At 38.1% G+C, this 130349-nt stretch overlaps 5 protein-coding genes across 6 annotated transcripts; 1 reads left to right on the forward strand and 4 right to left on the reverse strand.

Moving 5' to 3' along the window:
- The first annotated feature begins 2375 nt into the window (after nt 1–2375).
- Nucleotides 2376–21014, forward strand: atp8b3 (ATPase phospholipid transporting 8B3). Its single transcript, XM_036586089.1, has 31 exons — nt 2376–2459; nt 2574–2643; nt 2720–2834; nt 2931–2985; nt 3092–3157; nt 4184–4275; nt 4672–4785; nt 6324–6422; nt 7567–7628; nt 7906–7978; nt 8054–8124; nt 9469–9560; nt 9953–10111; nt 10862–10950; nt 11180–11373; nt 11962–12170; nt 12818–12840; nt 12917–13073; nt 13687–13875; nt 14423–14535; nt 14760–14924; nt 15996–16107; nt 16207–16282; nt 16578–16692; nt 16901–17087; nt 17623–17846; nt 18212–18295; nt 18376–18600; nt 18751–18889; nt 19168–19298; nt 19806–21014. The coding sequence occupies exons 5-31, from the start codon at nt 3121–3123 to the stop codon at nt 20091–20093; spliced, it is 3519 nt and encodes a 1172-aa protein (XP_036441982.1). The 5' UTR covers nt 2376–2459; nt 2574–2643; nt 2720–2834; nt 2931–2985; nt 3092–3120; the 3' UTR covers nt 20094–21014.
- Nucleotides 21015–29258: 8244 nt separating this feature from the next.
- onecut3a (one cut homeobox 3a) lies at nt 29259–51640 on the reverse strand. The gene is made up of 2 exons (XM_036586099.1): nt 50543–51640; nt 29259–29557 (listed from the first exon to the last, which is right to left on the reverse strand). Exons 1-2 carry the CDS (start codon nt 51573–51575, stop codon nt 29259–29261), a joined length of 1332 nt encoding a protein of 443 aa, XP_036441992.1. The 5' UTR covers nt 51576–51640.
- Nucleotides 51641–81955: 30315 nt separating this feature from the next.
- On the reverse strand, nt 81956–83284 carry foxq2 (forkhead box Q2). Its single transcript, XM_036586102.1, has 2 exons — nt 82877–83284; nt 81956–82309 (listed from the first exon to the last, which is right to left on the reverse strand). Exons 1-2 carry the CDS (start codon nt 83282–83284, stop codon nt 81956–81958), a joined length of 762 nt encoding a protein of 253 aa, XP_036441995.1.
- Nucleotides 83285–85786: 2502 nt separating this feature from the next.
- si:ch211-129c21.1 (uncharacterized protein LOC563087 homolog) lies at nt 85787–105569 on the reverse strand. 2 transcript variants are annotated; one of them, XM_036586090.1, is made up of 15 exons: nt 105258–105569; nt 97577–97992; nt 96285–96430; nt 96122–96184; nt 95266–95364; nt 94932–95031; nt 94139–94249; nt 93614–93765; nt 91695–91867; nt 91335–91494; nt 90077–90299; nt 89665–89780; nt 87858–88021; nt 86687–86739; nt 85787–86601 (listed from the first exon to the last, which is right to left on the reverse strand). In XM_036586090.1, exons 2-15 carry the CDS (start codon nt 97686–97688, stop codon nt 85931–85933), a joined length of 2343 nt encoding a protein of 780 aa, XP_036441983.1. In that variant the 5' UTR covers nt 97689–97992; nt 105258–105569; the 3' UTR covers nt 85787–85930. The 2 variants fall into 2 exon arrangements, with proteins under 2 accessions (XP_036441983.1, XP_036441984.1); XM_036586091.1 differs by lacking the exon at nt 105258–105569 and adding an exon at nt 101031–101144.
- A 1981-nt stretch (nt 105570–107550) lies between these two features.
- Nucleotides 107551–116633, reverse strand: LOC118818737. The gene is made up of 5 exons (XM_036586103.1): nt 116309–116633; nt 114992–115336; nt 114533–114586; nt 111642–111764; nt 107551–107720 (listed from the first exon to the last, which is right to left on the reverse strand). Exons 1-5 carry the CDS (start codon nt 116358–116360, stop codon nt 107569–107571), a joined length of 726 nt encoding a protein of 241 aa, XP_036441996.1. The 5' UTR covers nt 116361–116633; the 3' UTR covers nt 107551–107568.
- Nucleotides 116634–130349: the final 13716 nt, after the last annotated feature.

A 130349-nucleotide genomic window follows, 5' to 3' on the forward strand; every position in this document is an offset into this window, starting at 1 on the left:
ACGCACACCGACTAGTAGTTACAGACTTTAAAGGGGAATTCCCCCATTTATTTCACAATTTCTGAATAATTCAGTCCTTGAGATGTAAACAGAGTCACTGTGGTTTGACATTAAGTGGTTCATTGTAGAGAAACTTACAGACTTCTTCAGATTTCTTTGCAGTGGTGGGGATGGGAACCAACACAAATATAACCAAAACCAACAGTGAACCTTCTGGGTGTTTATATGTAATGTTTATAATGGTAAAACAGTCATAAATCTGAACAAATAAGTTTTCTATAGGGACTATTTTGCCTTACAGCACCCTACATGTACCCCTCCACCATGAATGGATTAAAGTAAATGGATTAAAATGCATTTTTAGCCAAAACTTTATCATAAAACAATGTGTCAGACATTAGGCAGTGTATATCTAACCATTTCATGTAATACATTTCTGTGAGAGAGCAGTTAGAGGCATTAAACTCTTAAGACGTGTGGTTCCTATCACCACCACTGTGAACAATTCTGACTCAGTAAGTTTCTCTAGAACGGAGCATTTCATACCAAACCACTGTGAATGATTTTGTTTACATATTTGCCATTTAATTATGTCGAAAGTTTGAAAAAAACAGTGGAGTTCCCCTTTAAGACAGAAACACATGAAATTGAGTTTCAAGCACATTTCTATTATATGAGTGCTGGTAACTACACATAATAAATAAATTTAACAACACACTGTTTTCACTTTGTTGGCATCCATGAAAGAAGTAAGGCTCCCCAACTTCCGAAATCCTGATTTACCTGCTGTATGACACTCAATGTTTAACTCAATGTGCAATATCAATGTTCATTTAGAGTGGTTAATGTTTTCTTTTAAAGATTTATTTTTAAACATTTTCTGTTATTTATCTTTTGTTGTGTTATTTTTTCTCTTATTGAGGTAAAGCACTTTGAATTGCTTTGTGTATGAAATGTGCCAAATAAATAAACTTGCTACGTCTTGCCTTGCCATTCTTCAATCTTTTTCTAAAAGTGTAATGATTAGACTGTTAACTCTAGGCCACAAATGTCTGTATTACTTTGAACATTTGAAGTGTCAACTAATCAAGTAATTTCTTATTGCATTACTAATTACTTATAATCAGCTGTATGGTTAATGTATGGTAGCCTGTTGAGTACAGCTATAAAGTAAGCCTATGTAACAAAGTCATTACTGAATGTACATTTGAGCAAACATATATTTTGGATAAATAAAACTGACATAAAGGGACAACTGCTCAACATTTTATTGAAACTTTTGCTCTATTTTAAGAAGCTGAACTAGTTTGAATGGCTGATTATTCAAATCTCAGATGAAAATTTGCAAAGAACATTGGACAAAAAGTATTGATACAGTGTATTCTGACTTCTTTCTTGCACCAATGCCAGAAATTTGAATCCCTTTTTTTCATAAATGCAGCAACACACTTCAGGTTATGCCTTGGGCCTGTACATGAATCCAGTAATAACAACTGCAGTAACACAAATCTTTAGGATAAATACAGATTTGTTTATGTACTTTCTGTAATAGCTTTCTCTTACACTCAAGTATAAGCAGAGGCACATACACTGTCACTCACTTTTAGTTACTGTTTGATTTTTCCATGCAGGTCAGGTTCTCTTAATGACTGCACCCACGCTTCTAGTCATGTATTACACATCAAACAGTCATACAGAATGCAATAAATATGCATAACATGTTTAAATTCAGACACTGATACTCTATAAGCTCTGAAGTTACAAAGATGTTTCAAAATAATTTAAATAGTTTTTTTTTCTTTACCTGTTTTACTTTTTATGTTTTTGTTGTGAAGAACTACCTTTACTTGAGTAAATCTAAACTACTTTTTTAAATCAGGGCTGCCCAAAGTGTGGCCTAGTGATACATAGTGATACTTCCCCCACACAACAGGTGTGGGCACCCCTGCTTTGAAACCTTGATGCTACCTCACTGTAAAAAAGATTTAATGTTTCAACTTAAAAGTAAGTTAACCTGGCTGCCATAAAAATAAGGCTTTATTTTATACAGCACATCATAAGTTCTATTACAGTACTATTAAAGCCTGCTGGATTGAACTGAATGTTCATAATAAACTCTTCCTTTTGTAATATAAGCTCTTCCATGTAATTTAGAGTAAAAACCTATTTAGAAGAAAAATATATCATTGCATTTAAATACCATGCCATTCCTAGGGGTCTTTATAAATCAGCGTTCTGTCTCTGCACACTCTCGGGACATGGAGCAGGTGTTTGTGTCTTCTTTCTCCTCCTCTTTTTAACCTTGCCCCTATCATGTTTCAGTCTCCTCCCTCTCCTACCTGCAGGCACACAATTTCCCAAATCAGTTCAAGAGAGTTCGGGGAAGAAAGAGGAGGAAAGTGTAGCTTGACGTAAGAAGAAATGCAGCATATAGAGGCGTCTGTGTTGTGAAAAATCCTGTAAGCATGAATGGAAAGGCAGATTAAGATTCAAATATATAGCTCTGAGTATGTTAATTAGCTGAAGTTAACAATACTTTTTGGTCTATCAAATCAAATATCTAATTTGTGTAGGTGAGACACTGGAGACCAGCATGAGGAAAGATACCCCTCTCGAGATGTCGCAGCTATGAACAATTGCCAGGTAAGGTGTTTGTCAGTGAGACTCCCCAGTGATTATCATCTAGCAAGTCATTTTGCTAATGAGATATGTGGCTCAGGTTCATCGAGTTTGGGTGTATCGTTGATTATGTGGATCCAGCGCATGCTAGAACTCTTGGAAGATATTCCTCTACTTCACTCAACATGCTTTAAATAAGTTTAAAGGATGACAAGGTGAGCTTCTATTTGACAGGTCAAATTCAGTTTAATACACTTTTGTGGTGTAATATAATTCTAAACTTAAACTTTAAGTACTTCAATGTTCTGCAGCAGACAGTTCAGTACATGGCTATCTGAAGCGTGAAGAATCTCTGTCTGTGACAAGGTAAGCATAGCAACGATGTGTAATGAGTGACATATGAGTAGTTACTTGTTTTTCCACCTTTAAACTGGCCTCATTTATGGACATGGAAGACTTTCTTGCCTTCTAGAACATTTGGTCTTTCCCAGTACATTCATCATGGCCAAAAGGGACACCTCACCCTCAGAGGGAACAGGTCTGTATGATGGAGCGTTCAGTCAAAGTGCTACAGTTTACCTTAAAAAACTGTACTTGTGGATCTCTGTGTAGGAGACAAATGTAGTGAGGTGTAGGGCATCAGCCTAAAGAGTATGATCGGACGACTACATATTAGAATATATCTATTACTTGATATGTACAATACTGTGCAAAGTCAGAAATTATTTTTTGTTTATTTAACATCCAGTTAAAACACCTATTAAGTACAAGTTAATCATTTTCAGGAAACATTTCTGATGTGATGTAAGATAATCTACTTGCATAAGGAAGGAGAAAATGAAAGGAAAAGTTTCCAAAACTGGAGTTAAAAAATATTAAAAAGAAACTGTCACCATCAGATAAGCAACACTTCTTAAACAGCTTTCATCTTTGAGAGAGAGAAGAAATTCAAGATCTTGCCTAAGATCTAAAAAAACAACTTTTTTTCTGTATATCCTTCCACTGTAAGACAACTCAATGCTATGGGTCTGAAAGGACATGTGGCTGTCAAGAAGCTGTTACCAATAAAAACAAATAGAACAGAAGAACACTTTCAAATCAAAAAAAGAAGCTGCTGATGCTCTCAGAAAACTGGACTGACCTCAACATCACTGAATGTGTTTGGGATAATTTGGATTGTGAGAAGCAGAAAATACAAACAACTTCTAACTTTACTTTGGAGGTGTGGAAAAATATCCCTGTAGGTTTCTTTAACTTTTTTCTTTAACTTTCTTTTCTGAAAGCAAGTCTCCCGGAAAGAATGGAAGCTGTAATAAAAAGAAAGCATGGACACACAAAATACCAAAAATTCTGTATAATTTTCTATTAAATATATGTTTTCTGCTTTTTTTACTAATACTAAAAATTAATAACTTAATGACCATTTTTACTGGAAATTAAAGTGGCTTTTGCACAGTACTTTGTGTATTGCTAAGAGGCTGAGACCTAGTTTATGAAAAATAAAAAGTTAAATCTAGCCTTGGACTGAGCTGTATTTTAAAAGCAGCCCTTTTTTTCCTCTCAGGTATGACTTGGGAGGTGCGTGCCAACTGCAGATACTTCCATGAGCCCCTGGGACGCAAGTCTTTCTTGTGCTTCCGCTGGGGGCGTTACGCAGTGAGTAAGAAGACCTGGTTAAAAAAAAAGGGGGTAGTAGGGGGCCTTTAAAGAAAGCTCTCAGGAATATATGGAATACTTTTAAAGGTTTTAGCATGGTGTAATCCCTTACACCTAAGACCCAAGCCTAATTTTACCTATTAAACTGTATATAGACACACATTTTAAAACCTTTCTCTAATAACTAAATAAGTGACATATTACTTTCAGAGTACCAACTGAATCATTCATAGTTACTGAATAAGAAATTGACATAGGAGCAGTTACTTTTTTCATTCATAGCTACTGAACAATAAGTCTTAATAACAGAATAATACACCTGTACTTTAAGGGGTTAAGAGCACACCCTAGACTTTTTCCTCTTGCTAACACTCCTCTATTGGATTGTGTCACCAGGACAACTTGGTTCGCAGCTATAAGTACTCTCCATTGACCTTCCTGCCCCTCACACTATATGAGCAGTTCCAGCGAGCAGCAAACTTCTTCTTCCTGCTTATTGTGGTCATGCAGGTCTGTGGTTTTATTTCCTGCTCATTTATAAAATGCTCCTATGTACAAATAGAAAAACACTGACTCAAATCAGTTGCATTAAAGAATATTGGAATAACAGTGTGTTAAAGCAGTAACCCATATGTAAAGAGTAACAGATGGCACCCAGTGCTTGAGGCTGTGTAGGGAAGGAGTTGCTTATATATATTATGGTTTTCTGCAATATTATAATTACAGATGTATTCATTATTTCACTTCCCTAGAAAGCATGTCTACGTCAGGATTTGTACATGCACTGATGAGCCAAAACATTATATTGGTCCTCTGTGTGCCCTGTGGTATCTGGCACTGAGATGTTAGCAGCAGATCCTTCAAGCCCTGTAAGTTGTGAGGCAGCAGTGGGGCAGACTTGTTGTTTAAGCACATCCCACGGATGCTCAACTGGATTGAGATCTGGGAAAATTGGAGGACAGGGCAACACCTTGAACTCTTTGTCATGTTCTTCAAACCACTCCTGAACAATGTGTAGGGTGCACTATCCTGCTGAAAGAGGCCACTGACATCTGCGAACACCACTGCCATGAAAGTACTTGTTCAACATGAATGCCCAGACCCAGGGTTTCCCAGCAGAACACTGCCCAGAACATCACGCTCTTTCCAATGGCTTGTCTTTATCCTACAGTACATCCTGGTGCCATCACTTTGCCAGGTAAACGGTGCACACATACCCAGCTGCCAACATGATGTAAAAGAAAATGGTATTCATCAGACCAGGAGACCTTTGTCCATTGCTCCAAGGTCCAGTTCCAACATTGCAGACGTTTTCAAAGGTGAACGGGGGTTAGCATGGCCACGCAGCAGGGTGGGATGCTCTGTGTTGTGACACATTCCCTCATAACCATCGTTAAAAATTTCTGTAACGTGCCAGACTAGCCCTTCTGTCAGACGGGACAGAATCATTTGCTCTTGTGCATCGATAAGCCTTGTGCTGCTGGATCATGGTTCGTCCTTCCTCGGACCACGGTCAGTAGGTACTCACCACTGCTGACCTAAAAAGCCTTGCCATTTTGAAGATGCTCCAACTTGGTTGTCTGGCCGTAACGATTTATCCCTCAGCTCAGGCCATCAAACCTGCCCATTTTCGACTGTTTGCTTACTGTGTAATATATCCCAGACCTTGACACACGCCGTTATGAGATAATTGACATTATTCACTTCATCTGTGAGTGGTCATAATGTTTTGGCTCATCACTGTAAATGTCTACATATTTGCTGATTTATTGTATCATCAAGTGCTGACACATTATCAAATGTGCTGAAAACAGCATGCAGTATATTTTACTAATACATCTGTCCTGCTAAGTTTACTTTATCACAAACAATTATAATTTAATTTAACCCAGGCAGTACATTCAGATGGTTTTTATATGAAAATGTGTTATAATTAGTAATTACACAGTCTGTGTTGTTTTGAGACTGAGAGTAGGACTGTATTCTTGAGTGTGCAGCAGTTTGCATAGCTTACTGGCATAATGTATGGTTGTTTGTCTGGCCTCCAGTGTGTTTCTGTCATTGCCACTCTTCCCTGGTACATCACCATGCTGCCACTGCTCACCGTCCTTACAGTGCGTGGGGCCAAAGACCTGGTCACAGACCTGGTGAGGAAGTAAATAATAAAGGGTGAAAAAACACTCAGATCACATTGTGAGAATATATTTTGTAGAAAAAACAAACAAACAAACAAAAAAAAACAGCATTGGCAAAAAATTACCAGAACTGTTTTTGTGAAGTGAATGAAAAATGCCATATTTTAGTATTTTAGTTATTGGTAAATTATACTGACGATAAATTTTCTTTGTAGATGACACTTCATGCACAGAATATTCAGCTGTTTTTTGTTATGTATTTCTCATTAGAAATCTTCAGTACTGGGAAAACATTAAAGCAGATAAATCCAAACTAATCAAGTCAAGTCAAATAACAGTTAGCAAAAAACAAATTCAATTTCTTTATTTTTTTACATTTTAATTTTCTCTTTTCTCAGTTAAAAACTATGCGCCTATTGCTAATGTCAAATCGTTCACTTGAATTTGATTTGTCATGTTTCTTGGCAAAACCTTAACATTTCTTGAAAAATATAACCTACCTTATGCTGACAGGGGTTAAATTAGTTATCAAATTAACATCAAGACAATGCTATAAAAAGTCAAAGCCAAAGAAAAAGAACAAAAACACTAGCTTTATGCTAGCATGTTGGCTAATTCAATAGGACAGTTCAATAATGCTTAATTTAGCTAACCTTTGAAGTTCATAAAAACTGCAGCTAAATAAATATAAATATAAAATATTCTAAACTAAAATTATGATGTCTTAATGTCATAACTTACATAAATTAACCAAATAGGTGCAAATGTAGCTGAATACATAATGACGGTGAAGTTTTGAATTCAAGTCTCATTTGGCTAACTAGCTAAGTTGACCTAGCTAACGCTAACGCTAACTAACTAGCGACGTTTTTTGCTGAACACCTAGAACATTAACGTCACAGCAGAGACAACTTACGCTGAAGAGTAACTCATGATTTATTAACGGATGTTTTATATCTTATTGTGTAAAAAAAGAACAGAAAAATGAAAGACGTCTGAATAATAAGGAGATAACAGTTAAGTTACTACAAGGTGCACTTCCTCAGGAAAAGCGTACAATTAAATATGCATTATCAATTTCAAGAATAAGCGTAACGTTGTACTGTCCAATGTTTTTTGTTCTCTGTGTTTCTCTCTACATCTCGGATGCTTTCAGGGTCGACGCCGCAGTGATGCCAAGATCAACAGAAGGCCTTGTGACATCCTAACTACAGAGGGGTTCGTGTTTTTATTTATTTATTTATTTATTTTTGCATTTGGACTTAACGAGGCTTTAGATGGCTTTCTATACGCCAGCTTTTCCGTTCCACCTTAAATGGTGTCTCGGTTACAGGCGCCAGATACACAGTCTAGGCGCCAAGTGGCATGGCTGCAACATTTAAGGTGGAACGGAAAATTCGAACGAGAACCTGGAGAATACGAAGCCAACTTAAACCTCCTGAACTGACATTGATTAGTTTTGTGTCTTAGGTAAAAATAATAATTTTTCCTACAGTTTCACAACAGCTCAGTGGAAGGATGTCTGTGTTGGAGATGTTTTGCGGATTCATAAGGACGAGGTTATACCGGTGAGCATGTGCGTATATGTCTGTGTGTCTGTGTGTGTAGAGACGGTAGTAAACGTGTTGCTCTGTTTTCCCCAGGCAGACCTGCTCCTCCTCTGCAGTACTGAACCCCACAGTCTGTGCTATGTTGAGACTGCTGATATCGATGGGTAAGAACAAGGCCAGAAAGGTTTCTTAGATGGTTGGGTTTTCTACTCGCTCCCAGATGAACTAACAGGGCAAGGAGTAACTCCCAAAAAGAATCGATTCATCAATTTCAGACATTCGAGAATCAAGTCGACTCCAAAGCTTTGGACTCGATTCCTCCTTTAGGAGCTGAGTGGTGTGTTGTCCCTAGTCGTTCAATGCATGATCCCCATTAGTTCAATCGCCCAAAAACGTGCAGAAACCAGTAGGATAGCGTGAGATGCCCAGGGGTGGAGCCAAGGTGTGGCCAGAGGTGGCAGGTACCACCTTAGCGTGAAGCTTGGCCACCTCTCTGGCTACCCCAATTAAAAAATGAGTCAGCCTGACCCTTTTTCTCTACAAATGGACAGCGCCTTCGGTGCACCGTCCTCCCCTGCTCCTGCCAGGTGAAAAAACTATTTAAGCACTGAGTTCTGTACAGTTCCATGAAGTTCGTCTGACTCTATTCTTCACTTTATTATGTAATCTGGGTCTAAAATAAAAAACAGAGAAACCAAAAGTCAAAAGTGTGAACAATCACAGAGCTGTGCAGATGCTGTAAGCAAATCATAATGAAATTAAACTGAAAAAGTAAATGTTAAAGATTAAAATGTCACTGAGTAGATGCATTTCACACCTCACAAATAAACCTGATTATAAGTAAAAGTGTTAGCATTTGAAAATACTCAGAAAAGTACAAATCCATCAAAAATGTTCTTGAGTACATGTAACAAATTAAATGTATCTAGTTACTACACACCTCTGGTTAGAATAGATTATCAATATTCACTGATGTATATGTTCTTTTTTGGTCAAAATTAAATAAAAAAATGACTTAAAAGGTATTTTTATTGTCCTCACTACACATTTGTGTATTCAGTGTACTTTAAACAGTAATTCTGAATTGTACCAAAATATTTGAATCAAATGTGGCGAAATCTGAGATTGCATGATGGATTGAATTACTTCCTAGTGTATCAGAATTTAATAAAATTGTTGTGAGGTATCCCTGCAAAATATCATTGCTAGTGGCAAAATAAATACAGAGCCAAGATAAGGTATTGTGAGAACTTACTGGACTTAGCGGGGGTTTAGCTAGCTTAGATTGAAAGTCTGAAAGAAATCAACTTTGAATCATGAACCTATTGACTTCCAAACCAGCGTTCATCGAAGTTAGATATAGTGAATCTTTTTGCCCATTTGTGTTTGTACTTCAAACCTTTTTGTTATGATTGAACAGGTGAGCTACAGTTGTCACTGAGTGGACAGCGAAGGCCTGACTTTTATATCCTGCTTGTTGCAAGCTTAGTTTTGTTGATTGTTTGCAGAGAAACAAACCTGAAGTTTCGCCAGGCCCTGAACATCACCCACGCTGAACTGACCAGTGGTCGAACAGAGGAGCTTCTTGTGCCGTTTGATGGTTAGAGCAGTGTTTTCTCTCAGTGAGAAGACATGATGTTGCCCTGCGCTGTGACTGTCCTGCCACTGCAGATTATGCAAAGCTGATGTCTAATAAGCAAAGCTGTTCCCTACCAGCTCTGTCTTTCTCTCTCTTGCTTTCTCAGTTTTTCCATCTCTCTCTCTGACTTTGCCTCTAACTCTTTCTTTCTCACCCACTTCCTTTTCTCCTCTTTCTGTCTGCCCTATCTGTCTGTCTCTCTCTGCCTTTATATTAACACTCATACATATGCATTTACATGGATATTAACATGGCATTGACTTGAATACTAGCTATCTCTCTCTCTTTCTCTCTCTCTTTCTCTCTCTCTCTCTCTCTCTCTCTCTCTCTCTCTCTCTCTCTCTCTCTCTCAGGAGTTGTGTGGTGTGAGGAGCCGAATGGTCATCTGTACTCATTCAGGGGAGAGCTACACTGGAGAGGACAGTGCCATCTACTGGACACAGAGTACATGCTGCTCAGGGGAACAGTCCTGCGCAACACTGACACTGTGTATGGACTGGCCATATACACAGGTATACATCCCTTCTTTAAAACTCTCAGTAAAACAAGAAGGTATTGATACTCACATGCCTTCTCTATGAGCATAGGCATACACCTACATTTAAAGGTTTGGAATTATATTAATATTTTATATAGAATAATAGCTTTATGATTTAGTGTGTGATATAGATCATATATATATATATATATATATATATATATATATATATATATATATATACATACACATATATATATATATATATATATATATATTACATTGACTTGTGCCACATTCTTTGGACAGCAACAATATATATATATATATATATATATATATATATATATATATATATATATATATATATATTGTTGCTGTCCAAAGAATGTGGCACAAGTCAATGTAAAGAGATTTAATTTCAAGTGATGTTGAATGTGTAGAAGTTAGCATTTCTATTGGTCCATTCATCATGAAATGCAGCATGAAAAAAATTACGACAGTGTAAAGAGCAGCTGATATTTTAATTTATTTGGTTTTGTATTTTAAACTGGTAAATATAAATATATATAAAGCATACAAAGTTTCAGTTTCAGTTTTTATTTATTTATTTATTTATTTTTGCAGCTTTCACATTTTGCATAGATTCATTTTACACATTTATCTCCACATTGTCTTTTATGTAATTGAAAACGTTGATAACAAACGTTTAGATGGTAGTGTATTAATCAGAATGAAAAAAATGATTCAAGAGGATAAAACATTCTCTTCAACTGTACGTCAGGCTCAGACAGCAAAATCCTCAGGAACTGTGGCAGTTTGAAAGTAAAGAAGACTCGGGTGGAGAGATTCCTTAACAAAGTGGTGGTGACGGTAAGAAACGACTGAAGCTTAATTGTCACTGTTGCACTTGTGCTCTGCAAAAGCTACTAATCATGCAACAAGTTTTATGCCAGTGACAGGTCTAAACCGGACATTACTGATGAAAGCGATAAACAGTGTGCAGCATTATATATAGCAAACAGGATATTATGCATGGCAGTTGTGGCCTGTTGAAACAGGTTTAAGTGCAAGATGTGCTGTTCTGTGCCATTTCTTTTAGATTGTTCTCTCCTTGCTGATAGTTGCTCTTCTCTTGGCTGTGGGATGTGGCCTGTTTGAGCATTTGGTTTCCCCAAATATTGAGGTTCTATCTGCCATAAGGGGCAGCGCCACTGCTGCATATCGGGGCTTCCTGACCTTCTGGGGCTACATCATCTTGCTAAGCCCTGCCATGCCCATATCCCTCTACATCACGTAATACCACTCAGTACACATGAACTGATTTTGCCACTAAAATTCTAGTTCAGTGTGTCTAGTTCTAGTTAAAGAAATTGTGCAGCAAAAAATCTTTTTTACCCCAAATGTAGTTGATCAGCCAGGACGTGTGGTGTCCAGAGCTTATGCCTCACCAATTAGCATAATGCAAACTGCATGAATCTTCAGCGTATGTAGTTGCCTCAAACCATGTCAAGTTGTTAAGTAATCTGAAACTTGCTTATATGGTTACTCACACTGTATGACGTACTGTTATCTATATTTGCGTTGCCTAGGCCTAAACAGTAGTAGTAGCCATCTTGAAGCCTGAATTTTATATGTGCTTTTTTCATTTGGATAACAGTATTAAATATTAAAAAACCTATAAGCAAGTATGTTTAATACTACCTGGTGGGGAATAAGCTTCAATTGCTTGTTAAATACATTAGCCTTGTAGCTCCAGTGCAAAACTCAAGAAGCGGACCAACCACGCTGAGGCTAATTGACTACATAAGGTTAAAGTGAAAACTTGTTTAAATGTAAATTTTGTATTTAACTTGTGGACTTATGATGCTTTACTTTCCCAAGGTTTGAGCTGGTTCATGTGGTGCACTGCCTCCTGATTGGCTGGGACATTGAGATGTACTGGGAGGAGAATGACAGGCCTGCTCAGGCCCGCACCACCTCTCTCAATGAGGAGCTTGGGCAGGTGGGCCATCTGCTGAGCGACAAGACAGGAACACTCACTCAGAACCGCCTACTCTTTCGCCAGTGCTGCATTGCTGGGCAAATTTACGGTCAGTCTGCAACTCTTCCCGGTATCACGGTATAAATTGTCTACTTCTGACCTCAGTTACTGGCAACCTTGTGGTCATTCCCTTGCAAGAGTGCATCTGAGTAATTGAAGATGATGCAGATTTTTCCCCTTTACAGTGGACTTAAATGCAGGGTAGACGCAGGTTGGCTCTATTGGCCAAATATGTTTAAAATACAGGAAGACAAGGAATTATTCTTCAATTACATAGTAACTCACAGGAGACTTTGCAATCACATAGACATCCATTCTTTTATCCTTTTATGCATACACCTAGTAGCCAAACAACGAATATCATAGTATAATTAAAAATTACTGACAGTTTCAATACATTTCCAGATACATATATTTTAATGAAACCCTTATATACAAGTGTTTTTGTTGATTAATAGTGGCTTATCATTCTGGGATGTCAATTCACTTTTTAGTGAGAACAATATTTAACAACCCAACCTGAAATATTTTTATTGTGCAAAATAGTAAAAACAAAATTGAACAATAGATAGCTAAACTTTATGTCAGTGTTGCTTTCTGGCAAAAACGGTGCTAAACATTGAGTTATGTCTGATTTGTACTCGTCTTTGGATTTTTATATGTGATTTGTTGTTGACCTTGTTTAATTTCTTTCAGGGGATATGACAGCAAAATCAAAGGTAATGCCAACATTTTGTAATTGAAATGTCAGTTTGTATGACCATGCAGCGCTCACCCATCTACTCTCATCTGTAGCCGCTGGACCTGAGCTGGAACCGTTTCTCCTGTGGTGGACTTTGCTTCTCTGACCAGCGGCTGGTGGAACGGCTGCGGAAGCGGTCCTGCCCTGAGAGCCGAGAGTTCTTTACTGCACTGGCACTGTGCCACACTGTCATGAGCGAGTGGAAAGACGGTCAGTGGCCCCTAGTTACAGCTCAAAACAGAAGAAATAATGAGGGTAGCTATGCGGCAAGTTAAAGACAGAAGTCATGGCTACAGCAACATTAGACGGACATAAATTCACACAACGGACATAAATTCACACAACAATTTTCAACAGTAGGAAGATATTCAGGATAAACCTACATATACTCTTGTTAAAACGTTTGTAGTCACTTGTCATATTTATAAAATTACACACTGTATAATTGTTTTCCAACAAGTATTTATGGAATTAGGAAATATAAATTTATTAAAATTTTTTGACGCTTATAAGGCATTGTCAGTCATTTCAGAGTCATCTACAGCTCTGTTCATCATTCTGGACACAACTAAACGTCTTGTTTTTTTACAGTTTCCTAGTTTCCACAAAATGTAAACTTTAAACAGTACTAAAATCATATTAGAATTTTATACACTGTTGTTGAATCAAAAATTGAACATGTTGATTCCAAACTTTTGAACAATAGTGAAGGGTGTTGGTAATATATGCATACTTGTGAATTACATACCCAAGCACTGGAGCAAGAAATAAAGAAGCTGTGTGTAGAATATATGGCAATGTAGTGAACGTGTGTTTTGATCAGGGTTGCCGCGATATCAGGCTGCATCTCCAGATGAAGAGGCTCTAGTTTGTGCAGCTCGAGAGCTGGGCTGGGTCTTTCTCTCCCGCACACGTGACTCTTTGACAGTCAGTGAACTGGGATTTACGCGCCACTACCACCTGCTGGCCCTGTTGGACTTCAGTAGCAAGCGGAGGCGCATGTCTGTGCTGGGTGAGAGACCTGTCTTTCATCGAGGTCCCTGATAAATATGGGCCAATATGGCTCCCAACAGAGCACTGGATTGGTCTGAGTATTAATGATATAAAAGTGCATCAGTTTATCATGATGTATCAATCTGCAAATGATTTTGGAATGTTAAAATCTGTTTTTATTGTCTTTATTCTGCTACTGTGTAATTAGTTCTTCCAGACACATTTATGTATTCAGTGTATTGAATCAGACCAAAATAATTAAATCAAGTTGTCATGAAATTTAAGTTTTCATGATGTGTTAAACAGTTTCTTCTGAATTTAATCAAAATGCTGTGAGGCCAGAGATTAACATTACGTTAAAAAGAAACTCTTTGGTTTCTTGCAAACTGCATGAGTTTGTATGTTTAATTTACACTTTAATTTGTCAAACTCATAACCACATAACTTGCATTTATTGCATAGTAGTTACCAAATAAGTCATAACCGTCATGGAGTAATAACTCTTAATGGTAAGACTAGGGTTTAAGTGGTTAAAATATTTTGTGAATGTACTTGTTTGTCTGTAGTGAGAACACCAGAGGGAGAGCTGAAGCTGTACTGCAAAGGTGCAGACATTGTCATTCTCGAGCGGCTGAGAAAGGATAGTCTGCATCAGGAGAGCACAGAGCAGGCTTTGGAGGTCAGCGCAGTTCATTCCGGTTACAGTTTTGGGTCAGCTTTTGAGTTCATCAAGGCTTCTTTACTTCCCGACTTTCTTTCCGACCCTGCGACTTATGTGTGTCAAAAACATTTCTGAAGTGAAGCCTTGCAATGTTGCTTTTGGCCTCTATTTTGCTTTACCACAACCCAGTACAAAATGGGGTTAGCTTGTGGTTGTTTCACTGTGCGTGTGTGTGTGGGCAGGTTTTTGCACAGAATTGTCTGAGGACGCTGTGTGTGGCTGTTCGTCGTGTGTCTGAGGCTCAGTGGACAGAGTGGAGCCACGCCCTCAGCCAGGCTGCCACAGCAACTGTTCACCGAGAGACCATGCTGGAGGAGCTGCATGAACACATGGAAAAAGAGCTAACGGTACAGGAGAGTAGAGCCATCATTGGCTGTTATGTTGTTGGCTTTCATTTACTATTTGTTATTTCAGTGGTTCTAAACCCTGTCCTTGTATTCCCCATGCTTTACATATTTTAGTGGTTTCCCTGCTTGGACACATCCACTTCAACTCAAGAAGGGCTTGTTAATTAGCCAATTAGTAGTAACCCTGGTCCTGGAGTAGTTTATTAGTATAATATAGAACAGGGGTACTCCTTTCCGTTCTTTGAGGGCTGCAGTCCAGCTCAGTTCAGTGATGTTCTTGTTCTAACATACCTACTAAACTTGTTCAAACTCAATAACTAAACTGCTGTTACCAATGGATGGAATATTTTAACTATAATCCTAGGATTGTGTTTGTTATAAATCTTAAAATGTGTAATTCAGTATCCACTATGAAATATTCATTAACTACTATGAAGTTTTATTTAATTTGGATTAGATTTACCTGGTGAGGAACCATGATTTCTGCTGAGACCTGTAATCTAAATCCAGTATGGTAAAATATGCATTGTCTGACAACAGTAATTCTGGTCTGACAATGTTTAATTTGCTGTATTTGGAGCTCCCTCAGTAAGAGCAATTACGTCTGAAACAACCTCATGGTAATGTAATAAAAATACCTGGTAAAAGACATGAGCATGTTATTACTGAGAGTCATGCCTGTTGCGTATAGCTGACCAGTGCATCTAGGCTGATACTTTATCTTCATCAATCATCAATTATCTTGAGCCTGACAGACCCCTTACAAATGACATTAGAGAAGCTCCTCTGGTAATTTTGACGTTTTTGCCTCTGTCCAATCAGACTAACAACACAAATTCATTGTGAATGGACCAATAGAAATGCTTCCAAACTAATAGAAAAAAAATGTCATTACATTGATGTACATTGAAAGTAAAGAATGTTCTTGCCTTCTCCCATAAATTTACCACTTTGGAGTTACTTGTTTCTGGGACAGTGATATGTAAGTTATGTAATTATGAAATTGAGGAGGTGTAAGCCTGCATATAGACCCTTAAGGTTTAGGGTTAATACGGCTGGTGTGTTTTCCAGATGCTAGGTGTGACGGCCATCGAGGATCGTCTGCAGGAAGGCGTTCCTGAGACTATCTCCAGCCTCCGACGAGCAGGGGTGAAGGTGTGGGTGCTAACTGGAGATAAGACAGGTACTGCGCTCCCTCTGTGGACCACCAGTCACAGCATAGCATAGCTTACAGAAGTGATGGAGAAATGCCTGACTGTTTCCTTTCTGTCCAAATGCATAGAAACGGCTGTGAATGTGGGTTATGCCTGCAAGTTGATGGATCCAGATACAAGACTGCTCCAAGGCGAGGAGCTGAGGTCAGACAAATACTTTCATGCATATATGTACACATTTGTGTCTATTTATAAGAAATTTAATTGTTTGCTTGCAAGTGTTCAGTGTTTGTTATTAATGTGTTTGTTATTAATGTGCTTCTTTGCTCGGCTCTGCTCTGTTTGTAGGTGATGCTTTGTAAAGTGGCACTGAGCAGTTTTCAAAACTGTGCTATATGTATATATTGATATATTACATATGTGTATAAGATATTTTGTTGTTATTATTGTTATTAATCAACCAGTGCAGCTGTGGAGTAATTGTTAATATCACGTTCAGACAGCTTCTCCAGTCTCCCACTCCAGATGTGTGTTTCCATAAGGATAAAGAGTCTCTTATTTGGAGCACAGATAAAAGTGGTAAAGCCGCCATTGTCGTTGGTGGATTTGAGCTTGTGAGTATTTCATTTTGTGATTACATCCATAAAAACTTGGCAATTTATGTTTAAGAGCATAACATAACACAGGTGGTGTTACCAAGTACTTTCTGGACTATGGAATCAGTAGCTTGTCTGAAGGAAAAGTTAAGTTGCATGGCTTGTGATAACTTGTTTACAATATTACTTTATGTCCGGATCAAACCATCAGCTGATGTCTTTACAGGCAGAACTGATCAAGACACCTGAGATGGGTGCCAGGTTTGTGTCTCTGTCCAATCAGTGCCAGTCGGTGCTGTGTTGCCGAGTGACCCCAGGACAGAAGGCAGAGGTGGTCGAGTTGGTCAAGAAGTATTCTTCCTCTATCACCATGGCGATAGGAGATGGTGCCAATGATGTGAATATGATTAAGAGTAAGGATGGGAGAGGGACTCATGAGTAACATTATACTACACAGAAGTTGCTCCTTTGTAGCTGTCGTAAGAAAATCATGTAACTATTTTTTTACTTTCATCATTTGAAAATTCTGGGCTGTAAATGTTTCGTGATGAATGGATCTATAGAAAATTTGGAAAGCAAATCTATTGCTTGTTTATATATATATATATATATATATATATATATATATATATATATGTATATATATATAACATTTGTTTTTCTTTATTTATTTTTTTGATATCATTAATGGATTGTTTTTCCTTCTCAGATAAAGTTTCTTACAAAAGTGATGATTTTCTAATGGGATTACTGTTGATATTACATCTATATAGATATTCTCAAATACTAACCTAATAATCCAGTAATTAATAGTAGTTCAACATTATCACACATAGTGACTCAAATCCTGAACAGTGTCTTTCTCTCTGTCTCTCTCTCTCTCTCTCTCTGTCTCTCTCTCTCTGTGTCTCTCTCTCGCACACGCTCTCTCCCTACATGTCATTGCAGCGGCACATATAGGGGTGGGCTTATGCGGTGTGGAGGGTGGTCAAGCAGTACAGAATGCAGACTTTGCTCTGGCCCAGTTTAGCTTCCTGCGCAGGCTGCTGCTGGTCCACGGCCGCTGGTCTTACCGCCGCATCTGCAGCTTTCTGCGCTACTTCCTCTATAAAACCTCCTGCTTTGCTTTGGTGCACATCTGGTACAGCTTGTACAATGGCTTTAGTGCCCAGGTAAACCCACAGGTTCCTCACAGCTGCCCTTCTCTACAAAAAACGCATTTTGCCACAATTACTGTTTATTTGCCAAATTTAATATACAATATATTTAATTCTTTTCCAATATGTTCTCTGTAGAGGATGCGTTATGTTCACTTAGAAATTCAACATAGCGTAATTTTACCAGGGGTGTTCAGTTCAAACTTTTACATATGACTGTATATGTGAATATAAAGAAAAAAATCAGGTGTTCTCATTTGAAGAAATTTTGATGATTTTTTTTTTTTTTTTGCGTTGCAAATATGAGGCCTTACCTAGCAGCAATGTTTGGAATAAACCATGTGTTTTCTTACTTGTACATTATTTTGATTTCCACTCAGCCGATGTACGAGAGCTGGTTTATTGCCCTCTATACCACCACGTATACCTCCCTGCCTGTTCAGTGCCTTGGCTTTTTCGAACAGGTGAGTAAAAAAAGTAGTTTATCTGAAAAGGTGATTTCCATACTGTTGTCTGATTTACATGAAAATGCATTCTGGCACAGGATATGAGTGCTGAGAGCTCTCTTCGCTGGCCAGAGGCCTACTCAGCTGGACAGAGGAATGAGTTTTTAAACCCTTTAATCCTGCTTGCCACACTGCTCTACTCCATCTACACCTCCATCATCCTTTTCTTCTTACCCATGGGAGTCCTCCAGTACTCAGATGTGGACTATCAGACTTTGGCTGTTACTGTGGAAATGTCAGCTATATTCTCAGTAACTCTTGAGGTATCTTTGTTCACAGACTTAATTTAATTTAATTTAATTAAAATAGTCACTGTAGTTCAGTTAAACTGTTGTCCTCAGCAATTTTGCCAGAAATATATGGTTATTTTGAACATGTTGATGTTAATTCTGGATTCTGCTTACATCTCCCAGATTATTTTAGAGACCAAGTTCTGGACCAAGTATAATTTTGCCACAGTGCTTCTCAGCCAGGTGTTGTTCTTTCTGTCCACCGTGATTCTTCATAGCCCTCGTCTGTTCACGGCTTTCCCTCACGACTACGTCTTCTTTGGTATCTTCTTCCTTATCCATAAGATCAGATTTTCCATCCATTCTTTGTTTTCTTGGTAAATCCATTCGTGCAGCATTATAAGAATGTCCAAATCAAAAAGGGTAATTTTGCAGTTTAGACAGAAATTACATAGTAAACAATGCCAGCCCTGAATTGTTGCCACTTCTGTTAGTTTTATAGATTCACAATTGCTCATCAGTTGCATACTGAATGTTTCTGCTAGTCTACTGTTATTAAGCAGAGTAAGATGGTATGTTGTTTTTTGTTTTTTTTCACAGGAGCATCACTAAATGCCTTTGCCAACCCTGTGGTGTGGCTTGTTGTGTTTCTGACCACCTGCACTGCTGTCCTCCCCTCCATTACAGTGCGAGCCCTAAATGTGGTGCTAACAAACCCCAACAAACACAAGGTGAGAACCCAATTCATAAACGTTGTGACAACAGGAAACACACTGCCTTTAAAAAGTTTGGAATCACTTGTCATATTAAATCCTTTTACAGTAGCCATAACATGTGATTTCCAATTGTTTTGAACTATGCGTTTTTTTTCTTCAGTAATCTTGATGGAATATATTTTGATAGAAATGTGTATGATTTACAGAAATGGTAGCAAGATGGAATTTCGTGTTGCTAGGTTGTTGCTATGGTATTCCAGGTGGTGGATATGGTATTGCACTTCGTTGCAAGGCTGTAAGGCCATTTCTGTGGTATCTTTTATGGCATTGCTTTGCAATGGGCTATCAGTAATTATACATTTATCTGCAAATAGATCTGCCGATTGGTTTTACATTATTGAAAAGACTGATCCCAAACTTTTGAACAGTTGTGTGTTTCTGGCATAACCTGTGACAGGCAATACACAGCTGAGTGTTTTTAGTGTTGCACATTATATTATGCTTTTAATCCACACTGTTTAGATCCATTCGTCAGAGGAGCCAGTTGCACTGCAGTCATGGTTCAGGAGAGGTGTGCCTCAACGTCGCTCATCCTACGCAATGTCCCAAGGAAAAGGCTTTGGAAAACTAATGACTTTGGGAACTGGGCCCCTTTCTACAGCGCCCCCTCTGGATGGGAAGGTAGCAAAGGACACAGTAAGGGCAGACTCTCCACAAATAGCACAAGCAGAAGCTGCTAATGGTGTGACGTCCGATGAAAATAAATCTGGGAACGTTCAGCATGGCGTTACCTTGAAAAGGACAGAATAGACTTATGGAAATCTTAGTCTGGTGGTTACAGACTTAAAAAAGCACTCTTGAATTTTCAGTTCCTGTTTGACTGTGCAATTTGGACCACTTGCAACAGCTCATCTGACATAGCAATGTAAAATTCTAGGTCTACTTATGGCAGTGTGCTCATTTTGTGCACTTCATGCTATCACTCATATGAGCTAAAGTATGGCTGAAGAAACTTAAATACCCCAGCAACTGTGTACCAGCAAAAAGAGAAGTATTTAACTGAATGAAAAGCATACATCATAAGTACTCTGAAGTGCTCAAAATGTTTGCACAAAGTTGGCTATGTTGCTAAAATTACTTGCGCTCCACACAAAAAATTATTCATATATGTGGACCCAGGTACAGATATTTTTCTTTTGCTGAAGAAATGGACTGCACATGATTTAGAATCATGTTGATAAATCCATGGTTCCTGCAGATCCTTAAAAGGTTTTAAAAAGTTAGATTTATTAAGTTATAGTCATAAATGTGACTTTTTTTTTTTACTATTAGAGGTATTAAATTCTAAGATTATGCTTTAAGTTTGAATTTAAAAAGTCAAAATGCTTCAGAATAGTCTTCCAACCAAAAATATCGATCCAATATCTGGATGATAAGAAAGTCAAACACACTGAAAAGACAGTTTGAGGAAAAGAGAGAGCAGTTAGTGGAGCTACAGAGGGAAATTGAGAAGAGGACTATTGAGCTACACGTCATGCATTTACTGTATCTCGAAGCATACATCATTGTTTAATATTCAAACAATTGATTTGAATAAAACATAAACATAAAGCCATTAAAACAGTGGAAGTGGTATTATTTTTTCTTAATTTAAGTCTTAAAAAGATATGAAAAAGAACTGAATTAGATTTTATAAATCGTTTAGCAACCCTGTAAATGAAATATTTTAATACTGATAAGGTAGCAACCCAAAGATAGGCTGTAGGACCACAAAAAGTTTGACAAAGTTTGAAATTTTCAAATGCATTTTACATAATAGATTAAACTTTTCCTGCTTTGCCTTTTCAGTTTTTCATGAGTGAACTTTCCACAGAAAGAAAATGCAGTCTATGTAGTAACATCTTTACAACTGATTTTATACAATTGATTTTATTCAGTCATTTACAAACACGCAATTTACCCATATTTCCTTTTTTAAGTTTTATTCTGTAACAGTTATTACTCCAGTTTTTCCTCTTCCTCAAGAGTCTCCGTTAGCTCTAAACAAAAGGGTCCTCCACATTCTCTCTGGCTCCCCCTGTAGGATAGGAGGTGGAAAGAGGCTCTCAAATCACATGTTTAATGTTAGGCCTGCTGTTATCGCTACAGAGCAGTCTCAGCACTGCTGTTGTGCACTAATGGCTTTGTGAGATTCACCAATCTATTATATAATCTTTGGTTAAGGAGATGTGCTGTAATAGCATGTGTTGTCTTTCCTCTGCTCGTGACTTCTACATCACTGCTGATTCTGATTTAAAAAAGCATAAAGGGGTTATATGCTAAACCTTGTTTATATATGTTTCTGGTCACCCTGGGTGACTGGAGTAGAGTGGATGGAGGCCTTGCTGTGTGGGAAGAGTTCAAATTTTTGGTAATCAGGACATTTTTGCATAGATCTCTTTACGACGACAACCAGCCTCAGCAACTCTTTGGTACTTAGTGTAGATGTTGTGGTGTCAGCAGAGAATTGACTGTTATCTTGCTCTGTGAGCATTAGCTACTGACTATTGGAAACTGACTACACGCTTAAAAATAAAGGCCCCTAATTTGTTCTTGGCTTGGATATACACTTTGCCAAAAAGGGTTCTTTGCACAATGCAATAAAAGAATCACTCTTAGTATAAAGCACTTCCACATAATGTAAAGGTTCTGGGAAAAACCTTTAAACGGTTATACTTTTACATTATGTGAAGGTTCTTTAATGCTTTAAAAGGCTTCAAACACTCACAAATCTCACTATGTTTTTCTATGGCATTTCTCAAATATCCCTTTTTTAACAGTGTGTGGTTTTTTAAACTTCAGTAAGATTCACTTGTACATCTCATTTACAAAGATAGTTCTTTAAAGAATCATCCATTGAGCGGTTCTTTAAGGACCAAATGTGGTTCTTCTGCAGCATCACTCAAAAAAACGCTTTTTTTAAGAGCGTGCAGTTCTTGGAAAAAGGACGTTGGGATAGAACCTTCATTCTCTGGAGATTTTTAAACTTTAAAATGTTCTTTACTTGCACATCTCATTTAAAGAACTATCTATTGTAAGGTTCTGAAGAGAACCAAACTTGGCTCCTCTATGACATCACTCAAAGAAACTTTTTTGGCACCATTTTTAAGATTATATGAGCAGGTGAATCAGATGTTTTGGTAAGAAAAGCAGTCTTTGCAACTACAGAGTTTAAAGCATTAAAACATTTAGAGAGAGTTTTTGTAATTTTGCTCAGCTGGTGAAATGTAGCAGTTTTGGGTGAGTGAGGTTTTGTTTTACAGCTCATATTTTGCAAACGAAAGTACAATTTGAAAAGTAATTAAAACACATTCTTGAGGAGATTTAATCTTCTAAAATGTGGAATCTTTGAGAGCCTCTTTCCTCCACTTACAATTCTCCTCCTCCCAGCCTGTCCCCTCCATCTTTCTTCCTAGTTTTGAAACTGATTGTCTTCTACCATCACAAAAGACACTTGGTTCTTGATTGATTGACAGGTTCGAGAAGAGGGAGACCACAGTGTGACTGGGGGCTCTGTCTACGATCAGGCCTGGAGAGAAACAAACACACTGCTTTGTAGATGAAAGAGCATTTCTGGTTGGAGGGGTCCGTCGCCAAGGACTGTCGCTATAGTGCTGAAGTTTTGCATGAATTGCTTTGCAACCCAAATCGAGAGAGTGCCACATGTGAACACGCACAGACCAGTGGTTACATCAGAGATGATGATGAGACACATATACACAGGGATGATGGCCTCAACTAAGCTTAGCCCCCATGAGAATATCATCATACTCCACTGCAAAGATTCCTACATGTAAAAGAAAGGGGGGAGGGGGTTGCAACAATACATGCACACAACCAGTGGAAAAACAACAGTGACTCTAGAAAGTCTAGAAAACTCTAGAAACAAAGACCCCTCCAACATCCAAATCCCGACCACCCCCACCCTCAACCAAAATCCCAACCCTTCCCATCCCAGCCTCTTTATCCTCCTCCTCTTCCTCCAAAGTGCAGGTCGTTCCTGCGTTAGTCTATACAGTATACAACATCCATGCAGAAAAAAAGGTCATGCTGCCATCTAAACGGATGGAGCTCGTTTTTTTCTTTAGCGTTTAACTTAATGGGGCACTTGAACACCACTGGGAGTTTTTAGGGGAAAAAAGTAGTCAAAAGGAAGAAAAAAAGAAAAGGAATGCATTAATAAACGTTGAAAATCTGTACTTGCTTTGGTTGATATTCAGACTACATTTTAGCTCTGACAAAACCCCAAAAAGCTCCTCCTTAGAAACCTAACTACAGCTGAATCTGAAGCATTCTTTTCTTTCTTTTTTCTTTTCTCCATATTCACTCAGACGTCTTTCGTTTTACATCTCCTATGGAAACATTCAAAATGTCTTTTTTTTTTTCAAGAAAAGTTAATGCCATCACAAAATGACAAGAACACACACAGGAGAAAAAAAAGAGGAAACAAGTGAACCAAACAAGGAAAAAAAACAGTATAAAGCTTCAAGTCACAAGTTCAAAAACTATTATTAGTCATAGTGGTCTAATCATTGTAATCATTGTTAGTTTCATCTAAATTACATAAACTTTACAGAAAACGTTTGAGGTATTTCAGAATTAATTGTCAACACCTGCCTGCCAAGACCTGGTGTTTGCCATGGGGTAGAGGATGAGAGGGAAAACAGGTGCATTACTTACTCGTTCTCAGAATGGCCTCCTCAACTCTTAACTGACCCTTCATGACTTTTAGTTTAAATGGAGTCAAAATTTCTCCTAAACTCCTTTTTTAGATGACCACAGAATGATATACTGTAGATGTAGTGGACATGGCCTTAATATTTGGCTTAAAATGCTACAGAAAAAGGTGCAACATTGATAAGTCATTACTTTAAACATTGTAGCACTAGATGCATTAAACCGTAGCTGTATTTTACATTTTTGTCTTTAAACAAAACAACTTCATATTCAGTATATGTGTTAATTGAAATGATAATAAATTATGACTTTTATCATTTATAGGAATTTATAAATGTAAATCAGAGAATTATCTAACTTTAGGACTCACTGTAAACAGACTACTGTGAAGCCACTAATAAATATCAAAATTTGAGAGTTTAAGACATAAAACATCTAATATATTATTTGTTATGTAGTTTTCTGTAGTGCAACATTGGACCCCCTCAAACTAATCAGTTTGCCAAAATTCCCAATTTTGAATGCACATGTTTTTGTCCATCAGTGTTCTCTCATTACAATAGCCATCAAATACATCACACAATTATGGGAATCCCTATTGCGCTAAGAAATTCCAGACTGCTGGCCACTGATCTACGGGCCAATAAAGATATCTGTGCATTAGTTATATAACACTCACTTCAATTGACCCTTTTTTTTCTTTGTTAAATGTATAGTTTAGCCTGCTAGCTAGCCTGCCTTTAAGTATCCACCGTGAAGCACTTGTAGTCTTTTAAAATGTATTTCCACCTTCAAGATACATCATCAGAAGGGGTTTTCCTAGTCTTTGATCTAGAAAATTTCACTATAGAGACTACTGCAGTATTACTGTAAAAGGCAAGTACGCATGTTTACAACAGATGTTGTAGTGGTTACATTTTTCATTTTGGCCAGCGCGTCCCTTTAAACCGAAGAATAATCCCTGAAAACTGCATCAAGCATCAATAGTTCATGACTTATCAGACTTTGCTCCTTTTTCTGAGGCACAAAGGCCACACCTTCTTTTTAAAGGCTCTATATCTCACAAACTAATGATCACGCCTAAAATTTCTCATACTATCAGTTGGGCTCACTGTTTCCTGAAAATATTCAGCAAATGTTAGATGGTCATTTAAGAGATCTTCTGTGATTTCACATGGATTGAACCAATTATGCCATGTGTTTCTTTTTCTTCTTCTTTAATCTAAAACAACTGATTAGCATCAACATTTTGGCTGTCATCTCTTGCTGATCAGTGGCTGTTAATGTTAAAGGTGATTGGCCATATGCAAGAATAGGATGAAGCATCAAGCGTCAAGAGGCACTGAAGGCTCTTGAGTACGCCAGCACAAAAGAGGTGGAGAAAGAATAGACGTTTTTATAGAATGTAATGAACTGAACTCCATTTTAATTATTAAGTAAGATGACTGTAAAATGACCCAATGTAACTTCACTTTCCTTGTAATTCTCTATCAGTACTTTGAAGCAGATGAGATGTTGGCCCACACCTGCAACTAGAACTGTTTTGGCCTTGTGATGTTACTTGCACTTCAAGTCATCCATCCTACTTCTTCTGCATGTAGATTTGGGCTTTGAGGAAACTAATCCAAAGCGCTCAGTTTCTTTGAGCAGTATTCTACTGTGAATTTGTTGAAGAAGCCTTATTTTAGGGTTGATGTACGGCCTCATTTTCTGCTTAACATTGTGTGTTCTGTCTGTACAGTTAGTATGTGGTTCTTGTGCTCAGAGGTAGTTCTTAGTTTGAACCAAACATCATGTCAAGCAAAGATGTATGATATATGTTTTATGATGTCTGGTATAATTTTCTCTTTCTTCCTGACCACCCATCTGGACCAGTTTTGTACAGTCTCTTTCTAGTCTTCAGTTTTGTTAACATTGACTAAAACAAGAGTTTCTGAGAGACATCCTTAGATTACCACGAGCTTGAGTTTGATGAAACAGCCTGCTCTTTGGTGGACTGGCAATAAACATTGATTCTTTGGTCATAGCACATCTGTACTACTGTTAAATAACCAATTTCAAAGACTTTTGAGGTATAAACCAGCTTCTGAGTGCTCTATTGATTTTGGCAAAGTTACTCAACAGCTTTCTTATTAAAATCAATCTAGACCTAATTTCTAATCTTTATGCAACTAAAGTCTTAATACGTAATCCAGTGGCTATTTTTTGGGGGCTGTTTGTTAGATTAGGCCACCCTAATGGGGTGATCCTGGCAAAAAAGTAGCATTTATATCCCCCCCCCCTTAGCCTCGTAGATTTAACAGAATTCACGATTTTGTATGCTTTTTTGTGTTTTTGTCCATTAGTGTTCTCTCACTGCAATACCCAGCACTCATTGCACAAATATGTCAAACAGCCATTGCCATTGTCCATGATGATAAAAAAAAATGCTCTATTGTGCATAATTACAGACATGATATTGCCTTCCTAGCACTAATTAACTTCCTGGCTTCCTTCTGCATTTAGGCCTTAGGATGCTTCCAGTGAAACGAAGCTGCCCCAAAGGGCTTGTAGTTTTTAAAAGTTCCTCCCACCTTCAAGATACATCATTAGAAGTTTTTTTTTCCAGTCTTAAATCAGACAGTCTCACTCCTGGGACTGTTGTGGCACCACTTTAGGAGGTGACTAAGCATGTTTTAAAAGAGGTGATTAAATTTTCATTTTGGCCAGGGTGCCTTTGTAATCTATTGCTAGCACTGATATCCATATTCCCAAATAATAACGCGTAAAAAAGTAAACTGATTTGACTGCATCCGTTAAAAGTTGTTTCTGTAGATAAAGTGCTTAAACTACAGTAAATGTGATTGAATTCACATCTTTCTCCATCTCTCTGTGCACTCATCCTGTGTGTTTTCTAGTGTATGTGTGTACATATGTGCTTGTGTATTCCAGCGTAGTCCCACCCGTGGTTGAAGGAAAAAGGCACTCAACTCTATCTGCATAGCCGCCACCTCCCTCAATATGGCACTATGCAGTCTGACTGCGCTGTCTATAGGTATGTATGCATTCGTATATGTGTGTTGCACGTGAGCTTTGACCATTCCATTCGGTTTAGTTTTGGTTTGGTGTACTTTGCCCCTCCCTTGGCAACACAGGACTGGCAGGCTGAAAAAAATCTTTGGTATCAGTGGCTGTTTCACAAACCACCCAGCTAAAGTGAGGTAGCCACAGTGGTTCTCACTACAAACGAAAGGTCTTTTTTTTTTTTTTGTATCAGGTAATGTACATAAAGATTCCTACTGATTTGCACCAAACATCTCCTCTTGAAATGCTAGGAACTCAATGCTCAGAGCAGGTTGAGTTCAAAAGTCCCTCTGTACATGTAGCTAACCTTTTGCAACGTGTCCAGCGATGCTACTCCGTTGCACCCCTCGAGCTTGAACCCACGCCATTGCTGTGTTGGTGGGGCTCCTGTGTGAAACCTCCATACCGGAGATGAATGCAGAGAACATTTTGAAGAAGGCCTTCTTCTTCTGCCTTAGCATTTTACACTGATGAAGAGGATGCACCATCCATTTGTCTCAACTTTTCTCAAAAGTTCCTTTCTCCATCAGGCGTGGCAGTTCGCATTGTAACGCAGTCTGTGAAGTTCTCCTCATTCCTTCACAAAGTCTTTTCATCTTGACATTGTCAAATCTGTCAACAAGGTGCCTTACATATGCACAACAGGTCACAATAGTAAGAAGAAATAGAAACGTTATGTCTATGGTACCAATTACCCGCATCAATATTACAAAGTTGAAGAGAGGGGGACGAATTGGGTAAGGATGGGGATGGGGATTGGATTTTGAGAGTATGGGGAGAGAGGTAGAGAAATAAAGCTGGACTGGTACAGTCTTTTGTAGCTATAGTTCTACTGGAGTTCTTTTTCATATGATTGATTCTGCAAACTAGGGTTATTTTGTCAAAAAAGTATATTCTTATCTTGTTGATTGCTGACTTCTTTGGCATATATTGCCGATCACAGGGGTAGAGCTAGCTGAAGTTGTGTAGATGCAGTAAGGAGTTTCTAACATCATGTTAAGGCAAATATTATTGGCACTCTTTTTTTTTTTGGTAACGTTCGAATGTCGTAGTTTACCACTTGCTCCATTATTAGGGTAAACTCAACTTGAGATTTGATTTGTCACCAAGAAATGGCTGTAACAAGCCTCCTTACTCAACTGTGAATTTTTTAATAATCAAGCCTTAGCAGTGATTGACTTCTAACTGAATATATCTACTGTTTGTGCGAATGTTCAACATTTGGCTGCTTTATCATCTAATTTTGACATCTTTCTTGGAGTTTAAAAAAAGCAAACAAACTAAACCATTTTAATTTTGCTGAATTTTTGTGAAATGTTGGCTGCCTCTCTCCTAAAAACTGGATTCCGTATAGTGATGCACCCTTATGACCAGCAGGTGGCACTATAGTCCTGTGCATACTGGATGATGGCTGCAAGCTCTTTGTGCATTATATGACTTGGTTGTCATGTGCTGATTATAAATACAGAGACTTATCCAGCACGACACGGACAGGCATGTTAGCGAACCTCCTTGACGCGAGTGGCGTGTTTCGGCTCATTGACAACAGGAGCAAAAGTCCCTCCACAGGCTTCCATCTCCATCTGTGCAAAATAAACTGAGATGGCAGACCTGTGAGAGCTTCGGCGGGGAAAGTGCATTATGTTTCACCTTCAGTGGAGGTCAAGGCGTCTGCATCGATTCGTCTCTTTCATTAGCATAGCGTATGATCTGAGAGGTGCTATGAAACAGCCATTAGGTAATGGCGACAGTGTACTGGAGAAGGACAGTGGAAGAGGTGGCTTTCTTTAGAAAGCCCTGGATAGACAATAAGCCTTCTGTGCTGTATATTGCTGCCCTTTTTTCATGTTTAGCTTTGGCGTACTGTCCACAAACTTGAGAATGGAGGTGCACATATCAGAGTTAACACAGAAGAGTAGCCAGCCAATGCTAAAGGGGCACCACTTGAGTAGGGAGGCTACTTGAGGCTCCAGATCGCCTCAACACACAGGCGTCAATCAACGCCTGTCCCCTGGTGCCAGAGTGTCCAGATTTCTGGCCTGGTTCCTAACAGTCCAGTTGAAGTGAAGAGATTGCATTGATGTGAAACGTTGCCATTGGCGGCAGCGGTGAGATTGATTGGCACGCTAATCTGAGTGGCGTCTGAAGGGATTGGGACCTCATGGCCTCCAGGCTCCCTGGGGGAGCACGACCCTTTCAGGCCTTGGAGAAGGTGGGTGCGGATGTGCCCGGCTGTCCAGGGCTGTGGCCATGCTGGAGGTCGTTGTGCCAGTGGTCAACACAGCGGCGCCGTGCATTCATGAAGAAGTTGCTGACTGTGTTGAGCTCCAGACCCAGCTGCTGCGCGATGGTCACCTGCATCTCCTTGCTGGGCCGCTTGTTCTCCTTGAAGATGGCGATGAGCGTCCGACGCTGCAGGTCAGTGAAGACCAGCCGCTGCTTCTTTGGCACGGAGTTGCGTTCCTTTAGCTGCTCTTGCTCTTTGCGCTTGCAGGCTGGCAGGATGAAGAGAGAAGAGGAGTTAGCTTTTATCAGGCCTGAATTTTGGAACCAAACTGGAACATAGCCAGAGAACATTTAACCAATGTCAGACATGAACTAGACCAGTTCAAACTAGACTGTCACCCTACAAAACTCCTATTCAAACATAATTATAGCCTGACAGAATTTCGTTCAAGCCTGTCTGTAGCCCAACAAAGTTCTGTCCAAACTCAACTTTAGCCTAAGGAATTCTGTTCAAACCCAACGGTAGCCTGACAAAAATTCTGTCCAAACTTGACTGTAGCTTTGTTAAATGTCCTTCGGTTGCACTAAACTGCACTCCCCTGAATCAATTCACTGTTTAACTTACTTGCATACATTTTCACAAACCCATTGGCCTCGTGAACCTCAGCATCAACAACATGACTGACTCCAATGTATTAACTGGAAAAAGGTAATAAAGCTAGTGAGAGAGAATAGAGTAGAGAGAAAACCTAAAGCAAGGGTAAAGGAAGGCCAAAATGTGTTAAAAGTGGCTATGAGAAACCTAAATGTTAAATATGGACCCGAGCCCAACAAATATTTGAGAAATCATGTCAGCACCTGACCAAACCCGAAGCAAATAGTTGGGTCCCCTCGGCAATGGAGAAACATATCAAGCTCTAAGAGAAGTAGACACGATGAAGAAGGAGCGGAGGAGAGGGGAGGGGTAGGGGTTGGCAGAGGGCAAAGGAGGGGAAGTGTGAAGGGGAGGGTGGTAGGAGACAAAGGAAAAACAGCAGAAAACTCATTAGCCCCTTTGTTTGCGCTCCTTACAGCAACATGCCCCATTTCTGCACCAATTCTACAGATTAGCTGCTTACGTTGAGCAGAATTTTTTTGCCCTCTGCTGTTTGGCCGCGGATTAAAAGTGATTTAAGACAAATCCATTGTACCTCCCCAGAGGGCAAAAATCATCCCTTTTAAAAGAGAGCAGACAGGGAGCTGGCCAGCGGTGAGCACTTCAGACTGGTCGTTAGAGACACTGCTGTTTTGATTCAATATTAATGCAGTTTGGGCTCGCAGTGGGAGAGAGAGTGACTGGTGTACAAAAGCAGCAAAAGCAGGCGCTTTTGTGTGCATGTGTATGTGTGTATGCATGTGCGTGAGGGAGGGAGAAAAGCATAAGGGAGATATTGACCCGCGCTGCTTCAGTGTGTGGATGGGGTGGGGGGTTGTCCGTGGGGACTGAAGGCTGGATCTCCCTCCAGCAGGTTATGCAGTCTGTGACTTCAAACGGAGGCCACTGGAGGGCTATCTGACGCACTGAGAGTGAGGGGATATTTATAACTGCCTTTCGCCCCATCCATTCCAACCCCACTGCAACCACACGTACTCTTGCAGTATAAATATAATGGCTCTGCGTTGTAGCGTCACAAGGGAAGGACACGGTAAGAGTAGAGGTACCTATTTGACTATAAGCATGGGGTAAATAGGGCTGCAACTAACAGTTATTTCCATTATCTATGAATCTGTCAGCTCCTACTTGATTAATCAACCATTATGCCCCCTATTGTGCCTAACTATTATGCCTTCTTTGGTTTCCCCACACTCTGCCACCATCACAGCACTGCTATCATTCGAGTTCCATCTGTGCAACAAGCAGTTTCTTTTTTTATGGTGCAATAATACAAAAGTCGTATCATCCCAACACTTCTTGTAGGGTATTTCAGTCAGTCGGAATGACTGTATTTATCATATGTACATTACAGGGTGTATATGAGTATACAGTGCATCAATTTGTCTCTCCATAATGAACGTCCTCAAAGACTAAGCTGCTTTGTCAATCAATCATTTCAGATCTAAGGTTAGAAAGGATTTCTACACACATCCTAAAGAAGCCTGTTTCCAGTGTGAGATAATAAGTCATAATTGTGAAATCCTAACACCTCATGCGATACTAAGTCATAATGAAAAATGTGGTCATAATTATGAGATAGTAGGCCATAATTATGACAAATTTTGTTATTGTGACTTACTAAAAAGCTTTCAATTTTTTGCAGGTGTAATGGGCTTCCATAGGTTTAATATATTTTTCAGTTTCTCATGATAATGACTTAATATCTCATAACAATTAAAAAGGTTCTCATAACTGTATTACCATCTCATAATTATAACTTCTATTTCAGAATAATGACTTAGTATTGCATAAATGAGTTAGTATCTCTCAGCTGTGACTAACTATGAATTTCTCATTGGTTGCCTTGATATGGTGAGATATTAAATCATAACTATGAGATAGTAGCTCATGAGATTTCTTTATATAGAGATATTAGGTAGATATTAGATATTAAGGTAAATAGCTTAACTTTCTTCAATTAGTAGAAAAAGACTTTCATAAGTTTCATATGTGTTAATGCTAATACATTATTATGCGATACTAAGTCATAATGAAATATGAGGTCATAATTATGAGATAGTAGGCCATAATTATAGAAAACTTTGTTATTATGAATGCTTTTTTTTTGCAGGTGAAACAGACTCCCATAGATTTCAGATATTTTTCATTTTCTCTTGATTATGACATAATATTACTCATAATTAGAAATGTTCTCGTAGTTGTATTACCATCTCATAATTATAACTTCTATTTCAAATACTTAGTATTGCATAAATGAGTTAGTATCTCTCATCTGTGACTTACTATGAAATTCACTCATTGATAGCCTTGTTATTGTGAGATATTAAGTCATAATTATGAGATAGTAGCTCATGAGATTCCTTTTCTTAATTATGAGATATTAAGGTAAATAGCTTAATTTTTTCAAGTAGTAGAAAAAGTCTTCCATAAGTTTCTTGTATGTTAATGCTAATGCATTATTATGTGATACTAAGTCATAATGAAATATGAGGTCATAATTATGAGGCCATAATTTATATTATTATGACTTATTAAAAAGCTTTAATTTTTTTGCAGGTGTAATGGGCTTCCATATGTTTTTCATTTTTTCATGATTATGACTTAATATCTCATAACGACTAGAAAGGCTTTCATAATTGATTTACTATCTTGTATGACAGTATTTCATTATTATGACATAGTCCTACATAATAATGAGTTCGTATCTCACCATTCTGAGGTACTAAATTCCTTACAATTATGAAATGCTATCTCATTATGACACGGTATCTCGTCATTGTAAAATATTAAGTCATAATTAGGAGATTTTATCATGTTTCCCACGCTTTTTTGCTCCCGACTGTGTGTGTGTATATATGTGTGTGCGTGTGTGTGGATGGCTGGAGCCAAACTGTGGGTCCGTGTATCTAATTACAGTGAGTTGGAGTGCATTGATCACGTCACCTCTCGCAGTCAAATCAGTTTACCACAGGCGTCTAACCTCCTGGACCACATCCATCATGTTCATATTCCTCATTGGCTTCACCGCTGCACACACACATACACCACCTACCCACTTAAACATTTACAGTCTCTGGAAATGCTACTGCAGTAATCATTTTTGCATTACATTACTTGTTTTTCCCTGTGCTGCTTTCAAAACATGTTTACAAACATGTACAAACATTCAGTGTCATTTTGCTGAAAAATGAAAATACTTGAGCATTTTTCAACCTAATCTCAACCTGCTGCATCTGTATCGTACCATAGATTTCCTTCTAGAAAACAAAACCCGCCTCTGAAAGAACAAATTATATAGATTTACAGTTTAATATATAAGCATAATATAATTCTTTGACTAAAGAATTTACAAACATTCACAACATGCATGTTTTGCCTAAATGTGAATGGATGGAATTCTGCAACTGCCTAAAGCATTCTATTGTAAGTGTGTTCCAAGTCAGTGGTTTTAATGATTTTTTTTGCCTTTTTTATTAAGTACAGTGAAACATGTCAAAATTATAGTTCATGGTAATCGACCATATGCTACAAAAGCAGCAGATAGAAATTAAGCTGAGAAATGCTGTTTATAAATGACAGCCGCTGCACATGTAAGATGCCTGCTTTCAATTTTAGTGTTTCCTGAACTCCAGCACACCTGACTCAACACATCATTTCATTACTGACGCCTTCATGTGGTTTAAAAAAATGCTATATAATATTATACATAATATTTATAATATTATACATATATATATATATATCAAATGTTTGAACAGAGAACACACTTAAATATGGCATATTTTCTGCAGATTTTAGAGCACAGTTTCTATTCATTTACTGAATTTAACATTTTGGAAATAATGCAACATAAAATATAATATGTGCCATAACTTTTGCACAGGCAACATGAACATGTCTGTGGTATAGACATGTGGTACATATCTTGGCATGTACTACCTAATTGTGTAATGTTTCTCTTCCAATAAATGTAATTTATTAATACATTAAAACAATTATTTAATATGTTTAGTAATAAATTATACATGAAACATAAGTATTTAATATTCTTTACTTATTTGTACAATGGATGTGTAAATTCAAGGTCACCTGGCACAAAGTGTTTAAAAAACCCAGATATGATACACTCGTACCAGCACAGCCACTACCAAGTTGGTGTCACTGCTGTGCTGAGATTGGTCCACCACCCTGGTCAGTGGTGGTCCTACAGTGGCAAACTGAGTGGCTCCTTAGTGTAGATATGCAAGTAATTGACATATAATGTGAATATATATGATGTAATAATGTGCTGCTGTGAAATATATGGACATGTATGTCCGTATATCTACACTGTGTAGGTATCAGGATAAGGAAGCACTGCTATAGAACGCGTCTGCGCTGTTATAACGTGCTCTCGCCGGCAGGTGTCGCTGCTGATATTCCCTGGTGTGAGCGAGTGGATTTAGTAATCAATAGTGATCGAGCAGTGGGGAAGGGAGGCCTGATTACTGAGGCAAGCGCGCCAGAGAAAGTAAAAGAGAGAGAAAAATCGATGAGTACAGACTTCAGAGCTGCACACCGAGCTGTACAGGCAAAGAAACTAAACACGGAGAGGAGACGAAATATTTTTATGACAGAATCAGTAAAAACAAATAGCCTCATATCATATGGGATAAATTCCGGATGAAAACAAAGGAGCCTCCACAAATAATGGAGTCATGTGATGAGATGGAATATGAGCTAATAAATTTTACATTTCTTTTAATAATTAGATGAATTCAAGAAAATAATAGTTGATCACTGCAGATGAAAATTGACCAATAATTAGATGATGTTAAATTCATAGTATCTTAAAAATGTATGCTTCATATATTTTCATTTAAAGGGGAACTTTACATAATTCTACATAATTAAATGGTGGAAACGTAAACAAAGTCATTCAGAGTGGTTTGGTGTCAAATGCTCTGTTCTAGAGAATCTTACAGACTCTGAATTATTCACAGCGGTGGTGATAGGAACCAGATGTCTGAAGAGTTTAATGCCTCTGAAAGCTCCCTCACATTAGGTTATTACTTGAAGTGGTTAGATTTAGGCTGCCTCATTGCTTTGCAATAGTTTTGTGATTTTTTTTTGTGATTTTTGTTTGTTTTGTGCTTAAAATGTATTTTGATCCATTTATTTTAATCCATTCATGGTGATGGGGTACATGCAGGGCATTATAAAGCACAATAGACCCCAAAGAAAACTTGTTTTTTCAGATTTATGCCTATTTTGCCATTATCAACATCACATATTAAAAATCAGAAGACCTGTGGGTTCACTGGTGGGTTTGGATAAAATGGCTATATTTGCGTTGTAGGCATGTGACCCCTCATTCCCATCACTACCACTGTAGAGAAATCTATGTCAGTAAGTTTCCCTACAATGAATCACTTTACATCAAACCACTCTGAACTACACTGTTGACATATCAATTACTACATTATTCAGAAAACTTGAAAAAATGGTGGAATTCCCCTTTAAGGTTTATATATATATATATATATATATATATATATATATATATATATATATATATGTTAACTGCCCACTCTGCCTACAGTCGCTCACTGTAAATAAAGCTCTCTAATGAATCATGAATTCCTTAAGGCCCCCATAGCCTTTCATATTTATATCACATTCATATCACACATATCATAATCAGAACAGGATAAAATGAGATAAAAAAAGTCCATGTACGCAGTTGTGGTTAAAGGGGAATTCCATGATTTTAAAGAAAATATCATCAGAATTCAGTCATGAAGTGTAAACAAAGTTATCCTGAGTGGTTTGAGGTGAAATGGTCTTTTGTAGAAAAATGTACTGACTCTGATTTTTTATAATGTTGGTGATAGGAAGAAGGAGTCCCAATATCTACAACCCAATCATTAATCAACTATCAAAAAATACCAGTAAACCTGCATGTCTTCTAGGTTTAAACATATTTTATGCTGATGGTGGTAAAACAGTGTTCAATCTGAAAAATAAGGGGACTTAAAATTATTTGGGACTACTTTGCCTTACAACACCCTGCATGTAAATATATTTTAGGCCTAAATAATCTCCAAACTATCATAAAGCAACGTCTCAGGCATCAGACCTCATATTCATAACTATTTTATGTAAACATGTCTGTGATGTCTGATTCCTATCATCATCACTGTGAACCGTTCTGGCTCGGCATGTTTCAAACCACTCTGACTGACTTAGCTTACATCTCAACCATTTATTTATGCAATGTGCAAATAATCAGCTGAATTTCCCTTTAATATGTGTTTGTGAGTCATTCTTTTGATTAATGTAGCTCTATTACAAATAGGCAGAAGAAATGAAGAGTTCAGCTAATAAAATAAATGATGAAAGTGTGAAATAATAAAAAACAGATGTTAAAAGATCATAATAAACACACATAACCAAACAAATAAAGCTTCATGTTATAAAGAACTAAAGGCCTGTATGCTATATAAGGTGCACTTTCCATATAATTAAGCTGCGACTTTACATCACAGTCAAATGTTACAAATCCTGCAAGCCTTAATATGAGAGATACACAAAATAAGAATGAACATATTTTTTTCTTTCTCTGTATACCAGATCTAGCTGTAGATATTGTGGCGCCTACTATATACCTGGAACACATATAATCATATGCAAAAGTTTGGGCGCCCCTGGGTCAAATGACATGTTTTGTTGATTTTTTTCTTCTAAGTGAAAATAAGTTACACATCCTTTACTGAGAACACACTTTGCTCACTTTCATGGGCAATTACTGTTTATTTGCTGAATTTAACATAATGGGAAAAAATAAAACAGAAAATGTGGCCTGTACAAAAGTTATGGCATACTTTATGTGCTAAACCCAGCAAATACACAGAAACTGTGCACTCAAATTTGCAGAAAAATGCCACACATATGTGCGTTCCTTGTAGAGGATGTGTTAAATTACTCTCACCAAAACATGTCATTTGACCCAGGGTGTTCAAACTTTTGCATTTGACTGTAGATGAAACTAGGAATGTCTATTCTTTTGGCTCTCGTGGCCCGTATGTTCTAGCTATAACATATAGGCTATAAGGCCGCAGCTATTTCCTAAAGGCTATGAGAGTCAATACAGAAAACCGAGGTTTGTGACTATACTGAATGCCATTCTATACTCTCTGACACTAATTACTCCACTCATTACATTTTAATATAATTAGGAGAGAGTGTTATGCCCCTAATACACTTGCAATTGGGAGAATTACTTTCTCTTGGCTCTACTGGCTTTATGTTGATTTAATTTGACACTACACATTGTTGTATTAAAATCAATGCAATGATTTATTATTAAATTGATTTTCCTTTGTGAATTTGGGTGCACAGAATTGATAGCATAGGTTTTGTTTGATATAGTCAGATACTTAGATTCATTTCTGAACAGAGAATATCCTAGGTTTGTTCTTAAAGGAAGAATAAATAACATTAATAGATGGTAATAGTCAATAACACTATTTATCAAAGCCATTCATTAACCTTGGTCTTAGTTTTCACGCCAAGAACATTCTGTCTGGCCAAAGTGTTACATCGACTCCTTAATCATCTTAAAAATATATGCTTCATATATTTTCATTTAAGGTTGTTAATCTACTGCTGTATGTGTATGATAACTTCAATCTGTCTACAGTCACTCACTGTAATTAAAGCTCTCTAATGAGTCACCCAGTTCTTTAAGCCCACATCGCATTTCTTTTTGTGCAATTACATTATATTTACTTGGAAAGGGTCAAGTTATTGGAGACAAATTGGGAAAAAATCCATGTTAATGTCACATGTACAGTTTTTCACAGATTTGGTTAAAGGAGAATTTCACTAATTTAGCAAATTACACATAGAAAATGTGGAAAAAGGTTTTCTGCTCAGATTTCTTTATAATGGTGGGCATAGGAAGCAGGGGTCACAATAGCTACAACACCAAAGTGTTGCATAGGCTCCTTCATCATCAGCTAAAATTAGGCAATGAGAGCTACTTTTGCCCATTAATACAGATAACAGTGTCATACAGTGTCAGAAACCACATAAGCAAGTCTATTTGAGATTACTTAACAACTCATGGTTTGGAGCAAGGGTGTTATGCTTTAGCCATGCAATTTACATGATGCCAATTGGTGACGTATAAATATATTAATTCTATTCATTTAAATGCCTCCAGTTTGCCTTAGTGCTGAGGAATCAGGTATTAAATGCATTCCAAATGCTTCTTTAACCTACATGACAAGCATCCTTTACTGCAGTGCCTTGGGAACTATGAATGTGACACAAAAGGTCATTGGCCATGACTGAACAGCTCTATAGGGACTGTTCCCACAACAAAGCCCATAGGTGATATTATGCATAACCTTTTTTCCCCTCCTTAGTTGAATAGGAGGTATAAAAGCATTCATACTTACAGATTTCATAGCAGCTCATTTTACTTACCAAGCTTTTATTAATATCTCTTGCTACATCATTATGCATGTTTGATAATGTCTTATTTGTGTCTTCTTATGCACTGATTGTGTAGCGTTTTAGTGACAATAGTGATTTCCAAGGTTGTCTTGGGATTCTGAAGAATACTCCTGGGTTAGGTTGTAGGATTACATAGGATTTTTATGTTCTAGGCTTTAGCCTGTATCTGTGGCCTCACCGATGAGCAAAAATAATGATTGCCCTCGATATAGCAGGAGGCAATAAGCATGTCCTGCAAGCTCCCAGGTAGCTAGATGACTCGCAAAATGTTTAGGTCTGGTGGTCATGAGTGTAGTCTAATTTGTCTAATTGAAGTCTAATCAGCCCTTTGAGAAAGCACACACAGTAAGGCTTCAATGTCCGTGATGAAGCCTGGACTAGATCTGAAATAACATTGTGAACTATGCAGTGGCAAACTAGGACTATATGAGCCAGGCTTTCAGTCTAGGCCATACACGTCAAATCTCAGTCAAACACTAGAAAGAAAAACATCTCTATGATAATGCTAATATCTGATAATCTAACAGCAATTTACATGAACAATTTCTGGCCTGTTTAGATTCAACACAAATATTTGAAGCTTGTAAAAGCCATTCCAAGTTTTATCTGAAGCCTTTGACAGACATTAAAGCTGCACTATGTAATATTTTTTTGTTAAAGAAGGAGTGTTACTGAGTGTGAAGAAAAAGAACACTCTAAAATGTGCTTTATAAAGCCTGAAATAATCAGGTAAAAGTCAGAGGAACTGGGACGGATTTGGTGGGAGTTTTTAGGGCCACGTCATACGTCTTTACATACTAACATCACATGAACAGACTCAAAAAGAAGGTATGACTTGATATTTAGGTCTCAAATGCAAAATTAACATTATCCTGATGAAGACATGATGGTAATAGTAGGTAATACACTTACAGCCTCGGAGGACACGTCCTTTAGTTTTGACTGAATTGTCTTTGAATACTTTTTCAACGCACTCGCAATAGTCAGATTCATCTGCTTGTGGATGCAACCAACATAACAAAACATTCTTCCACACATTGCATGCAATTACATTTTTCCACCAGAGAGGTCTCCAAATCCCCAAATCCTACATAGTGTTGCTTTAACATATATTTAACAATTTATATAGCAAAGTACAGTGATCCCTTCAGTTAAGAGTCCTAGCATAGCATTTCTATACATGACTGAGGCTATGGCTCATATTCACAGTTTGTTTCCAACCAAAACTTAACAACGAAAAATAATAGTAATAAAACACTTCTTGCAGAGTTTAAATTCAACAATCATGAGGGTTATTTTAAATCAAAATGATTTGATCAAAATAACAGGGAAAGTAGAGAAACTCATCACATTCACCCACTGAGAACATGATCACCTAGTGCCACACATTCTGTCCAGTAAGAAAGACTTACTAGGTGGTAAAGGAAGAGTGAACTGCTTTGTGAACCACAGACATCTCAATCTGGCCTTTCACAAGCTCCTACTCAAAGACCAAGTATCAGATATTATGGATTTCAAAGTGGATAACTAAAAGAAAGACTCTGCTGCAGACCTTATTCTTCAGATGTGGAGGATGCCTGCCATACAACCCCACACCAATGCTTTAAATCATAATGTAATGGCTGACAACATCCCATCCTCTAGTATAGTGTTCTTGTAGTCCTGGTATCACAAAAAGTAGAAGGTCTGTGTATTTATTTGTGTTGAATGCCATTTGTTCTTCTCTGCATTCAGCATTTGTGTTAAAGTTTACTCTTTTTATTCAAATGTGCTACTGTGTTGAGAACAACTAGAATTTCTCACTGGCTATTGTGATTATTGTGCTTACATATGGCTGTGGCAACATGTGGTTTTACAGACCACACGCTCAAAAAGATGAGGGCTACATCTAGATGAATGATATGGTACTCTTCACAGATCTTCATAATGTTTGAGGATTGAGGAACCACAGGACTCATAATACAGGTCAGATGATATCGGTGGGTTATCTCTGATTTTTGCAGCTGCCATACTATTTATTCAGACTAGGACATCAGGCCTGAAAGATCTTGGTTCATGTCCATGCCAATTTGAGTACCAGTGAAATTCAACATGCAACGGACTACACATCCCTTTACTCCCAATACACGCAGTATTGTGCAAAAGTCAGAGAGACCACCCTTCGTTTATTTCATTTCCAGTCCAAACAACCACATACAAGTTATGCATTTTTCAGAAGATATTTCTGAGGAGATTAGATATAAGATAATCTACTTGCACAAAGCTCAAACCTTAATGATTAAAAGATACAGAAAAAACAACTGTGCAAGACCTGGTTGACCAACAAAACTGTCACCATCAGATAAACAGCACTTAAAGCTTTTATCTTTGAGAGAGAGGAGAAAATCAAGCTGCTTCAGATCTGAAAAATCCACAGGTCTTTCTGTCCATCCTTCCACTGTGAGACAACAACTCAACTCTATGGGTCTGAAAGGATGTGCAGCTGTCAAGAAACCTCACTGAGAAAAGCAAATGGACAAAAACCCTAGCCTAACTACATTTTGACGGAACCTTGGTTTTACAGCTTTCTGCTGTAACAGCCCACATTTTCTTCAACTGTTTATCTCACAATCTGTTAATGACTCACACTAATTTTTATCTTTTCTCTTGTTTTGAGGAGTTCTAATCATCCAAAGGTCAATCCTTTGACAGAGCTAGCCTACTTTTGTAGAGTCAGCTGAAAAAAAAACAAGAGGCAAGGAAAAGGCAAACGTATAGGCCAGGCCTGAAAGCTTTACATAAGCAGCTCAGTACTCCATAAACTGAATCTCTAGGCCTACTTCCCAGTTGATTGTACTGTACGGTTAATAAATTGTCATAAAATTGTAACATCACGCCTGATTATCACAGAGGATCAATATGTCGACAGTAAATGGCAATAAAAGCTTAATGTAAATTAAGGGTATTTTAGCCTTACACTATCCACACACAGTACAGAGACAACCATGTTTGTGAATTTGAAATCCCAACCTGGTCATGACTGTTGTTTTTTGTTGTTTTTTAAGCCAGTGAGTGTTATAAACTAGCCAAATTGTGCTACAGTATCACATACAATTCCATATATATATATATATATATATATATATATATATATATATATATATATACCAAAAGATGGTTCTTCAAGGGTTTGTTTGTAAAGGATATGGTCCTATTTAGAACCATTACAGAAAAGTTCTATATTGCACCAAAAAGGGTTCTATTGTTATGACATCAAGCTCATAACAACAGAAGAACCAGTTTTGGTGCCATATAGACTATCATTTTTCAAGGGTTCTTTGGTAAAGAAAATGGTTGTATATAAATACATCACAAAAGGGCTCTTCAGATTGATGGAGAATGTGTTGTATATGGTTCTTTATAGAACCATATACAACACATTCTCTATATATAGAAAAGGGTTCTATATAGAGCCAAAAAGGTTCTGCTATTGTGATGATACAAGCTTGTATTGCTTCTTAATAATAGAACCATTTTTAAAAAGGTTCCATGTAGAATCATGTAGCACTTCCTCCATCAATCTGAAGACCTCTTTCATGATGCAAAGTGCCCATTAATCATACAAAGGGTTCTTTAGGTCCTCATGGTTCTATATACAACCATTTTTTTTACTAAGAGCCCTCAAAGAACCATCTTTGTCAAGAGTGTAGAACAATATTCAAAAAAGGTTGTATATAGAAATATATACAACACATTTTCCATCAATCTAAAGAACAATTTCCCATGCAAGAACCATTTAAGCACAAAATGATTCCACATAGAACTCATTGTTCTAAACAGAACCATACCCTTTACTAAAGAACCCTTGAAGAACCATCTTTTTAAAGAGTGTATGGAACACTATCGTTAGATTTGACTAATTTATAAACCTCAGTGGTTTATAAGAGAACATACAAATTGCAGTGATGACCAGGTTGGTGTCAGAATGACTCACTTAACTGTACTATCCTATCGCTAAATCAGTTTATGCCAAAAAGATGTTCATACACCGTCAGCTCAAGCTCCTGAACCAAAGACATCATCAGCAGCTCTTTCATGCTTTCTGCCTTTATGCCTCGCAAGCACAAGCACACAGACGGAGCCACAGCCTGACTAAACAACCTCGCTCGCTTTAAGATGAGTCAGAACCTGCACATGCAGGTTGGTGGCTTTGCCTTTATTGACCATGCAAGATTTACTAAGGGAGCCATTCAGTCAGAATTAAAGCTGAATTTTCTTAAGGATTCTGCATAATTCAGTTGTTGATATGTAAACAAAGTCATTCAGAGTGGTTTGATGTGAAATGGTTCATTGTACAGAAACTTACTGACTTACTGAGTGCTGGTGATATGAACCAGGGGTCACAATGTTTACAACGCAGATATAGTCATTTTATTTACTATCCAAAATGACCAGAGAACCTACACATCTTGTGAGTAATGCTGTTTGAGTAATGTTATGCTGATAATGGTAAAATAGTGGTAAAACTGAAAAAATTAGGGGACTATTTTGTCTTACAAAACCCTGCATGTACTTCTCTGCTATTAGTTGATTTACAAAAGATGCTGTAGGCAAAAAGCTCAATAAACAGTGTCTCAGACAGTGTGTTCATAACCATTTCATGTAATAGCTTTCTGTGATAGGCAGGGGTGTAAATGTGGTCTGACAGAACAAAAGTGACTATACAAAACATTTATCATACTGATGCTTTATGTGTCAATCACAAAAACAAATAATACTATTAACATACTATACTAATATTGTACATATCCAGGGTAGAGATTCAGTTTTGTTGCCTATTATTATTATTGCATTTTTTTTCACTGTGTCACTAAAATTCTTAGTCTGATCTGCATGTTGTTATAAATATTTTAGCAAAATACTCCCAGTACTGATGAATATGATGATAACTAAGAAGAAAACGGAAAGACTATTAATAACTGTTGTGTCATAAGTCAACAAACGATCACAGTACAGTACACAGGTGTTGAAAACGATTCCAGGGAATTTTTAGTGCTTTCTTTCTGTTTGTCGTTACTGACTATAAGTAAATGAAACTGCAGTCTATTTTGGAGTTTAATTAGAGTTTAAACTGTGATTGACAGCTGGGGTTGGGGCGGAGCGGAATGCAAGTATTGGGAATATGTATTCAGAACACAGGAATTAAGCATCTGTATTCAGTCCAAGTTATATTTAGTAAAGGCGATATTCAGAATAGTTACTTTTTTCATTTTTAGAATACTTTTAGAAAACTTACAAAGTACATCTTTAAAAGAAACTCCACCAATGCTTATTTACAACTATTTTAGAATCAGTGCATGCCATGTAGCAAACTTTCTCATAGGACAAACTTTAAAGAGGATTAACAAACACTGAAGTTCCCACTAAAGCCTGAGTAGACTGATAAACCAACGTGATGAACCAGTTATTAACTAAGCTCTTTTGATGATGATCAAACTAATACTCTTCTCAGTAGTGGGCATGTTTGTGAGTGAAAAGTTTAGCATCTGTGTTGTACTGGACTCCTGCTCAGGGGATTGTGGGAGCAGCAGTGGACTGAAGCAGGCGATGAGAGAGAAAAAAAGTTAGGAATTTTTGGAAATTCATTTTAATGAAAGTGAATTTTATATGAAACAGAAACAGAATAATTACATGAAGAAAATCGACATCCAGTAACAACGAGGAATGATGTGAATTTTAAAAAATCCAATCAGCCTTTCCAAGATGTACTGTAAATGTAATCTAAATGTATTCTGAATGTGTTACTATTTATGTACTGTAACTTTATCTGTTATTGAATACATTTAGGACAGTGTATTCAGTGTCCAGCCATCAGTACTTTTCTAAAGTGTTCTGCCTAAGTTTCTCCAAACAGAGGAACTTCATCATCGGGCCACTCTGAATGGCTTTGCTTGCATGTCAATAATTTAGTTCTTTAGAGTTTTCTAAATAAATTTAAGCTCGCATGTTTGAAGCTGTAGCTTGTGAGTCAAGCGAGCTGGAGTTGTGGGTGGTCTCAGAATTCAGCTCGGGTAAAACTATTAAACCTCCCCACGTGATGACGCAATGCAGTTTAACCCTTTGATGCGCGCCTTCTGGTCCGCTGCTCGCTTTATGATTTGATTTAAAGGTCACCCTCTCCGGCATCGATCCGTTTTGGCGGACGAACGGCGCATGGCGCGCGGGGATTGATCAGGAATCAGAGCTAGAATAGGCCGTGTTTTTTAGCCATTGTACAAGCAACAGTGCTGGACCTTTGGGTTGCATTTACCATTACGCGATCCCCTGTGGATTCAACTAGGCGAAAGAGTGCAGATGTATGCCCGTGAGCCAGCCTTCGGCCATGCACACGAATGAATTTAGGCCTTATGTATGGCGCTTTTGTTCTCTCTCTCTCTCTCTCTCTCTCTCTCTCTCTCTCTCTCTCTCTCTCTCTCTCTCTCTCCGTTAAATTATAACGTATAAAGCTCACACAGTCAACGTGTGGTGCAGCATTGGGGAAGAAGGGGGTGCTCGCCTCTTCGGGTCAGCTTTGGTTACTGAAAGGGGAGAAGAGGAATGGAAATCAATACAAATTCAGTGCTGGTTAAATATAGCCCATCCTAACAATGTAGGCATGGTGTATGGTGGGAGTATGTTTATGTGGCCTACACACACACAGTCCCCTGGTGGTGCTGAATACAGCCATGCAGGGGGGCTTTCTCTAAACCACCAGCTGATTTTACTGAAGAAACCATCCCCTTTAAAAATAATGCGACACACCAAGACCCCAAGACCCTCTGTCAACACATATCTGTTGTTTCAACTGGACCTTGTTGTCTTAATATTCACCTTAGAGGTATTTAAATGTACAGTGTTTAAAATATAGAGGAGTTTATTGAAATTAGTAAATCATCACTAAGCCCGTTCCCGCCAGGCAGCGGGGGGAGTCCTCATTTTTTTCTCCCTTCTCAATTTCTGTCAGCGTCATGGCAAAATGTTGACGTAGTATCTCGGAACAATGACCTTTCGCAAATTCCTGTCGTATTATCTCAGAATAATGACATATTATCCCGCAACAATTACTTATTTTCTTGAAATGTAAGGTCATTATTTTGACATACTAATTCGTTATTTCGAAATTGTAAGTAATGCTTTGACATAGTATGTCATTTTTCGAAATAGTTGGTGTTTTTCAAACATTTTTCAACTGTTTTAAACATGATGTCATCATTTCGACATAGCAAGTCATTGTTTCAACATGTCATTATTTTGAGACAGCAAGTCATTATTTTGAAATAGTACGTCATTATTTTGACATAGTAAGTCATTTTTCGAAATAGTAATTATTTGAAAAATAATGTGATCATTTCAACATAGCAAGTCATTATCTGAAAACAGCAAGGCATAATTTTGACATCGTAAGGCATTATTTCGAAATGGTAAGTCATTTTGACATAGTAAGTCATTTTTCACAATAATATGTCGAGAAGAGGCAAATATTTCTTCTCTACCTGACGGAAAGGGCTTCCATATATCACCAGCAAAAACATACATCCTATATAAAATATTATTAGATATTAAATATTAAACATGAGCAAATCCGCGAATCTAGGCTGACTTCTCAGAGAGGAACAGTCCAGAGCTTTTTTAAAGCGCACAGTGAAAAGAAAGAGCTGTGGTTTATGACAAATCTGTTCATATTCATATTTCCCCACTTTTACAAAGGGAAATGGTCCCTGCACGACTGTAGCGCGCTCTCTTCATCAGGGCCAGCGCGTCCATATCTGCAGCCTGGCCATCCATCTCTCACTGTCTATCAATTATTGAGGCGGGTATCGATCAGCGCTGCTGCTCCTGCCTAAACCTGTCTCCTAAATCAGCCTCAGCCCGCCAGGTCGGGGCTCCGGAGGAGAACTTTAGGCAGATGGTGATGATGATGATGATGATGATGATGATGATGATGATGATGATTTTTTCCAGCTTATTCGACTGTGTAGATATTTCTCCGTTCTACTTTAATTCGTTTTTATTTGTTTTAGTTTGATCCTCCTTGTTTAGACTCCACACTCTGCATAATTCTCAGAGGGCAAATTTAAAACAACACCTCCATTTTTCGCCAAAGATATTTGATTACAAGAGGGAACGCAGAAGGCACACAATACAATCAATGATTTTCCCCCTTAATCTAAAAAGCCCAAACCCAGAGAGAGAGAGAGAGAGAGAGAGAGAGAGAGAGAGAGAGAGAGAGAGAGAGAGAGAGTGAGAGGCTCCAAAGGGAGAGAGTGCTGAACTGGAATAATTGATAGATGCACTGGCTATCTTTATCGATCGCTCTATTGACCCGACCAAATACATTGAGATGGAGTGTGAAATTCTGCTGATCCGAATTGTTTTTCATACTTAATGCAATCTTTAAATGTCTCTCCCATCTGCGCTCGTCCCTGCCTTCGCGGTCTGCTTTGTGCTTCAGTCTCATTTCTCTTTCAAACCGCATCAGTTTCCTCATACCGCCTGTTAGCTCGTCTACACGCGGCCTTTTCTGGTTACGAATTAAGCAGCTTAGCGCGAATTTTAGCGCTGATTGCAGCGCTCAATGCAAATATAATCATTTTATTTACCATCCAAACTAACAAGTTCTACACCTCGTAGTATTTATTGTCTATGTAACGCTGATAATGGTAAAAAAGTGCCTCGCGCCATGCGCCCTATATCTCTCCACCGGGAATGGATTTAAAATATAAGCTAAAACCTTCTCTCAGAACTATCCTAAAATAATGTCTCAGGTATCAGGCAGCGAATTCATAACCATTTCATGTAGTAACTTTCTGTTAAGGAGCTTTTAGAAGCATTAGACGTTTGGTTCCTATCACCACCACTGTGAACAGATTTCTCTAGAACGGAGCATTTCACACCAAACCACTCTGAATGATTTTAGTTTACATTTATTTGTGCAGACAAATTGAAAAAAAATGTGGAATTTCCCTTTAAGGAAATGTATTATTAGGGGTCCAAGCACAAAAGTGCCTATTATTATTATTATTATTATTATTATTAAACCTAGCTCTCGTGCTTTTTGTAGAACAATGGTACCTGGTCTCCCACTCGCTTCTATTTTTGCATTAACCAGGCAAAACCACGACATTGATTTTTGTGACTGTGATGAATTTGCAATAGTAATTTAAATGTATTGATTGACGTGGCCGAGCGAGTAGCAGGCCTCAGTCTGAAACACACACATACACACACACAGCACCTAAAGCAGAATCACAGGCTTAAATGCACTAAGCCAAATCTGACCAGCTCCAGATGTGCCATTCAATTACTATATCAGCGTATAACCGAATACAGACTGTATAGAACAACTACAGGTGAATGCAAATATGCATATTGCTTATTATAACCGAGCAATAAAAATACTAATAATTATGCCTGATGTTCCCTTCATGGAGCTCTGATTTAAAGCAGCCTCTATGACTCCACTAAAACACTCAGAAGGCAGAAGTCTTAGAGCCTGTCCTTATCTTCAGAGGCTGAACCTCCTCTAGCAAAGCCTCCTGATTTTAATGAAGTGTTAAAAAATCTCGATGGACAATTAGCTTTAACAGCAATGGCACTTAAGGGGACCATTTAATAGTGCTTAAATCTTTATTTACCAGAACGCCCTTAAATGTGCAAAAGGAACAATTTACATTTCATTAAGCGAGACACTGAGTGGAGCTAAAATACGCCTCTATACGGCGCTTAACTGAAGCTTACACTGAAATACGACGCCACACGTCTCCGTGCCAGCTCGTATCAGAGAGACCCCGAGCAGGTGAGACAGTCTTTATACGGGGCTCCACTTTTCACCTACAGCTCGTACGTAAATATTTCAGTGGCATTGAAATGGCCTGAATGTGGCCAATAGATCCGCGCTCTTATTGCATTGATTCTCTTTTAGCGAGGATTTCGATGGCTATCAGGATAAGGAAGCTATTTTGGGGACCAAATTGGTGGATTAACTAAACGGCGAGCCGGGAAAATGTCAAAGCAGTGGACTGTATTAAACAGGCTGTGGTTAAAAATATGGAATGTATGGTTTGAAACATGAGGCTATTGAGTTTGGACAAGCCTGCAGAAATATAATGCTCCAACAAGCAATTATACAATTATACTATAACGTATATGATCAGTCAGATAAGAACAGCACTGACAGTCATTCTGGAGCAAACATTGTAAAATATATATAATGCAATAAAAATGTATAAATAAAAATGTGCAAAGCAATGGATTTATTATAAGCAGTGTTCGCTGTACTGACATCCAGGATTCATCTACAGAAATCCGAACACTGAATTCTGTTGATCTCATTTAATTCTCTTCTACCCTCATTTCTCCTCCTACCCTTTTATTTTTCTTGAGCCAAATTTCTCTATTTTTACACACCAAAAATTATGAATATATACTTTTTTGGGGGGGGGGGCGACCCCAAATTAGCTCTGAAAAAGTCTTGTGACCCACCTTCCTGACCCACCTGACCAGGGCCTTCTCTAATCGACAACACCCCCCCAAGCCTCCAAGACGGTCCACAATTTTGCTCTCTATGAGTTAAGTTTGAGAACTGCTGCTCTGAGCAGATGGGATCAGGTGGAGCACATCTGGAAGGTGGACCTCCAGAATAAAGCGTGGGTGATTCGGACATAAAGAGGACTATTGGGCCATTTAACCCTGTGGGAAACGCTGTGACGTCACATGTAAACAAACTAGACGCGGAACGTCATGTCAGTGAGCTAATAGCAGCTAACTCATTTACAAACCACCCAAAGCCAACAAAAGCATGGCAGGACATTACACACGTCTCTAGCAAAACTACTTAATATGGAACGTAAAAACGCACTACTTGAATTAAAGTAACTTCAGTTATTTTTCGTTGGAGGTTAATTTCGTCCCTACATGTGGAGCTGCACTCTGACATTAGGGAACATTCTAGTGCCCCAGTGTTTCATCTACACCCAGACGTCCTAAAAACTCCCCACATGGTGGTCTAGAGTGCTTATAATAGGCCTCCAGGTAATACGGGACATGTCTATAGAAAGTCAATTGCAAAGCCAACCTTCTATTAAAATGACTTCTGCAGTTTAACTAGTCTATTTACAACCTATTTGCAGTCTATTGCTTATTTAGAACAAAAATACTTGTAAGCATCACCTGAAACTGTACACTGTCAGAAATAAAGATTCTGTGCAGGTACAGTTTTCGTTCATTAAGCTACAAACAATGTAAATGTTCCCTCAAAGGTACAACAGTGGTTTTAAAGTCCAACCGTTAACCTTAAATAAGTTTTTCCAGGTGAAAAGTACATATTTGTACCTTTTCATAACCTAATGTTTTAAAACAGAACAATAAAATAAAAAGGCTGGAGACGAGACGGGGTGTGTGGAGTCAGTACAACCTAGATAATATAATTCCAAAGGATTATGGTACAATTGTATTCCCTGACTAAACGTACTGAGATCCCCGTGAGGGTACCACCCCAGTGACAGTTTACTACCTTTTTTACTGAGGGTGTAATGAGTTTCTTGAAGTGCTCTTATAGGGGACCTAGAATACCTGAATGCACCCAATCTGGGGGGCTTGTGTGCGGTTATAATAGGCCTCCTTTAAATGGAAGCTCTTGTGTTAGTGTAGATTAAACAGACTGTCTTTGACTGGCTGGAGTCTGTTATTGAGTTCACTTAGAAACGGGAACAGAAAGTTTCACAGTGTCTGTTTTTAGGGAGGATTCATATGTTTAGAGGGAGGCTTATATGAGTCAATTTGGAAGATAATATGAAACATCTTAAAAGACAAAGCCATTCTATTCATTTTCCTCTAAAAATGTTTTTGTAATCTAATGAGCCTGATTTGCTGTATTTTGCTTAATAATAAACACTGCACTAGTGTTTATTTAGTAAAAAACACTGCACTAGTGCTTATTTAGTAAATATCAGCTGAATATCATGGAAGACTTTCTTCAGGTGTCCCCTATTACCTGATGGTCCACGCCTACTGCACACAGAACCAGAACTCGAGACATTCATAGAGTAACCCTTTTCTCGGAGCATCTGCTTTTACGCACCTGCGAGCCTGAGGGCGGACATGCGCTGGAACTCGGGCTCCTGCAGCCACTTCCACATCCTCCTGAACGTCTCCCTGCCGGACTTGAGTTTACTCCACGGCTTGGGGTTCCGCAGCAGGTCGGAGAGGGTCCCCTGCGAGCGGGACAGGATCCTCTGCGCGAAAATGGCCTGCGGGATGCTGTACCTCTTCAGCTCGGCCGTTATCCTCTGAGCCACCTCCTTGGTGTCGATCTCCTCCGCTTGACCTCCGCTCCCTCCTCCGCCTCCAGGCGCGTGCCTGTCATTGCCGTGGGAGTGCGAGTGGTGGCCGTGATGCGGGTGGTGGTGGTGGTGACCGTGATGGTGATGGTGGACGCCGTTGAGCGCGGACGCGAGCCCGGGCCCGTGGGCCCCCAGGCCGCCGCGCGCCATGTGCTCGTCCCCGCGGCCCAGCATGGCTGCGTGCGCCTCGAAGCCCCCAGAAGAGAGCAGCTTGTCTCCGTACGCGGCCAGCGGCTGCTGCGCCGCGCCGTGCAGGGCCCCGAGGCCGCTGTTCAGCGGCGAAAGTGACGGTCCCACGGTGGTCATGTCCTTGGCATAGTGGCCGTACAGGTCGCCCACGCTGGCCAGCGCGCGATCGTCACGCATGAGCGTGAAGCTGCCGCTCACGTTGCCGGCCGAGAAGCGCTGGTGCGCGTGCGGGTGGTGGGGCTGGTGGTGCTGGTGCTGGTGGTGGGGATGGTGGGGGAACTTCTCCGACACTGTAGAAATGGGGGGCAGGTGCTGCAGCGGCGTGAGGGTCGTGTACGTGCCGCTCAGGCTCATGCTCGAGTCGCACGGCACGCTCATGGCCGCGTGCAGCGAAGGCTCCGCGCGGTACTCCCCCGCGCCGTCCAGCAGCGACGCCATACCGGACACCATGGCCGAGCGCCCATGCGACAAGCTCCGGTGCGAAGGCGGCGCTCGCGCGTGAGGGGAGCTCATCAGGTCGCCCGGTGGATGCGCGTGCGAAACGGCGTGCAGGTTCCCAATGTTCTCCATGGTGAGCTCCATGATGGGAATGGAAAGACACCCCTAATATTTCTTCTCTCTCTCTCTCTCTCTCTCTCTCTCTCTCTCCTTTCACTCGCTTCCTTTCCAATAAATTTTCAACGATCTCAAAGCCGCACCATCGATCCCAAACCTCCCCGCTCCGCGCGGTCCAGCATCTTTTTTTATTATTGTTACCAGGTCTGGCTGGGGGCTCGCGCGCGCTAGAGCGGCTCTCCGGTCCCGCCGCCGCCGCCGCCGCTGACGCTCAGTCTTAACGCGATACTGCTGCTCGCTGCAGGCTGCGCGGCGAAAATGGGGCCCGGTCTGGATCGCGCGCGATATGAAGACGCGAGTGTGTGCGTGTGTGTATGTGTGTGAAGCCGCACGGAAGCGCGAGCGAGCGCCGTTGTTAGCGATGTTTGGCTCAGACTAGGGGAGCCTGTGACGTCACCTTCGCCGTCCGCCTGTGACAGAAGCTTTAGTGATGATTATTATATTAGAGGAGGAACAGCTTACATTCAGTCAGATGTACTTACTAACAATTTGGATTGATTTGTATTTTTCTCTAAATATTTTTCAATAGAACAGAAACAAAGATTTTACCTGTTTTTATGATTATTATTGGAGTGGATTATAGTGTGACACTGAGGTTTATAGTAGTATTGCGTATTATCGAGGTTTATTATGGGGGTGTGTTTGGCGTGCTGAATTTTTTGGGGTGTGGGTTTGTATAAATTATTGGCGTTTATTAACTGTAGTGCTACATCAGTGGAGTTCATTAATGGCGTGTTTGGATTACTGAAGCACTGTAAATGTACTTTTACAATGTATTAAGCATTTATGAACACAGCAAACTTTAGGAGCTCCCGAGTGGTGTAAAGCGTTCACTTCACCATCAGGAGCTCATCTGTTTGAAAACCGAATGATGCCACAGCCATCCATAACTGGGAGCCGTACAGGAGAAAGGGCCTGGTGGGATTGTGCAATGGAGTCCCAGCTAGTGGGGAAAATGGGTTTAAAAAATCTATATTGTTTACCTAACTGAGCCGCAGAAAAAAGGAGAACTTCTGACTATTATCTTTTAATTTTAGGTTGAGCTGCTTTTTTACATTTCTTATTTTTGCAGTGTTTGCAGTAATGATTTGTGTGCATTATGAGTGTTTATGAATTATTGTGGTATAAGTGTTTATGAATTTTTGGGATGTGTTATTGGTGTGCAATAATTATTGGGGTTTGTTATAAGTGTTTATGAATTCTTGGAGTGTGTTATTAGTGTGTATTCATCATTGGGGTTTGTTTTAATTGTTTATGAGTTATTGGGGTGAGTTATTGGTGTGTGTTAATTATTGGGGTTTGTTTTAATTGTTTATGAGTTACTGGGGTGTGTTATTGGTGTACATTAATTAATGGGGTTTGTTATAAGTGTTTATGAATGATTGGGGTGTGTTATTGGTGTACATTAATTAATGGGGTTTGTTATAAGTGTTTATGATTGATTGGGGTGTGTTATTGGGGATTCCTCTTTGGGCGCGTTCATGACTGTCCTCTGATAAAGCTGCTCAGGCTGGCGCCAGGATCTCATATCTAAACGAGTTAAACATTGACGGATTTCCCAACATGTTTGCCAAATTCCTTCTGAACGATATGAAATCACGAGCTCCTTCCCATCATAGAGCTAACTGCGTGTGGAAACATGGGAGGCCTGAGAAGAGCGGAGGTGGAAGCCTGAAACCACGCTGCAGTTATAGTATTGTTACAGCAATGACTCTGCAAAATAAGTGTTTTAAAAAAATGACTGATTTAAAAATCTCCTCCAGTCCTGAGAGCCCTGAAGAACTGCAGTGGAATCCAGCAACTATCAGCACAGGAACTGAAGTTTGTTAGGCGGCCCTCTTCTCTGTTCGTCTCCTTTTGGTCTGAAATAAAATGCTACAGGTCGAAAATGAGAGCTCAGCAGCAAAACAGCCCAACAGCTGAACCAGAAGAACAGACATTAAACCCAAAAAGAGATTAGAAACTCAATGGAGCTGATCAAAAAGTGTTATCGTAACTCCCTCAGAGTTGAGCTCCTCTTGGATATTAGTTTTACTGCAGTTTTCCACTGTTCGAGGCTCACCGCTGTTAAAGCTCTGAGTTTTTTCCTCTCTGCTGGAGTTTCTTCTTCCACTCCAGCATTCTATCACAGCAGTCTTTCTACAGGCTTCAGTTATGTTTCTTCCTTCTTTCTGATCGTTATTCCTTCTTTCCGGCGTTTACTCATGTCTCTGTTGTAGCTTTATTTCTATTGTCGCCAACTTAGTGCATCAGTTGCAGTTCATCTTGCCAATTAATGGACTGTTCATCATTCAATAAATACACGGAGAGCGGTGTAAAACAGAGCTGCGGCAGGAATGAAGATAGAGATGAGAGGAGGCCTAATTATAGCTGGGAGGATACAAACCAACCAAAAGAGGAGGAGAAATTATGCTTTAATGAATTAATTCATGTATTTATTTATTTATTGCACATATTTATTTTACTTTTAAAAGGTCTTAATTAAATTAAAAGATCTTTTCTTTTATCACTGACACCTGATCATGATATCGACGATAAACCTGAATTGTGACTCCAAGAACTTCTCTTTCTTTCTCCGTTAATATACATATGTGTGTGTGTGTGTGTGTGCGTATATATATATATATATATATATGTATATATATATATATATATATATATATACCCATTTATGCATTCAAATGGTTCCTTGAAAGTTAATGGTTCTGAATAGCACCTAAAGAACCCTAGAAGAAATATATCATAATATGACACACACACACATTCATGGTATACTTACGGTTCTATGGTTAAATGCATGCGTAAATGGTTCTATGTATGACGAAAAAATAGCTGTATATGGTTCTTTAAAGAACCTTTTAAAAATAGTTCTTTACAGCACAAAAATGGGTTCCATTATACTGTAACAATAGATTGTTACCAGTCAAAGAACGCTATATAGAGTGTGCATATATATATATATATATATATATATATATATATATATATATATATATATATATATGTGTGTGTGTGTGTGTGTGTGTGTGTGTGTGTGTATGTGTGTGTGTACTTTAGGCAATGTTCTATGTAGAACCGTTTCTCATTTTTCTAAAAGAACTAAGAACTAATTTCTAAAAGAATGTATAATACTATTATCATAGTAAAGAACCATTAAATATTTTGCATTCAAACTTTCTCAGTTCTTCGGTTATTCACGGTTCACGGATACAGCAGTTAACTATTACAAACTGCTTATTAATTAAACTGATTGATTTCAGCGCGTTACTAAACGACAACGGACGAACACAAACGAAACAATACACACTGTGCCAAACTCTGCACTGCTTCACGTTTCAGGTCTGAGCCATTGTCACTTTAAACAGGCCTGCATTTTGCTGTAAGCTTAAACACAGGCCCACCGTTCAGGCCCACCGCTGAGGCCTGTTTGACTGTATCTGCATGTTCTTAGGGCTGCAGTATGGAGTCTGTTTGGGCCTGCAGCCTGCAGCCTGCCTCAGAGAGGGAATCACACGCTTCTGGCCCACATGTCTGAACAAAAGCAGCATTGATTATGGCATTGATTAGTCATCCGCTACTCACCGAAATCATGCTTTGCTGCAGAATCACTGAACGGAGTTTAATGGCGCCCACTGAACTCTTAGCACAGCGCCACAGCACACACACATTTAAGGAGAACGACAGAAATCAACTACAGAAACTTCTGCTCCTCATACAGCGCGTGACCTCTTTATACATTCATACAGAGGACTGACGAGATCGGAAGCAATCATAATCGATTAGGGGAGCAAATCAGGCTCGAACACATCATAAATAAGCACATTTATTTATAATCAATCTTACATACTTGGTAACTCGGGCATTTGAGTATTTAAACAGACGAAACAATTTGTGGTGCAAACAAATGATTTAATTCGTTAAATCCAATTCAGTTCAACCATCAAACCTACAAAAAACAACAATAATGCAATCAGAAAAATCTGAAATAAAATATGAAAATGGTATAAATGACGCCAGAGATACATAAGTGAATATATGTGCATTAATCTTACAAAAATAATGATTTATTGTGTACATTTTAATTTAAAATTTTGTTCAGAACAAGATAGTTAAGGATGCAATCTACTGATGAGGCACGAGCACGAGCACCTACACACATTTACAGAGCGGAGAAATTAAGGATTTCAGCGCTGGACAATACAGTTAAATACATAACATTAACAGGACACATTCTGACTTAATTTGCCTTCAGATAATCTGCAGTGGGGGTTTAAAGCAAATGAAGGCTTTATGTGAGAATGTAGGCCTCAGTCTCTCTCCACAACATAGAGATCTGCAAACTTTCTGCAAAATGATGAGCAACTGAAAATAAACGGAGCACTTTCTGACAGACGGCAGATCAAAGCTGGTCATCTTTAACACGCATTACTGTTGCGGGGGGATGCATATTTCTTGGTGCTTATAATTTCTGTTCAGTTCTGCTGCACATCAACCATTTACAACTGTTATTCACCTTTCAAACTGCACTTCATTTCAGATTTAGATGTCAGATTTTCAGTTCAGATCGCAGATTTCAGGTGATGGGCTCTAGAAAAAAAAGTAAGCTTGAATTATTTCGATCAAGCGCGCGCACGAAAAGAAGATGAGAAATGAGACAGTAGTTTCGTCTTCATCTTATTAAAATGAAGAATCGTGGCCCATTAGCAGCCTTTCTCCTCACTACTGTAAATAACTAACAGCTCAGTGAAGATGTTCATGAAGATTTGGCTTTGATCACAGCCCTTAATAATAGATATACATGAGTAATTCGTTCCTCTGTTGTGAATAAATTCATAATAAATTCAATAATTTCACGCGGCGCTGTTTATGACGTTACTGTAATAATCCTAATATTAATAAATAAGCAGGGAGCTGGTTTTCTTTCAGCAGTGAAGGAGAGCAGGTGTGTGTGTGTGTGATAGAGACCTGTGTATGTTAAGAAGATCTACGGCCCTTCAAGCCTGATCGATAGATCTGCATTCTGATCGATTAGAAAAAGGCAGAAATTTCAGCGACAATTTTAGGCTTTCAATCAACACGAGGAACAATGTTATTGAAACAGAACAATAAAATAAAAACGCATGGAGACAAGCTTATAGAGTCAATCAACAACTTAAAAAATACAAAAATATAATTGTAATGGTACTATATATATATATATATATATATATATATATATATATATATATATATATATATACGCATGCCCAATTGTGTCCTGCATGGCTTATTTCCCTCTGAATTATCGATAATCAATTGGCTGTATTGATCGAAGGCGTGAATGATAATTTTTTTAATTACAAGTCCAGCACAGCCTGCATTGTTTACTGATGCTGTTACACTGTGAGACCCCCTAAAATATTAGTTTTAGGTTTATAATGTATAGAGTTTAATCGAATATACGTACAGATTCATTTGTGAATTAATTCTATTATTCTAGTGGAAAAGCGATTTTTAAAATTATTTCTGCGTAAAATTTGTGAAAAAAAAAAACAAAACAAAACACTGAAGCCTCATTTTTCCTTCTGTCCAGTTCTCCCTCGTGCGTCAGGATCGACCCCCTGTTTTTCAGAGCTGCTCTCACAGACATTAATTTCAAAATTTTAGAATCCAGAAAATGTCATTTCTTTCTGAGGGTGAATAATGGATCACGCGCTCCGTCATTTCCCCGCGATCGATCACTTTGATTATTGCAGGCTGGGAAGTCCGATTTCCCCGATTTCATGTAAAAACGATGAATGTAACGTGTAGAAACTTTTCCTTCATCCACATTTCTGTATCGTCTTTAATTAAAGCACGCGCGCCTTGTCAGGTGGGCTTTTTTGTGCGTTTCTGTTTGATTTCGCTTCCAGAACATTTGTTCAGAGAGTCTGGAGCTGCATGCTGCAGTACCAGAGTCCGCACTGCTGAGTCCATTTGGGCTGCTTTGGGTCCCAAAGCCACTTCTCTGATCGGATCAATGAGTTCAGCAGGACTGTGAGTGAGTAGTGTATTTCTGTGCTAGACTGGACATTACAGTGACCATGTAACTGCTGCTTTTACACTTCTGCCCTCTCCAACTCCCACTCCACTGCCGTCCACTCTGACCTTCTGTCGACTTTACTTGAGTATTATGACTGTATGTTAAAACTTTCTGAAGTCTCAAATTATGGTATCATCAAATTATAATGGTGAGTAACAATATAAATCAGTAAAAAGTATAAAAGAGGCTTTGAATGATACGTCGCTAACAAGTGATGACACTTATGGCAGCACCTCCTTGTGTAATTATTACTGTTGATCACAATCAAGTACATCAGTTTAACCCTATGAACTTCTGGTAGTATCATTTATTAATGTCTAAGGATGTGATAATATGGACATTGTGGGCTAATGCTGCTATTCAATATTTTTATGTAGATATCAATGCTGATACATATACATTTATAACATATAAAAATCTTCCCAGGTTAGCATTAAAGAGAAATGTAACATTGATTTTTACAGCAGCAATTATCTACAGAGACCGATATGATTCCAATATCATCGTCCATCCCTAACCAGGATGTATTGATATGTATTATTCGCTAACTGCTATAAAGCTATTATGTAGTATATGTACTAGGAAATGAAGTCTGGGCACATACAGGGTTCAAGGGATTTAGGGGGTTAAACTAACTGGTTTAGAGCAGGAAAACTGACTTCAGATGTTCTGATGATATACATAATTACATATCCACATCCATACTCCCATATTTCATTTGAAGCTAATTTAGTAAAAGTCAATGTCTAATGAGTCAACCACATCGTCATTCATTGTCAAGATGCGTTTCACATTTTACACAGTGATGTTTGTAAAGATCCCTCACTGCTTCATCAATTCAGCATCACCATTCATCAATATGATTACAGTACTGTGCAAAAGGTAGAGACCACCCTTCATTTATTAAAAACATTATTTATTTCTCAGGAGAAAAAAACAGAAAGCATGCATTTAAGAGTAAATTACAGAAGCCTCAACTAAATACAACAGTATTCAGTGTGTCCACTTTTTGCCTTTTTTACAGCTTACATTCTTTTCAGCAGACTTGCTTTCAGTTTTTCAAAGAAATCTGCAGGGATGTTTTTCCACACCTCCAAAGTTCAGTCTTAGAAGTTGGTTGCATTCTCTGCTCCTCATAATCTGGACTCTGGGGTGGTCAGTCCATTGTTCTAAGAACATCATCAGCTTCTTCAATACGCAAATGTTCTCTTTTCTCAGTATGCGCTTCTTGACAGCTACACATCCTTTCAGACTCATAGTGTTGAGCTGTCGTCTCACAGTGGAAGGATGGACAGAAACACTCGTGTATATTTCAGATCTGAAGCAAGAGTGGGATGAAAGCACTGAAGTACTGTTGTCCTGATGGGGACAGTTTTGGTGGTCTACCAGGTTTTGCAGGTGGTTGTTAGGAGTCCCATTTTCACTATAACTTTTAATCATTTTGTTTAACTCCAGTTTTAGAAACTCCTGTTTTTTCCACTCCTGACTTTCCGGTTATCTGGAGAGGACTAACTTAATGGCTGTTTTGAGTGGAAAAAAAATAAATAAAGTGTGGTCTCTGACTTTGGAAAATACTGTATATATAAATATATACATTCATTGCCTTTATAGGTAGAATATATATGCAGAATAATGTAAATTCAGCATGATGTTGTGCACATTATGCTCATTTATTCATGTTAATATGCCTCTGCACTGTAGGTCATTTCTTGCACTTGTGTGTGTGTGTGTGTGTGTGTGCGCCTGCTTGCGTGCATGCGCACGTGTGCACACGTCCAGCCTTCAATACTCAGGTTTAGACCTGGAGAGAAAGAAAGGGGAGAAAAAAATCAACCTCCACACTCGATAAAGCACCGGTTGCTAGGAGACTGAGGGAGAGATGGATTGAGGAGGCACAGCCGATCAATTCTGGAGAGAGTTAGGGAGAGAGAGTGAGCGAGAGAGTGTGAACGGAGGGCGGCGGAGAGCTAAAAGTGACTGCGGCTGCTTCACCAACACGCTCCTTTGAAGTCAAGTCCAAAAGCCGCCTGCACACCTGTCTCCAGCTGCCCCTCCTGACCCCTAATAATGAATTCATCTGCGCCTCTCACCTGCCCTGCCCCCCCAACCTCTGTGTTTACATCTATATTCACACAGCCTTAACTCGGCAGCTATTGACGGAGGAGTTCCTAATTGTGCATTTTGCAACCCGCAACCTGATTCAAACTCCGCCAGCCAGCCCAAATAGATGCCCACCCCCCTATTGATATAGCAACACCCACCCACACACGCACACACACACACACACATACCCTGCAGTGTGCGTCTGCCCAGAGTAGTGTTGAGTGAATCGACTGCTTATTGATCCTCCCACTCACCTCCCTGCAGTCAGCTCTTGTCCTACATAGCATGGCCTGTCTGATTCCTCCCTTAATGGCTTTTACCCAATGCCAATCTTTATTTAAACTGAAAGTAGGAATTAGCACTCACCTCCCCATACACACACGCACACCCTACTCCTCTTCCTTCCATTCTCTCTCGCTTTCTTACTTTCTCCCTTCTTTCCATCAACCATTCATCTTCTCAACCATTCATCTTCTGCGCAACCATTCATCTTCTAATCTTCATGCTCACACTGTTACTTGCAATTTGTTCATCTACTGTTCAGTGCATTTTTCTTTCTTTTCTTACTTCCATTTCTTTCTTTTCATCCACCATTCATCTTCTCACCTTCATGCTAGCACTGTTAGTTGCAATTTGTTCATCTACTGTTCAGTGCACCATTCCTTTCTTTGTTCCTTCTCTTACTTGTTTCCATTTCTTCCTTTTCATCCACCTTCTTCTTCTCATCTTCTCATTTTCATCCCCGCATTGTTGCAATTCGCTAGTCTACTGTTCTTTGTTACATTCTTCTTTGTGTTTTTCTTTTTTTCGATCAACGATTCATCTTCTCATCTTCATGCTACACCGTTAGGGACAATCTGGTTTTCTGCTGTTCATTACTTTTTTTTTTTTACTTTTTACTTTCTTTTCTTATTCCATTCATCTTCTCATCTTCATGCTCAGACCGTTAGCTGCATTTTGTTCGTCTACTGTTCACTACACGATTTCTTTCTTTGTTCCTTCTTTTACTTATTTCCATTTCTTTCTTTCTTTCTTAATTTATATCTCCTCCTTTGCCATGTATCCACTATTCATCTTCTTATCTTCCTGCTCATGCTGTTGCAGTTTGCCCATCCACTGTTCATTCCATTTTCATCTTTCTTTCTGTACCACTCATCTTCATGCTCAGTCTTAGTTGCAATCATCTTCTCTTCAAGCATTTATCCACCATTCATCTTCTCATCTTCATTTACACTTTGTTGTAATTTACTAGTCTACCGTTTGTCGTTCTTTCTTCTTTCTTTTTATCAACCATTCATCTCATCTTCAGGCTCACACTAATTGCTAGTCTACTGATCGCCATTACATTTTCTCTCTGTTTTTCTTTTCATCAACCATGTATCTCTTCCTCAACCATTCATCTTCTTCTCTTCTAGTGGCTAGTCTGCTGCTCTTCGTCCTATGCTTCCTCCATTCCTTTTTCTTTCTACCAACCATTCATCTTCACCTCATCCATTCATCAACAACCATTCATCTCCCCGTCTTCATGCTGTCATTTGGCCCTTCATTCCATACACACTCTCTCTTTCTCTCTCTTTCCATCAAGCATCAATCATCTTGTCTGTTCACAAATTGCTACCTGCAATCTGTTTGTAAAAAATAATATGATACATGGAATTTTTTAGTCATATTATATTTTTGTGAGAATATGGTCAAATATATCACTGTGTACTTTACTGTTCTTAGTAATAATCTCAAACATTACTGTGCTCCTTATCTGCTTTCATCTAAAGAAGCTGTAGCCAATAAGACACTGCGTTCTATCCGTGCAGGCACGCACAATGGGGATTAATTGATCTGCTAATACCACAAATAAATCAATCCCTCCCTCCCACTGAGCCCCTCCGGCCAATGAGGAGGTGGATGAGTGGATCAAAAGGATCTGCTCAGCAAATGAGAGGTGGGCTTGGAGTAAACTGGCAGTGGTGGAGGCTCAGTGGAGGCAGGGAGAGTCAATCAGAATCTCATTAGTGGGAGATATTGTGCCTGAATAGTATTGCATGGAGTTCTGCATCCGCATACGTGCAGCACTGCACCGAGCTGGGGAGTCAGATGGTGAAAGACAGAGCAATATGTTAACATCCAGTATTAAACGCTGGAGTGTTGAGTGCTGAAAAGTCCACATCTCTCTCTCTCTCGCTCTCCCCCTCTGTTGTTTTCCTTTTTCGACGTCTATTTTCTTGAAGCCGCTTCTTTTCATGCTTATCTCATACAGCTTTTTCTTTCCCACAAATGTGTCCTCATCCAAAAGCTCACATCATAAGAAGCTAAAAATATTCCCTTTCTTTCCCCTGATATTGATTTTGCCTGTAGCATTGTTTGTGTTGTCTACCGTGTGCGTATGGGAGCGTTAGGAGAAGACTCACAGAAAGCAGCTTAAGAATCACATCTTCAGTTTCCAGTTCTCTACTTTCAGCACTCCCCTCACGCATACTGTGAATTTCAAAAGGCAGGCATTTGCGAAATGAGCGAAAAAGCATATTCTTTTACTCTAAGCATCCCAGGCTCTTTTGTCACTGGGATAGAATGGAAATGGAGAGAGTTGATCAATAGCTTATTGATCCTCGTTGGAGGGAGTCAGGGGAATTGAGAGAGAGAGAAAGAGAGAGAGAGAGAGAGAGATGTGGGGGTTGATTGTGAGATGTGGGGTTTTTGAAATCCTCGGTTTAAAGGATGATAAATGCTCTGCTGAAAATAGGCGCTGTTGTCCTCCTCATTGCATGTGCCCAAAATGATGCTGCCAGATGTGACTGGACGCTTTATTTTCCCCTCATAAAAGAGGACAGTAATGCAGAAAACTGGTTCTGCTTATGCAAGATAAAGAAAATTTCACCTGTTTGGTGACCTCTGCCCTGCATACTTTTTTTCACATCCTTTGAAATCAAGAGCTTAGTGCTCCTGTATTTGAGGCAAGAGGTGAAGATTGCATGAAGAATTTTCACAGTAAATGCTTCAGGTTCTCCCATGGATTCTGTAGTGTGCAGAATGTGTTCTTTTCTTGTGTATATTTTAGTTAAAACTGCTTACTTTGCACCAGTACCCTAGAAATAAAGGGTTCTTTGGAGCAATACCATAGATAAACAAACAAACATTTTTGATTTCCCAAAAATGGATTTTTCAATGGATGTGATTTAAAGAAAGCTTTTTGTAATTGAGAAGAACCCTTTTAAAAAAACCTCTACAGAATTAATGCTGTTGGATTCTAAGCTCACTTAAAATAAATTTGTAGATTTTATTTTTACTTTAATGGTTTTTCAGTGCAACCAATAGTTACAGTTAAAGACCTCGGTGTTACACTGAATGTTAGTCCCATATCAGTTATATCTTGAGAAGCATATTCAAAATAAGACACAAGCTAAGCCTAAGTGACTGCTTTCTTAACTAGTAGATTAGACTATAACATGTTACTGGCTGGTTGCCCTGCTGTATCTCTAAATAGGCTTCAACAACTTTATAATGCAGCAGCCAAGAGAAGAAAGTTTTAGCGTATTACTGTGGTCTTGTTTGGTTTACACTGGCTTCCTGTTAAGTTCTGCCTCAACTACAGTCTTGCTAAGCCTAGCTCCGTCATATCTTACTGATCGGCTGGAGCGTTATAGTTCAATCAGACCACCGCTCAGCTGAGGTAGGCTTACTGCAAACTCCTAGGATTACTTACAGCTCAGTTGGTGGAAAATTATTTTCTCATACAGCTCCTAAACTCTGGACAAGCATTCCAGACAATATTGGGAATGCAAGCTTGATAGATTTATCATTGGCGTGCATACATCTGCAGCTCAATTTTTGTAATTATGTTGTTATTTTTTACCTAAACGGTAGCGGTTTTATCTGTTCAGTGTGTCATATACCCTCGTGCAAAGATTTTGTAGCTAAAATGAAAAGCACTACCTAAATTCAGACTCTAAAACGCTACATCCAAGCCAAGAACCATTTAGGAACCACTGTAGAGTGTAGGCCTCATATTCCACTGGCTCTGGTAGACCACTGTACTTTTCCATGATGACCAAATAAATGTTTACTTCCAATTGCATTGCTTCTATGTGCATTTGAACAGGAACTGATGTCTGTCCACGTTTGTCCACCGTAGTGTGCTAACTGATGCTGAAGATACATATTGGGGCTATCTAACCCTGTATCACTGTCGGATGTTGGGAACTAGGTGTGCATGATGTTCTAATGTGCAAAGCTGGCCTTGCATTGATCCCCGTGCAGGATGTCAAACATTTTAGCGCAGATCTTGCCCTTGTTATTGCCCTCCACGGCCAGGCTGTTAATGCACTAAAAAATCGTTTGGCCCTATCTTTCCCAACCCATCTCCACACAGTGCCCGGAGCAACAGAAGAATACGCCACCATTGTACTGTACAACCACTCCTATCCCTCCCTCCCCCTTCCTGCACTCCCCTCATCTCTCCCCTCATCCTCCCATTCGCTGTCTCCATCTATCTTTACGACACCTTGTTGCATCTCCCTAATGTTTCCGGACTTGACGGTCTCCATGCTCAAAAATTCATATTAGAGCTTGCTGTGTGTGTTTGCGGTTTGGTGAGCTGCAGTCTGACCAAATAAACTGGCTAATAAAAATAATGTTTTCATGGAGGAAGGCGAGAGGCTGGGAGAAAATCGGGAATTGTTGTCTGCTCCCCAACAACACTATCTGCTGTCCTTCCTCCTTTTATCTTCATCCACTGCCCCACGTATTAACATCACTGTCCAGATGATGAGATATACAATGCTGTGCAACAATCAGAGATCATCCTTCATTTATTTAAAATCCAGTCAAAACAACTATTATATACAAGTTATTCATTTTTCAGGGGATATTTCTGAGGAGATTAGATGTAAGATAGTCCACTTGCATAAGGAAGAGGAAAGTCAAGGAAAAATAAGTGACTGAAGTAACTGAATTTAAAAAAATCATTTAAAAATAAAGAGAAAATGAGACTCCTGACAACCATGCAACCCTGGTAGACCACCAAAATTGCCACCATCAGATAAACAGAACATAAATCTTACATCTAAGAGAAGAAAAAAAATATCAAGCTCAACTTTTGCTTCAGATTCAGATCCACAGGTGTTTTTTGTCAGTCCTTCCACTCTGAGAAGACAACTCAGCGCTATGGGTCTGAAAGGATGTGTAGCTGTCAAGAAGTTCTTACTAAGAAAAGAAATTAGATGAAAAGAAGAAAACGTGCAAATCAAGCAAAGAAGTTGGTGTTCTCAGAACAATGGACTGACCAGCCCAGAGTCCAGACCTCAACTGAATCTGTTTGGGATTACTTAGATGGGAAACTTGGGATTACTTTGTGAGAAGCAGAAAATGCAACCAACTTCTAAGACTCAACTTTGGAGGGGTAGAAACATATCCCTGCAGATTTCTTTGAAAAACTGAAAGCAAGTGTACTGAAAATAACAGAAGCCCTTTAAAGGCTAAGAGTGGGCACACAATATATATGCTTTCTGCTTTTATTCCTGACTCTGAAAAATTAATAACTCATACTTACTGGCTGTTTTGACTGGAAATTAAATAAATGAAGGGTCGTCTCTGACATTTGCACAGTACTGTAGGTTAACATTGGGCCTAGCTTCTTAAGCTTTGGGCTCACCATCCAGAAACCTATCAGTTTGTCTACTTAGTCATTCATCACTTGCCTATCAATCCCGGAAATATGACTTTTCTTCCTGTATGCCGTCTTGCCATTTACAACAGGATTATTAGAGTTGTTAGAGATTGTTTATTGCGTCTTCAACAAGATAGTGGCTTTGCATGTATGGGTCTATAATGCTTACTCACTGTAGATATGATACCGAAGCTGGAGCAAGAAATCACAAACTACACCTTCATACTTTTTGGGAACTATGTTAAATGTAGCAATGGCAAGACAAAAAGGTTGGCATGATGTGGACAGGCCAACTACCTGCAAGGTGAGATGGTGATCCCTACAGTATGTTGATATACATGCATCTTAGAGTGCCACTGGTTTTCAACAGCAATTACTTCTGCACCTACAATAAAAATGGAACAGAGCAGAGAAATATTGCAGTTGTTCATTTGAACTAATACATTGCTTTATTCCATTTAAATAACAGAATTAATTTGTCTTGAAAAACCCAGTTAAACTGTTTCTTATCACATTAACCATACATTTCACAACAAAATATGTCTATATTTTACAGTGTGATCATATCAAACATCATATTTTCTGAATTTAGGTCAATGACATAATATGCATTTTTTGTGTCTATTATTTTCCTATTAAATAGTTAAATAAATACGTGACATATATTAACATTATTCTCCAACATCTCTTCTATACATTTCATTTTAGGTGTTTATGCCTACCTAAAGTATAAAAATGTCAGGTGGGGTGACCATCCAACCATATACGTAGATTAGGTAAACAACTTAAGACAACTTAGTCAAAAACAAAATTCTAAATTAAATAGTTTGGCATGATTTTATGTTTAAAAATAGGGCACATTTAAAAGTATTCAACTTATTGAAAAACATTTGTCTGTAAAGTCTGACAACAAAGAATTTTTATTATGAAAGATTATGAGTGGGCAGGGTATTGCACCATAAAGAAGACCCCAAGCAATGCCAAGGTCAGTAGCCCTTTTACTATAAGTCATTTTTAGTCATGGTTAGGCTGGGTCAGGTGGTAGGATCACTGGAAAACAATAAAGATGTGTAATTTTATTATAATATTGTTTATTTATTTATTTATTATAAATTATTAATTTAATGATGTTGTATATCAAACTTTGAGTTCATAGACAAAGACTTGGGTATCCATGTACAAAGACTAGTTCACACACATTTTCAGTAGTGCTAAATCACTTCAAAATATTTTGCCACCTGACAATTTCTTGGTGGTAAAATTGATAATCTTGTTTAAAATAGTATTTATATCATTCTAAAATACTTTGAATAGATTCTTGTAGATACAAAAATGCACATCATATCCTTTTTACTAACATTTTTTCATCATCAATTTGACTACAGTTATATCTGGACCAATGAGATGGGGATCAAATCTGTTGACCAAACACCTGTCCATGACCACTTTAATTTAGTGTGGGGAATCAAACTTCTGCAACTGGAGTAAGCTCCGCACTTAGCTCCATATAACCTTACCAACTAGAGGACACTTTCAATCTCACACCTCTCGTGTTATGGTGAAACAGCTTCATGGTGTTAACAGGCCAGCCTGTGGTGTTGCTGCCTCCTCTGAGAAAAAGTGGAGTGTGTGTGCCTGTGGGTGTGTGAGAATGGCGTTTCTGTGAAGTGTGTCAGTGAGAGGCTTAAGAGGTGTGTGAAGAAGCTTCCTGGTGCGGTTTTGTCAAGTGAGCGTGTGAGTAAATGGCAGTGTTTAGTGTAAATGACTGCAGCTAATCAGACGTGCTGTGGAGTGCTGTGTTTGGAGAGTCCTTACATTCTCAAGGCCTTTCAGGGTCCTGACACCTCTTAACCCCAATCCCACTTTCCTTCTAGCAGCTCAGAGCTAGAGCTCCCGGCAGATTCCCAGCCTGCACAGCCACCCGACATCAACAGGTACAGTGGAGCAGTGTCTGTCTTTAAAATCAAGAATTTGAGTTGGTCAGGAAAATGAAAAGAAAAAACATGTCTGAATATTCTACCAAAAACTGTATTTCACTAGACAATGATCTCCAAAGTCTTCAGTCCAAAGTCATTTTTTTACTATACATTTTCATATCTAACAGATCACATTTTATTCTGAGTTACACTCCTACAAATAAAAGTGCCAAGGGGAGCCAAACAGGTTATTTGGAGCGCTTCCCTAAATAACCTTGAAATCAGGGGTCTCAAACTATTGCCCCATGAGACAGCTTTATACAGCCGTTTACAAATCTACAGTTTATCACAATCGTTTTGCGGATGTAGATTTGCTTTACACACCAGACACTGTGACTGGTTACCCAACACAAGCTATATATCAGTTTAGACTGATGCTTATGAAGTTAAAAGCAAAGCACTGCATTTAAGAGGAACCATTCACACGAAAACCTGACGCAGCCTGAACGGTGCACATTGAGTGGAAATGGCTATAATTTAGCTATACCTAATATAGCTATTACTCTAATTTAGTTGCTTAAATAAGTCTTCCTGGATTCACTTCTGATTTAGTAGTAGATATAATTATTTAGAATTCAAAAATTAATAGAATTATCAAATGAAACCACCAAGAATTCAGAGTTTACTGTTAATTTTGTTGGCACTTCACTCATATTCAGCAGGAAAGCCAACGCTACCACCACAAGAGTCCCATATAATTCTGCTGCTAAATATAAGTTTTCATGATTCAAAATCAGACACCCTACCCCTAGGCATGAACGCACAAAACAGAAGGGTAGGGCTATGTGGTAGGGGCAAAGGGTGAAATGGGATTGGGCCATAGTCTTTCGCATCTGTGCCTACATACTGAACAAGTGCTCTCAATCCGTTGAACAGGTTTTCTTCATGATTAAAAGTACTCATTCAATACTGTAATTTTTTTTTTGGTCTACCAAGTTGTTCATTATTGCTGGGTTAAGAACTGACCCTAAGGTCCTGACCCTACTGCCATCCCCTTACTCTCCATGTCACACCAGCCCCCCAATTCTGCTGCTGTGTTTACTCTTTCATATTGGACTTGTGCATAGTCATCTATCCATCCATAATATTCTGTTTGGATCAGGAAAAATCAATATATACCGAAACACTTCAATACTTCCGCACTAAATTTGAAACTACTTTAATACTGGTTACGTGAATTTTGCTTCACTTTGTCAGGTTCTCTGTCCACATATGCAAATACAGTTATATGCAAAAGTGTGAAGACCCTCAGTCAAATTACATGTTCTGTTGATTTTCTAAGCAAAAAGAAATTAACACATCATCTACGGAGCAATTGTTTCTGCAAATTTCAGTGCACAGGTATTATAATGTTTCTGTATATATTTTTCCTGATCCAAACCTAATATTATGGATGGATAGATGACCATGCAAATATCCAGTATGGAGGAGTAAACAAGGCAGCGGAAATGGGGGCTGGTGTGACATGGAGAGTGAGGGGATGGCAGTAGGGTCAGGACCTTAGGGTCAGTTCTGGCAGGTGAAAGGTCACTGTGTCGAGGGTCCTGTTAAAACCCCTTTTAGAGGACTTTAGGGATATCTTGCCATGGCAGTGGGAATAGCTAGGTCGTTAGCTTCCTCGTGAAGGACGCGTCTTCTGGAGAAGTGTGTTACAGAAGTGTGGGAAGGTTAAAAAGACGTGTGACAAGGTTAAACGGTCAGGCTTCACTTTAATTTCAGGGTTTTCCAACAATAAGCAGCGAGGGAAAGCCTTTTGTATCTAAAGTATATGGTTCTATGTGTAATCTTTTTGAAAATGGTTTTATATAGCACCAAAAATGGATCTGCTATTGTTACGATGACATTATTGTAATAGTAGAGGAACCCTTTTTGGTGTTTTTTGGTGCCACTTCACCATGCAAAGCACCAGTTAAACATGAAATGGTTCTATATAAAACTCATGATTCTAAACAGAAACATTGCTTTCTAAATGGATCTTCATTTCTTGGAGAAACCTTTAAATGGTATAGAACTTTTACATTATCTGGAGGTTCTTTAAACTTGAAATTTTGTCAGTTCTCAAACTGTCTGCACTAAACATCTTGCAATGCTAGTTTTAAAGACAAAAATCACTCTCTTGATATTTTCAGTTCTGACTGAGCCACAAATATACTGACTGCAGGATCATATACTTTTTTAAATCAGTATTTCAGTTGTTTTTGTTAGATATACACTGTATGTGTTTTTGACTAGTACAATATATCAAATATAACCAATTAATGTACTGTACCGTTCACATACATGACGTTCACAATAGTAAAATAATAATTTGATCTTTTAACTTAAACAAAAAGGTAAAAGAAAATGTAGATTCAAATAATAAGTTGACAGAATTAAACATAGATTATTGTCTGTTAACTATTAAAGGTTAAATGAATTTAAAATCTCTAGGCTGCTTTTGCCATTAGTGGTATTAGCTGTCACTTAGGACCCCCGAGCCATCAGGGGATGCCAAATATGTATATTTTCAAATTGATTTTGTATTATTTGTCAAAAAGTGCAGGGACTCATTTTTTTATATTGTTTCTGTATCAAGAATAATTAAGTAGCAATTCTTGTTCTAAAAGAATATGAATTGGGCTGGGTGGGTTTGGGGCCTCTCAAGTAGGTTGTCGTTTAGGGCCCAGTGTTCAGAAACAACCTTGCAAAATTTTAAAGGAATGGTTCAAGAAATCAAATGTGCAGTTTTTGCCCCTTAACACCAAATGCTGTAAATCGGCGAAGACATTTGTTGTTTGATGCTTTTTATTTTTACGCTGGAGAAACAAGACTAATGTAGATTCTACATTTAGGCTGCCATTTAGCCCTTGTAACTCTTAAAAACTGAACACTTTTCAAGCTTACCCACAAAGGGCCGGTGTGGCTACAGATGTTCATTCCAAACAATCAGGAGCGCACTTGGTTCTACTTGTTTAATGAATTGGTCAGGCTTCAAATAACTGATCAGGTGAGCTCCTGCACCCCTGCAATATGTGGTCAACTAGCATTATGGTAATGGCACAAGCACATTAAAGACATAAAAGAAATTATTTACTTTAAATCTATAATTTGAGTAACACGGTTGACTTTCAAAGAGTCAGTCATAATCACAATATCACTGAAAATATAGAAATGATCCCATGATCTTCATGAAAGTTGGATAATGCTAATTCCTCAAATATGAGATCTGGAGAATATTCCAGACCAGGGTTGAGTGAATGATGTTGAATTCAACAAATGTGCATTTTCTTAGATCTAAGCAACTCATGAAAAAGGATGTTTAAAGTGTTAAATGGTTTCACATATTAATGCACATTATCTAAGGTTTTTAATATTTAATATTTTAAAGATTATATTTCACGGTAGAGCATTTATTGGGCTCGGACAAGCAAAATTCTGAAGTAGATATTATTTGAAATATGCACATAGGCTGTTGTGAAGGACATCACCTATGCTTAAAATGTCTTGGACCTTTAATTTTCATTTGTAAAAGTAACTGCAGTGGGATACAAACGATTCCACCATTTGTGGAATCACTCAGTTAACAAGTAATGGAAATCTGTATCACCCACAGAATTACAGTTTACACCCACAGTTTACAATGTCAGACTCGTAGCTCCAGTTCCAGTGTAAAACGAAGATCAAACTTCAATCATCTGAAGCATCTTGGCTGAGCTATTACATTTGGTGTAAGGGGAAATTTGATTTCTCAGTGAAGCATTCCTTCAAGGCAGCCAGGCTACATACCTTTTCAGGTTAACGTTTAACAGTGTAGTATAAGTTTGCTTCGGAGTTTGGAATTTATTGAGGTATGTTGCTTATAATTTATTAAAGAGAATTCCATAAAGAATACATCATGGCTTTATCAGTAACCACAACATGATCGTCCAGAGCAGCACAATTTCATCATTTTGTCTTGTACACAAACGTTTCATTTCCCAGCAGCACTTTCTCTTTTTTACAGCACACTACATGACTCCATCCTTCGATCTTCTACCATTTTGAAAGAGCACCATGTCCACCTTCACCTCTGCTCTCCTCGCCATCATCCTCACGTACCTTTTATCAGCCCACAGCCATTACCTTCATAAATCAATATTGACAGGCCATCAGCTAAAGGATGGATTAGGTGGGTGCGGGGGACTCTGGTCATGTGACCATCACATTTTGCATTAGGCCTCCGCCATTTAGCGGGATGCTATTATGCAGGGCGACATGCAGTGGGTGCTTTCAGTGTGAGGGGGCAACACAGCTGCAGATTACTGTCATTGAATGTAAGCGTCCTCCATTACATCCTTAGGATGAGTGCTGGGTGAAGGAGAAAGGGGCAAAGGCAAACTGCAGTAAAGACAACCAATGTGTATCTTTCTTTCACCCCACACAGAGAAAACACACAGTAGGACGTCTCTGTTTTGTCAGAAAGGGCCCATATCTTACATTTTCTTACATTTTATTTTTTCTCTGAGGTTCACTTATTACATTTGTGAGGTTCTAAGTACCAAAAACATCTATAAGTTTACTTTTTCCGACCTCTCTTTATCTATTTATCATGTACATCATTTAAAAGTAGAGTCAGCGATTTTGGAAAAAGCCTGTAGATGTCTGAACTCAACAGCAAAATAAATACCAGAGTCAGTTTATTAGGAGCCTGGCCTCTTCCTATTTCTCCCGTTATAGTAAAAACATGAAAGCAAAACACCATGAGTGAGTCCTCAATGAATGGGAGTGAACGGAGCTCAAAAACGAAAAGTTAAAATAGTTTCTAATCACTTGCCCAGAACTTTCCTTAGTTTTAGAAAGTATAAGGATGTATATTTCGCTACAAAAGCAAAGAAAACTCACCTGTATGTTTCCTTTTTTCTACAGCAAATGGTAGTTTGGAGTTTTGGACAGCAGGACCATTACTGCTACTGAGCGCTGATTGGTTGCCAAGCGGAGAAGCTCATTGGCTGTTCGCGATCACTGACCTCAGGGACCTACATGAGGCACAATTTCAAACTCCTATAACTCAAATTTAAAAGCTCTTAAAATGTTTTATGCTATTAAAAATGTTTAAGCATTTATAAACTATGATTTTGCTCAAATGCTCCATTATAACCCACTCATTTTAGACTCCCTTGGGAGCGTCCTCTAGCGTTTGAGAAACCAGGAAGACATCACAGAGTGGTACTCCTCCTCTCTACAAGCTCTCTGCAAATACTCCCTGCTTCAGAAGCTCCTTCCCCCAAATTCATGAACAGCCAAGGCGAACAACACACTAGCAAACTTAATTTTAGATCGTCGTGACAAAACACCTTACAAACGCTGTACGGGCCTAATGTTAGCTAGGCTGTGGGCTCACAAACTGTCACTTCAGTCGCTGCTGTGAAGCTAACCAGCTACCACAAACATTAGCTAGCAAATAGAACAAATCCATACTGACCTAATGGTTCTGTGAAACAGCAAAAATACGGTAATATTAGTTACCCATCTGTCAAGCAGAAACAGATCAAGCTCCTCATCCATTTTCATGCCTTTAAACTCAGCTTTTTATTTGTCAGCTTCTGTTTTAATTTTCCCCGTTTCCCCGTCGGAACTGGGAAATATTTGGTGAATTTGACAAAAAAAAAGGTCTGTTTTTGTTACTGTGTCTTTAAGACTTACACATATGTGTCTTTGTTCACACTGCAGGGCAAAAACACCGACTTAAACTAACGCTACCCCTTCAGATGAGCTAATGCTAAAGCTAAAACAGGAGCCAGTTAGTAAAACTGTAACGTTTCCTGTAACGTTATTTATCGTTAGACCTGACATTAAAATGACTTTTAGCAGTAACCTAGATAAGATTTAGCTCACCTTATAGTCGGCATCAGCCTGTCTGTTAATAGTTTTGCTGGTGAGCTGTGAATGTGGTCTTCCAAAGAGGTTAATCCAAAATCTTTCTCAGCCTCAGGAGTAACACAAAACCATCGTCCAGATGATCAGGGTGCGTGTGGCAGACATTATACTTCCCTCAACAATATCTTTCCAACATGTTAGTATAATAATTATTAATATAATAATCAGTATAGTTAGTATAATAATTATTTTATCTCCACTCTCACTGCAGGTTTGTTTCGAGTTGAAGTTCTTCCTTCGCTTGGCGGAGGGAGGAACGTTCACAGACGATTATGATTGGCTGAGAGGCTTGACAATCATAATTTTGCAAACAGTCAATTGGTGGAGAACCTTTACACAAACGTGAACTTAAACTGTGAACTCACACAACTCATTTCCCTAAAGAAAACTTAAAAAACGTCCATTGAAAGGTTCTTTAGGGAACTAAAAGTGGTTCTCACTCCAACCCTTTTTGGCACCTTTTTAAGAGCATCCGTTAGGTTCAGTTCCTGTATAGCACTGACTGTTGGCATACACATCTGATATAATATAGTAATATTATATTTGAAGGCACATGTGTTAAACAAATTGATCTACTGCTGTGGTTTTCTGCTGTAATGTGATCTACAGTAAAGAATGCAATGCCTTATCTAGCTGTTTATCCAGCTGCACATCTATAGAATAGCCTATACTTCATCCTCCAGCTGAGGATACGTGGGCTGCTTAGACAGCCAATCACGAAACGGCTCTCGTTGCCCTCTGGTCACTCCTGACCTCTCATCTCTGGCCATAGCCTCGTAGGTCAAAGGTTACTTTAGGGGTCATCGGGGGATACTGGTGGCCTGGACCTAGAGCAGTCACCATAGCAACCGTTGGAGATAGCTGGCGATGGAAGAGGAGGAGAAGGCCACGGCTCTTCCACAAGGACCCCGGTGCTCTTTAGGTTCTCTTTGTGTTTGTGCAGCTCGCGGTCTAAAGGATCCCCCTAGTGGTGACTGTGGGAAGTTGCTGTGCAGTAGGTCCTTCATTTTAACAAAATAGCATTCCATTTACTGTATGTAGGCTTATAAGCTCTCTGTTTATACTTTCCCTTCTGTCTGTCATTTTCAGGTTTGGAAAGTTCAAATGCACCAGAATAAGATGCAGAAGAATAAGAACAAAGATGTGGAGCAGTGGTTTAATGAGCATCTTCTGCCATCTACTGGTGAGACTAGGAATTGGGCCTTTCTTTTCTTTTGGGCTTCTGTAATTCAGGGACTCCTGAAAAGAAAATAATATTATTACTCTCCTTTGTTTATTATATAAATCCCTTATTTTATATATATATTTTTCATATATTTATATACATCGTTGCTGTCCAAAGAAAAAAGAAAGAAAAAAAATCTCCATTACTTTTCTAATTCATTTGATCACGGCAACTGCTTTTCACATTCTGGGAAAATTTTAATGACGATTTAACCAGAAATGCTTAAAAAAATACATACAAAATGCTTAAAATACATTAATTTACATCGAAAGGTAAGAATGTTTTTACCTTCTCCTGTGAAGTTACTATTTTCGAGATACTCGTTTTTCTTTGGACAGCAAAATACCCAGAGAAAAATACCTAGAATTCACTTGACTGTATTTGTGCTGAATGCTTTTAATGTGGAACTTAATGTATTACTTAATTATGACTTATTAATATGCAATTAGATACATTCGATTTTTTATCAAAGATCTAACTTGTGCTTGTTGAAGATAAACACTTGTTCAATATCTTATTCACAATCCAAATGAACTGTTTAGTACTGTGTTCTGTATTTAGTCACCAGTATGTGTATATTTACAGGGATGCAGGAGGTGCATCAGGATGATTTAATTACACTGCTAAAAATGATTAAAACTAAATAAATACAAGAATTGAGTGTGGTAAAAACGTTTGTAGAAACCTTACATATTTATATATATATACATATATATATATATATGTATGTATATATATATGTGTGTGTGTGTGTGTGTGTAAAGTTTGTCAGCGAGTGAGAGAAGAGTGTTACTGATCATTTTGATCTAAGTATAATGTATTACACACAGCCAAAACATTATAACCATGTCTCATGTGCTGTATGCTTTGTGTGGCACCAAAACAACTCTGACCCACCAAAGCATGGACTCCACAAGACCTCTTAAGGTTCCCTGTGGTATCTGAACCAAGACTTTAGCAGCAGATCCTTTGTGCTGTAAGTTGCATGGCCACTGCGGGTCAGGCTTTTTGTTCCAGTGAATACAGATACTCAATCGGACTGGTCATGTAGCTGCACTGCAACTGAAAACGTTGCTGAAAGAGCCTGTCTTCTTGTAGTTTGTCAAAACGTTTTCTTGTCTTAAATTTTATAAATATTAAGCCTTAGAGGTAATTATATAGTATACATTTGGATTGATGGGGTCTTAATTACAAAATAAGCATTAATTTCATTTATTAGTCAATTTTTTCTTCTTTCTCCCAAAATAAGACATTTTGGTGCATTAGAGTCATTCTGATACTGCTACACTTACTTGCTGGGGCAGTTTATTACAGTAGCTGGTTGCTGTCTAACATAAAGATAACTTAAACTAATAGTTTCTACCTAAAACTGACCTCTGCACCGGACAAATAGCACTGACCTTTATACTTGATCTATCAGTCAATGCTTTTTTTAATAAGAAAAAGATGATTTGTCTGAAAACAAGAAATAAAAGTCCTAAAAAGAAATAAATAAATAATGCAAATAAATTGCATAAAAATGCCATAGAAAGCCTTAGATTTAACGTTCTGATAGACACTCTGTTACTCTAATTTTATGTTTTAAAGTAAATTATGAGTAAACTGTTGCTGCTTTTCATATGTTGCCAGATGGAACCTTATAATTCCTAGCAGAAAGTGAATTCTTAGGATTAGAAGGTTCTATCTGCATTTGACCTGTTCCAAAAAACCCATTTACAAATTTGATAGAATTTTGATATTGTATATTTAGAGTACATTTAGGGGGTCTGTAATTTTCATGTATGAAAGAGATGCGTTCCACATATCAGTTCTTCTATTTGGAATGGCCTGGGTTCGATTCCCGGCCGGGCGACCAGGGTCATTTCTGTGTGTAGTTTGCATGTTCTCCCCGTGTCTGAGTGGGTTTCCTCCCACAGTCCAAAGACATGCAGTCAGGCCGATTGGACATGCTAAATTGCCCCTAGGTGTGAATGTGTATGTCTGTCTGTCTGCCCTGCGATGGACTGGTGACCTGTCCAGGGTGTATCCTGCCTTCCGCCCAGTGATAGCTGGGATAGGCTCCAGCACCCCACCGTGACTCAGAAGGATAAGTGGTTTAGATGATGTGTGTGTGTATTTGGAATGTGAAATCTTTGAGCAAAACTGCTCAGAATGCAGATAGAACCTTATAATTCCAAGGGGATGAAATGTTTAAGCTTGAGTTAAAAACTAAACAATTGCCTGCTTTACACTGCTCAAAATATCAGTCATTTGAAATCTGTGTGAATGTTACAGATGTGCTACAATAAATGACCAACAGGCATCAATGAGCTTGAAGAGAATTTAAGACATTGGATGAAATCAGCTTTGGAATGTTGTACAGCACTAAAACATGAACAGACAGTTTTGATCGTCTTCTTACCTCACTCTCCGCTAATCAGGCCCAGGCCCCCCGCTCTAATCCGCCCAGGCCCCGTCCGCAGATCCTATTAGATTAAGCAGATAAAACCCAAAACCTCACACACCACCCGTAGAGGGAGGCCTACTGATTAAAATGAGAAAATTAACATCATTTTATAAGCTATAAGGGGTGAAAGAATCAAATATATTCATTACATCTGCACCTCTGCCAGTGTGTGGCTGCACTCGTTGGTTTAAAGCAGGAGTTCCGTAAGAACACGGAATATGTGCAGTCACTGACACACACATACACACATAGGCACTGATATGTGTGTGTGTTTGCAAACGTGTGCAGATCACAGCATGGTCAAACATATGCAGCACAATTAAAGCCCTAAAGCTGGTGAATTGAAGAGGATTTAATGCCAAGAACAATTCCTGAGAATTAAGCAAATTAGTGCAGCGAACAGAAGATTTGATTAAGAAATTTAATTAGCTGGCATTGTTACTACTATTGTAGTTGCTGAAGGACATTGTGTCTCGAGTGCTGGGTGTTTTTTCCCATGACTTTGGCTCATGTTTTCACTACAGCTGAGAGAAAACTAGTAAGAGAATCAATGCTGTAACTAGGATCTTACAGGCCCCAGTGCAATGTCCCCCACCTGCACTCCAAATACAAAAGTGACTTTCAATGAATGAAAAAATAACAGTGAAAATTGTTTGTTTTCTCCCTGTTGTTGTGTCTCGAACAGGTTGATGCTCTCAAGGCATGCCACTCAACCCACTAGTAACTAATGCTAACCTAATTGTTTACATTACATTGCCTGTTTAAGATTTTACCATGATCAATTATGAATTGACGTTGATTCAAAAAGATTCAAAAAGCTAATTTGAAGATGATTTATTTCACTTGCAAATCATTACAGAACAATGCAGTAAATTGTAAATTATTTAAGTGAGCATAAAGTTTATTATGTAATTTTACAAGTGCTCAATATGAAGATCATCCAGTGTTGTGGAACCAACAACAAACACTCTGAGCTGTTGGAGGTTCACTGCCCACGAAAATCACGTTGCACAGTTATGACAGATTCACTCTTATTGAAGTGGAGAGCGCTTTCTGCTCAGGGGTCGCATCTCCACGCAGACTGAAGGGAGCCATCTTCCGGTGACAGTCAGAAACTCTATGACCCCATCTTTCAATTGGTATGGGATTGGTTCCTAGGCGCCTCACGATTGTAAAAATATGGCGTTTTGAAATCGGATGAATCTTTTTGAATCACTCTGTATATCATCTTGCAGGTTGTGATGGATCTTTTGCAAAACCAGTAGTGTAGTGCTTGAGTCCGGTCTTGGTCTCTTCTCAGTCTCGATCTCATTTGGATGGTAAAATGTTCTTGGCCTTGGGGTAGACTCGGAAATTGTTGAGTGCAATGTTTTCGACTGCAAACTGAAACATTATTGAATATGACCAAAACCAGAACAAACAGAATAAAGCGATCTTAGCCAATCACATCATATTTTTCTGACTCACATAACGAGAAAGCTGATTTGGCAGCTACTGAGTGCTGGATGTCAGGCTGAAGAGAGGAAAGCTGAAAATTTGAGAAACATAAATTATATATTAAATTAGGCTATATATATGTAGTAGATGTTTAATGTATGGTTCTTAGAAACACTTTTAACTGATATGGAACTTTTACATTATATAGGTCCTTTAAACTTTAAGAAGGTTCTTGACATTCACACATCTCATTTACAAAATCCAATGAAAGGGGACCTTGATGCCATCGCTCCAAACCCTTGCTGGCACCTTTAGTTGTCACCTTTATGAGAATGAAGTGTTGCCATGTAAAAGTCTTTAACGAAGGCAAAAAGCCACACTGTAATAGGATTTCTGTTCAGGGTAATGCGCTGCTGAAGCAGCACCATGGCCTGGTCTTAAACCTAATGCTCAACAGCAGTAGTGTGGATCCTCTCCGAAGGAGTGCTTAGCAGATTACTTTGTGTGATAAGCTTCCTATTTCTCGAAACTGCTTGGAGATTTCTGGAATTAGCGGGGTGCTTATCGCAGAGTCGGCTTTGGCCGGCCCACTTTTAGCCTGGAGATTTGGCGACGTGGTGCCACTGATTAATCGTCACCTGGAGGGGGTCCTATCATAAGCAGCATGTTCACTTTTAACACACACACATACATCAACACATCTGGCATCAAAAGCTCTTCATTTGTGGTTTTAATTCTACTGCATACCATCCCTGTTGGAACCAAACCTCATACTTCCAGAAAGATAATTTTACAGAAGGAAAAATGTCTTTAACTGTCAATTAAAGTGAATAAAATAAGATTTTATACTGTCATTCTGGACCATTTCTGTTGGTCTGTTCATCATGAAAATTTGACACACTGTAAAGGGCAACTGTCATTTTAAAATCATGTGAAAAATTAAAAAAAACGACAAAAATGGAGATACAACATTTTGTTCCCACAGAAACTGTTGGATCAGTCAAAAGTCCTTTTTTCTCTACAGTTTAGCATAATAGTGAAGATCTCAAAATTACAAAACAACACATGTGGCATCATACCATCTTCTTTTAGATTTTGTTTTAGAAACCCATCATTTATTTTATTTCCAGTCAAAATGACCAATAAGTACAAATTATTCATTTTTCAGCATCAGAAAAAAACAAAAGTCATATATTTCGCTGAAAATTGCACAGAAGCCTCAACAACTAATTGTGACATCAAATTTGTCAGTATTTAGTGTCCACACTTTGTCTTTATTACAACTTTCTTTCTTTTCAGTAAACTTGCTTTCAGTTTTTCAGAGAAATCTGCAGGGACATTTTACACTCCTCCAAAGTTCAGTCTTAGGAGTTGGATGCATTTTCTTCAACTCATGATCCAAATAACCCCCCACACATTCAGTGATGTTGAGGTCTGGACTCTGAGGTGGTCAGTCCACTGTTCTGAGAACACCAGCAGCTAACGGGAGGGGGGTGGACGGTGGCAGTGGTGGTGGTCCAGGAAGGCGGTAGGGTAGAGCAAACAAACATGTTTGGAGGGGAAGCCGTCTAAGGACCCTGCAGCATCCCATGCCCCTGCACAGCACCACACACTGATAGTGTGTCACATTAACCACTCGATAAATATACAACGTGTCCTCATAAAAAAGCCCCTCTTTTTTTGATACAGCTTTATACATTTATATCATTCTCTCCAGTAACTTCATGGGCAGCCACCAGAGATGCCTTCGGTGAGCTTATTTTTGCTGAAAACCATTTGATGTTTTTTTTTTTTAAAACACACAGTACTGTGCAAAAGCCAGAGACCACAATTCCTTTATTTCATGTCCAGTAAAAATGGCCCTTAAGAATATTTTTCATTTTTCATTCATTTTTCAGAGCCAGGAAAAACAAAACAAAAAAAAACCCAACATATTTAACAAAAAATGATACAGAAGCCTCAACAACTAAATATAAAGTCTTTTTTTAATTATTTAGTGTCTACCCCTTTTACCTTTATTACAGCTTCAATTCCTCTCAGGAGGCTTGATTAAAGGGTTCTTTGCATCATGAAAGAATTCTTCATAACAATAGAAGAACCCTTTTGGGTGCTATATACCATCTACAGCACATTCTTCATCAGCCTGAAGAACGATTTCACAATGCAAGGAACCTTTTAAGCATGCAAAGGGTTCTTTGAGTGTTCATAGTTCTATACAGAATAAATTTACCTTACTTTACCATTGAAGCATCTTTTTTTTAATAATGTCGTGTAAAATTTCCTTTTCTATAAATTTTGCATTTAAGCGTGAGCCTTTTGATTAAAACGTCCTTAAGATTATGAAAAATGCATATTCAGTTCAGGTGTGTCCAAACCTGTGACTGGTAGTGTGTGTTAATACACACACAGGAAAAAATATAGGCAGGTGCTCTACACTCTTAAAGATGGTTCTTCAAGGGTTCTTCAGTAAATGGAATGTTTCCATTTAGAACCATAAATTATATACTGAACCATTTCATGTCTACTATTGTATATGTTACTATACATAGAACCATTTAATGATTAAATGTTATATAAGGTACTATAGAAAACCTTTATGAAAATGGTTCGACATGGCACCAAAAGGGTTCTGCTATTCTAACAAGCTTGACATTGTAACAGTGGTAGAACCCTTTTTGGTGCTGTACAGAATCATATACAACACCTTCTCCATCAATCTGAAGAACACTTTCACTATGCAAAGAACTATTTAAGTATGAATCATGAGTTCTATATAGAACCATTGCCTTTACTAAAGAACCCCTTCGAAGAAGCATCTTTTTAAAGACCATATATTTGACAGTTCTGTATGCATGGCAGGTTGAGTGTAGGAAATGAGTCGTCCCCTTAAGAAATTATAGGCTAATCTAATAAAATCAGTACAGTATCTGTTTAAGAACAGGAGATTCTGTTTAATCTTTAAGGGACTCATTAGTGAATTTTCTCATTTCACAGTGGAATTAACTTTGTGAGGGAAGTCCAGGAGCTGGGCTTTGCAGTTCATTCCATTAGTGTAATGAAGCCTCAATAATGAAGCCTTTTAGAAATCTCTGAAGCATAAGAAATACATGTATTCATCCTCAGCACTGCAAGCACGCAACAAAATACATGAGACTGAAACATATTTATTTGTTTGCATATTACAAAAACACATCTTAAATTTAGAATATTCTATGAAGTACATTCACATATCATACGTTTTTAATGTCTTTTGACGATAGCAATTACTTACATTTCACAAAACTACATACAACAAAAAAACAGTATGTTTCTCAAAAAGTTCTATCACAGGTGTGATCTAATCGATACTTTAAATGAGCTCAAACATGCTATATACACGCACTGAATCGAGCCAAAACATGCTATATACACGCACTGAAAATTGACACTGCCGATTATAATACAGGCTACAGTAAACTTACTGTAATAATACTTTGAGCCTACATGAAGTTCTTTTACCTATTTACTTTGTGCAAAAAATAAATGAAAAGGTATATTTCCCTTAGCTACACCAGGCCGTGGAGGGAGAGTGTCTGGCGTGATTGGAGTGCTGTCCAGCTCCAGTACTCTCTGGTTGTGAAGCATGGAAGGGGCCGGGGATACGGGCAGCACCAGCAGGGCATCCCCTTCATGCTGCTGAAGGGCTGGTAGGAGGTGGGCAGGGTGAAGGGGAGTCGTGCTGTCACTCTGCGGTTTCTCCTTCTGGCCTGGCGTCGGTGGTAGTCGCTATTAGAGAAGTCGTGGAAGTTGGCTGGGTGAATGGCCCAGAAGTGACCCTTGCCGTTGTCGCTGCGTCCAGCCTTGATAAAGCACTCGTTCAAGGAAAGGTTGTGCCTGACGCTGTTCCTCCAGTTCTTGTCCTGTTGGGAAGAGAATTCAGATTACAGGGTCTTGTCCGCAAAACAAATAAAGGCATTTTATTTATTACCCAAAATGATCAGTGAACCTACACGTGTCTTCTGGGGTTTAGAGTTGTATAAAGTTGATAATGATAAAATAAGTAAAATCGAAAAAAAATATAGTTTTTTGGGGGGTATTTTTTTTTTCTTTGAACACCTTGCATGTACCTCATCGCCATTAATAGAAAACAGAGTTCCACATCAAACCACTCTGAATGACTTTGCTTACATGTCAACCATGTAATAATAAAGAATTTTTGGAATTCCTCTTTAAAAATGAAGTTGGGGTGATGCTATAAAAGAATGGATGGTTATCTAAATTGAGACATGTGAGTGAAGAACCTTAAAATTCAAGGAACCTTCATATAATGTAAGATGTTTAATGGTCTTAGAACCATACGTTCAAGCCAAGAAATATTTAGGAACCTCCATTTTTAGGAGTGTCGTATTCCTTCCAGTGGACTGACCACCAGTTCTAGGTTCTAAAGACAAACTCTCCCTAAGCTTGCTTTCCTATCTCTAAAGTACCTTGCTCTTGAAGTAAGGATAATGATCCATGATCCACTGGTAGATATCAGACAGCAGAAGCTTCCTCTCTTTGGAGGCCAGGATGGCCATGGAAATGAGGGCGATGTAGGACTCGGTGGGTTTTTGCTCTTGGCTCTCTGTTTTGGTGGGCAACTCTGTCTTTCCATTTGCAGTCTGTTCTTCTTGCTCATCTGCTCTGTCCACTTCATTCTCCTGCTCAGCCACTCTTCCATTCTGAGCTTCAGTAATTTGGCCATCAAGAGTGGTTTGAGGAACTGCTGTCTTCGATTCGCTCTCCTTCGATTCCTCTTGTCCAGTCTTGTGACCTTTGTTGTACAACAGGTAGTCGATGGTAAAACGAAGTCCTAGCTGCTCCTGTCCATCGCTGCAGGCGCTGCTGTTCTCCATTGTGGTCAGATATGCTCAATCTCTGAAGGAGCTTGAATCTTAATGGCTGTTGATTGAATCCAGGTTAAAGCCAATGCTCAGTTGTCTAAATAGTGATACTCTGAGCCTCAGATTCCAGCTTAAAATAGAGTGACACTTTCTTTGGTCTTGATCCTTTGTTAGAAGTCTTCAGTTGTCCATTGAAGTTGGAGATCCACACTTTGTACAGTCATCAACAACAATCAGAGCCGTGTTGATTCCCTTTAAGGTGACTCCAGTAACACAAATGACGTCAATCTCCAGAGCATACCAGAGTGGCCAGTTGAATAATTAGCTGGGCATTTCCCTTCAGGTCCCAAAGCAGAGCTGGTCAAACCATTGATTGGAGGCAAAAAAGAAAATATCAAGATGCTTCTTTAAAGGTCGCTTTTCGCTATGTTCCCTGAACCACATTGACCATAACATTAATGCTGGTCTTTTTAAATGGTGTAAGAAGAATTTATCCTCGCAGTTTGAAGCAACATGGGGTACAAGAGAGTTAGGGGTAGGGGGTCTCATTCAGCAGGATTATTTTTATTACCTCAAGGAAATCTGCAATTACGAGAGATTAAACTCTGATTAAACAATGCTGGGTGGTAAGGAGGCGTCTGCAGTAACACAACAGCGTGGCCTCATGGTAGTTCAGTGCTTTTTAAATATATTCAAATAAGTGGGAGGAACCCTTTCAAAGATTTGATGTTTAAGCAAAGTTTTTTTTAATTTATCACCCATAATAATGTGCATATAAACACAGACTTTGGAAAAATGTTGGGAATTAAAAAGACATTCTGTCTTACTTAAATAGTCCAGTAAGTGTTTGGAATTTAAAACAAAGGCTCAGAAAGGGTCCCGTGCCCCCCCCCTAAAAAGCCCACACAATCCACGGGAAGAATCATGAGAAGACATCACTACCACAACTCAATGGCACTAGATTAACTAATTTAATCATTTCATTATTGATTTGAAGTATTTAAATAGATGTAATTTGTCAATGTGAGATATCCAGCAGTAATTCTGCCTTTCAGAGGAAAACTGCCTCGAAAACTTTAAATGTAAACACTGAGTGAACCTACCAAACACTGAGTACAAGCTTGTTGTTGACTGTTGTGCTTAGTGGGTTGAAGTCGACAGATAAAGCAAAGTTAGTGCCAAGAAACACAACATTACTGTGCAGGAACAGCTCTTTTTTTACCTAATAAATAGGGTAGAGATCAACATGTTTAACATACCACACAACAGGTAAAACTAAAGAAACACCCACCTTTAGAAAAAAAATAAGCAAATAAATAAAAATAATTCATGTATAAAAATAACCAATCTTTGAGGAGAAGATCAAGCTCCACTCTTGCTTCAGATCTGAAAAATCCACAGATGCTTCTGTCCATCCTTCCAATGTGAGAAGACAACTCAGCTCTATGGGTCTGAAAGGATGTGGAAATAGAAAAAAGAAGCAAATTTGCAAATCAAACAAACTGCTGGTGTTTTTAGAACAACGGACTGACCACAGAGTCCAGACCTCAATAACGGCGAAAGTGTTTGGGATTACCTGGATCACGAGAAGAAATACAACTTTTAAGACTAAACTTCAAGTATTTCCACACAAATAAAATATGGTGCACATCAACATAATTTCAGGGTATTAGTTAGTAAAAATTGTTATAATAAGTTTATTAACACATTCTAGCTGGTATTGCTCAGCATAATAATAATAATAATAAATAACAATAAGCTTTGTTACACTAAAAAAAACTTTAGCACTTAAACATTAGCACCCCCATAAGTGTGTGTCACAGTACAACTGTCTTCTTCATAACGTAGACAATTTCTCTGTAATTGTTAAACTGCAAGTCAGAAGACACACACAACCCCAACTAGCCACTTCATTAAGTAGTAGCCCATCTCTTTCTCTGCATACCGTGTTAGCCCCCTTTTTCCCTGTTTTTCCTTGTGTCAGGACCCCCACAGAGCAGGTACTATTTGGGTGGTGGATCATTCTCAGCACTGCAGTAACACTGACATGGTGGTGGTGTGCTAGTGTGTGTTCAGGATCAGACACCTCAGAGTCGCTGCTTAACTAATAGTCCACCATCCGAAAATATCCAGCCAGCAGCGTCCTGTGACCACTGATGAACACTAGAGGATAACTAACACAAACTGGGGCAACAAAGTGTGCAGAGAATCAGATGAACATCAGTCTGTAACTGCATCTGTAAAAAAAAGTGTGTGTGTGTGTGTAAGTACATACATATACATACACATACACATATATATACATACACATACATATATATATATATATATATATATATATATATATATATATATATATATATATATATGTGTTACCTTTGTTGCTTTTTGTTAGCTTTTTTCGTTTCCTGCCCCTGACCATAGGGATCATCTCTACAAGTACCACCACAACAATTAAATAAAATTTCATGGCAGAACGAGATACTGCTCACCATTTAAGAAAACTACTCAGCATTGTCATTTGAAGCAAAAATATTTTTATTAACATTCACTTGTGAACACAATCTTGTTTAAAAAAGACGAAGATCCTCAGTTCGCATATTACCTCCAATGTGAGGTTTCACAAACTGTACATACGGCTCCCTTTGTACAAAAAGCTTAAATCTCTGACTCGTCAATGGTGTACTTGAAAGAACCCACATTATTCCCATTCCTATGATTATTTTCTGCATTCAGAAACAGTCCGGCTTGTGGTTCAGTACTGTCCGAGGCACTGTCCTGGTGCGAAGCATGTGCAACAGAGTCACAGTGCGGCGGCATCTTGTGCTGCTGCCTGCAGCACCTCTGTAGCTGCAGATGGCCCATGTACAGGTTCCACAGCAGCAAAGCTGCCATCATCACAGACACCACAACCAGAGCGACCTGCATGGCCACCCAGCTGCTCTCTGTGTTCAGACGCTGTGGAGATGCTGGGTCCACATTTGGAACAGCAGTTGGTGACATATGAGGCTTTTTTGTGACTACGCCACTCAAAATTTGGTCTTTGTCACCTTTATCTGATACAAGGCGTAGTTCATAAACGGCCAGTGTCCTGTGGTACCGTCTACTGACTGCCTGCTCCACTGACTTGCAGGTATAGCGGCCTGCATCAGAGACTGAAGCATTATAGATGAGGAGGCCATCGTTGTAGATGCTGTACTTTCTGCTGGAAGGGTTGAGCGGCTGTCCATCAAACTGCCAGTTCACCTGAGCCAGGCTGGAGTCCTGTTGGCATGGTAGCTTGATGTTGTTGCCCAGCACAAGGGTTCTGTTCTTCCGCACCAGAGGGTCTACAGTATGCATAAGCAGATTATCAATACAGATAATACTACAATAACAACTCAAATAAATTAGAAAAAAGGAAGAAGTCAGTACCTGGGTCAGGGCAGCGGGAAGCATTCCCCTCTTTTAAACTCTGCACCAAATCACTGAAAAAAAGAAAAGAAAAAAAATAAAGGATTTCAAGACATCTGTACACATGAGTTACTGTCAATTTATTCTCTAATTTATTCTCTGTTTTTGTAGGCATGTGTGTTGCAGTGTGGAAGAGCTGAGCAGGGTTATTCAGTCTCAGTGAGACAGAAAAACCCAGCTGCTTTCTGTAGAAGGCTCCCAATGACCTGCCTCTGGAGAAAGCGCTCTCACAAAAATGCTTAGCTATGCATTCTTGATGGATCTTTCATTCAATGATGTCTATTTTTTCATTACAAGATTTTTGTTAAAATATTATATACTTTCATTTATTTTAGGTGATGTTAAGTGAAACTGTCAAAGTAATTATCTGCCAGTGCAGTACAAAAATGTGCAGAAATATGCTTAATAATAATAATAGTAATGATCAGAAATTATTCTTACAATCAAATAGACAAATGCAAAATATTCGATAAACAAATGGAATACATTAGTTAAACTGTCTACACTGTAGTATTGGGTAGTATGGCCAAAAATTTATATCATGGTACAATAATATTCTCTGATGGCTTTGGTATAAATTATATTCTGAATAAAAGATTGCTCGAGTAAACTTGTTTTTGTAAGGTAAGAGTGCCTGATTATTCTGCAATGTCCCAGAACGATTTCACCAACCAAAGCAAATTCAAAATGTTTTTATTGTCCCAAACAGTAAAAACAAAACTAAACACTAGCCCAATGGGCCTTGCAAAAATGATGCTAATTAATGTTTATCTTAATTTTTAAAGCTGGCTTTTTATTTGACAGCATTTTGTTCGACTTTTCGGTTTCACCTTAAATAGAGCAGCAATTACATTCTTGCACCTTAATTGATCTTAATTTAGAATTTAAGAAATTTCTATAATATAGCCCTAGGCACATAAACAGGAGTTTCAAGAATCCCAAAATATCCAAATCCACCCAATCTGATGCACTTAATTAGATGTGTCAGAGCAGGTATTCACAAAAAATTACATAGCACTGAACAGAAAAACAAAACTCAAGTTGAGACTACAAAAGAATGCTAAAGTATGTACACAGAGTAGCCAGTGTGGAATGTGTGTATATTATTAATATGTTCACAGGTTCTACGTACACATCTTTCGATTGGCTGGGTAAAGCGGTGCAGTGGTGAGCACTCAGATCCCAGGCACAGTAAGGATCTCTGGCGAGAACACAGTCTAGACATGATGAGTAGCGACCGCAATCAGCCAAAGGCATCTGCACCACGCCAGATGCTGTACCAGCATACAGCTGGCCCTAACACGAACACAAAACAAACCAGATAATTAACCACAATACACGTTATTAGGCAAAGCAAAGCCCTCACTACTGACTAGTCATAACACACAGTAGCATTGTGTTTCATAGGTTTGTTTTTATATAATCATTTGAAGAGGCATATTTGGATAAGGGGTGATCAAAAAATTGCAAAATTTTGTATTGCGACATAAATTATCACAGTAACGATAAAATATCGTCATACTGCCCACCCCTAATTTGGACTAAGAAAAACTGGTTTCAAATGTGCTGTTTACAAGTGAACAGAACAGTATTTCACGAATGAAAGCTTTGTCCATTAACAGAGCAGCGCAGCATTTTAGGGCCATTTAGGAGGCAAATGTAACATAAATCAAGTGCAAAATGTGTAGGCCAGTGGCTGTCAACTGGCAGACAGCAGTCCAGTTAATGACCAAACAAAGTATTTCAGAGGACTGAAGCAAGCACTTGAAGAAGAATCAAAAAAGTAAAAATGGTCCTATTTTTAGCAACATACATGAACATGAACCAGCGCAGCTTCTGTACCAGTTCTGTACTGCAGTTTATCCAATCACATACATTTATGTACATTACTTAGCTGAAGGCAGCAGACAACAGGGCTAGAGATCAGCTCAGAAAGCTAATAATTTCAAACATTTCGTAGCTTTTTAACTTTATTTACCATTTTTGGTCTGAGTAGTGGTTTGTTTACAAAAAAAAAAATAATAAAATAAAAAAGGAAAAAAAAGAATGTTGATGACAAAAATGGAAATGTAAGGCAAAATCACTTCAAATGAACCTACCTAAAAAATTTGTGTTCTGAAATAAATAAAATAAACCTAAAGGGGCTTCCAGAGAGGTTGTACATTCCCTGACAGCAAAAAAATGCTATTTGAGAATATCCTTCACTTTTGTTCATTTTAACTGAATTTTATTTTTAATTTTGTCTTCTGTGGACAAATATTTTTTAAAAAGATATTTTTAAAGATTTAAGACCGTTTTCTTCCAAAAAAAGGTTTTCTGCTTTACTTTATTTATTTATTTATTTATATTTATTTACTACCCGACAAAAGTCAAGGACCATTATATTTTAAATGCTTATTAATAAATATGTTCAAATTATACATTCAAGTTTATCAAATTATATTTGATGTGTCTTACTTTATTATTGCCTAGATTAATTAACTGTTTTCATCGTTCACTTATGTCAGTTTGCTTATGCAGAACTTTATAATCATGAAATTTGATGTAGCTGGACCTCAACTTTTGCCAAATACCCCTGCTGCAGGGGGTATCGGGTTCAAAGTCAATCTTGAGGGGGTAAAACATACCAAAATATTACTGAGACTGCAGTAGGACAGTTTAATTACAGCTATTACAGAAGAAAAATGAATGACTAAATTTAGTTCAGTGGCATTAATTTTTGTAGCCAATTAATAAAGTGGAAATACAAAGTTTTCCCATTACATATTTTGTTGTGCTAGTATCTCAAGTGCTTTGCTCATATATGGACTTTTTATATAGACTGTAAGTAATAACTAATCATAGATCTGGCCTCTACATGCAATGTATTATATAATATGTAATTACACATCAATGCACAGTAACTGTATTGTGTTAATCTTAAACTGTGTTTTTTGTACCGTGCTCATGGAGAGACGCAGGACACTGATTGGCTCTGGGCTTTTGAACAGTTGTAATTCCTCAATGATGTGCATCTCCCCATTGTAGTTCACTGCTTTCTGTACAAAGCCATTGTCTGAAAGAGAAGCATCTCAAATGAACAGACAGTTTCACCTCTTTATCAGAGCTGCAACTAACAAACTGCAATCACAACATAAAAACAATTCTTGTGAATGACAGCACAGAAACATGAGTACATGCTTAATGCTTAGACTTTTCAAAAGCAACACCGTTGTTGGGAGAGTACCAAAACTCCACCCAGGTTTTGAAACAAAGCGACACAAACAAATCCCCTGAACTGGCCTTTAACACAACAAGATCTTTACCACCAAATGGAAATAACAGGAAATGCAAGGTACAGCATAAACATACCTGTGCCAATGAACATGATGAGGTAAGGCTGTCCATCAAGTGCAATTATGCGATCAACAACAATGCGAGTGAATGAAATCCCTCTCCTGACCAGCAGTGGCTCGCCTGTGAGGGGCTTCACACTGTCATCCATGAGCGGCCGATCTCGAATGAACTGGAGGGTTTTGTCAGGAAGGTCCAACGAGCTCTGTATTTCTGAATCTCTCGCTGCATTGTTGATGCACTGTGACAATCACAAGAAAAACGTTGACTTTGACGTTGACGATTACAGACGTGATTGTCTGTAAATCAAGTGTGTATGTTCACTTTTTTCAGGATGCTTTAGTCACTATTAAAGACCATACTATAGAATCTATTCATGCTACATTATACAGTTTGTGTAATTTGTCAATTTTTTAATTTAAATTTAAATTCATTTTTAAAGGGCCCACAACATGGAAAACCCAATTCTCCTCACCTTCTGAAATAAGAGTTTGATGCAGTATGTAAAGTAGGTTAAGATTTCAAATCATACCATTGACTCCATGGTCCATACTACTCATATATGAACACACTAAGCTGCAAAAACTGCCTATTTTAAATTAAATGATTTGTGATGTCACAAAAACCAACACATTTACATATATTTGCATATTCAGCCTAGAACAGTTCAATGCCACCCATTAACACTGAACTTGTAACGAGTGTCCAGACTGTCCAGACAGTCCAGACAGCTTTTTGAAACAGACAACACAGGGCAGCCAACCAGAACAGAAATCAGTGTCAATCATCAACATGTCAGTCTTAAAGGCACAGTAACAAAATTGCTTGTTTAATTCTAAGAGATAAAAAGAGGTTGGAAAATGGTCATGTAAAAATGAATCACTTTTTGGAACATAACCTCAAAAACTTAAAGTAGACTTTATGGGAAAAAAATGAAATAGAGTAAAACTGTAATATATGAGCCCTTTAAAATTATAGGTGTAAATCTCTAAATAAATAAAGACTAAATCTTTTTTAAACCCAGTTCCTGTCCAACTGGGTTTTTTTTTAAACTGAATTTCCTTATCACACAATGCTACTAAGCTGGGAGGGTGAAAGCTAGCATGTGTCCTTCGAGACAAGTTCATCTTTTTGAATTGCTGCCAACACATCATTTCACAACTCAAAGTGCTTGGAGGAAAGGGCAAAACAGCAACGGCAAGGTAAAGCTGCAGATAACAGAAGTATAACTTTTCTCTCCAGCAGACATGCCATGAAATGAAAAACAGTGACTCACAGCTCCTGGCCGAGGGATAGGAGGGTCTCCAGTATACATGACCCACTTCACATGAGAGGCCTCTACCGTTATTGGTGTTTTATACTTTCCATAGGAGAACACCTTATTCATGTCTAACACACTGTACGCACACACTGCTGAAGACATGTCATTCGAAGTCCTAAATGTAAAACAGACACACAAACAGACACATTAAGAATGACGCCTTTCATCATGTCAGTAAATATACAGTTCTCGCCAGGACTGAAACAAGCTATTCCTGTTCTAGATGTTAGGGAGCAGAACAGATCAGATTAAGGCTCAGCAATATTTTGCAGCGCAGATCTCCTGCCTAACTCGCAAAAGTAAAACCTTACTCACGACTGAGATGTGAAGACAGCGTAAAAGACACTTTTCCTCCAGTCGTCATTGCGAACCTGGAAGACGTCTTGGACAACAAAAGGCAGAATGTTCCCAGGCACCGGGCATTCCAGACTGGCCTTAAGGAAAGAGGTCCATCTCCTTTGCAAGGTCCTCTGACCACCCCTATCACCCTGCACAGTTAAATCAACAAATAAATAAAAACAGAACAAGTGGCAGAACTAGAGCTGGGCGATACGGCCAAAAATGTTATCACAATAAACAAAATTCATAACGTTCGATATCGATACATATCGCGATAAATGTCAAATCGTTATTTCTTTCAAGTTTGAAGGCTGATTTTTGCTCCTGGGTGGTTAATTCCTGTTTTATCCTTCATGGTTGGAACACGACAAACACTCACCAAACAGTGGAACATTTCATAAATCTGTCATGCGAGAGTGGGAGAAAGTCTCTGGTGAGCTGTTTTTATCAGCTGGAAAAGCATGGCCACAGTTTTTGTAATAGTCATAATTTAAGAAAGATAAGATTATTTTTAGCTGTCTGGTGACGAGTGCTAGGCTATCCCGTCACTAATGCTAAACAAGTGGCCAACAATACTGCTAAACTGTTTAGTTTCTCAACAATGTCAACTTAGTATGAACCGCAAACATTAGCTGGCTCTGTACGTCAGTGATGGACCACACAGCCTTGCTGCCATCACTCCTACCACGTCCATATCAGAGTATATCACAGTAGTCAGACACCAGCTAACTAGCCTAGCAGACGACTGGGTTTGTCCATTCTATCGTAGTAGTTTAAGCGGTGAACTGCAATATCAACACCAGACAAATGGAGTCCTCATTTTAGGTACGTTTTTATACTGAAAGTGGTGCTTCTGTGTCGTATTTGATCTACAGTATCATCAGTTTGCCGTGTTGTGGAGTGACAGAGTGCTGCTTCAAGTTAACCAGCTGCTAAAAACAGCTAGCCTGGAAAGATAGCGCTCTCCCACTCTCCAATGCCTGACAGCTTCCTCAGTTTACTTTCGTTTAAATCAGGGCTGTAACTGCATTAACTCCCTTCTTTCTTTCACTTTCGTTGCTTGGGAATGCACGAATACTAAAATATGACTGTCCGAGCGCTGTAACAGCGCTGTAGTTGTGAGTATCAGACGTGATTTAACGCTGCATAAGCTTCTTAGGATGTACGGAAAGAGGTGAGCTCACTTTAGGACAGTATAGTTACGCCACTTGTCTTGTCACTCACACTTGGTCATAAGCGAGACTGGACAGGTTTCAAGAACTGCTGTCTCTGATAGGAAAGGGGCATTTGAATGACATAAAACATCCAATCACAGACCAATTAGTGCAACATGTGCAACAAAACATACTTCTATTAAATAAACATGGAAGACCAGTGAGAAAACCTACAAGGATCTCGACTACGATTTCAAATAATTCAGGACTAAATGTTTTAAAATGGGATCATAGTTCTTGGTTCATCAGCTAGGCCTATTTTGCTCTGAAAGGCTCAATGGTGAGCAGACGCAACCGCCTGCTTAAAGCATTTAGTTTGATAAATAATTATTTGCTTCCCCACAGTGCAAAGAAGCACAGCTAGAGAGCTGAAATAAATTCTTCAGGAAAGCTGTTGTGATTTTAGCATCCAGTTTACAACAGACAGTTTGTGTAACTCTGTGGGCAGTGTGCCTGAGGCTGACACTTACTAAAATACAACAAAAGAAACTCTTACAGTGCATCTCACATCCCAAAGCGCAGTATCTATCACGCCAGCCCCTTTCCGGAACACTCACTTTGTTTTGAAGTATAGTAATGATGCCTAGTTGACTAGTCAGCTCCTTTTTTAACCAACTAGTGAAAAATGAGGCATGCAACCCCTATATTACAAGTGTGTACTGCAATTAACTTGAGTTTTACCTTGCAAACCCGAGCAACTCGTGACACTATGAGCTTGTTGTAGAAATCATATTCTACTGCATTTTCACTGAAGAATATGTAGATCTTGTCATCATCCCCTTCAGGACTGTCCACACTCTCTGGGACCACATCCATGTAGACGAAGTTGGGCTCTGTAAGGGGAGTTAGGAGAGGAAGGCAACACTGATAAGTGTAAGTAAGTAAGCAGTGTGTTATTTCTGCACAGTGACTAATATCATAACAATGACTCAAATGCAGTGCTAAAGGGGCATTCCAGGCTAAAAGTAGCATTCAACATTATTTGTGATGCTATTATGTAGCACAGCATTGTATGCCTCTGCCTCAACACACACTTTTAAAAACAGCCTTCTTCTAAAGTTCAATTTTATAAACTGTAAAATCCTTATGTTTTTGTATTAACAAGCATTAAGGTAATTTGCTCTATGATGGGTTGAAGGACGCATACCGATAGCTATACATCAGGAAACTCATATGCATTCAGAAAAATGGAAGACACAAGCATACCATTGAGCCAGGAGCTTTTGAATTCAGTGCGCAGGACGGTCTGAGAGCTGCGAAGGACGACTGGCTCGGAGCCCAGGAAATTAAGGACAGTGGCAGAGTACAAGTCTCCATCTGACAGAAGAGAGCAATAAACAAGGCTCAGCCACTGTATCAAGCACTACCAACAGCCATAAAACAATCACAGAAGGTGTCTTTAATAACCTACGACCCTGTCTGTGATATGGCAAAGTTGGTCAATTGACACTGACAGTAAAATCATTTTTCAATCAAGCTCAAGAAGAACTTTAACACCACCAAACATTTCAGAGTCTAAGTTCAGGAGCAGCAGCTTGACTTTAATCCCAAATGGGCAAACTACAACTGTCTAAGTTGTTTTAAGCTGCTCAGCTCCTTTGCCTGATTTTGAACCAAAATAGAACATACAGTTTTTTCCATTATTGGAACATAAACATGCCTTTGTGGTAAACAACTAGGATCATATTGATAGATACTGTATACGTTGTTTCAACAGTAAATTCAATCAATGATTAGACTGCTATACTTATTAAAATGGATTTCTTGCATGCCAACTTGTTCTGTAAGCAAAAGATCACTTGGGTTGGTAAATTGAGTGGTCTGAAATTAATTATTTGACTTTTAGCAGAGGACAAAAAGTAATTAAACGAGAAATAATAAAATAAATTGATCATGAGGGAAAAGAGGATGCATATACTTTAAAAAATAAATAAATAAATAAAAATATCAGCAGGCATTAGGAAACATGCTCTGTGCACTATGACAAGGAAGTACATACCAACCACGATGGACGAGTACCTCTGAGAGGGATCAAAGGGACATTTGCCCTTCCCCTCCTCCTGTTTTCCCTCCAGTTTCAGCCGTCCGTCAACATAAGCCTGTTCACATGGAAAGCAAATACATCACAACCTTCGACTCTTATCTTGTATTAATCTTGTTTTCAAAAAGCATGACACTGAGAAAAGTTAGAACACAGGAGCTCCACCCTCTGTGGGGGCCAGCAGTTGAGGTTTACTGCATATGAAACGCAGCTCAACAAATAAGATATTAATGTAAACAACAGACTTGGAATTGTAAATTAAAAAATGGTTTTCTGGTGATTATAAACTTACAAGGTTATCACAAATGGGGTTGAAAGCATTTGTGCCACAGACATACATGACATTTTCACCGATCTGGTGCAGGGTCCTTATGTAGTTCCGACAATCAATCTGAAAGAGTAAAGCTGGATTAGAATCTATAAAAAAGTCAAAAGTAGCTACTGTGCACACTACCATCAAAGTTACTTAATATATATTTCATATCTGTATATCAATATCTCACACAATGTAGAAAATACCATAAACTGGACATCAAACAGCATTCTATGTGTTTTTCAATATTTCAAGTACTTTGAGAGTATCAATTTTTGAGTATTCAAAGAGACCTCAGTCAAAAACTTGGTGAGAGACATGTCTTCAGAGGATGTAAATGAATTATCTACTATTATCATATTTTCATATTCAATATAAGGTTGATTATGCATTTGATCCCTGAACAGCAAGCTAGATCTTTTTTTGAACTGGGCGTGTGATGTTAAGATGTAAAGATGTATGACGTTGTCTGAAAAATCCCGTGAAATCAGACCTGATGCCTCAAACTTTTATATTATTATTCCAGGCTTTACATGGTGACTTGAAGGAGCGCACACATCATAATTTAAGTATTTTTTCTCTTCTGACTCAGTAATGCTATCTTCTTTTAAATGGTTTGAGTGGCAGCAGATAAACAGTGAACCTACAGTTTCCTATTATTATTTGAAACCTGCACACTACTAGCATCATATTACAATCATTTTATATGTGTCTGCAAAAAATGTTTTATATATTAGAAACACTCATTTCAAACTTTTTATTGGTGATTATAAACTTCTCAATTGTAGCATGCATCAGCGTATGAGTGTTGAAAATACAGAAAGAGCAAACTTACATCAGGATGCTTTCCTTTGTAGGTGCACTCGCTCTGCTTTGCCTGTGTGACTTGCCAGCTCACCTGATATATTTAGCACAATCAAATTAGCAAAGCTGCTGTATTTAACTGCATCTAGTGAACACTACGAATTCAGCTGCTCAGAGAGAGTTTAAAAAGCTACCTTATCCTTGACAAGAGAGATGTCTTTGATGTCAAGCGCATAGATGGCTTCTCTGGCTCCCACTATCAGCAGACCCAGGTCCTCTCTCATCAGCATGGAGGAGTAATTGGAAATACCTTCCTCCCTGAACACTTTAAAATGGTTACCTGATTGGTTAAAAAACAGAAGTGAATTGGAGAACTATTTTACAGGGAGATTCACTTAAAAGAGACCCCGAACATTCTGTAATAACTCTCACTAGGATGAACCAATCTGAACAAAACAAGCCGGGATGCCCCTGCGTCGTAGTAATGAGGCAAGCGCCGGACAGCTGTTGCGACGTTTAACCTCTGTTTGCAACTTCCAGGTGCATACCCCCATACCCCTTCATGTGTCTGGCACAAAATGGAGATCACTTCCAGCATCGCATGTAATGCAATCGATTACACATACGTCAAGGTATGTAGCGTATTTTTTTGGTTCAGATTGCTTCATCCTAACTGGAGTTACAACAAAATATTCGGGGCCTCTTTCAAGTGAATCTCCCTGTATAAATAAGAATGGCAATATACAAAAAGGTATATATCACTTCTGTCAGACCAAAAAAGTAACTTTACAGGAGAAGGAAAAACTTACTTTACTTTTAATGTAAGTCAATTTTTCCCAATTTTTTAATTTTTAATGTAAGACATTTTTCCCAATAATTTTGGGCTGTTTCTTTTGGTCCATTCATCTTGAAATTTACACACAATGTAAAGGGCAGTAGGTATTTTCAAATATTGAAAAATGACAAAAATGGAGATACGAGGTTTTGGTCTGACAGCAGAGATATGCATCAGCATGCCTGCCCATGCCCCACCCACAAATGCGTTCTTCAATGCATCTTGAATCGCAAATGAATGGTCAGGTGCTTAGAGACTTACTGATTCAATCTATCCTAACAGAGTGACCTGCACCAACACAATTACAATTGGTTTTTTTTGCCAACATAAAGCTTGGAACATAACCTTGGAATAGTTGCTGCTATGAAAGACTGCATTTGTGGGCAGGGCATGGATGGCTCAACTAGCACAATCTGCCAAGTCCTAAAGGTTTATTGGCAAAAGAAATAATTACTGATATGATCTAGCAATGAAACATAACTCGGTTTCCTGAAATCTAGTTCTGAACTACACAGCACTCTGAATGGAGATTCTTCACTGAAAAGAGAATATAGTCCAAGACTAAACTTAATCCTTGTCTGGGAAATCAACCCACAGAGGAAAGATATGCACATATTAAGTACAGTTGGATACTAGAACTGTGTATCTTACTTTCATATGGGACACTTTTGCGAGGAGTGCAGTCTGGTGTGCAGAGAACAGTGAGGGCACAGGCAAGCATCAAGCCACACAGGACGTTTGGGGTGAGGAGAGGAGGGGACATGGCGCGAGAGCCAGGAGGACCGTGGCTACTTTGGAGTTCAGCTCACCAATCAACACACAAAAGCACTAAAATTTGGAGAAGTCTTTCTGGCACATTGTCATCGTCGTTCAATAAAGAGTCCAGGCTAGGTAGGGGTAAGCCTCCAGCTTAACTGTTTGCGGTTTCTGCGTTGTTGCAGATGAAAAGGGAAATCCATTGTGTCTGTTGTACAGCAGATGTAGCAGATGTGGCAGATGATGGAACGATGGGAATTCAGCCTCTTGATTGTGTTTCAACCAAACTGTGTTTTCTCTGGGGTCTACATCTGAAAAATCAAGACACAGTGTCAATTAAACTAGACAAATGAGCTTAAATTCTACTTACCAGCTCCTTAACATAGTCTAATATTGTATAGATATTCCCCAAATGGCACATGACCATTTATGCATTTAAGAAAATATTGCACACCTACTGCACACATAACCTAAACAAAGCAAACTGGGGCATTGGTAATGCACTGTTAATGCACATATTCACTCTAAAGCACCCTTATGGCTTTCCTCTTCAGTTTGTCATGCTTAGCCATGCTCAGCGAAGTTACATGGAAAAAGCAAGAAAAACAGGCTACACACAACTCCTTTGCTTGAAGCCAACCTGTTGGCTACATACACAAATCACAACAAGTCTGTTGTTGTTGGCTGTCAGGTTTCCACCTAGCTACACCACAAAAGGGACTGCCATCCCAATGCCTCTAGTGACATTCTCCAACTTCAGTCCCAGACCACAGCACTGCACCAATTAGCAACGAGCCCTGCGCACACAAGGATTATCTACAAACAGAGAAAATTATACAGTACTGTGCAAAAGTCAGAGACCACCCTTCATTTACTTAGTTTCCAGTCAAACTACTCACTTAGCACAGGTTATTCGTTTTATGCATCAGATAGAAAGCAGAAAACATATTTAACAGATACATGTATCATTTTTTTATATTTAGTGCAGGGGGTGCCCAATCCTGGTCCTGGAGATATATCACCTTGGAGAGTTCAGATCTAACACACCTGGCTCTAATTGTCACATGCCCCTGAAGGCCTTCATTACCTGGATCAGGTGTGTTAGATTACGGTTGGGGCTAAACTCTGCTGTGTGGTAGATCTCCAGAACTAGGATTGGGCACTCTTGCCTTTTATTACAGCTTCCATTCTTTTTGGGAGATTTGCTTTCAGTTTTTCAAAGAAATGTGCAGGGATATTTTTCCACACCTCCAAAGATGCCCAATCCATTGTTCTTAGAACACCAGCAGCAAATTTTCTTCTTTTTTTGTCTGTCTATTTTACAGTAATAGCTTCTTGATGACTACACTTCAAGAAGTTTTAGACTAACAGTGTTGTCTTCTCACAATAGAGGAATGAACAGAAACACAATGTTCTTCCAGATCTGAAGCAGGAGTGAAAGTTTCAAGTACTCTTTATCTGAAGGTGAGAGTTTTGCTGATCTACCAGGTCTTGCATGGTTGTTATTTTCTCTACATCTTTTAATAATCTTTTGAACTTTAGTTTTGGCAACTCCTTTTTTTTCCCCACTTGACTCCTTTGACTTTTCCCTTCCTTATCCAGGTGGAATAGCTTACACCCGAACTCAGACACATCTCCTGAAAAATAAATAACATTTTTGACAAGAAATTAAATAAACTTAACATAAATGCTTTTTTGACTTTTGCACAGTTCTACAAACCACTAGTAGATGCATTTTTCCACAAATAACAGCAAATCAGAACGTAAGGTTACTTAGCTCATCACATGCAGAACGTAATGCAAGCTGTTTTGTATGCACCTTAATTGACATGTTTGATAACATGGAATTCTACAGCTTCGTTACTGGACACACACAGAAGCAGGTTCCTAATTGATCATCAGATGTGTTTAAGACTGCAAGACAGCTGTCAAGTTGTCTATGTGCCAGTCTAACCACATGCACAGCAGATTGTGGTCATGTTGTGCACATTAAAAAGACAATCTGCAGATGGGGACAGTTGCAGATGGAAACTAGACCAAATTGAGGAGAGACTAATCACATAAGAGAACAAATGGAGACAAATGTGATTTACATGACAAAGAGGCAATGAAACTGAATTCAAGGCAAGAGGAATAAATGGGGGGAAAAAAGTAATCTGCTTTCTGACTCAAAAGTAATATACAGTTTTTTTTTCTGATCAGTGTTAGAACAGGGTTCTTGCACTTTTCAATCATTTTCAGGACTTTTTCAGGACAGTTTGAAGAAAAAATCTGCTTTACTTATGTTCACAGTAGATGTTGGTCACTAAAGACCATCTTAAAATGACAGACATTTGCCAATTAAACACTAAAGTCAACAATACAACTCCTAATAAACTCTTAACTAATCAAATCTCACACACACACAAACCATTACTCAACCAATTGGTTATTAGGTATAAAAGGACACTGAAACTGGGTCAGCTGAAGAAAGATATGCTACAATATGCAATCTTTGTGGCTTAATACCCCAACTTTTCCAGGAGTTCACAAATTTTTCCAGCACATTTTTTTCCATTTTCCTATTTTCCAGGTGTTTCCAATGACTGGAAATCTTGTCTATAAATTACCAGGTTTGTTCAAAACACATGGGAACCTCATAAAAGACCATTAGCTCAAGGACATTGGAATTTACTTCTACAAGTCTATTTGTACTACAATGATCACTGAGTACATTGTCACCTGTTTTTTGGGAGAATAAGTTGAGTAATTGTGATGAAGTTCTCCTTGCCTACTCGGCTTAAAAGACACTACTAAGCTGCTCACATAATATGCCATAGAAGACCAATCTCTGGTTCCCTAAAGAACATTTCAATGGATGTTTCTTTAACTTAATAGTTTTGTTAATAACAGTCAATGTAAAGAAACTTTTCCAGCATTTAAAGAACATCCACATAATTTGAAGGTCTTGTACCATTTTAAGCCTTTTTCCAACCAAAGCCAAGAACCATTTAGGGATCTGTATTTTTGTGTACAAATCTCATTACATGTATCAGAAATTATTCCAAACCACAGTGTGAGCGAAACATGGTATCAGTGAGGGTCTCTGATCTAGCTGAGCTTGTTGCTTAATCTACTAGAGGAGTTGGGAGGGGGCGATGAAACATGTTATTACTTGTTAATAGTATTTTTCCACGCCCACTGATGCAATATGACAGTTAATCCGATGTTTCAGAGGCAAAAGGGAAAACAAGAAGTTTCGCCTTTTAAAAGAAATGAGTGCAAAACGTTGCAAAGCTGTTATTCTGTCTAGTAATCTTTACACCACAGGAATAACCCAAATGAACAGTTCAACAGAAAAACAACTTACAGTTTTTGCAGTTCCTCACATGGCACTACATGTCCTGACCTCCCACAACAACATACACAACAGTGTGCTTAACTCCTGGAATGTTAGTGAGTCACTGTTTTCCAATAGGGCTTCAATGTGCTAAAGGCCACTCCACCATGTGAAGCTAATACTTGCTCTCCTAGGGTTGATGACAAGGCTTCTTCGTTCCACCCAATGAGAAGAGTGCATGCTTGGTTTGTGTTATTATTTCAAACAAGGGGACAAGCTGGGGCACGCCGGAGGCCGAGCAAAGACACCTCGCTGTTGTTCACTGGCAGAGAAACTATTTGCCTGATTCTCACTGCCTGTAAACACAGGGCTACATTCTGTTACACTGATTTGAAATGTTGCAAATTATCAGAAGTGAGCTGGGAGAAAACTGCTTACATCAGGGGGCGGAAAAGCTTTGGAAAAGCTTCCGTTGGTGGAGAAACGTGGGCTGGTTCAGGCTGACAGTCAATCAGGGCTTACTTACTGCTAGCCAGGCATGTTGTTTTCTCACACGCATGCGCAGTGTTTTCCACAGTCGCGATGGGGAGCACCACGTCGGGGGTGAGAGGTTATTTTCATAAATGAATATCTGATCTCATAATAGCTTTAATTTACATATTCAGCTTATGTATTTGAATAAGGGATCAAATAAATGAATGTTAAACCTCCCATGTTTTTGTTTTTAGAAGTGAAGCACCTCCCAAAAAGGCGTTTTTGGAAAGTGGGCTCTCATTTGGATGTGGATGCCACCTACATATTGCCATTATAATTCCTGACCAAATCCTTGGGATTTCATGTACACAGTTCCTGTTAGATGAGACAACTGGCTCCAGTCTGTGAGTGTGTTTAATGAACATCAAAGTCACACAGTAGCTAAGCTTGGTGGGAATGTAGCCGTAGTAAAATGTGAGAAGGTTCAGCTGATGTTGCTCATACAGGGTGTGTAACTTAATGAGCCATCACTGAATCAGAAGCAATTGTTCAAAAAACACAAAAACCCAAGCACAAGCGACTGAAACGTACTTTCAAAAAGTACAACAGTCTCTAGTTATTTAAGGCAACATTTATATTCTGGTATATAGACTCAATGCAGCTTAAATGGTGTATAGATTCAATGCAGCTTAAAAACAATAACTGCAACAGAATATGGTATTATGTTCCCTTAAGTAACCAAAGGCACTAAAGATGTACCCTCGAGGGGTACCACCCCAATGACCGTTTCTATGAGAATGCAGAGTACAGTCAGCATATAACCTTGTGAAGAACCCTTAACATTTCCATACAGCTCGAATAACTAGTTTTAAGGTCCATACAGAACACATGCATCAACTAGTTCTAAATAAATACAGAGATGCAGGCACACATTTGGTCTGAGAAATTTTATTATATAGGTCTTATTTGCCTGGATAGGTCTTTAAGAAGGACGTTACCTCAGCACTATAAAGAGACCACACAGTTTGCAACAGCGTGCAAATTTAACATACTACTGAAAAGACATCATATATGATGGCTTCAGAAGACACAAGCCTCTGACTCAGGATACTTTGTCCCAGAAAATACAGTGTTCCTAAAAAAGTTTACAATAAAATCCTCCCACCCTGACAGCTTTAAGTATAGTGAGCACTGGTCTAATCTACTGATGCAGGAGGACTGTGGGAGGAAGCTTGTTTTCACTGTGTTACGGTAATGTTGCGAAATCTCGGCACTAGAAAATACACCCAATTCTTTGTTATGTTATCTCAGTGATTTCAGCTGCAGTCAGAACAAACTTATCGATAAAATGAACCCATTATGACTCCTCAGAGGTGAGAAGACTAATTAGCTTTGCAGGCCCAGGTTTTTGTTCTGAGGCTTTGTCTTTGGTTCCATGTTTGGCAGGTGCCAAATAGTATTCGCATTAAGACAGTAGTAGATAAGGTAAACCTGCCAAAACCAGTAAACGTGTAGGTGGTGGTGAGTAAGATATTACAAGCTGCCAGACCTGCTCTAAGACATGGACGTTTTAAAAGCCATGAACGCAGACAAGTCAGGGCAGGACAAAACGAAAATCTGAGACTGTGGTCTTAATTGGTTTAATCTGGTTAAATCAGGTTTATTTCGCAAGGTATGTTACACACATATGATTAATCTGTCCGGTTGAGTACACATGCTTGACACGCCTCAATGCACTATTAAGAAATGTACAAGATAAACATGTGCAATGAAATATAAGTATGAAAAAAAAGATGGTACTTTCATGAACACTCAAAGAACCCTTTGCCTGATTAAAAGGTTCTTTGCATCATGAAAGGGTTCTTCAGATTTGTGGACAATATGCTGCAGATGGTTCTATACAGAACCTTTTTGGAAAGGATTCTACACAGCACCCAGAAGTGTTCTGCTATTGTAACACTGGCAAGCTTGTAACAATAGAAGAACACTTTTTGGTATTATATAGAACCCTTCTTAAAAAATTGCTATATAGAACCATCTACAGCACATTCTCCACAAATCTGAAGAACCTTTTCACGATGCAAATAATCTTTCACTGGTCATGCAAAGGGTTCCTTGAGTGTAAGAGTGAATGAGAATATATACAGAATTGTCAGAAATCACCAGGAGTTTCCAAAACTAGAATTCAAAGAATTATTAAAAGCTACAGAGATCACACAAGACTTCGCAGGCCACGATAACAGTCGCTATCAGATAAACAGGACCTAAAGCTTTCATCTTTGTGAGAGAGGAAACAAGAAAAAAAAAAAGAGAACTAAAAAAAGCTCTACTGCTGCTTCAGATTTGAAAAAAAGATGTGCAGCTGTCTCAAGCTGAGAAAAGGAAATTAGACCAAAAAACAAAAACAAAACTAAACAAACTAAATAAAAAAAAGGATAAAACAAAAAATTTCCCTACAACACAAGATGGGGCGTAACGACTGGTGAATCTAAATTTGTAATTAGAAAATGCAACCAGCTTTTAAGACTGAACTTTAGAAATGTGGAAAAATATCCCTGTAGGTTTCTTTAAAAAAAAAAAAAAACTGAAAGCAAGTCTCCTAAAAAAAGGAAGCTGTAATAAAGAAGAGTGACAAACTTAATACTGAAACCAAATTTAGTTGCTGAAGCTGTAATTAATAGTGTGTTTTCTGAGGTTCTTTCTCCTGACCCTGAACAATAAAGCAACCAGTAAGCTTGTACTTACTGGCTGCTTTGACTGGAAATGAAATAAATCAATAATCATACGTGTGTATGATAAATTATGATATGGACATTTGTACAATGATACAGTGAACAATTGCCAATTGAATCATACTTCCTTTATATAATCCAGAAGGATTCAAATGTCATGATAATATAAGCTGGGACAGATGGTTTGAGAGCTTTTACAAAAGGTGAGAGTAAAATCAGACTCCAACAAAAGCAAAAATAAATTAAAAACAACAAAAACAATTAAAAAGCTTGACTATAAACTTTTCATTAACACATTAACACACTAATTCTTTAGAATCTCTTACTGCTGAGTTGAATTTCACCGGAAATTCATTCTCAGTTCGCCACACACTGAGGACTAAAGAAGTTCTGGCCACTGCGGTACAGTACACATTTCTGAAGAAGCCTCCTACTACACTGAAAACATTAACAGTAACTTGCAAAGTAAACTATTAAGACTTACATTAGCCTATTTAATGCCTACTAGGCTATTTACTAGCCTACATATAAATATAGACGCAATGGACACAGAGAGAGAAGGCATAATACACCAAACGCAGCTTTAGGAAACTTCAACTGGTTAAAAGTATAATCTTAATATCACAAAACAGCTCAGACATCTGATAATTATACTCTATAAAAATATTCTGCATATATATATAAAGTTGTTAAAATAGATGGTACAGCTCTGTCATGTGCTGTGTCTCAAGATCCCGCCATTAGCTGAATCAGGTGTGTTAGAGGAGGACAAACATGATGTAGAACCGTGGGTGTAAAGAGCTGCCTAAAGTCTCTACAAAGTTGGTGATACACAACATATACAGAAAACAGACTGACTGTGGTACTAAAACACTTAGTTAAAAGCCGCCTTTAACCTGCTATCTAAGGTTAAATGTTAGCCACCAACGTTTCCATTTAGTCACATGAAAACCAACAACACCTGTTTACTAAACCATGTTTACCCACTTTTGGCTAAGTACTTAAGGAAACTAGCCACCGGCAAACAAGACAAACAGGGTACTCGACTTACCTTTAGTGTCCGGGAGGGCGTCAGTTAACTAGCCTTCCTCACGACAGGTAACAGTTAAGGTTAGCTAGCTAACTATAACAGAAGCGAACAAAATAAAAAAATAATAATTCCGTTATCCATATAAAATGGCACAGTCGACCGTGTCTCACGTCTTACCAATAAAACTGGGATTTACAGCAAAGAAAAGAACGTTTACTTCCGGAGACCAAAACACGACTTTTCCCAGGTGCTAGTCTTTAAACGTGTGTACGGCGTGGTGTAGCGTTGGCTGCGCTCCACTCCGCAGCGTCTTCCCTTGTTCCCTTCACTTCGTCTGAAGGGGGCGACCGCAGGTAAAAGGCGGTTCTTCGTCTAGTGCAATGAAGGAAGGCATGTGCCCTTAAACACCGTCTTAAACGAAGCAAATTAAGTCCTTTCGAACGTATTGTGTCCCCTAACCCCACAAAGCACACACAGAAGAATATCAACCTAAATTCACAAGGTGTTATAACACCTCTTAAAAAATCTATACGCACCAACTTAATAAAAAAAAAACTGTGGCTTACTACAGAATTTCTCATAAACAAGACCAGTTTAGATTCTGTGGATTTTTTTTTTAACATAACGCCATGGCAACAGCATCTACAGTGCATTAGAATGAGAGTAATGGTTACACTGCTATTTTGAGACTATTTGAGACTTTGGACAATGTCATCATCTATCACATTGCAAGTCGTCATTTTTATCAGTATAATAATTTCAGTCTCTATTTAAAAACCATATATGTATGGCTGGTATGCTTATGTTTTTTTCATGCCTGGATAATTACGTATTTATGTGATCGTGTGGTGTATTGGTTTACTGTTTCATGCTGTTGCTATATATATATATATATATATATATATATATATATATATATATATATATATATATACACACGACGTTTTAAGTAAAAAAAAGTCATAAAAACATTGTTTTTTCAAGTCTAATTGATGCTCTAAATCAGGGGTGTCAAACTCAACCTCTAAAAGGGTCATATTAAAAAATCTCAGCAAATCTGTGGGCCATCTGTGTTTTTACTTAATTTGCACTTAACATTTTGCCATGACCAGAACGGACCACTCAAAATATGCCAAAACTGCAACAATATTCAAAAATAATTCTAAATAAATTGTTTTAGGTAGTTTTTTTTTCAAAACTGCCTGTTTGCTTTAACTAAACACCAGATATATTTTCTTTTTGTGTAACCGCTGGCCCACGTTGCAGTGCATGCTGGGGATTGTAGTGCATCTCAAGGTAAAACGGGCTAATAACAATAGAAAATTAAAGTAATTTTGCGGGCCGAATAGGATTGTGCCACGAGCCTAACTTATGTTTGACACATGGGCTCTAAATGGTTGAAGTGTGATTAACAAGTTTTTCTTAGTCCAGTCTGATACAACCAAAGTGCTTTTAAGCAACACTGCAGCGCAATACTGGAGCAAATCCACTGGGTGGCAGCACTGACTAGGCAATATCTCCAACTGTCCACTTTTCTCTTGTGTGTCAAAGATGTATTAGTGTTCCACGAGCGACTTTGTAGTGTCTGCCATGACTGGTAGCAGATGTTCCAAATAGAGCTGATTTGTTCACTTGCTTTTAGCAAAAGTAATAATAAAATAACAATAATAAAATATCAACATAAAATACAGTAAAATTATCAACAGAATAAAAAAGTTAAGGAATGTTTAATGTGCAGACGTGGATATACAGATGACCTGTAAAAGACTCTAGCATGTCTGCTAACCTCCAATAATGTTTCTTCAGCAATAATGTTTCTATAGCAACAATCTTTCTGCAAAAAGGAAAAAAGAATTAAATAAAAAACAAATAAATGAAATGAATGCAAAAAATGTTCACAATATACAGCTGACCTGCAAAAGACCAAGAATGAAATGCACACAACACACAGTTGTACTGATTTATTAAATATATATATATTTTAAAAACATTTTTATTGACCTTTGTTAATATTTATATAGAATATTATTTAGCTTTCTGAATCATCACTGTTTCTACAAACATTCATTAATGCATCACTGTGTGAATATACTGATTTGTGTTGATTTCATTTATTATTCATTTTTCATTGCATCTATTAATTTGTGTGTGCTTTATTTTAAATGATTTTTAAGAAAAGAAATCATTCTTTAATTCTTCTTTTTGACAGACGTCTTTCATGCCAAACGAACCTGAACGAAGCTTGTGCTGATCTGGATTCAGTCATCCAGTGGCAGAACGTTGCACAATGAACAGATAAGGATCAGAGAAGAGAGTCCACATACGTTTGTATTCATGGGTTCAGGTGTCGGCCTTTGGGACGACTTGTGTAATGTGATCTCGGAGGGTCTCTTTGCTTCGTCAGGTTGCCTTTTTCCACCGATATGCTTGGACGAGGAGAACGGTCCTTCATACGTGCCGGTGCGTTCTCATAAATAGGGCTCGCTAGAAAAACACACACTTTTTTTTAGGTGTTTGTATATTATGAAGCAAGATTAATGTACAATGAACCAAGTAAAAAACAAACAGTGAAAATTGCAGTGCTCAACCCAAAACCGAATAAAAAGACATACCTCAGTAGGTATAGGGGAAGACTCAATTTAATGTAAAGTTAAAGACCACGCCTCAAAATGCATCACTATTTATTAAAGGGGAATTCCACTGATTTTTTCAAATTTCTACATAGTTCAATCACTGAGATGTAAACAAAGTCATTCAGAGTGGTTTGATGTGAAATAGTTCATTATAGAGGAATTTATTGTCTCTGATTTCTTTACAGGGGTGTTGATTAGTACTGGGGTCGAAATGTCTACAATGCAAATATAGCCATTTTATTTACTATAACTTTCGTGAGAGACTTTAACTCTTTAGACGTCTGGTTCCTATCACCACCAATATGAACAACTCTGATTAACTATGGTTCTCTGGAATGGAGCATTTCACATCAAACCACCCTGACTAACTTTGTTTACAACTTAACCATTTAATTATGCAGAATTTCAGAAAAAAAACAGTGGAATTTCCCTTTAAGAGATGTCAGTTGTAAAAAAATAAAAAAGCCAATGTCGTGGCTTAGCTGGCCTTCATCAGGGCAAAAGACAAAAACTTTTTTTTCCTCAGGTTGTGCACTATGCTCTGTATTCTAACACTAGGTACTATGTTCTTCTCTCTCTAAAGTCTGTATTTTTGTAAGGTGTATTGTCTCAAATTGACAATTATATTTAGCATTAGACAGAAATGATAAATTACCATGCAGTACCTCACATCATAGAATCACACCTAGCTTGATCTAGCAAGTTAAAATCAGCTAAAACATGCATAGTTACCTAACATAAAAATCTTTATCTTTACACATACTGCAAAGAGCCTAATGAACATAATGATGCAGTTATTAAAATACAAAGACATATAACAACGCTACCCCACTCCCACCCCACCCCACCCTTTTTCACTTAGCGTTTTTTAAATGGATTTCACAAAAATCTTTACTAAAAATCACATAATAAATAGGTGTGCACTGATATGGGAATTGTTTGCTGATGCCGATATCCGATATTCAATATGTGCATATCTGCCGATGCCGATATCAATGCTGATACATAAACATTTTTGAAATGTAGAAGTTGAGACTAAATCCACCTGGGTTAGCATTACAGATAAATATAACATTTGCTTGTTTACCATTACAAATGATGAAAACTGAGTAAAAGTGTAAGAAAAATGTTTTAGCTCAGCAGTCAGGAATCACCTGAACAATCTGCTCTTCTGGAGTACAATAAATATAAGTACAATAAAAATATCAGTTAAACAGCTGTCCGATGTTGATATGACAATATCATTGTGTATCACTAATTATAAACAATACTGAATGACTGAACAGTTAAAGTGAAAGTTTTCACTGTTAACATGTGCTTTCGGGTTGCTTTTCTTTAAATGACGCACTTGCATGCTAACAGACTAACAGACTGCTACATATGTACCACTTAAGTAAAAGAGGTGAGTTTCAAAGCAGTGTCCACATGCTTTATATGCTTAAGAAGAAGCAAGGTGTTTCCTGTCATTTTAGCAGAGGTGCTCTGGAATTCAGCTGATGGACAGATGATGGACACCATGAAGTATCATATTTTCATAAATCTGAAACACTGGGAATTTTCCTTTACTGTATTTGCTAAGAATTTGCTCTACCATAGGCTGACTAGGCCTGTCATGACCATGTAATATTAGGTGATGATTAATTTCCATGTAAATAATTCTTATTAACAATATAGTATGCAACTATTAAAGTACAGGTCTAAAGTGGCCCCAAACTGGCTGATCTTGCTTACTAACTGTTGATACTTAATTGTGTCCAACTGAAAACAGACGCAGCTCAAGCTCAAATGAACAAACATTACTCGGCGCTGCACTCAAAAGGTGTTAAAGCGCCAGTTGGTGCTTTTTTTCGGAAGACCCAAAGTCGTAAAGAATGTGTTTTCTGCTTTCTTTTATATACATGTATTTCCCTCTTAACTGACGAAAAGGCACCAAAGTCATGCTCTGTTTGTTGCAACATAAACATATGATTGTGAAAGCTAACAACTGTGGAACACAACCGCAATCAGCTCAAATAACTGCGGTGAGCTCAAACAGAATATTAACAATATACCACAGCCTACTTCATTTTCCAATGTGAACTCACTTCTTGTTTTTAAAAATGGCTAGCACACTAAGTAAGTACTCGATTTGAGACATAGGAAACGTCAGGTGATCTTTATAAGATCATATAAAGCAATGATGCTTAAAACTAGACAAATGATCTGAGATTAAACCAGGATGTTACAATTAAAAGTCCTATAGAGAACAAATAGGACTTCACTGATCAATGCTAGGAACACCAATAGACAGAACAAGGCCATACTTATTAAGCAAGTTAAATTTAGTCCTATGTAAATAAAGTAATATACTCCGAAGACTTATATGGAACAGTCACATAATAATAATAATAATGTAAAATGTGCCAAATAACATAACTGATTAAAAACAAACTGCTTGTATAGTCTTTATCAGTTTTATCAAATGGTCAGCTATGCACTTTGCAAGATAAGGGTCTCAGAAAAGAGGACAGCTCGCTCTGCATTCACACGCTGCACACCAGCAGTGTTACCACAGATAGACTTAAGCACCCTACCATATCTGACATATTCGTCTACATCTCAGTCTGAGTCTTCATAACCACACACCACCTACACGCTCATTCAGCGCTCCACCACGTCCCAGGAAAGAGCACGCCTGACCTCGAACACAAGCCTAGCTCTCGGGGTGCATGACTTTTTTTTAAATGCAACCACGTTCAGTGATCATACCTCCTGCTTTCATTGCTGTTTTCTGTCTAGTGTTATAAAAGGAATACTCCTGTTTAATCTAATCTCTACCTGGTGCATCTGTAGCATACAGGCAGTTTCTACAGGTAGTAACGTTGACGCATTTCCCAGTGCTTAGAAAACAAACAGAAAATCTGTTGACTTAAAAATATACTGGGGGTAGACAGATAAAAATGCACACTGGCCGCTCGGGCCACCAAGCCAATGGATCTTGTGGCAAAAAACCAGTCTGGTGATGCTCTGAAAAAGGACAGTTTTATTGAAAACTACAATTATAACAACTGTGGTGACCGTGGTGGTCCTGCCACCATCCAGTCTAGGTTATAATATAAGGTACTGTTTTGCTACTGCAGCAGTGTAACCCTAGCTTATTTAACTCCTTATTTCATAGACAGATACAAGCAAATGTCAGCATATCTAACGCCAAGTGGCCTCGGCAGGGGAGCCATCATGGTCACGGTCACCACACCACCATGTTATATCAAGGCAACTATCAAGGTGGTTACTCTTTTGTCTGGTTAGTCCAACCAAACAAGTTTGTTAAAAGGGAAATAGTATATAAAAATCCAAGCCAAGTGGCCACTCGGGCCACAATCTCTGCATTTTTAGTGTCCAAAATGTAAAATCTGGTGGCCAGTAAAAAAAACAGAAAACACTGATTCAAAACACACTTATTATGGACAAATATGGGCAATTGCTTTAGCATCTGCCCATTGGCTTCCATTATAAGCATATTTCAGATCAACAGGCTTTCTGTTTTTTACTGTACAGTAAAGAACAGAAGAAAACCTTAGAAACACCAGTGAAACACCTCAGAATTACTGTCCATAGTAACTGACCGTATGCTACAGACGCAGCAGGTAGAAATTGAACGAAAAGAGGTTGAAAAATGCAGAAGTATTCCTTTAAAGTCTGGAAGCCAGTCAGTCTGGCTGTAGGAACCTGTGTTTTTATTGCTATTGTGTGTCGTGGTCAGAAAGTATAACCTAAAGAGATGTTTCAATACCTCTTTTTCTGCGGAATAGCCATGCAGTGGCTATGACGATTACCAGCGCAACACACACCAGCGTCGAGGCTGTCCACAACAACCAAGCAGTGGACTCAGGGCTTGGAGGTCCAGGGGTTGTCACTATTGGAATGAAGTCAAGAAGAAGAGCAATACTGAAATTCTTAATAATACATAACATTAAAACTTCAGGATTCTTATACCGAAGCACATTACTACATCATAGAGTCAAAATTCTGTGTGTTCCAGGGGTGAAAGTTTCTTAGCACCTTATAATTCGATTTTTAATCAGGCTGCCATGATGCGATTACAAAATGAATCTTTACGTATCTTGATTTTTCATACTCGCATGCAAAAGTTTAGGCACTCTCAAGCAAATGACGTTTTATTGATTTTCTAAGTGAAAATAAGTTAAGACATCCTATACAGAGAACAACTTCTCCATATTTTTTTTTATACCAAATTACTGTTTATTTACTCATCAGAGAAAAAAATATATAAAAATATATAAAATATAAAAAAATCGTGCACTAAAATTTGTGGAAGAGGATGTGTTCACGTATTTTCACTTAGAAAATCAATTTGACTAGGAGTGAACTTTTGTTGTTTGTATGTACACGCAGGCTACACTATGATTTTTTTCTCTTATTTGTCCACCTTCATACATAACATTAGCTTCGCTGAATTTTTTACGTCTTTATGTTTCACCGTCTAACAGATTTAAGCTAAGAGTTAAGTGTTATATGCCCCATATAGTGTTTATATTTCATCATAAATGTTTGCTACTCAACATTTTTCACATTAAAAAATGCAAATCCAAGTATGATGACGCAGAACTCTCATCTACGGAATAATTCTTTGGTTACCTCCTGTAGTATCTTCACTGGTTCTCAATAAATGGTAGTTCTTTTCGTTATTTCAACACAGTTTCAATATAATTTCAGTACAATTTCTGCATTTTCATGGTCCTAACCCAGTAACTAATATCACATGGAGGGCTGGTTTTGCAGACAGAGATTTTTTTGACCAGTTTTACAATAATAATTTTCTTATGGAGCATCTTTCTATTTTCTTTTTTTATGGGTTTTAATGCAGTCTTCTAGGTATAAACTAACAATGATAAAACTATCACATAAGCGCTGTATTTTCTACTGTGAGAAGCTCTGTTTACTAAAGTGGTTTGAAGAAACCGATTATTTCAAAATATATGAATAAATAAAGTAAAATGAAGTGAGTTGGTTTCCATAAAACCGACAGTTATTTTAGTTATTTCAACATATTTTCAACATGATCACCAGTGGTGACTACCTGCATTTTCTGTATTTTCATTGTCCTCACAAAGTAACTCATCAAAATAACATATGTAGGGCTGGTTTTGCAGACAGGGATTAAGCCTAGTCATAGACTATATTTTCCTTTCGATGGAAAATCCCCATTCAAAGTCCTGTGTAGTCCAAAACTAGGCTTAATCCTTGTCTGAGAAACTGCCCTGTTGACACGTGATTAGGCCAGATTCTCAGCTAATGTGATTGCCTCCTAAATGAATCCCTTTGGCGATGTACAGAAGCATGTGTTTTCCTTCGTTTTCTACGCAGCCCATTTTTTTGCTTGTGGTGTTGCGAAGCACATAAATGGTTATTTCTGTTTTCAGTTCAACTTTCACTGTAAGAAAAGGAAAGAGCAGTTTTTGCAGCTCTGGAGCAGCAGTCACTATAAAATGATGAAGAACAAGGCCCCAATCTCCAGATGACCACTTAAGAACGTAGATTCACAAATGTCATTAAAGGTGCTCCAGACATTGCAGCATGATGAGTGTGGAAACAGTACAACGCAAAATACGTAATTCAGTTTTATGTAAAGAAGTTTGAACATCCTCAGTTAAATTACACTTTAAGACAAGTTAACGTATTATTTACAGGGAACAAATTTAACTTATCAGCATTTTGCTGAGTTTTGCATAATAGTAAAGCTTACAGAAAAATATGCTTCACATGTGAAGTGTCTAAAAACCACAAGTGCTTCCAAGTAAATCGCTGCTGTTGGAACAAAACCTTGTATCTCCATTTTTCTGTTTTTGACATCATTTGAAAATGCATGTTGCCCTTTACATTATGTGTAAATTTCACTGTGAATGGGCCAAAAGAAATTACCCAAAATTACTTCCATTGACTTGCATTAAAAGTAAAGTCATTTTTTCCTTTTCCTGTAAAGTTACTGTTTTGAAGACACAAGGTTTTATTCCAACAACAGCGAAATACATGTGAATAACATGTGATCACATTATTCAAATGTGATATAAAATGGCAACACTTTTCTTGTGGTTTCACATTCACATTTTTTTGGGGAAAAGTAACATGAAGTATGCAAAAGTCACATGTGAAATTCATTTTTCTGTAAGGGAAAATAAAACAAAAAACATAAAATGTGCCATAACTTTTGAACAGGCCATATTTTATGTTTTAGTTTTGCGTCAGATTAAGCAAATAAGCAGTAGTTGTGCATTAAATTGTGCAGAAGTGTGTTCTCTGAAGAGGATGTGTAACTTATTTTCACTTAGAAAGTCAACAAAACGTGATTTGACCAGGGGTGCCCAAACTTACGCATACAACAGCAAATGAGCTTTCCAGGACTGGAAGTGAGAACCGCTCTGCTGTAAAAATCCCACACACTCTCACAAATTTCTCTATCAGTTAACACTGCAATGCATCAGCAAACCAGGTTCAGTGCAGTGACTGGCAAAATGCTGTGATAATAATAAGCATGGTTTTCAGCCTGTCTTATTAGATCTGCAATAAAATTCAAAACAAGTTCATGTACTGATGATGTGCCTCGGGTGACTACAGAAGAAGCTTGCATTGAACAAACAATCAATCAAAGATTTGATTATTTACCACATGTTGTAGTTGCAGCTGTTGTTGTATTAGTCCTGCTCTTTGTGGTTGAATCTGATAATAGGAGATAAGACAAATACAGTATTACGCAATATAACCCAATTTTGTGGTTATGAGATTCTATCATGATAAATATAAAGATATCTACTTTACAGAGTGCCTCAAAGGATGATTTATTTATCCAACTATAAGAAATGTAAATGGTCCGGTCAAATTCTTACAAAGAGGTTATTTTTAGGGTGTTTTAACAAGAGACGTAGTGAAAAATTAGTTCATTTGTCCCTAATTTTAAAAGTATCCTCCTTACATGAAGTAGTAATGTACACAGTAAATAATATGTAAATGCATGTATATGAGAACACAGGTTTACACTTTCAGACATGTTCAGACTCTTTATTAATTCTTCGGGATTCTCTCATACTTCCTACTGAAATCTTTCCTGTTTGACACAGTACTTACCGATGATCTTTAAATAAGATCCATTACTCTGGAACTGCACAAGTACAGGAATATCCTGTGTAACCTCGCAAAAATACCATCCGCTGTCATTAGACAGAACCTCTTTAATAGTCAGTCTTGACCAATTGTCTTTTTTTTCTTGGTGATATCGTTCATCATGGACTTCTATCTTCTTAAATCTGCTGAAGTCAGGTGTGTCATTGAAATACCAGTTCACTTTGAGATGTGTAGCATTTATCTGGAAAGTGCAGTTGATGATTGCAGAGGAGCCTAAACACGCTTCAACTGTCGCTGGTATCAGAGGTTTAACTGTGTCCTGGATTGTGCTTTTAACAATCACTCCCACTGTAGAAAAAAGCAGAAGAATTAAAAGTCAACTGGAAAACTGGGAAAACATGAAACACAGCAAGTCAACAAAAACATAATGCAGAAAACATTTTCTCCATCATGATCTTAATTCTGTTGGCTGAGATGTTAGAGAAGTGATGAGCAATTTTAGCGTGAACTGCTCAGTGAGATACGACCAATGTATTCTAAATGATCAATAGAAATCACAGACAATGTTTGTACAATCACAAATTAATTGTGTAAGTTTATCATTATTATTATTATTATTATTATTATTATTATTATTTTAACTAGTTTTACAATTTTTTTATGCAGAGTATTTTTGTTTCAGATTTTCTCTCCATTTTCTGGGTTTTTCATGAAATCTTCTACATAAAACTAACCATATATATATATATATATATATATATATATATATATATATATATATATATGGTCAATGGTTCTACTGGTTCTATTCGAACAATTCTACCATAGTTTCTATATAGAACCATTTCATGCTTAAGTGGTTCTTTGCATGGTGGAATGGTTCTCTGTGGCACCAAAAAGGGTTCTGCTATTGTTACGATTTCTAGCTTGTACAAATATAAGGCCCCATTTTGGTGTTACATGAAACCATTTTCAATCTAAACAACAATTTGACTATGCAGAGAACCATTTAAGCATGAAATGGCTCTATATAGAACTATAAATGGCTCTATACAGAACCACTGCCCTTACTAAAGAACCCTTGAGTGTGTACAAGACCATACTATCATGTGTGAGAAGCTCCGTTTAATCAAACATTTTAAGGGAACTTATTAGTGCAGGATTTATGAATAAATAAAGTTTATTAAAGTCATACAAACCTATTGATATCCATAGAAGCGATAAAACGCATTCATAAAAAAGAGAACAAAACTGAGTTACTGTCTACTTTTATTAGCCTTAGCTACATTTCTTAGCTAAGGTGAGTGTATTCTGTCTGACCTGTGAACATCAGCAGAAAGGGCAGAACGGTCCTGACGCACAACCTGTCCATTCCTCTAGCCGAGAGAAGCTGCGTCCAGAAGCTTCTGGTCTGACCAAAGCAATGAGCATAGATCCACAACGAGTGTCTTCAGAGGAGCCACATCCACAACACTGAGAGTGAACGAGCCGTGCCACAATAATATTATACAAAATCCTCTAATTATACTGTGTGAAAGGTTACTAACGTGCTGCTTACTGGTTTGTGGGCTTTTGCCTGAGCAGTCAGTTAGCTAGGCAGGTTCCTTTGTGGTCATACTGAAGAGCCCGAGCTGAAAAAAAAGAACAAAAACCTAACAAGAGGGAAGTGACTGCACAAGAGAGCTCGCTTTCACTGATCGCCACAGTCTACCGAGGGTAGATTCGATTCCGTTTTACAGAATCGATTCTCCAATGAATCAATCGTCCGGTTCACAGATTCACAAGTTTTTGTTATATTATACAATTATCATCATAAAATATCACATCGCTGTGAAAGATTATTATTTAAATAAGCTTCACCATGACGTAAAATTTGAGCAGACGCTCCAAAAGTCTGTAGTAGAACCGACTCAAAATAGCGGTTCATTCTACGGTCTAGCGAACAATTAGAAATGTGATATTTTATTGTAGAATGTAACATAAAATATAACATAATTGAGAATAAATGCTAGTAGAAATGAGTTTAACACTGAAGCACTGTGTAGGCTAGGTATTCCAAAAAATTTTATTTGGACTTGAACCGTTTAGAACGATTCGTTCTAGCGTTTTATGAGGGAAAAATAGGCAACATAATAATAAAAATAGCTCTAAGCATGGCACAGTTTTGTATTCTATGTTATACTACACATCGAAAAAGTCTAACAATAACGTAAACTTTGGGTAGACATTCAAACAAGTGATTCAGTTAGAGTTATGAACCGGTTCAAAAGAGCGATTCATTGACGAGTTGTTACCGCACAAGAGTGTGAGTTCTCCTGTTGTGGTGGAGGTGAGAAAGAATAAAGCGTGAGAAAAACAACAGTAAATTTGTAATTGACCGTAAAAGTGAGAAGCACGGGCTGTATGAAGAGAGTGAACAGGCCTTCTGCTAGTGTGATTCAAGCTTTGCAGGAGTAAAGTTAAAGCAAATTCTAAGAGAGGAAATGTCAGCCGAATAGCCGACAAGCATTGAGTCGACACGCAGGCTGTAACAGTGTGAAAACAGGTCAACCACATGAAGGCCAAACAAGAATCAGAACGACACAGCGCAGCCCCCAAACATGAAGCTGAGAAACACACACATGTAATTCAGTTCGTTGGTATGTTCAAAGGCACTCTTCACTAAACCAAGAGCACAAGAACAGATCTGCACCAGGTAGAAGACAGCAGTAGAAAACAGAACAGAGTACAACAGGCCTCATCTGAATGTGGCTTCACACTTCCAACAACAGGTCTAAGCCAATATTCAGTGAAGCACTAATAATGCTAGAATGAAGACCACTTTAAAAATGTTGTTTTATTCAGTCCTAATGAGAAAATCATACTTCGTGTTTGAATTCTGTTAGAAATGGCGCCACTGTTTCCTTTTACTGCTCAGCTGAGTCGGTTTACAAGTACAACCTAGACAAAGCTCCACCGCTTCCTGGCATGAATGGAAACACCACTGAGATGCTGATGATGTGTACAGCGTCTGTTCGTCATTGACTGGAAATGTTTAGATGCATGTCTTTTTTGAGGAACTTCATCTTTAATGTGTGAACCAGTCAAATCTTCTGGTGTCTTTAATTATTTCTAAGACAAACAAGGTAAATAAATAAAGAGTAAATGGAGTGCAATATGTAAAAAAATAATAATAATAAATCAGTGTTTACTGTGCATAAGTCAGGATTTTCAAATGAGAATTAGTGTAATTCCTGGTGATGTAATATGAGATATGGTCATTCCTAGTGATCTGTTGTGAGATATAGCAATTCCTGGTGATCTGCTGTTTGGTGTTATTCCTAGCGATCTGTCATGAACTATAGTAACTCCTGGTGATTTGTTGTAAGATATGGTCATTCCTGGTGATCTGTTGTGAGATACAGTAATTCCTGGTCATCTGTAATTCCTGGTCGTCTGTTGTGAGATATGCTAATTCCTAGTAATCGGTTGTGAGATATAGTAATTCCTGGTGATCTATTGTGAGATATAGTAATTCCTAATGATCTGTTATTAGATATGGCAATTCCTGCTGTTATGGTGTAAGACGTGGTTATTCCTAGTGATCTGTTATGAGATATGTCAGTTCCTGGTGATCTGTTGTGATTCTATAGTAATTCCTGGTTGTCTGTTGTGAAGTGTTATTCCCAGTGATCTGTTGTGATAAATGGCAATTCTAGGAGATCTGTTGTGATATATGGTAATTCATAGTGATCCATTATGAGATATGGTGATTCCTTTTGATCTGTTGGAAGGTATTGCAATTCCATAGTGCCTCAAGTTTATAATTTGTAGTGGTGGTGATATGAAGCAAAATGGTGTGCAACATAAAAAAACCTCTCGATCCGCAATACTGGGTCAAATTTTTGTGTCCCTAATCCCTAGTGAACTGTTGTGAGCTATTGTCATTCCTGGTGATCCATTGTGAGGTGTTATTCCTAGTGATCTGTGATGAGATATTGAAATTCCTGGTGACCTGTTGTGAAATATGATAATTTCTAGTGATTTGTTGTGAGATATTGTAATTCCTAGCGAGCTTTTGTTAAACATGGTCATTGTTAGCAAACTGCTGTGAGAAACGCCAATTCCTAGTAATCTGTTGTTTATTAAAAACAATAAAAGCAACTATAAAACCGTTTTTTTTTTCTTGTCAACACCTTGATCTTTTCACTACCACTGTGAACAATTCTGACTGAGAAAGTTTCTTTAGAACAGAGTATTTCACATCAAACCACTCTGAATTTGTTCACATCTAAAACATTTCTTTATACTGACATTTGGAAAATTCGGTGGAATTCCCCTTTGAAAAACAGTGCAAACAGCATCCACAGAGTGGCATATCAAAGCATGTACAGTAAATACAAAATCCTATGAATATGATCATAGTCAGCATGTTTTTCATTATTATTATGTCTGTAACATATCTTTAGATATTTTTTGTGAAAATGAAATAATGCTAAAATTCCCAAATATTAAAAACTGTACCATCAATTGTTAATATCTGTGATGCTCCAGAGATTTAAATGTTGTTGTGTTTGATTTCAAAAGATACAAATGCACAGTCTGTACCCGTCATACTAACCAAATCATGTCCACAGAATTAGAGAGTGACAGCAAACAATATCTGATCCTTTTAGAGACTGAAACAATGTAACATACTTTTACCAGATCAGGAACTGCTTGTTAATGAGCTGAGTATTTGAATCAGGTGTGTTGGAGCACTGAAGTGTGCAGAGCAGTGGGCCTCCAGGACCAGGGAGGGAACCACTGATATATAGTATGGTGGGGCTCCTAAACAGGTGAGTTAGATTTCAGAAAACACCAGAAGTGTCAATCTTCCTCATAAACTCTGTAGGTACACAAAAACTATATATTATGTCTCAGCATGTAGTGAGTTTTATAGGTCTTTTTTTATAGTTTTACTATGGTGTAAGAAGTATTGTGAATAGAGCAGCTGTAGAAGACTCATCAGTTTTCTGTAGAGGGGATCCAGAGTGAACCAGAGCGCTACAGCACATCTCTGCCCTCTAGTGACGGCACACACACAATGTGGGTTCTCACCACCAGAGAGGAAAACCTAACCATCCTCCCACACAGCAGCTTCACCGACGCCTGGAACAGGAAGAGGACTGTTAACCCACTGAACTCTAGACTTATTATCCAGTTACTTCTGTTGTATTTTCAGTTTAACTATTACAAATTATTTAGTAGCTACCTTTACTTATTGATTTGTCTGTCTGTCTGTCTGCATCCTCCTCCAGGGCTGTTCCAGTTCTAATAAAGAAAGAAAACACAATCAGAGAACAAGCATTCGTCATATAAGCAAGTACCCCTTTAATCACAGGGCAGTCTTGCTATATCAGTTCCATTTTCACAGCAGCTTCTTCTCTCAGCTCACACTAGTTAAACATAAAACACCCCCGGTTCACTGATGGGGACAACCTGTTACAGCTACATTATGCACTAGTCAAATAGCAGGAAAATTGCTTATTGATTAATTAATTGTTGTATATAAAATGGACAAAATACCTCTTACTGTAGACGCAGCACTTGGTTCATGTTATTTAAATAGGCAACTGAATTTCATTTGCAAATTTAAATTCTTTATCTTGTACTGGAACTTTCAAATATGATGTCATAACCATATAGGACAATGTATTACCTCCATACCTATCTACTTCAATAATGTCTCTGTATTAAAGAAGCCTTGAGGTGGTTAATAAGACCGCTTGGTCACCATGTTCTAGAGAAGATAGGGAACACAGAATTCATATGATTTCATAAGCAAAAATCAAAGAGTCATGAGAACAATCACACAGTCAGGCAGGCATGACACTAACATAAAAGAATAAAAGCATTCAATTTTTTAATATATATATTCTAAATGACTATTAAATAAAAGTTATTCATTTTGCAGGATATGTTCTTGAAGAGATCATATTTAAGATAATCCACTTGCATAAGGAAGAGTGTGTCTCCTAGCAACTGTACAAGACCTAGTAGACCAACAAAACTGCCACCATCAAATAAACAGACCTTAAAGCCTTCAGCTTTGAGAGAGAGGAGAAAATCAACAAAGCTCCTCATGTTCTCAAAACAATGGACTGACCATGTCAGCTCCACTCTTGCTTCAGACCTGAAAAAATCCACAGGTGTTTCTGTCCATCCTTCCACTATTAGAAGACAACTCAACATTAAGAGTCTGAAAAGATGTGTTGCTGTCAAGAAGCCCTCACTGAGAAAAGGAAATAGACAAAAAAGAAGAAAATTTGCAAATCAAGCAGGGAAGCTGCTGGTGTTCTCAGAATAAGGGACTGACCACCCCAATCCAGACCCCAACATCGTTGAATGTGTTTGGGATTATTTGGAGGGTGAGAAGCAAAAAATGCAACCAACTTCTAGGACTGAACTTTGGAGGAATATTTGGAAAAACATCCCCTGCAGATTTCTTGGAAAACTAAAGCGAGTCTCCTGAAAAGAATAGAAGCTGTAATAAAGGCAAAGAGTGGACACACTAAACACTGAAAAAGATGATTTTATATTTAGTTGTTGAGGCTTCTGTGGAAAATGAGTAACTTATATTTAATGACAGTTTTTTGACAGTTTACTGTACATCACACAGAACAAAAAACATAATAATAATGAGGAACAAGCTTTAGTTAGAAAGTTCAGAGAGGACAGTCCACTTTGATTTCTTTACATTTAGGGGCTCTGTTGTCCATCTGTGTCCATAATTTGTGTAGTTATGTGGTTTCAGAGTATCGGTTTGTTTAGGATGTTGTGCCATTTTCCAAAAGCATGCAGGGAAAAGGTCCGTATGTGTGCAGGTCCTCATGTTCTCATAAACAGAGCTCTTTAGAAAAGCACACATTTTATTAGTTATTTCTATATACTCTTTTGGGTTTATCATATGGTCAGCTGTGCATGTTGTAAGATTAGGTTCTCAGAAAAAAGAGCAGACAGTTTTCTCTGCATTCACATGCTGCACACAGGCATCCTGTCTTATCTGAAATTTACAGTCCACTCCATTCACGTGTGAATCTTTATAACCACACAACATAACCCAGCCTTGCTCAGGGGGTGCATGACTTTTTTAGAAAATGCCGCCAGTGGTCCTACGTCCTGCTTTCCTGGCTGCTTGCTGCTTGTTGTCATTCATTTATTTTGGTAGACAGCCTGTAGGAATCCGGATTTACATTGCTACTTATTTTTATCCATTGCACACAGTCAGAAAGTGTAATGTGAACAGCTTTTTTAAGTGGCTCTTCTTCGTATGCTCCATATGATGGCCATAGCTATTGCCAGCACAGCACACCCCAATGCTGAGCCTGTCCAGATCAGCCAAGCCGGTGTCACAGATCTCGGAGGCTCAGAGACTGTCAGTGGAGAGGAGAGGAGAAAGAAGAAATGCTGAATATTGTAAGAATGTAATGCTGAATACTTTAATGTTGTACAAAATACTGCTCTGACTCTATAACTGTATATACAGTACCGAGTAAATGTCAGAGACCACCATTCATTTATTTAATTTCCAGTTAAAATGTGCCTCTCCAGGACTGGAGCTGAGAAACTGACAAATCGGCACAATCTTAAGCACAACCAAGCCTTGTATACCTGAACAAAAGCTTTCACTGGGCACACAGGTGACTGTTGAATTCTGTTCCTGATAAAACTCTGTGGGTGAAAACATGGAGAAACAGAGAAAGGAAGTAAGTGCTGTGAGACATTACTCAATGTAATGGTCATTATGTCATGAGCATGAAAGGATTACAGATATGTCTGGTTAAAGGTAAACACTGGCCTGAAAAGACAAGTCTCAGGAACAGCTTTGAGGATTAGCTTGAGAATAATTTTCTCTTTGAGATGGGGTTAAAATTAGGCTGTGTTAGGTATCATTTATTTCAAAAATAGCCTATTTAGATGACATTTACATTTACAAGTGTTTGGGGTTCACGTCCACAAAAAGCCCACAAAACCTATAGGCCTACTTGCACTTTTAATAGGAAATATTCTTTAGTGGCTAAAGTCAGATGTCACATGACCAACAGCATGAACCGCAGTCTGAACAGTTTGAGCTATAACTTAAAGCAGGCACGTCAAACTGGAGACCTTCCAGGCCAAAGTGCTGCAGATAGTAACATTTATTCCCATCTAATGCTCTGAATTCAGTTCATGAAGGCCTTGCGAATTAGCTGATGAGCTGAATCAGGTGTGTTTAATGAGGCAGTATGCTGAAGTCTGCAGTGTTTTGGCCCGTGAGGACTGGAGCCTGACACATGTGACTTAAAGGGTTCATATCATGGAACACTGAATTTCACTTTTTTGAAGAGTCTGATGTTGTATGTAAACATTGCAAAAGTTCCAAAACATACAGTTTCCATCAGTTCATGTAGTCTGTATATCAAAACTAAGCTGCAAAAAAAAACCTGTTTTGTATTGATTATTTTTGTGATGTCATGCAAACCGTCACATTTCACCACAGCAGTTCACCATCTTCACCAGAGAGGATTCATGAAGCATGAGTTGCCAAGTAAACATATTTTCGTGAAGGGGGGACGCATTCCCCCTTTAAACAGAGATTAAAATCCTGAGGAATTCTGCCCATTTCGCTACAGTGATTGTTTTTGTCTCTTTTCATAACTAAAACAAATTTGGTCAATTTCTTTGCTAAAGGTCTTGTGACTATTTTGAGCCTAAACATGAATCTTTTGATAACCTTTTTTTTTTTGGCTTCCTCAAGTCGAACTGCTTTTTGAATGAGGCACAATATACAGAGCTCATACCAGTCTTTTATGGATAGTAACAAAAATAGCCAATTAAATTGTAAGTGATACAGAGGATGGAAAATGGTCATATAAAAATGGATTATGACTAGGATTATTACAGTCCTACATTCATACAGTCCTACATAAAGCAAAAACATTCTAAACTTTAATGGAACTGAATGTAAGAGATTTTATTCCAAGTAATTTTGGAACATTTATGTTGGTGCATTCATGATTTCATTCTCATTAAATGTAAATGACTGAATTTTAGCAGTTGCTTAGATGTTGGGTTTAAGTGTTACACTGTCATGGCAGTCATGGCATGCCTTACAGTCATGCTGACTCTACTTAAAGGAGAATCACATTATATAGGCAAATCTGTATTTGGGGGGTGTCTGGCCTACTAGCTACAGGCAGAGGCTGCCCAGAACTTCAGCCCAAGTTCTCAGATTTCTTCTCTTTTCTTCAGTCAGTCTTCCCTCATATTACCACCATGTAGAAGGCATGGTCTGAAAACCATGCAACCTAAATAGAATTTTACATTTTGTTGTATACAGCAGGATTAGGTTATCTGAGAAAAGGATACGTAAAGCCATTTATCCGGGCAGTAATTATTAATTTGTAAATAACAGTAAAAATTATTTTAAATAAAAATGCCTAAGACTTTAGCACAGTACTGTATATTGCTGAAATTGTATTTATTACACTTTTTGAGCACAGCCAGCTAAGATTTAGCAAAGCATCACCTCAACTGGTAGCACTACATCATATTCAGAGTGCTGTAAGTAGTATGCCACTGAAGGTTTACATTCCACCTTCTTAAAATCATTTTTACAAATTTTAAAGAAGATTTTTAAGATGTTTCTTTTTCACATCAGTTGCTTTCATACTTTAGCATGTTGTGCATGATACAAGAAGAAGATATTCAGAAAAATAAAATAAACTTATATGGACATTCAGTGATTACATGATCGAAAGTTCCATTAACAAATAAGTGAACAGATAAATAACAAAGTAAATAAATAAAACAGACTGATACCTACTTAGAACATATATGCAAAAGTAGTATGCAAAACTTATTTTCACTTCAGAATCAACAAAATAGGGCGCCTGGTCACATATTTTGTTGATTTTGAAGTAAAAATAAGCTACACATCCTCGACAAACAGCATACCTCCGCATATTTTAACGCACAATTACTGTTTATTTGCTGAATTTAACATATTAGGAAAAAATGAAAACTAAAATGTGGTCTGTGCTGAACGTTAAGAACATTATTTATTTTATGTTCTATTTTTTTCAATATGTTAAACTCAAAATAAACAGTAATTATGCATTAAAAGTGCAGAAGTGTGTTTTCTGTAGAGTGTTAACTAGAAAATCAACAAAACATGTAACTTGACTGGTGTTATGTATTGACATGAGACTATAATGTCAAAATATTTTATTAACAATGGTTCCCAGTAAAAATTTTGTTGTTAGTCATTCTTAAAAGAAAGTTGTAATATTAAAACACTAATTAGCAACAAATCAGTCATTAAAATGAATATTTTTTCTTACATTACATAATTATTACATAATATTATTACCTATAATTATTATCTAAACACATATTACATAACAATACATATTAATGTCATATTGTATAGTACATAAATTAATTGGATCAATTGTACATACATTTTTTTACATTCTTTGAATTCTACCTTAGTAGACACCCGTACTGAAAGCTTACCTCACTGAAACAGTACTTACCGATGACGATTAAATGAGATCCACTACTGCGGTAGTGCTTAAGGTGAGGAATGTGCTGTGTAACCTCACAAAAATACCATCCTCTGTCATCAGACACAACTTTTTTAATAGTCAGGCTTGACCGAGTATCTCCTCTTTCTAGATGATATCGTTCATCACGGACTTCTATCTTCTTTGATCCACTGAAGTCAGGTGTTTGACTAAAATACCAGCTTTGTCTTAGATGGGTAGCATTTATCTGGAAAGTGCACTTGATGACTGCAGGGGATCCTAAACATGCTTCAGCTGTTGCTGGTGTCAGTAGTGTAACTTCTGAGAATTGAGAAGAATCAGAATCCACAGAAACCCAGACCAAAAAAGCAAGTAAAAAAAAAAGTTTTTGGAAAATTTTTGGAGGAAAAAAATAATTGTATTGTACTGCTGTTAGCTGTGTAGCCCAATGCCCAATTTCAATGCACATAAATCCTAGGAGCAGCTTTGAAAATCATTTGAAAAATAGTTTTGTTGAATTTCCTTATGGTGTCCCTAACTTCAGACTGAGCCTATTTGCATGAATGTTATAATGGTATATTTTAATGAATAAGTAAATACAGTAGACTATTACTTTGTGTAAATGTTGAATTAAAATAAGTTATGTCATGTTAGTGTCATGCATTATTGCTATCTGGGTAACAGTACTTACCGATGATGATTAAACGAGATCCATTACTCTGGAACTGCATAAGTACAGGAATATCCTGTGTAACCTCACAAAAATACCATCCGCTGTCATTAGACAGAACCTCTTTAATAGTCAGGCTTGACCAATTGACTTTTTTTTCATGGTGATATCGTTCATCATGGACTTCTATCTTCTTAAATCTGCTGAAGTCAGGTGTGTCATTGAAATACCAGTTCACTTTGAGATGTGTAGCATTTGTCTGGAAAGTGCAGTTGATGATTGCAGAGGAGCCTAAACACGCTTCAACTGTCGCTGGTATCAGAGGTTTAACTGTGTCCTGGATTGTGCTTTTAACAATCACTCCCACTGTAGAAAAAAGCAGAAGAATTAAAAGTCAACTGGAAAACTGGGAAAACATGAAACACAGCAAGTCAACAAAAACATAATGCAGAAAACATTTTCTCCATCATGATCTTAATTCTGTTGGCTGAGATGTTAGAGAAGTGATGAGCAATTTTAGCGTGAACTGCTCAGTGAGATACGACCAATGTATTCTAAATGATCAATAGAAATCACAGACAAACAACGGTTTTTACAGTTACAAATTAACTGTGTAAGTTTATTATTATTATTATTATTATTATTATTATTTTAACTAGTTGTACAATTTTCTTATGGAGCGTCTTTTTTGTTTTAGATTTTCTCTCCTTTATCTGGGTTTTCATGCAATCTTCTACATAAAACTAACCATATGGTTCTTTGCATGGTGGAATGGTTCTTCCGAGTGATGGAGAATGTGTTGTGTTGTGTATGGTTCTATACAGAACCTTTTTCAAAATGGTTCTATGTGTCACGGATTCCTTCTTTTCTCCCTCTGAGTGTCTGTTTCTTCCCCTCTGTTGTAGCCATGTGTCTTTTGTTTTCTTGTACCATGTGCTTTTGTTGTTGCTCTGTGTCTCCTCCATGGTCCTGCCCCCTTGTTATCTGTTCCACCTGCTTGTAGCTCCGCCCCTCATTAGTCCCAGGTGTGTCTCGTTTCCCCTCTGTGTATTTATACCCCTGTGTTTGTTCAGTCTTCGTCTTGCATTGTGGATGTAACCTTGTCTCTTGTTTGCTTGTCGTGCTTGTAGTTTTCATTATGGACTTTCATTTCAATAAAAACTCGCATTTGCATCCCGCCTCCATGCCTCAAACGTTACACTATGTGGCACCAAAAAGGGTTCCACTATTGTTACAATTTCTAGCTTGTAAAAATATAAGGCCCCATTTTGGTGTTACATAGAACAATAATTTGACTATACAGAGAACCATTTATCTGGAAAGTGCGGTTGATGATTGCAGGGGAACCTAAACACACTTCAACCGTCACTGGTACTGTAAGTTCAATTTCTGTGTCCTCAGTTGCATTCTTAATTACAACTCCCACTGTGGGAAAGAGTGCAGAAAAGAAGAAAAAACACCCATTATAAATAAATTAATAAATACAGAAAATAAAAAAGGGGAGAAATAATGAAACAGAATATCTATTTAATAAATAAATAAATAAATAATAAAAAATGAATAACCTAGGTATAGCAATGTATAGACATTTACAGAGTTTTACACACACTACACACACATACTGACACACACACTATATATTATATCTATACACACACACACACACACACACACACACATATATATATATATATATATATGTTTGTGACCCACAGAAATCTTCTTTTGTACAAAACTGCATTATTTTTCATTTTTGTAGTTTAGATGCTTTTCCATTCAAACTACCTCACAATTACAGGACAATACAAAAAAGCAAGCAACCAAACAAATAAATAAATAAGTGACACATTTAAGAGAGATAACAGTTGATTTCATTCAAACATTTTTAGTAACTCTACAGATCCTGATGGAAGAGTTGCTATTTATTAACCCTGTCTAACTAGCCTAGCCTACACTACATGATTAATCACAATCCTCTTTCATAGCTACAGGGTCTATAATAATGCCTGACCTGTGAACACCAGCAGAAACGTCCTGTTCCACAACCTGTCCATTCCTCTGATTGAGAGATGATGCGTCTAGGAGCTTTTGGTCTGACCAGAGCGATGAGCAAAGCTCCACAATGTGCGCTGTGCAGGTCTTCAGAGGAGCCACATCCACAACACTGAGTGAGCTGTGACACAAAATCCTCCTAACTTTACTATGCAAAAGGTTATTAACCTGCTGCTTACTGACATGTGGGTTTTTTTCCTCTGAGCAGTCAGTTAAATAAGCAGGTTCCTGTCTGGTCATACTGAAGACCCCGAGGGGGAGGTGAATGCACACCAAAACTCCCGCAGCGTTCAGTTATCACCACGAGCCAGAAATGGAAAATTTTATTTAGTTTTAACAAATCGGTTCCTTCTTTTTAAATCCTTTATTATCATTATTTAAATCCTTTTCGACGACCGCTCATACCAAATAGAATGACTTTGGGTTCCGCAAATGAATGTATTCAAAGAAGGCGTTAATAACTAACAGGTAAAGAATCTGTGTTTGTGATGTAGCCCCAACACCATGACAACAACATGTCCATGTGGGCCCACATGCGTTTTACCTGAGCTGTGTGGGTTTTATCTGGACATGAGCTTGTAGTGTGCTCTTTGATGGGTTGTATGCGGGCCCCAGTTAAGCTGCCCATTCCGGTCCATGTGTGGGTCCCGCATGGGTCCTACTTGGTATGTCTTTTGTTTATTTTCACAGATTTCTTTCCAGACAATAATCAATGTCTTTATTTTCACAAATATACACATATGGGAAACTGAATGCCTCAGTGACCTCAGCTCAAAAGAACAGTAGAACCTGAGCATACAGCACAGCCTACAGACACGTCTGCTTTTCCATTTTGCTTCTTTTCAACTAAAAATAAATGGTTACTTTCCATAATCGGTTAAGATTGTCAAAAAGACTAACCCAGTATCTGATTTTACATGGCGTAATGTTGCAGTCCCTCCTAGAACATCATTCTAGGCACCTCCTGTCTTAAACAGCTAAAATGCTAGCCTTCCACTGCTAAGGAATAATTCGTTTTGAAGGTAAGAAGATAATATTTATTCCAATTTCACTGCTATTGCTATGTAATTGGAACAGGGAGCTGGCTAGTCAAGCTCGAAATGACTGAAGATTTAGCCTGTAAGCCAAACACTGAACACATCAGCCAGCTAGCCAAATGGCTAAGTCAACAATTAGCAGCTAGCATTCTAACAATTTATTTTTAAATAATTTAATGAAGGATAAGGTTTAGCAATAGGAGGACATTATGTTATCACAGAGTTGGAAAATCAGCTTCAACTTGAGTTCTAATATTAAGTTGTGGAAAATATGTATGTATGATTACAGTTTGGCAGATAGCAGACAGGCTAACAAGCTCCTCCAACAAGTTGCAGAGTTAAGCTTTAAGTGAATGTATTTACTGAATGACTGAAAATGGCAAAATATGAAGTAAAATATTAACTGAATGTCCTTTACAAAGTTCAGATGCCCATGTTAAACCTACAACTGTCATAAAATTGTCATTTAGCTTTAAAATTGTGAAGCTTTAAAACCAGTAATGAATGGCACTAGTGGAAATTAGCATTAAAGTGGCCGTGTAATTATGTTTACCAGAAAATAAATATTCTTTTACTTTTTAATCACGTTTATCTGAAAAAAGTCAACATTTTCATTAAATAACTTGCTCAAGGTCACATAATCCACTTTAAAATGTGCAAAAGTGATATCTTGTATAAAGTTCAAGTTCACAGTTTTTTAGTTTTGTAGCTCACAATGTTTTGTAGTACGTTAAATTGAATGTTGTTAATGAATGATTTTATAGTTTATTTGAATAAAAATATGATTATACTGGCAGATTTATCCCTTTACATCTCCATTTGTAGTTCACTGCATAACAACACAATGAGAATATCAGAGGATTACTCATGTATTTTTAGCTGCCTGCACTAGTGAACTACACTGATTTAGCATTCTATGTGTGATCATGTTGTGATAGAAAAGTGATGGATATTTATGATTACACATTGTAGCCTGTACATTATACATATGATAACTCACTCTGGGCCCAGGTTTACTGCCCAACTTGCTCATAAGGGCCTCACTCTGGCACTCTTACTAGCTCAAATAAGGA

The sequence above is a fragment of the Colossoma macropomum genome, unplaced genomic scaffold (assembly GCF_904425465.1).
Source record: "Colossoma macropomum unplaced genomic scaffold, Colossoma_macropomum, whole genome shotgun sequence".
Taxonomy (NCBI): domain Eukaryota; kingdom Metazoa; phylum Chordata; class Actinopteri; order Characiformes; family Serrasalmidae; genus Colossoma; species Colossoma macropomum.

What these genes read in the sequence shown, in the direction of transcription:
- atp8b3 (XM_036586089.1), top strand. Translation starts at nt 3,121, where the DNA reads ATGGCCAAAAGGGACACCTCACCCTCAGAGGGAACAG. An exon ending in ACAATGGCTTTAGTGCCCAG is followed by an intron (nt 17,847 to 18,211) that starts GTAAACCCACAG and finishes ATTTCCACTCAG; the next exon opens with CCGATGTACGAGAGCTGGTT. An exon ending in TCACGACTACGTCTTCTTTG is followed by an intron (nt 18,890 to 19,167) that starts GTATCTTCTTCC and finishes TTTTTTTCACAG; the next exon opens with GAGCATCACTAAATGCCTTT.
- onecut3a (XM_036586099.1), bottom strand. Translation starts at nt 51,575, where the DNA reads ATGGAGCTCACCATGGAGAACATTGGGAACCTGCACGCCGTTTCGCAC. An exon ending in GTCCGCCCTCAGGCTCGCAG is followed by an intron (nt 29,558 to 50,542) that starts GTGCGTAAAAGC and finishes TCATCCTGCCAG; the next exon opens with CCTGCAAGCGCAAAGAGCAA.
- LOC118818737 (XM_036586103.1), bottom strand. Translation starts at nt 116,360, where the DNA reads ATGGACAGGTTGTGCGTCAGGACCGTTCTGCCCTTTCTGCTGATGTTC. An exon ending in AGCTGCAACTACAACATGTG is followed by an intron (nt 111,765 to 114,532) that starts GTAAATAATCAA and finishes TCATTCCAATAG; the next exon opens with TGACAACCCCTGGACCTCCA. An exon ending in GCTATTCCGCAGAAAAAGAG is followed by an intron (nt 107,721 to 111,641) that starts GTATTGAAACAT and finishes GTGTTTTTCTAG; the next exon opens with CGAGCCCTATTTATGAGAAC.
- foxq2 (XM_036586102.1), bottom strand. Translation starts at nt 83,284, where the DNA reads ATGGAGAACAGCAGCGCCTGCAGCGATGGACAGGAGCAGCTAGGACTT. An exon ending in ATCCTTACTTCAAGAGCAAG is followed by an intron (nt 82,310 to 82,876) that starts GTACTTTAGAGA and finishes TCTTCCCAACAG; the next exon opens with GACAAGAACTGGAGGAACAG.
- si:ch211-129c21.1 (XM_036586090.1), bottom strand. Translation starts at nt 97,688, where the DNA reads ATGTCCCCTCCTCTCCTCACCCCAAACGTCCTGTGTGGCTTGATGCTT. An exon ending in CAAAAGTGTCCCATATGAAA is followed by an intron (nt 96,431 to 97,576) that starts GTAAGATACACA and finishes TTAACCAATCAG; the next exon opens with GTAACCATTTTAAAGTGTTC. An exon ending in TTCCCGCTGCCCTGACCCAG is followed by an intron (nt 86,602 to 86,686) that starts GTACTGACTTCT and finishes TGCATACTGTAG; the next exon opens with ACCCTCTGGTGCGGAAGAAC.